The 144,179-nt window shown below is 47.3% G+C and overlaps 1 protein-coding gene across 2 annotated transcripts; it reads right to left on the bottom strand.

Annotated features, from left to right (window-relative positions):
- Nucleotides 1-72,553: 72,553 nt before the first annotated feature.
- Nucleotides 72,554-143,794, bottom strand: LOC144780830 (uncharacterized). 2 transcript variants are annotated; one of them, XM_078659331.1, is made up of 7 exons: nt 143,413-143,794; nt 130,995-131,121; nt 107,351-107,464; nt 105,776-105,889; nt 101,356-101,466; nt 82,489-82,587; nt 72,554-73,776 (listed from the first exon to the last, which is right to left on the bottom strand). In XM_078659331.1, the coding sequence occupies exons 1-7, from the start codon at nt 143,494-143,496 to the stop codon at nt 73,094-73,096; spliced, it is 1,332 nt and encodes a 443-aa protein (XP_078515457.1). In that variant the 5' UTR covers nt 143,497-143,794; the 3' UTR covers nt 72,554-73,093. The 2 variants fall into 2 exon arrangements, with proteins under 2 accessions (XP_078515457.1, XP_078515456.1); XM_078659330.1 differs by lacking the exon at nt 143,413-143,794 and having other exon boundaries at nt 72,876-73,776; nt 130,995-131,326.
- Between the last annotated feature and the right edge of the window lie 385 nt (nt 143,795-144,179).

Here is a 144,179-nt window from a genome sequence, read left to right as displayed (position 1 = left end):
AGAGGGTTACTCCTTAAATACTAAATATTCTGCTCGGGGCAAATTCTTTACATGTTACCACAGTTCTAAACATTCGTGTCTTAAACAATAAATATTTGGCGTCGTACAGGAATCGTCAACAGTATCTGATGTCAAAACATTACGAATGAGGGGTTCCCACTATTCCATCATAATCCCATGTCAATTTCTCATTCAAGACCCGGACCGCCTCATCGTAAATTTCGTTACCTCCCCCTAATAAAGGCCCAGAAGGAAAGGAGCAGAGCCAGGTGCAGAAGATAGAAAGACAGGATAAGAGATGTTTGTGGGTCGTAAATGGGCACGGTTACCAGCTTCGGCCGCCTAATCATGATCAGGCCAACGAACACAAGAACCAGTATAGCAGGACTGGCCTCAGGCTGGGGAGGCAGTTCTTGCCGAGTCATGCTGCCACAGCGTTGCTGGCCTAAGGTGCACGTGTCCCTCGCAAGGTGAATCGCCGGTTAAAGCCTACGTGTCCTTAAATGAAAAGAGGTCATTGCGTGTCCATTGACTATGTGAGGGCAAGGAATACAAAATGGCTTCCGTGTTCTAAGATGGATGCCACGGGTAGATCAGAAATGTGTTCATAACAGGAGTGCTCTTGCTCGTAGCATAGCGAAAACACCAGGATATACTAAATGGATCATTTGCGGTTCACTGATACCAAAATCATGTGTTTACGACAATGATGAAAACACGGGTTAAAATCGTCACGGAACCTCAAGGTTATCACCAGCTGGTACTTGCTCCGGCGGTACAAGAGACTGAGCTTCAGTGTTTCTTCCGTTGCAGAGGTGTTTTAGAATGCCATCAAAGAAATCCTCTCCGGATTGCTATGAGTTATCAACCTAAGCAATAACAGCTTAATCTTCCCGGAGAGACTAGAGAAACACCATGTAAACCAGAGAGCCACTGTAGCGATTTCAAGCAGCAAATTTCCTTGCAGGGCAGGGTATCGTGAAAACCGCCGCACTACATCTCCCAGAACACCCTGGGCTCTGGCAGTCCGGAGATCACAAACGGCTGTTGGTACATAAGCGCCTCCCAGGAAGGGGTGGGTGCTTGTCAATCCTTCCTGTTCCCTTGACTGAGCCTGTTGTGTACTACAGAGACCTTCTGCAGACGCTTTCCTTCCCTCTGGTGTGTATGACGCCGGAGTTCCGCGGACGCTTTCCTTCCCGCTGGTGAGGACGACGCCGGAGTTCCGCAGACGCTTTCCGTCCCGCTGTTGGAGGACAACGCCGGAGACCTTCTGCGGACGCTTTCCTTCCCGCTGTGCGCGGTAGGATCTAGTGTATTAGATAGCGCGGCTGTGCTATCAAGATGGCTCATTTCATTTGCACTTTTCATGTTGCTTTCTTTGGCGCCATATTTTCACGTGAGGAATTCCCTACTCGACATTTTCTTTCTGTAGTGACTTTAACTACAAGTTACTCCCCCCCCCTAGGAAACTATCCCGAGACTTCCAGAGCACGAAGCCTTTCTCTGATAAGGCTGCTATTCTAGAGCTGTGAATTCAACAGCTGAAGATTGTTGCTGGGTATTCGTGCAACAGCCCATGTTATTGTGGGGCGGATTAAAGCCCAAACATTGCTGAGCATCTAGTAAGTGATTTATAGTCCTAGTCCTGGCTAATATGTATGGGTCAGCCTAATTGTCCTAGTAAACAAGCTCTCCTTTTTTGTCTCAATATCTGTCCTGTGTTAAGAAGAATCACACCTTAGACTAGACCGAGAGGGGTGCCCTATCAGCAGTGTCCTTTCTTATTTTGTCCCCTTCCCTTTTCCCCCGGAGTGCGACCAGTCCTAATTGTGTTCATCACGTTGGGGAAGTTGGCGCTTGAGGGAACTGGGAGGCTCCTCTTCAAGCTGTGGTCCCTGCTGGCTAGAAAGACAAAGGTTAGTGGCATGTGCGTTTCTATTTTGGGCTACTAACTTAGTGGCAAACCGTGACAGCCACCCTCCAACACCCGGCAGACAGCGGCCTGACACTGCACAAGAGCAAATGTTCTTTCTACAATAACTCCATAGATTCTTTTGGATCTTCTCATGAGAGGAGCTAACAGTCAACCCAAAAAAGGCAGTGGCCATCCAGAGAGCACCTGTGCCCTAGAACTGAATGGAATATCGCAGTTTCCTAGGGATGGGGACAGATTGCGGGTGATTGTCCCTAATATTGCCATGGTTTCTGAGCTGCTTCGAGCCCTAACTAGCACTGCTGTTCCAAGGAACTGGTGTCCCGAAGCTGACCAGACCTTCAGAGCCATTAAGGAGGTCCTCCTTGACAAGCTCACCGTGGCCTATTTTCACCCCAGAGATAAACAGAGTTGATAGTCGTTGCCAGCCTGCTAGGCCTCGTGCTGTACTCATGCAAGAAGGAGCAGACCAGGAGTGGGTACCCGTAGCGTACACTAGTCGAGCACTGTTGGAGACTGAAACTCGCTATGTGCAGATTGAGCTCCAAGCATTGTCCATTTGCTGGGCATGTCAGCATTTCCATCTATACCTCTGTGGATTCAAAGTTGTAACTGACCACAAGCCCCTCCTCCCACTCTTCGCAGGCACCACTCCTCTTGCCACTCCACGAATCGAGAGATGGACCATGCAATAACAACTCTAAACCTTTGATGTCATCTACTGCCTGGGGGCCAACACCCCGCAGACTATTCATCATTGCAACCATCACCTCTAAAAACAAAGAGCCCAACAATGGAGAAATAAGGGATCGAGGAGTTCTTCCGAATTATCGTGAGTGACCACTGTTCCAAGGCACTAACTCTGAAAGAGATCTGGGAGCCAACCAGGAATGATGGAAGCCTGACCTGAGCGAAAGAAGCGTTGGCTAGAAAACAGTGGCAGCACTTTCTTGATGGAGCTCATACATTGACGCTGGAAGAACAGATGTCGAGCCAGCAAGTGTGGCTAGTGAGGAGCAAGCTAAGTGAGAGCTGAGATGGCCTGCTGCTACGGGGACAGCGAATAGTGACGTTGAGGAGTTTCTGGGCCAGTGTGATCAGCATGGAGCCCCAGCGACACCAGGGAAATGAAAAGACGAAGGCACGGCTACGTAGAAAAATGTGGTCCCCGTCAATGGATACGATGGTCGATGAGAAAGTGTGCAAATGTCACTAGTGCGCCATAACTAGCAGAGACCCATTGCCTGCACCGGTGCTGACTGAAGAACCCATCCTCAAGCCCTGGTCTAAAATTAGCATTGACTTTGGGATCTTCCTGGATGGACGCATCACCTTTGTAATGATGGACTCCTACACGAAGTTCCCAGTAGTAGAGATGGTGTCATCCACTGTGGGTTCTCAATGTCGAGCCTGTCCTTAAGAGGACTTATGCAATGATGGGCTTTCCAGAGGAAATAAAGTCAGACAACGGACCGCCTTTCCCATGCCACTGAAATATCATCCCATAATGGCCCTAGCCCAATGGGGAGGTAGAGAGATTTATGCAGACTCTCAACCGGGCCCTAAGAATTGGGGTGGACCAAGGATTGGAAGCTGAAATGTGCAGGCCTACAGACAAGCCCCACACTCCATCACAAACTGTGCTCCCGCAAATCTGCTGTTCAGGAAGCCCACCAGGGACATCATTCTGGCAGAACTTAGGTGGCAACTGGCTGACATAGTCATTGAAGCTGCCTAGGCAAGAAAAAGACTCACCAACAACATAGCCAGCCAGAGTCGCAGGGCACAGAATTTCACTCTGCAGATCAGAGCCCCGTTCAGCATGAAAGACAGACACCCTGGGTGGAAGGTTTGGACACCATATGAGCCGGAGGTCTGTAAGGTGGTTAAGATTGTTGGAACCACTGTCACTATCCAAAGAGGAAACCCTATGGTCATGATAAACATATCATGGAGATTAAGGCTGCAATGGATCAGTGTGAAGACAAAGGCGGAGAAAATGCTGGAGCAGACGGAGAGTTCCTGTAACCCCTGTATACCCGCAAAGGAGCGGCCCATCACAATTAGCGGAAAGAGGAGGCTTTTTTTAATACTAATGATTTGTCCTGGTGTGTAAATAGACCACAAATGAGTTCCCCGGCCAGGGAAGTTGGTGGCTGCGGCTCTGCCAGGTGTGGTACAGAGAACATCTCTTGGAGCCAGAAGTATTGTCTTTTGGTGATGGATTAAACCCAGATCAGTTGACTGGGGGTGAGTGTTTGATTTGCTCAAACGCCCCGTCCATCATTCCCTTTGGTATCGCTTTGTTAGCCTTAAGTGTGGCAGGGTATGCTCAGACGTGAGCCCCTTGCTCACTTTGCCACTGGATTCAAGCAAGCCGGGCTGAGGACGGCTGGAATGCCAGAAACCGGTCCTCTGAAGCTTGTTTCCGGTCCAGGGAAGACATGGCTTGGCAGTTCGGGCTGGACTGTTCCCAGAAGGCACAGGGTCAGACTGATTTGCATATAGCCATGTCTGAACTGGGGTGGCTGAGTGAACTAAAGAATGGTGATGGATTAAACCCAGATCAGTTGACTGGGGGTGAGTAATTGATTTGCACAAACGCTCTGTCCATCATCCCCTTTTGTATCGCTTTGTTCGCCCTAAGTGTGGCAGGGTATGCTCAGACGTGAGTCCCTTGCTCACTTGGCCACTGGATTCAAGATAGCCTGGCTGATGAGGATTATGAATCCGAAACCGGTTCCAGGATGCTTGTTTCCGGTCCAGGGAAGACATGGCTTGGCAGTTCGGGCTGGACTGTTCCCATGAGGCACAGGGTCAGACTGATTTGCATATAGCCATGTCTGGACTGGGGTGGCTGAGTGAGCTAAAGAATGGTGATGGATTGAACCCAGATCAGTTGACTGGGGGTGAGTGTTTGATTTGCTCAAACGCTCCGTCCATCATCCCCTTTTGTATCGCCGTGATACTGAGAACATCTCCCGGAGCCAGAAGTATTGTCTTTTGCCAAAACCGACCTCTAGCAAGACTGCAAGACTTTATGAGCTAGACACAAGTAGTCTGACTCATCACGTCAGAACATTTTTAAAAAGATGGGAGAGATGTAGAGAGCCACCTGGCCTCTACAATAACAAGTGTTCACTTCTCACTTCGAGGGACTCAGGAGACAAACAATGGGGCAGATGGTCGCTTAAGGCCATGGCTGACGTTTTAACTAGCTGTGCGCGTGTGCCAATATGTTGGTGCATTGCAGTGGCCTAGCTGCACCCCTGCGGCCCAGTCCGCCTGCTACACCTAGGTTACATTTCTTGCATTAAACTTGGATTTACAACTCCCTCTCGCTGAAAGCATTGCTTGTCCAGAGGCCAACAACCAACAGTATAACTAACAGCAAGCCCAGTACTAACACATGATCATCTACAGCAGCAGCAACATCCACCCTGCAGCCAATCACAGCGCACCAGACACATCTCCACATTCTACCATATCAGAAGCACCCCTGAAGAAATGAAAATCACCATGGTGGGAGCTTGTATTTATACAGTGCTTCATAGCACAGTGTTTTATTCTGCATCATGTGTTATCAGGGAGTTTATTCCTCCTCATGTGATTTAGGGGGCACTGAGTTCACATCTGCCAACAAAAGATAATCACGTCACCCAGGAAACTGCCAGATAGGTGATACACCTTCTGCTCCTGGGCATATTTCCATTACTAAAAGGGCTTGCTCTCTGCTCTCACAATGTTGAGTCTCATACACAAATCTTACTCAGCACACATCTCTCGTTGGCCTTATTCGTCACATGACAGCAGAGTGAGCCCCACCTGACTATCTCCTTCTCGCTTCGCACTCCTTTTCATGGCACAACGTCCACCAGCTTCTCATTTTTAGAGCCATTAACAAACAAATCAGTGGCATCCCCTCATTATCAGTGACTGACCGGAAGTCACTCTACTGTGGTGTCCAGTCTCAGCTCAAGGGGCCTTCAAATGTAGGTGTTTGTGAATCGTCACGTGAGCACTGTTCATTACTCAAAGAATGTATTCTGCTTTCACTACCCTCAGGTGTTGCATTATTGTCCACGGGGTCATGCCAACAGCCTGGATGTCACACGTGATGTCACTCGTGACGCCACCAGGATGTCACTCGTGAGAGAGAAGGTGGGGGCGGGGCCATCGAATGCTGAATACGACACAATCCTGGTGAATCAGGCCGCGCAGTCACACCTGTTGTTTCTTTTTGTTCCATTTGTAAGGAGGTCTTTGGATTCTGCCGCGGGGGGGGGGGGGGGGGGCTGTTTGTCTCTCTGTAAACTGATCACTACAAGGGCCAGAATTCTGATGAAAACCTTCTGGCTGGGACGGGATCAGGGAAAGGGTGCTGTGCACAGAGCTGGCAGCTGCAGCAGTCAGGAGGCGCGTGTGGGACACCCCTCCTCTCCCTGTGAGACTGGACAAGAATTGTGTTCGACCCCCCCCCCCCACTACCAGTGATGCCCTCAAGCGTCCGATGAGGAGTCAACAACCCCCTCCTCTACCAGTGAGACTGGACAAGAATTGTGTTCGACCCCCCCCACTACCAATGATGCCCTCAAGCATCCGATGAGGAGTCAACAACCCCCTCCTCTGCCAGTGATGCCCTCAAACATCCGATGAGGAGTCAACAACCCCCTCCTCTACCGGTGGGACTGGACAAGAATTGTGTTCGACCACCCCCCCACTACCAGTGAGGCCCTCAAGCATCCGACGAGGAGTCAACAACCCCCTCCTCTACCAGTGGGACTGGACAAGAATTGTGTTCAATGGGGGGGGGAGGGAATGTCGACAACCCCTCCCCACTACCAGTGATGCCCTCAAGCATCCGATGAGGAGTCAACAACCCCCTCCTCTACCAGTGGGACTGTAAAAGAAGTGTGTCCAATGGGGGTCATAAGCCGCCCACGCCCGCCATAGTGAGACTGGACACGCGCCTCTTCCCTCAGATAAGGAGGTGGGGACACACACAGCCATGTGCTTGGTATGTAGGTCTCACACCCCCCATGTCTGAGCCAGTCCTGCACGAGATGCAATAATAATCCTGTGTGGAATGAGATGCTTTTCTCCAGCTTCAGGGGCTCTGACCCAGAATCAAGGCAGCACAGGGCTTTAGAGCCCCTCAGGCTCGGGCTCAGGCTGCCCCCGAGCGCCTCTGATAGATGAGCATGGGGCAAGGTAAAAAACAAGCATTGGCAGAGCCAACTGCTCTCAATTATGTTTACATACATGCAAGATCAATGACATTGCGCTACATCGCCAATTTTTAAATGGGAAAAGAAATGTGTATGTTTGTTTGCATTTAACTTACCATCAGTTTTGATAGCTGTGTTAATTGTAAGGAGTGCTGTATACTAATGTTCTGTTTTTAATTTGTTTCTAAACTTCAGGTTTACCTTATATGATGAACTGTATATATTGTTATATTTATAATGCATTGTAGGCCAGTAAACTGATAAAGATTGCTTGCATAATATCTGTGCAGCATGAACCCCTGGGGGACATTCGCAGTGTACATGGCTCATTTGAAAAGGAGAAAGAGGCCGCTGTACACCTGCAATATTCCAAGGCAGACGCTGCGCAGCCGCAATGTTGTCACCTTAACTCCACGTGTGAAACCAAAGTGCAAACTCCAGACCACAAACAAGTGAACCTAGAAAAGAGGTATTACTGTGAACTGTGACTGGGCCTGGCTTTTTTAAGACATTATTATAATTGGCATTTTTCTTTCTACTAAAAGGTAATTGTATTGTATCAAATTTGAATGTATTTCATTATGGTCGTTATTTTCTTATTTGTATGATTCAGGGCTTGAAAAATCATAAAAGTCTTACTAGACCTACAGGTCTAGTAACTTTAATAATGTACTCGACCTAACTGTAATGTATTTGACACGTGAACTGGGCTCAATGCGATTGCCACACAGTTCACACTACAAAATCCTCTAACTTCAGTCACAGTAAGAAAAGTAAATGTAGGAAGAAAAACTGACTTTTGACCTCTGTCTCTAAAAGCGGAGCAAATTTGACAAGATAACAAGACTTAAAGGCATCTGTTATTGCTTGTTTGTATTGTGAGCAAGCAGAACATCTGTTGCCAGCTGCCAGAAAGGGCAGTAAGGCCCTAAAAATAGCTCATTCTGATTAAATATGGGTCGCCATAGTGAGTGGGCATGGGGATTCTTCGAGCTCTGTTATCACAAGCATGATGCCATCACAATCTCTTGGAGAAAATGTATTTAAAAGTCGTACTTATTTTAATAGGAAATCACTTCGTATGTGTAATAAAATAACTGTTCTCTGACTGAGCTTGCATCAGTGAACAATTCTTGACAAGAAAGAAGCTTGCAAAGAAGATTGCAGTATAGGCAGGCCCAGCCTTTCTCTGCCCAGGTGCATTAACTCAGCTACATCTACACTTTCCAAAAATAACACACCGCTTTTGTAAAGACTGAAGCACTTTCCCAGTCTCAAGACAAATATTGAAAGCATCAAAGATATAAAGACCTCTGTGGTGTTGGAATTATACACAATAAAATACCCCCATCGGGGACATGTTGTGAATGTTCCTGGTCACCTTGGAGCTCTTTACTAATATAAAACACTGAAAGATTTGAGCCTTGTTTTAACAGGCCGCTCTTGGCAGCTAAGCTATTTATATGGCACAGAGCTAGAGGGAAATGTTGTTGGGAATATGAGAAGTTTGCTCTAAGAATGATGGTGTTAATTTTTTTTTAATTACATCCATGAAAGCTTCTGGACTTGGGCATTTACTTGAAGTTCACACTGATACAACTCTAAACTCCGGGTGTCTGTGTATGTGTGCGGGTGTTTGCTGTGTGTGTATGCAGTGTATGTGTGTTTGCTGTGTGTGTGTTTGCTGTGTGTGTATGCAGTGTATGTGTGTTTGCTGTGTGTGTATGCAGTGTATGTGTGTTTGCTGTGTGTGTGTTTGCTGTGTGTGTATGCAGTGTGTGTGTGTTTGCTGTGTGTGTGTTTGGGCAGTGGTGTGATTGGTGAGCGAGTGTGTATCTTTGCTGTGTGTGTGCTTAGTCTGTATGTGTGTGTTTTTACTTTGGTTGTCTTTGCTATGTGTGTTTGGTGTGCATGTGTTTGTGTGTGTATGCGTTTGTGTGTGTATGCGTTTGCGCGATGGGCGCAGTGGTGCCATATCACCCCGTTAAATTTGAAAGCCATTGGATAGAGAATGAACAACAATGGGGCACTTCAACTGTTTTTCTTCTGATAGGAATGTTGTGTTTTTAAAGAAACAAAGCGAAATACTGGGTGTGTTATTGCTTTGTGTATCCGTCTGCTCACTGTTTACGTGTGGACACATTTAAGTTCTGTCTGATATATCTTAAGGGTTTCCTCATGTATTGTTGCATAATACTACATAAATCTACCCATTTTTCATTCCTTATTAACCATGAATCAAAGCCAATCCGATCCGTGCACCCCTAAGACCGTGTACATACAGAGCTCGGGGTCCCTATGTAAATGTATGTGGGAAATGCTGCACCTCTGGAAGTAAATGCACATGAAGCGTGTCATTGACACTCTTGTGGGGCTTCTCTGCTACTACAAGCAATAAAAGAGATCAACATAAAACAACTACAAATGATCAAAAAGGTCATGGAAAATAGTAACAACATCAATAATAGAATCTAAAGGTACTTTTAGTCTTTCAAGATTGAAAAACTTTTTTTCAGGAATTCAGCTTTTTTAATATTATGTTATAGGAAAAACTCTCACCACCAAACTTAAGCATAAAAATCCAAACGCTTCTTCATGCAAGCTGTTGGACTTGGCCCTTCTGGCAGGTTCACCCCTGAACTTTTTGCATTTGTATTGTATTGTATTGTATTGTATAGCCCACTTGTAAAGCGCAGCTGTCACCCAACGGGTATTCTGGCGCTATGATCTTTCCGGACCTGAACACGAGAAGTATTACAAAACTGCAGTCACTACAATGTCCTTGGAAAAAGATGGGTTTTTAAACCCTTTTTAAAAGAAGAGAGATCTTCCAGGCTTCGGAGAGACAATGGCAGCGCATTCCACAGCCTAGCTGCTGCGTAGCCAAAAGAGCGGTCACCCATCCGAGTTCTCCGGATCTTTGGTACTACCACTAAATGAGCCGTCGCCGAGCGAAGAGGTCTAGTAGGGTTTTACCGGAGAAACAATTCCTGCAGAGAAATCGGTCCCTGGTCATGGAGAGCCCGAAAAACCAGGCATAGAGCTTTAAATTCAACGCGCTGGGAGATGGGCAGCCAATGGAGATCTTTAAGTGCCGCTGCTGAAGAATCGAGACGTCGGCGAGAAAGTGCCAGTTTTGCGGCAAAATTCTGAACCCGCTGTAGTTTGCCCAGTAGGGTAATAGGGGCCCCCAGAAGCAGTGCATTGCAGTAGTCCAGTCTGCTCAAGATGATACTCCGCACCACTTCTGGTCTAGCCTGGGTAGGGAGCAGTGGGAGAATTTTCCGCAAAGAGGGCAGCAGCGCCATACAGATGGACACTGTTTTGTTGACAAAACCCTCCAGTTGTAAATTGGGTTCCATCGTCACGCCCAAGTTACGAACGGAGCCAGCTCCTGATGCCGTACCCTGAAAGGTCGAGGGCCAGAAATCCTGCGGAAGTGGACGCGGGATGCGATCTACTGAACAGTGGAGCACCTCAGTTTTGGAACTGTTGAACTGCAAAGAGTTGTTACTCAGCCATTCCGCCGTGCTAACCTTACATTGATGGAACTCTGAAATAATTATAATGATTTTTGGTCTTGGCACACTTTAGCGCTGTGGCGCGGTGTAAAGTGCGTGCGCTCTCTAGGTGCGTGTGTGAGATTGGCCTGCCCTCCCATAGGAATGTATGGGGAATGTGTGTGTCCATGGAAATTCCTGATGCGGGGGGAGTGCAAGGTTGAGTTTGGTATGTGCGAACTTGTGTGATTAAATGCTGCGCGATGATGTGTGCGGCGTTTTTATGTCTAGTGTGGAAGTGCCACTTCTAGAAGTTGACCTGTCTGTGCAGTGAATGTGCTGGCTTGTGATTGGCTGGAGCTGGCTGGTGTGCCAGGCTCCTGGAGTCTGGGTGGGTCTGCCCCAGTGGTGAATGGGAGATCTGCATGTAGAGGGCTGGGCTTTCCCCACACAATGCTGGCTCCACCCCCTGTGGTGCATCTAATGACCCTAGCATGGCCAGTGAATAGTGAGAGGGGCTGAGCCCATCAGAGTGCTCCCAAACCAGCTGCGTCTGGGTTTGCACCCACCCTACACCCTAGAGACAAACAGATTTTCTGTATAAAATGAGGCTGTGACCTCATGTTCAATGTTCTTGTTCCTGACTTGAATCTGCCAGGGGCGTGCTGCTGCTGGGGCCCAGGGGAAGGCTTGCCTCCCTGGTCCCTGCCCAGCACCTGGATACCCTGCCCCTGGATGCTGGAGGACTTCTTCCTATGCTGGGAGCTGTTGTGCTCCACCTTGATGCTCCAAGATTTCTGGGATCCTGTTAGGGCTTTGTTACTTAGCGCCCTGGTAGGACTTCCCTTTTCCTACAGGACTGCGCTCTGATGGCAAGAAGGAGCGCTTTATTTCTACTGATAATTTGCCCAGCTACGTAGGAGTCAGGGCTGCGCAGCGCGATACTGCTCGCCTGGAGGGAATCCCCGGCGTAGGGATTCCCCCGAGATTGCCGGGACTTTGCGGGTGCCCACCCCGCTTTATCGGTGTGTTTATTAATGGCAGGTGCCCACCCTGCATTCTGACTGGTTTTATTTAAAAATGGAGCCCCGCAATGGGCCTCTGATTGGAGAGGGAGCCTACCCCTCGTTATTGCGCCAGGACAGGTGCCGCCGCTGTGGCGAAACCGGAAGTCAGGCAGGCCTACTCCGGCCCCTTGTGTGCCCGTGACTAGCCCCGGTGCTCCCAGGAGGGGGGGCCGGGTGAATAGATGCCGCCGGTTCTCTGCGAGGCTCTCGTGAGAGCCCCGCCCACCGCCTGTGAAGAGACCTGGCCCCTGGAAGCGGGACCGGGCAGAGAGAGGTTCCCCGTGCAGCCTGAGGGAAGCTGCTCCAGTGCAGGACCAGGCAAAGAGGAGGCTCCATGAGGACAGAGCCGGTGAGTAGGGATCTGTGGGGGCGGCGACCCGGAAAGAATGTAGTGCCCATGAGGCACAGAGTCAGGGCGGCCCCGGTTGCCCAGTGAGCCGCCCCAACGTGGCACGATTGGCTTTGGAGGGCCCGAGGCCCCATGGCAGTTAAGAGCAGCCCTGCCTAGCAGCAGGCCGCTCCAGCACGTTGGCATTGATGTTCAGAGCCAGATGGCTCCACAGTTTGGCCCTACTATTTCTGAGCCAGAGTGCTCCCACGCGGTGCACTGTTCATTCCTGGAGCCTAGAGGGCTCCCAAGATATACCTATGTTTGTTCCAGAGCCCGAGGGCTCCAACCTTTTGCGCAGTCTTTGCCCTGGGGGCCAGTGAGGGCCCATACCGCAGTCTTGATTCTACAGCTGCCCGGCAAGTAGTGGACAGCTGCACCATTTAGGTTTTCCTTCTAGGGACTTGTTCTTGGACTTAGGAGTGAATCGCATGCCTTCATCCCTACCCTGGCCTTCCTCAGCTGCGCAGCACTTAGTGCCAGCTGCAGCGTTTAGGCCCTGTTCTGTCCCTGTCCTCAGCTGCCCAGCAAGTAGTGGGCAGCTGCTACGTTTAGGTTTTGGCGCAGTGGCGCGACTTGGACTTTGATGTGAGTTATCCGCTAAATATGATTTATGTGCTATTATGATTCCTGTGCTATTGCTTTTTGGGTGTTAGGAAATGTACTGTGTATAGTATGTTTTGTGCACCGTTTGTTCTGACACCGCTGAATGTGTTTTCATGCATCATGTGTCTTTCCTACACCGCTGAATGTGTTTATGCGTCATGTGTCTTATATACCGCTGAATGTGTTTATGCATCATGTGTCTTATACACCGCTGAATGTGTTTTTATGCATCATGTGTCTTATACACCGCTGAATGTGTTTTTATGCATCATGTGTCTTCCCTACACCGCTGAATGTGTTTATGCGTCATGTGTCTTCCCTACACCTCTGAATGTGTTTTTATGCATCATGTGTAAAGCTTCTGACCTATAGCCCTAAATGTATTTTTATGTCTGCTTAGGTGGTTGTGCTTCCTAGTATAGTCATGCTAGTGAGTTCATGGTTCCCTGCGTGATATTTTCCTAAGGTGGTTAGGGTTGCGTAGGTGGTACTCACCTTTTACCAGTGGTTACTGGTTGTGTGCTACATTTTCTATTTGGTGCTTAAAACTATCTCCAAGGGCTTGATACTGAGCTTGCCCCCTGACCAGAGTCCCAGGACCAGTGGACTCTATTGTGCCTTCCCTGACACATTTCTGGGACTTGTCTGATCTCCTTGGGCCGCTGGGCCTCGCCTGAAGTGTGCCTCGCTCACCCCCCTTTTACAGCCCGTGCCTGGCCGCCCTCATGCCTCGAGACACGCCGCTCTCCTCTGAGCCGCGTCCGCTTTGCTGGGCCGCCTGCACCCTGCCCCCCTCCTCCTCTGAGGCACACACCTTGGTCGCCCCAGTCAGACGCTTGTAGCGCGCCGGTCGCCCCCGGCCACTCCGGCCTACTGAGGAGATCACTCGCATTATCCCGCGCAACTAGAACGGAAGGTACGGTCCGTGTCCGCCGCCAGTTATTGTATGTTGTATGTGCTAAGCGCCATTCCTACAAGTATTCTAGTTCTAAAAGTGCTTATTGCTGACAGTGGTCCAGGTGGCCCTGTCCCATGTATATAATCCCTTGTAAATTTTGCCCGTGCCTCTGGCACATTGTAAAGTATGTGTTTACTATCTAATGTGTTTTGTAATACAAAGGCTATTTTTACATATACCTTGTGTGGAGTTCCTTTTGTGAGGAGCCTGGGATATTGTTGCTGGTGGGTGCGTGCGCAAATACTTAACTTACATTACCTCCGGGGTAAGCCCTACTGCTCCTGTCACGCTACCAAGGGGGTGAGCAGGGGTTATCTTGCCGTGTAACTCCCTTGCCCTGACTAGAGTGGTGGTTTCTGCCTGGCTTTGGCGCAAGCCTCAGCCAACCAGAAACCCCATTTCTAACACAAGTCTGGCAAAGATAATCGATGAATGAAAAATGGATTTGACACCAGCAAGGGCATCGCAAACCACCCTCTCCCCACACACACACAGTTTAGCAGCTTGAGGAGGGTGGGCTAAACTGGGGAGTTCTGATTATAAAACAATTGGGGCCTTATTACAACTCAACCGCCATCATTGCAGGATTGGGACCGCCGACAGGTAGTTGGCGATACCTCCTGCTGAATTACAATCCGGCCGCTCTTCTCAAAAAGCCCCAACTGGACTCTTCCGACCTGTCCAACTATCGGCCAATTTCGCTCCTTCCTAGTATCAGCAAAGTAGCAGAGAAACTGGTAAACGCTCAACTGTCCCAGTTCTTTGAGTCAAATAATCTTCTACGTCGGTCCCAAACTGGGTTCCGCCCGGGCCACGGCACAGACAACGCCCTCCTCGCTGTCATCGAGGAGGCTAGGTGCATTTTGGATTCAGGAGGATCAGTGGCAGTGATCCTCCTGGACCTCAGTGCAGCCTTTGACACCGTGAATCACCGTGTCCTACTCCACCGGCAGGCCGTGGCGGGACTCGCGGACACGGCACTTGCGTGGATAGAATCTTTTCTATCAGGTCGCTCCTTCCAGGTTTGGGACGGTAATTCCCGATCAGCCCCTCTCCCCCTCACTAGTGGAGTCCCCCAGGGGTCATCATTAAGCCCTACCTTGTTTAACGCCTACATGGCCCCCCTCGAGGATGTAGTCTCCCCCTTCGGAATCAAGATAGTGAGCTATGCGGACGACACGCAACTGGTCGTCTCACTTTCTCATCTTGACAATCACCCGGACAATCTGTTGAACTGCCTCCAGGAAATCCACCACTGGATGTGCGAGTCATCTCTGAAGCTCAACGGATCGAAAACCGAAGTTATGCTCATGGGCAAGAAATGGACCACCATCCCCCCATCGGTCTGGCCAGACGTTTTTGGTGAGGTGCCCACCCCGAAACCAGAAATCAAGACCTTGGGAATCTGGCTTGAGCCAGAGCTGTCCATGAAGACCCAGGCAGCCAAAACAGCAGGCACCTGCTTCGGACTCATGCGTTCCATCCGCAAAATCCTCCCAATACTTCCGCCCCTATCTAGGAAACTCTTGATTCAAGGTTTGATCCTCGCTCGGCTAGACTATGGCAACGCTGTCTACCTGGGAGCCCCTGAATCCACCCTGGCCAAACTCCAGCGAACTCAAAACGCAGCAGCCCGGCTCCTTATGGGCCTTCCTTCAAGAACCTCGGCCAGACCAGCGCTCAAGGCCCTACACTGGCTTCCAGTACGTCAGAGGGTAGAATTCAAAGCGATGTGTACTGCCCACAAACTCCTCAATGGGCTCGGCCCCTCTATCCTGAGAGACATGGTCACCCCTCACAAGGCCCCTAGACTTCTACGCTCGGACAACGAACGTTTGGCCATCGTTCCGAGATTTAGGAAGGCGCGAACCGGCGGTAGACGGTTCGCAGTAAAAGCTTCCGCAGGATGGAACTCACTCCCCCGCTGCCTGCGACTGGAACCCTGCCACCTCCTCTTCTGTAAAAAATTAAAAACTTTGCTTTTCCCCAAATAAGCTCCCTTTTCCCCTCTGGCCTTCACATGTATCATTAGCGCGGGGATGCCTCCGGGTCACCAGGCGCTTTATAAATCGCTAAATAATAATAATAATAATAATATAGGCAGTTGGACACATGTCTTTTGCCATTGAGGCTTATGCTGTGTCCCAGAAAAGCTCTGCAGCACAAGCCGCAATGGCAAAAGGCACGTTTACAAACTTCTCTGCACCATGTGCCACGGACCATGTGGTGCACAGCACAGGCTACTTGGTCTTTGAGGGGGCACCATGTGTACCCCCAGAGCCTCATAGCAGATCCCTAGGAGTAGCGGGGGCCCTGCTTGGAGTTCCGAAAGTCCCTTTCTATCTGAATTTTCATGGTGGACTGCCATGAAAAGTCAGAGGGAAATGGACTTCGTAATCCAGACGGCTGTGCCTGCACAGGCACCACCACCATCATTCAGGGATCACTAGTCAGACCGCTGCCCCAATGGGATCTCCGATCCTGTCAGAGGTGGCGGTCTTCCACAACCCCCTTTCCCCCGACCACAGAGCTCCGACTGCCGGCATCATAACCCTATGGTTGGACCGTGGCCCTGGATGTCGGTAAGACTGCAGCCGATGTCCCGTCAGAGGTGGTTCGTTTAGCATTGTATAAGAAGGATTGATTGATGGAAGAATTTGTTACAAATTCGGCTTCTGAATGTCAGAGTATGCACCCTATAGAAGCAGGAACCACAATCCTAGTCAGGGTAAGTCAGATACACACTTGGAAAATACCTGTGCTCACAATCAAATAGTGTGGCACAAAGCAGTCAGCTAATCTAAAGAGGCAATGTGTAAAGTATTTGGGCAGCACACTCACAAGGTAACACAATGAAAACACTGCAAAAAAAACTCTGCACAGGTTTAAAAAAATGGATGAGATATGAATTGTAGAAGAATATGTGTAAAAATAGCGCTTAAAAGCAAATATCGCTATAGGGACTACTTGAGGTCACGCTGGATCAGGGTAAAGTCAACAGTTCAAGCTGACTGCGATGAAGAGCATGCCAGGTATAGAAGGTATGCAGAGCCAGGGGCAGAAGTTATGCAGGCCCGGGGAACAGAGTACCTCTATCCTGGCTGCAAACACGAGATGCAGGATTGATGCGTCAGTAAATGCATCAATGTCACTCCTGCAGAAGAGGTATACACTAATTTGTTTACACTTGTGTAGGGCAATGAGCTGGTTTCTGAAGGAGAGCGTCAAAGCAGCCATGTGTTGATTCCGAAGCTAATGCGTCAGGTTCCTCCACGCTGTCGAAGGGATGCATCGAGTGCTCTTCAAGTGATGGTAGTGATGCGGTGGTATCGGTGCTATGTCGATGCAGAAGCGTCTGGTGATGCTTCCAGCCGGCAGGGGATGCATCGGTCAATGCTTCAGTTCCAGAGATGCTGCTCGGGCCACGAATGTGATGCACCATTCTACTCCCACAATAGCGTTGATGCACCGGTTGCCATTTCCACCAGGCAGGAGATGCATTGTTTTCACTGGTGCATGTATCTGGGTACACTTCCAGTGAACCAAGCGCAGGGGGGGAGACTCACTTCCAGTGAACCAAGCGCAGGGTTTGATTTTCCTGAGTCTTAACAACAGGAGGCAAGACAGCAGGGTCAGAGAGCAGCAGTCTAACACAAGAGAAAAGCAGTCCTTCCAGAGCATCAGTCCAGCAGAGTATCAGGTTTGATGCACCACAGCAGTCCTTCTGACAGAGTTCAGTTAAAGGTCCGGAAGTGTCTGATTTGAGGGGGTCAGAGACCCAGTTCTTAAACCCAGTGTGCCTTTGAAGTTGGAATGACTTCAAAGAAGGGTCTATGAAATGCGCAGAGGTACTTTCTTCCCCACCCTGGCTCCAGCCTGTATTTGGGGGGCACGCTAATCACTCCTTTGCGTGCTGACAGGACACTGGTTTTTGAGGTGCAAGTGTCAGCTCATTCCTACTTTCAGGAACAGCCATCAGAATGCAGATGAATTCTCAGGCACACCTAACCTTTAATGTATTTGTATCTGTCTAGAGGGAATGGACAAAGTGAAGCTGTCACCCATCCCAGATGTGTATTGGAGTCGGGCTGCAGGCACACAGTTCAGTAGAAGCACATAAATGACCACTTTCTAAAAGTAAACACAAGGAGACAATGGACAGAGCACTGAAACCTTTCAGACGCTCACTCCCAGTCACAGATCTGATTTGAATCCATCATCGTTCTTTAGCTCACTTCGCCACCCCAGTTCAGACCCAACCATATGCAAATCAGCCTCGACCCTGTTCCTCATGGGAACAGTCCAGTCTGAACTGCCAAGCCCGGTCTTCCCTGCTTATTCAGGTTTAGGAGTTTTTCACTATCAGGACATGCAAAACTTAAAAGTACATGTCCTACCTTTTAGTTACCCAGCACCCGGCCCTAAGGCATAGGTCCTACATTAGAAGTGACCTATGTGTAAAGAAAAAAGGGAGCTTAAGGCTTTGCATAGGCTTTCAAGTCGAAGTGGCAGTGAAATGGCACACACAGGATGTGCAGTGACAGGCCTGAGACAGGTTTAAAGGCTACTTGAGTGGGAAACACTATCAGTGCTGCAGGCCAACTAGTAGCATTTAATCCACAGGCCCTGGTTATATGGTCTACCACTTTATGAGGGACTTAGAAGGTAACTAAACGTGCCAATTGTGTATACGCCAATGTTACCATGTTTAGGCTAGCAGTGGTAAAGTACTCGGAGTTCTAAGGCCAATAAAAAGAAACAGCAAAACAAGAGACAAAAGTCAAAAAGTCTGGGGGAAGATCACCCCAAGGATGCCAGGTCTAACAGAATGGATTGCCCACAAAAAAGGTCGGTCGGTGCTGAAGAGAAGGATAGATGGATGGATGTAAGAAATGGTCAGATAGATGGATGCAGGCATGTATGGACTGAGGACAGAAAGAAGAGTAAATGGATGCAGAAAAGGATTGAAAGATGAGACAAGGATGAAGAGAATGATAGGTAGATACATTTATGAAAGAACGATGGATGGGTGGATGAGACAGTGATGGCGCGCGGGGTTACCTGCTCAATTACCATACTCACCTGGGCCCATAAACATACACACTTTGAACAGGTAAATCCGGACACTACCTTGCCAATCAGGATTTGTTTTATTTAGGACTTAAACCTATTCACCATGACTTACCAATCCTCGTCACCTGTATTAAGTCCTAAGGGATCAAAAGGGAGTTAGCATAATAGGTGGAAAATTAACATTTCATTTATAAATAACCCCAGACTCTGGAAAAGTTGAAACACTTTATCTATGTAAATTCTTAAATGTCAATGTCCATACAGAAGCTATTAAGGCCTTTTCAATTAGGAAAATGATGATAAAAGCAATGATATGTAGAAATGTTACGAGACTTCTTTTAGGCATTGAAATGCAGGGAAGGAAGAGAAAGGGAAACATACGATGACACTCCCGCACAGATTTATATTTACGTAGAATGGTGTGAAGACCAACCCTGACCAGGGGCTAGGACAAAAAAACAGGATTCCCGATAGTTCAGGTATCAACAGGAAAGGTCAGGTGCAGATCAGAACAGGTGAGGACTAAGACAGGACGGATGCAGGTCAGGACAGGCACCCTCAGCTAAGTGCAACGCCAGCGTCACACCCCTCTCTGCAGCTAACAGTCGGACCCCGATTGTGTTATCGATTCTCCGCCCAGACCCCGATTGGGTTATCGATTCTCCTCCAAGACCACAATTGGGTTATCGATTCTTCTGAAGAGTGCTCCGCCAGCACCTCTGCTCTCGATCTCCTATAGCGTGCGTTGGGTCAGTGACAGGTCATCTATTCGGACAAGTTGGACAATCTAACTAGCTAAGCCTACCTTAGTTATACCATTTTCCAGGGCAATGTACCACCCCCAGTGTTGTGAATTTCCTCAATTTGATTGGTCAGAAAGGCTAGGAGAGGTCATCACACGATACCAATATGAGATCATTTCATTCAAATATTTAAATTTGCGTTGCCTCCCATAATTTTTATTTTCCTATGCACTTTTATTCCACCCAGGAATTGATGTTTCAATAGTAAATACAATTTATTAACATATTATATTATTCTCTTCCTCTGGACCACGGGTGCTCATAGTACGGCCCGCCCTTCCTGGGTGGCCCGCGGACCTTGCAGACACGGGTGTTTTAAAAAAATATTTAAATTGTGTTAGCAAATACCACCGCAGCAGCGCAGACTCCGAGACTCTCCTCTGTGGGGGCCGGGGGATTCCAGTGATTGTCAGAGGAGAGTTGCAGGGGCGCTAAGAGGTGAAATAAAACAAAGCCTCATTAACATGTAAATGGCCTTTTAAAGACCCGTGAAGTACTCGGTGCGGCTGTGTGTGTGTGCTGAGGAAGCTGTCTCAGCCCGGGCTGAGGGCTGACACACACACACACACACAGGTGAGATGGGTAAGGGAGGGAGAGAGAGACTGAGGGAGAGGGAGGGAGGGTGACAGAAGGAGGGAGGGTGACAGAGGGAGGGAGGGGGACAGAGGGAGGGAGAGGAAGGGAGACAGAGGGAGAGGGAGACTGAGGGAGAGGGAGACAGGGATGGAGACAGAGGGAGGGAGAGACAGGGAGGGAGGGAGACAGACAGACAGAGGAGGGCGACAGGGGGAGGAGGGCGACAGAGGGAGGGAGACAGAGAGGGAGGGAGACAGAGAGGGAGGGAGATAGAGGGACGGAGACAGAGGGATGGAGACAGAGGGGGACAGAGAGAGGGAGACAGAAGAAGGAGGATTACAGAGGGAGACGGACAGAGGGAGGAGGGAGACAGAAGGACGGAGACATTGGGAGGGAGAGAGAGTGGGAGACAAAGAGGGAGAGAGACAGAGGGAGGGAGACAGAGGGTGACAGAGAGAGGGAGGAGGACGACAGAGGAGGAAAGAGACAGAGGGAGGGAGACCGAGGGAGGGAGACAGAGAGAGGGAGACAGAGAGAGGGAGACAGAGAGGGAGACAGAGAGGGACAGAGAGGGAGACAGAGGGAGGGAGACCGAGGGAGGGAGACAGAGAGAGGGAGACAGAGAGGGAGACAGAGGGAGGGAGACCGAGGGAGGGAGACAGAGAGAGGGAGACAGAGAGAGGGAGACAGAGAGGGACAGAGAGGGAGACAGAGGGAGGGAGACCGAGGGAGGGAGACAGAGAGAGGGAGACAGAGGGAGGGAGACAGACAGAGGGAGACAGGGAGTGAGACAGACAGACTGAGGAGGGCGACAGAGGGAGGGAGACAAAGAGGGACGGAGACAGAGGGGGATAGAGAGAGGGAGACAGAAGGAGGAGGATGACAGAGGGAGACGGACAGAGGGAGGAGGGAGACAGGGATGGAGGCAGAGGGAGGGAGAGACAGGGAGGGAGACAGAGGGATGGAGAGAGACAGGGAGGGAGGGAGACAGGGAGTGAGACAGACAGACAGAGGAGGGCGACAGGGGGAGGAGGGCAACAGACGGAGGGAGACAGAGAGGGAGGGAGACAGAGGGGGATAGAGAGAGGGAGACAGAAGGAGGAGGATGACAGAGGGAGACGGACAGAGGGAGGAGGGAGACAGAAGGACGGAGACATTGGGAGGGAGAGAGAGTGGGTGACAGACAGGGAGGGAGACAGAGAGGGAGGAGGGCGACAGAGGGAGACAGACAAAGGGAGGAGGACGACAGAGGAGGAAAGAGACAGAGCGAGGGAGACAGAGGGAGGGAGACCGAGGGAGGGAGAGAGACAGAGGGAGACAGACAGAGGGAGCGCGACAGAGGGAGACAGACAGAGGGAGGGAGAGAGAGAGAAGGAGGGAGAGAGAGGGAGGGAGAGAGAGAGAAATAGATGTGTGTATGCTGCGTCTGGTAGCTCAGTGGACGAAAGCGTCTGCTGCAGGGACCTGTGTTCAACCTCATGGTCACCATTTTATTTTTGCTTTAGCCCCACCCCCTCCCCCTCTGACCCCACCCCCACCCCCACCGGTGCAGCCCTCGGCCTCAAACCACAGTGTAAATTTGGCCCCTGAGAGGAAGTTTGTGAGTAGCCATGCTCTGGAGAGGTCACAGGGTAACTTTCCCAGGCGCATCGCAGGAAAGACTGTCTCTGGCACCGGTTCAGTGCCATGACTTGAGGGCTCGTGAGCTCTTCGGCACGGATGTATGACGTTACAACGCATACTTTTACAACGCATACCGTTACAACGCATTTTTTACAACGCAAAAACTTTTACAACGCATACCATTACAACGCATGATTTTACAACGCAAGTACTTTTACAACGCATGCCATTACAACGTAAGTATTGGTAAGTATATAATATTTTTTTTAAATTAATTGTAATTAATAAAATTTAATTTAATTTAATTTATTTAATTTAATTTTTTTTACCTTGTACCCCTGTACCCCAAAAACCCAAATTAACCCAGAAACCTAAAAATACCCCTGTACCCCAAAAACCCAAAACTGTCCCTAAACCCTAAAAATACCCCTGTACCCCATAAACCCAAAACTGTCCCTGAACCCAAAAATACCCCTGTACCCAAAAACTGAAAACTGACCCTGAACCCTAAAAATACCCCTTTACCCAAAAACTGAAAACTGTCCCTGAACCCTAAAAATATCCCTGTACCCAAAAACTGAAAACTGACCCTGAACCCTAAAAATACCCCTTTACCCAAAAACTGAAAACTGACCCTGAACCCTAAAAATACCCCTTTACCCAAAAACTGAAAACTGACCCTGAACCCTAAAAATACCCCTTTACCCAAAAACTGAAAACTGACCCTGAACCCTAAAAATACCCCTTTATCCAAAAACTGAAAACTGACCCTAAACCCTAAAAATACCCCTTTATCCAAAAAGTGAAAACTGACCCTGAACCCTAAAAATACCCCTTTACCCAAAAACTGAAAACTGACCCTAAACCCTAAAAATACCCCTTTATCCAAAAACTGAAAACTGACCCTAAACCCTAAAAATACCCCTTTATCCAAAAACTGAAAACTGACCCTAAACCCTAAAAATACCCCTTTACCCAAAAACTGAAAACGTAAAAAAAACCAAACATATAAAATATTAAATATAATTATATACTTACCAATACTTACGTTGTAATGGCATGCGTTGTAAAAGTACTAGCGTTGTAAAAACATGCGTTGTAATGGTATGCGTTGTAAAAGTTTTTGCGTTGTAAAAAATGTGTTGTAATGGTAGTGCGTTGTAAAAAGTGCGTTGTAAAGGTTGTTTACCCTTCGGCACAGACACAGTCTTTTCAATTTGGAGTACAGCAAGATTACATCAGGCCCAAATACGAACTATCAGCAAAGTCAAAAGAGAAACAGTTTTAGAAAAAAGAATAAATGATTGCACTGTATACCACTTCTCTCTACACTACTCCCATTACTTTATTTTAACTATAGCGTTAATAGTTAAGCAGAACGAACAATGTTTAGTTATAGCAGCAGCAGGTGCTTTAGTATGTGAAACATGAAACAGACATTTTTAATACTAGTGCGCAGCTGCAGAAACTTTCCTCCAAGCAGAGAAACGTCACACCAAGTGAGTGTGGCAGACACATGCGCAGTAAAGATCCCGCCTTTTCGGCAGCCATATTAGGCCACTCGAGTTACTGTTAGTAAAAGCACATATGCAAGCTTCCCCAGCTTACTAAATATATTGTGTAATGCAATTATTAGTAAGACAAACATGTTAATTTAATACATTAGCTGTTATTTAGAGAGGATTGAATCCGAGCAAGTCTCTTTACGTATGAAACCTTGCTCCATCAATCCCCTCTTTGATGGTATGCTATACATCACAAATTACAGAACCAGATGCCAACTTTAACACTTTCCCAATTCTATTTCCTCAAATATTCTGTTAGGTTTCTTTTCATTATTCATTTGGAAGTTTTTCATTCTTATAAAGATTTCCATTCAACTCTTCTAACTCCATCTCATCAAAATTTATTTTCTTTCCTTTCTTGTTCACTACATAGGTCTTTTTATTTTTGCAATACTTGCACCAAATCATTATCCCTAAAATCAGTAGGACTATTCCCGATATTGGCATCAGTATTCTACCTACACTACTCTTACCCATGTTAGAAAACCAACTACTTATAGAAGCAAGACCATTGTGGTTTCAATTAGTCTCTCAAATGTGTAATATTTCAAGCGTACTTTCCAATTTCAATGCTTTTATCAGGAATGTACATGCAACAATGTTGCTTTTTCAGCATTCTACAGACTCCGCCCTCTTTTGCTAATAATATATCAAGAGCAAGTCAATTTTCTAAAACCATTGATCTTACCACAACTAGTTCGGTATTGATCATTAGAAATCTGCTAGTAGTGTCAGTCGATAAGCGATACACCACTGTTGACAATTTGCAAATTCTTTGAGTATTCAGAACCACTCCCACTGAAGGTATTATTGCACTAAATATATCACCTACAATTTCAGCAAAAGTTGCTCTTCTACATCGTGTTAGTCCATTTACTTCTTCATTGTTTCCAGTGATACTTTTTACTTGATATGCTTTTGGGAATACTATTCCAAAATAGCAACTCCCATACCAGTGATCAGGCAGTTTAAAATATGCATTGTTCCCACAAATATAATAAATTCCAGGAAATACTGGTTCTGTTCCATCTTTGAAACCCCAACCCCCAATTACCTTAAAATTGTGCTCACATTCACTGGAACCAATGAATATATTGTTATAATAATCTGTTTTCTCTCTATGGAGACAGAGTTTCCCTTTCTTTTCAAAATCTAGCAACATAGCCGCTTGAGTCTTGCCATTTTTGGTGAACTCATTACTTTCGGCCCACTTAGGAATTTTGCGTTTCTGTCCAGTGGCATTTCTATAGAAATCCTGCCTCCTTTTCTCTACTAAATTTAAAAATATCTTCTCTTTTACGTGAAGCTTACATGTTAGATTGTCTTTGTGTGCTTCAGCTATATCTATTGATCCTATTGCCAGAAAATACTCTCCCATGAAGTGTGTAGAGTCTCTAGTACTGAGGACAGGGTTCAGATTTCTACGTAAAGGAACTTCAGAAAACATTACATCAAAATTGGAATAATAATATTGTAACTTTCCAGTTCTATAAAGTAAACTAGCTAAATTGCTACATGAGCTACCATAGGTCAGGGGTAAATGATGGTACGTAACCCCTTCTGCTACTGATGTGGGCAATTTCATGCACACATAACAATCACTAATTTCCATTACTTCTACATAGTGTACTAACAGGTTAGCGAAAACGTTTAAATCTGTTCTATTTTTAGCTCTTTTTTAAGGTAAATCTGTCTCTTCTGGTGCTTCTAAATCTACTTGATTTTCTCTAAGGCTAGCCACCTTTTCATGAGTATCTATCTTCTCAGGTGTATCTAACTTTTCAGGTATACTTGTGTCATTCTGCATATTTTTCCTCAGTAAGTAAGGTATAGCTAATGTCAGTCCAAACCATATTATAACTACTATCAATGTACTACATGTGAATATTCTACAGCATGTTTTTAGACAATTTCTTTTAGTTTTTCCAACAACATTATAATCAGCCATCTTTGACTAAGGAGACTTAACCCCTCTTTGTACCTTTTCCACAGATGTTTTAACCTGTAACCTTCTCTCAGGTTGGTCTCACTTCTTCTTCAATCTGATCAACAATTAATTCGTCATCACTTTCGTCACTTATTTCTAGGTTTTCGAAGTCTTCAAGGATAACATAGGTCCATTCAGGGCCTTTGAACTTGTTATTCAGTCTTTTCAATCTTGGACTTCTCCTTCTTGGTTACTCTGTGGAGGGTCCAGCTTGGCTTGTTATTTCTTTTACTTGTTCTGGTTTTTCATTTATTGTTTTATGGCGAAATTTCACTCTTTTGATAAACCCAGGCCACTTATCTCCTTTTCTGAGTCTCTTAGCTGGCCCTGTGGTTTGATTTTCTTCAGATGCTCTTTTATTTTCATTCAGTTGTGGCACAATTTGTTCATTGTCGTCTTCTGAATTCCTCTCTATCTGACTTTGTCCAGGGCCTATTTTTGTCTTTTATTCCTGGATACTAATCTGACCTTGTTCAGGAGTCTGCTGAATTTGATTCTGACTTTGAATTGGTTCGCCTTCTTCTTCCTGAACATGTGTTTCTACGGTAAACAACCTTTACAACGCACTTTTTACAACGCACTACCATTACAACGCATTTTTTACAACGCAAAAACTTTTACAACGCATACCATTACAACGCATGTTTTTACAACGCTAGTACTTTTACAACGCATGCCATTACAACGTAAGTATTGGTAAGTATATAATTATATTTAATATTTTATATGTTTGGTTTTTTTTACGTTTTTAGTTTTTGGGTAAAGGGGTATTTTTAGGGTTTAGGGTCAGTTTTCAGTTTTTGGATAAAGGGGTATTTTTAGGGTTTAGGGTCAGTTTTCAGTTTTTGGATAAAGGGGTATTTTTAGGGTTTAGGGTCAGTTTTCAGTTTTTGGGTAAAGGGGTATTTTTAGGGTTCAGGGTCAGTTTTCAGTTTTTGGGTAAAGGGGTATTTTTAGGGTTCAGGGTCAGTTTTCAGTTTTTGGGTAAAGGGGTATTTTTAGGGTTCAGGGTCAGTTTTCAGTTTTTGGATAAAGGGGTATTTTTAGGGTTTAGGGTCAGTTTTCAGTTTTTGGATAAAGGGGTATTTTTAGGGTTCAGGGTCAGTTTTCAGTTTTTGGGTAAAGGGGTATTTTTAGGGTTCAGGGTCAGTTTTCAGTTTTTGGGTAAAGGGGTATTTTTAGGGTTCAGGGTCAGTTTTCAGTTTTTGGGTACAGGGGTATTTTTAGGGTTCAGGGACAGTTTTCAGTTTTTGGGTAAAGGGGTATTTTTAGGGTTCAGGGTCAGTTTTCAGTTTTTGGGTACAGGGGTATTTTTAGGGTTCAGGGACAGTTTTGGGTTTATGGGGTACAGGGGTATTTTTAGGGTTTAGGGACAGTTTTGGGTTTTTGGGGTACAGGGGTATTTTTAGGTTTCTGGGTTAATTTGGGTTTTTGGGGTACAGGGGTACAAGGTAAAAAAAATTAAATTAAATAAATTAAATTAAATTAAATTTTATTAATTACAATTAATTTAAAAAAAAATATTATATACTTACCAATACTTACGTTGTAATGGCATGCGTTGTAAAAGTACTTGCGTTGTAAAATCATGCGTTGTAATGGTATGCGTTGTAAAAGTTTTTGCGTTGTAAAAAATGCGTTGTAACGGTATGCGTTGTAAAAGTATGCGTTGTAACGTCATACATCCGTTTCTACACCTATCTGGTCCTGCTCAGGTCTTTTGATTTCTTGATTGTCTCCCGCCTGAACTTTTGCACTAATTCCTGTCTGCCCCTTCTCCGACTCAAAAGTGCTGGTAGGTGTGGCGGATGTCAGAGTATATTGATCTCTCTTTATCTGGTCCTCCTCAAAATTACCATTGGCTTTGATTTCGGTAATCAGAATATGTTCTTCTATTCCCGTCTCATCCTCACTATCACTTTGTCTATCTAGATAGATTTAACTTCTGGTTCTCACAATCTCTGCAGGTATGTCAACTACTGGAATCCATTCATCCTGACTGGTGCTTGGTTGTTCCTCATTTGCTACTTCAGGATCGATTTCTTGGGACCCTTCAGCTGCTCAACCTTCAGCTTCTATTTCATCAGGTTCTGTCACTCTTTTTGTGTGACTCGTGTGTATCCAGTTTGGAATTCCGTTGCACTTTACAGCTGTGGTGGAAACCAATATCACTTGATGTCGTTTTCTCCACCTTGGTGCTAGGCAAGATTCTCGAGTATGTTCTTTTATCACTACCCAGTCACCTGGATTCAGGTCATGTGCTGGAGTTGATTGTCTTAAGAAGGAAAACAATGGCTCCTGTGGGATAATACAAACAAACTATAGAAATAACGCACAATGGCAATATGGGGGGTGGTTTGGATGTCAGAAAAAGAAGCTGTCTACACACATGTCCAGTTTGGTATTTCATTGCATGATTTATATTGACATAAGGAAAACGTTATACAATATACAAAATATACACATATACAGTTTAACAGGTATTTTTGTGTCCCAGTATAAATATCATAAAACCTTTGCTACTCTAGTGACATTACAGTGGCATATAAAAGAAGAAGGTTTATTTGTTTCATTAAGAAGAGGCGACCATGTGATGTATATACAATTGATCTACAAAAATTTAGAAAATAGGCAACTGTTGTTTGTGGTCTGCCTCTTTGAATTGTCTAAGTGAGTAGGGTTCCCTTGTTCCCCCTTCCAGGAGTTGATTGTCTGGCGACAGCGTCTTCCCCAACCTAGTGAGAGATAGAACGCACTTGGTCAGCCAGTTCTTTGCAGTACTCTAGCACTAAATCATATTTATCAGCTTGTGTCCTGGTACCCACACTTGCTTCATTGCTCTTCCCATGAGTATTTCATGAGGACTCACGCCTGTGTTTCTGTCTGGAATGCTTTGGAGTCCCATCAGAACAAGAGGTAAAGCATCAGGCCACTCCAATCAGGTATATTCATACATCTTTCCCAATCTTGACTTGATTGTGCCATTCAGTTGCTCTACCACTCCAGAAGCCTCTGGGTGGTATGCACAGTGCAGCTTTTGCTCAATTTGGAATGCTTCACAGATTCGACAAATGATTTCATTATTAAAATGAGACCCTCGGTCCGATTCAATTGGTACTGGAAAACCAAAACGAGGTATGAACTCTCTCAATAGGAGTTTTGCTCAGTCAAGCTATCATTTCTACAGGTAGGGTAGGCTTCCACCCATTCTGAAAACAAGCAGACAATGACAAGGACATACTTCAATCCTCGACAAGGGGGTAACTGGGTGAAATCAATCTGGAGTCTTATGAAGGGGCCCTCTGCCTTTCCAATTTTTCCTGCGCAAACTACAGTTTTCTTACCGGGGTTAATTCGCTGGCAGATCAAACATCTTTGGCACAGACTCTCTGCTATGTTCCTGAACTTCGCATTAAACCAACTCTGTCTGAACAAACATATTGTTGCATCTCTGCCTATGTGGGCCTCTCCGTGATACATCCTAGCCATAGGAACAAGCATACAGCCTGGTAACAGAGGTCTCCCATCCAAGTAAACAATAACACGGTAAACAACCTTTACAACGCACTTTTTACAACGCACTACCATTACAACGCATTTTTTACAACGCAAAAACTTTTACAACGCATACCATTACAACGCATGTTTTTACAACGCTAGTACTTTTACAACGCATGCCATTACAACGTAAGTATTGGTAAGTATATAATTATATTTAATATTTTATATGTTTGGTTTTTTTTACGTTTTCAGTTTTTGGGTAAAGGGGTATTTTTAGGGTTTAGGGTCAGTTTTCAGTTTTTGGATAAAGGGGTATTTTTAGGGTTTAGGGTCAGTTTTCAGTTTTTGGATAAAGGGGTATTTTTAGGGTTTAGGGTCAGTTTTCAGTTTTTGGGTAAAGGGGTATTTTTAGGGTTCAGGGTCAGTTTTCAGTTTTTGGGTAAAGGGGTATTTTTAGGGTTTAGGGTCAGTTTTCAGTTTTTGGGTAAAGGGGTATTTTTAGGGTTCAGGGTCAGTTTTCAGTTTTTGGATAAAGGGGTATTTTTAGGGTTTAGGGTCAGTTTTCAGTTTTTGGATAAAGGGGTATTTTTAGGGTTCAGGGTCAGTTTTCAGTTTTTGGGTAAAGGGGTATTTTTAGGGTTCAGGGTCAGTTTTCAGTTTTTGGGTAAAGGGGTATTTTTAGGGTTCAGGGTCAGTTTTCAGTTTTTGGGTACAGGGGTATTTTTAGGGTTCAGGGACAGTTTTGGGTTTATGGGGTACAGGGGTATTTTTAGGGTTTAGGGACAGTTTTGGGTTTTTGGGGTACAGGGGTATTTTTAGGTTTCTGGGTTAATTTGGGTTTTTGGGGTACAGGGGTACAAGGTAAAAAAAATTAAATTAAATAAATTAAATTAAATTAAATTTTATTAATTACAATTAATTTAAAAAAATATATATTATATACTTACCAATACTTACGTTGTAATGGCATGCGTTGTAAAAGTACTTGCGTTGTAAAATCATGCGTTGTAATGGTATGCGTTGTAAAAGTTTTTGCGTTGTAAAAAATGCGTTGTAACGGTATGCGTTGTAAAAGTATGCGTTGTAACGTCATACATCCATGCCTGTATGTGTGAGGGCTGAGTGTATGCGTATGCGACGTAGGAAAGAAGTATGGTCTGTGCTCTTGTATGTATGGAAAGGAGGGGCGCATGTATGCCTGTATGTGTGAGGGCTGTGTGTATGCGTATGCGACGTAGGAAGTATGGTCTGTGCTCTTGTATGTATGGAAAGGAGGGGCGCATTTATGCCTGTATGTGTGAGGGCTGTGTGTATGCGGATGCGACGTAGGAAAGAAGTATGATCTGTGCTCTTGTATATATGGAAAGGAAGGGCGCATGTATGCCTGTATGTGTGAGGGCTGTGTGTATGCGTATGCGACGTAGGAAAGAAGTATGGTCTGTGCTCTTGTATGTATGGAAAGGAGGGGCGCATTTATGCCTGTATGTGTGAGGGCTGTGTGTATGCATGCGCACGTAAAGGCTAGCGCCTTCAGTTCTGTGCTAGTGTGTGCACCGTAATAAGTGTGTTCTGTGTACTCGTATGTGCGGCGGGGAGGGGCGCATGTATGCTTGTATGTGTGAGGGCTGTGTGTATGCATGCATGCGTAAAGGCTAGCACCTCGAGGGTGTCAGAGCGCTGCATAAGTTAAACATCATTCTGAAAGTGATGTTCGCAATAACTGAAAATGCAGCCTTTCAGCGCGCCCAAAAGAAGTCAGAAAATGCAGGCTCCAAGATTGTTTTAATAGTAAATTGCTGCTGTGATTTAATTTACAAGTCTGTGATTGAAAATTCTTTTTCCGTAGTGTATGTGAAGTACGCGCCCCACAAAAATCACGAAATGCAGGCTCCAAGATAAGATTGTTTTAATAGTAAATTACTGCTGTGATTTAATTTAAAAGTCTCTTGCATGGAAAGTCTCTTGCATGTTTGCATTTTGTCTCATAAAATGCAGGCTTTCATCGCAGGCCCAAAAAAAAAAAAAACAGCACTGGAAAACGAAAGCGAAAAGTCGCCCACACAGAAATCTGCCAGCAGCAAAGGCGCGCGCACGAGGACAAATCCGAGATGGAAAATGCGCGCGTCCGACTCGTGTCCACATTCCCGAGTAAGCAAGAGGTATACTAAAGTATACAAGAGGGTCTCGATGCTCGACCTACAATCGTGTTATTGTTGGGTGTGTTGGGGAGTGAGGTGCAACAAATACTTAAGTACTTACCAGACATTTTAGATGCCATGAATCATCCTAATGAGGATGGGTACAAGGAGGTTACATCTGGAGAGGAGGTTTGCACTGGAGACTAATTTAGCAATGTTGAGACAGAAATGTTGTACTCCCCTCAGAAACTGGAAGAATCCATAGAGGACTCTGTGTCAAGATTCCTCAGACTGTCTGTAAAGTGCCAGTTTGGACAAATGATTGATGAGCTAATAAGGAATCAACTTTTGTACAGTGCAGGAGCAAGAAAATACAGGAACGGTTGTGGTCAGCGAAAAATCCATCTTTGAAAGATGCGAAATAGATTGCCAAAATTATGGAAGATTCTGATTTTTGTGTGTGGGAAATTGGCAAAATGGACACAGCAGAAGGAGGGGTGTGTCTACCATACATAAAGACGATGGGAAACAGGAATATGTGGGTGTGTTGAATAAGTATGGAAAAAATGGGGAAAAATGTCAGAAGAAAATTGTTGCACAAAAAACAGGTCTAAGGATTCGCTTTAGGTGTCGAAGCAATTTTTATTTCAGTGATTCTAAGTCCTGTTTAGCTACTAATAAGGAATGTTTGAAGTGTGGACGCTGGGGCCATTATGCTTGTATGTGCAAGGGCAGTGCTAAAGCAAGTAAAGCAGTGACAGATAGGGGTAACATTAAGGTTGACAATGGTGAAGATCGCATTTGAGGGTGGAGCACAATGGTGATTGTCAGGGCAAAAGAACTCGTCCTGTAGTGTTGGTTTTGGTCATATGTGTAGGAATGTAGGATCTGCCTCTTAAGGTTGCCCCCACTTTTTGCCTGGTGTTGCACTGTTTTGACTAGTCTGACTGGGATCCTGCCAATCAGGACCCCAGTCCATCTGCGATCTCCTTGGAATATTATGCAGTGTACCTTGGTACACTCCAGATTGGATACTGGGGTACCCTTATAAGTCCCTAGTATATGGTACCCATGTACCCAGCGCTTAGGTACCCCTGCGGCCTCCCATGGGCTGAAGCGTGTATTATGCCACCCTTGAGAGGCCATGCAAAATGGAACTACAGGTCTGCCATTGCAGTCTGTGCAAGCTGGTGCTTGGACCACTTACTTTAGATATAGGTTCACTATATCTATAGATCACTACACTTCAAACTTGTACGCCACCCCTATAGCAGGCCCTAACAATCCTGAAGGCAGGGTGCCGGGTTTTATGTGAGCGAGTGCCCCTGCATGAGCAGAGCCCCTCTGCAGCCTTCGGAGACCATTCTCCCGGGTTGTCTATGACTCAGTCAGACATATAGATAGAGGTGCATTAAACCTCGCAGTAAATGCTATCTCAAAAACACCTTATTTATTTTATTTATTTATTTTTACCATTTATAGAGCGCACTGTAACCCAGCAGGCATCCTGGCGCTAAGACAGCATACGGACCGAAAAACTAGGCGGATAGCTGGATGGGCACCACTGATATAGAGCTAAAGACTCAGGGAACAGACTTTGGGAAAGAGCCAAGTCTTTACTTTCTTAACAAATGGCAGTAAGTTCCGTGTGCTCCTAATTTCCAAGGGAATGCTGTTCCAAAGACGGGCAGTCGCCACAGTAAAGGCTCTTCCCCCCATGGTTGCTCTCTTTGTCCTTGGTATCCTGACCGAATAGGCAGATGCTGATCGAAGGTTACGAGTGGGTACGTACCATTGAAATCTGGCTTGGCTCGGCTTTGGTCCTTGCCCATGAAGTGCTTTAATCGTTAGGCACAAGGATTTAAACAAGATCCTTTGCGCTACCGGGAGCCAGTGAAGCTCCGCTAAGGCCTGTGTTGTCGAGGAGCGACGTGGGCGGCTCAGCACAAGCTTGGCTGCAGTTGTCTGGACACTCTGGAGTCTGGCAATCAGATACCCTGGGGATTGCAGAAGCAGGGCATTACAGTAATCTAGACGGCTTAAAATAATGCTCCTGACTACGGTGGTTCTTGCCTGGACAGGCAGCAAAGGTAGTATTTTATGCAGTCCTCGAATAAGGGTGAAACAGGCTCCTACTACTTTGTTAACGTGGGATTCTAAATTCATTTTTTCATTAAAGCTGACCCCCAGATTGCGTACAAAGCTTACTGGTGCCAGCGAGCCGTTTCCATTTGTTGGCCAGAAATCATTCGGCAATCCTCAAGAGATCTTTCCCACTTTGCAGTATAGAATCTCTGTCTTCTCACTATTGAATCGAAGCGAGTTGCCCTTCAGCCATTTTGCCATTTCAGACATGCAGGCATGAAAGCTTTCCACTGAATCTGCTTGGTCGCCATCCAAGGACACAAATGAGCTGGGTGCCATCGGAGTAGTTAATCACACTGATATTATACATTTTAATGATCAGGTACACATTAAACAGAATTGGGCTGATGGAAGACCCCTGTGGAACTCCATATTCATTTTTTACAAATTGCGATTGGTAAGGAGGGAGCGCTACTGCTTGCCGCCTGTCAGATAGATAGGAACGCAGCCAACGTAGTGCCACACCTGTCACTCCTAAGGATTCCAGCCTTGCCAGAAGAATGTCATGGTTGACTGTGTCAAATTCAGTGGACAGGTCTAGCAATACTAGAGTTGCCGATTGCCCCCTGCCCGCCCGCATTCGGAGATTGTCCAAGACGGTCACCAAGGCTGTCTCCGTTCCGTGACCCGGCCTAAACCCAAATTGCTCCTCCGCCAGTTTATTATTTGTCTCCAAAAAGAGAGACAGTGCCCTACTGACCAGACACTCCACGATCTTGGTCAGATAAGGTAAAAGGGAGATGGGCCTGTAGTTCTTATAGCACCCAGGATCTAGTGTGTTATTTTTTAGAAGTGGCATAATAATGGCCTCCTTCCAGCTGGACAGTACCAGTCCATAGATGAGCAATTGGCAGCACAGTTGATGCAGAATGGGGAACAAAACGTTTCATGTTTGGTATCAAACGGATGTATGACGTTACAACGCATACTTTTACAACGCATACCGTTACAACGCATTTTTTACAACGCAAAAACTTTTACAACGCATACCATTACAACGCATGATTTTACAACGCAAGTACTTTTACAACGCATGCCATTACAACGTAAGTATTGGTAAGTATATAATATTTTTTTTTAAATTAATTGTAATTAATAAAATTTAATTTCATTTAATTTATTTAATTTAATTTTTTTTACCTTGTACCCCTGTACCCCAAAAACCCAAATTAACCCAGAAACCTAAAAATACCCCTGTACCCCAAAAACCCAAAACTGTCCCTAAACCCTAAAAATACCCCTGTACCCCATAAACCCAAAACTGTCCCTGAACCCTAAAAATACCCCTGTACCCAAAAACTGAAAACTGACCCTGAACCCTAAAAATACCCCTTTACCCAAAAACTGAAAACTGTCCCTGAACCCTAAAAATATCCCTGTACCCAAAAACTGAAAACTGACCCTGAACCCTAAAAATACCCCTTTACCCAAAAACTGAAAACTGACCCTGAACCCTAAAAATACCCCTTTACCCAAAAACTGAAAACTGACCCTGAACCCTAAAAATACCCCTTTACCCAAAAACTGAAAACTGACCCTGAACCCTAAAAATACCCCTTTATCCAAAAACTGAAAACTGACCCTAAACCCTAAAAATACCCCTTTATCCAAAAACTGAAAACTGACCCTGAACCCTAAAAATACCCCTTTACCCAAAAAATGAAAACTGACCCTAAACCCTAAAAATACCCCTTTACCCAAAAACTGAAAACTGACCCTGAACCCTAAAAATACCCCTTTACCCAAAAACTGAAAACTGACCCTAAACCCTAAAAATACCCCTTTATCCAAAAACTGAAAACTGACCCTAAACCCTAAAAATACCCCTTTATCCAAAAACTGAAAACTGACCCTAAACCCTAAAAATACCCCTTTACCCAAAAACTGAAAACGTAAAAAAAACCAAACATATAAAATATTAAATATAATTATATACTTACCAATACTTACGTTGTAATGGCATGCGTTGTAAAAGTACTAGCGTTGTAAAAACATGCGTTGTAATGGTATGCGTTGTAAAAAGTGCGTTGTAAAGGTTGTTTACCGTATCAAACACCTTGGAATCAAAGCTCTACACCAGTAACCGGCGTGGGAGGTATGATTCCACCCTTCTGAAGCGAACTTCGTGGGGTCACTGGCCTTTCCGGTGCCAGCCTTCTCGACGCGGACAGCACAAAAATTTCTGCCCTCCGGCTGCTGAGCCAAGCTCGAGCAGAGGAAGGCAGCACAATAGGAATCCTGTCATGAGGAGGTGTGACCACCTCCCAGACAGGATTTAGTGTATTGGGGCTGGGTGGGTGCACGTCCAAAGTGCCTGAAAATCTGCACCTGGGGCACATTTGGTGTCCCTGTGCATAGTCCAGCTTAAACCAGTTTTTGGATCCGTTGGCTCCTGCTCTGGCGCAAAACGGGGCAAAAGACACGGGAGTAACCTCCCCTCTGTCCAGACCCTCCCCTAGGAGGGTCCCCTGAATCTGTCCAACCCTCTCCCGTGGGTACAAAAGGGCTTACCTGACTGTAGGACCTTAGATTTTGCGTGGGCAAGATTCTGTAACAATAACCCACTGACCTTCGACCGTCTGGACACTCTGGACTTTGCTGGACTTCGACTGGGCCTGACTTCATCCCCCTCTCCGTCCAAAGTATCATCTGTGCCCTTGCACCATACAGGCTCCATGCAGGACCTGTGGAGCACTAAAGACAACTGAAGAATCTCCCTTGGGGTGAAGGAGTCATTCCTCTGCATGCGCAGACACCGTAATACAACTGACTGGTCTGCAGATCCTGAGCTTCTGCAGACTCCAAAAGCTCCAGCAACATAGGAGGTGGGATCCGAAATTCCTAGAGGTTGAGCTGCCCTCTCACCAAGCTTGAGGCCAGTATCCCTCATGGGGATCGCATAACCCGAACCCCTGTGCACTGCATACTTTTGCAAGTGCATATGCTTGTTGGCAATTTCTGAGCTTGTGCATTGGACTCTGTGTAGTCCTGACCCTGAGCAGTATTTCCACCAAAGAACTCTGGCCTCCTCACACAGAGTGCTCCGTGGGCTTGTACTTTGTGATCCTGCTTGAGGTCCCCTCGCGACTCCTGGTCTTTCGACCTGTGGGTCCTCTTGAGGGTCATCTTGATTTCTACTGGTCTTCTCTGGTTGCTTCAGATGTGCTCTGACTCCCCATTGCTTGGAGAGTCCCCTGGACCTTGGCGGTCCACACTGTAACCTGCTTGACCTTCCTGCACGGGTTTCTATTGCCAAGGCTTGTTGGTGCTCCAGCTGACTCCTCAGCACTAGACATCCTTCGTGGGGCAGCTTGTATGCAGCTCCTGGCCATCCTCGACATTTCCTGGACCTCGTTGCTGCAGAGCCAAGCATTCCTTCTTCGCACCTGAAGCACCCGACATCAGTGGGCGTTCGACTACCGAGCCCCTGGTCACCCTGAAGTGATTCAGACTCTGTCCCCTCTGCTTTCAGGTTCCTTCCATCATGAATCCACCCTTGGATTCCTACGGGCACCTTATTACTTCCCAGCAGCAGCTCTTCTTTGAAGCCCTTCATTGAGAACAACAGCGGTTTCCAACACCACTCCAGGCGGATGTATGACGTTACAACGCATACTTTTACAACGACTACCATTACCACACAATTTTTACAACGCAGGAACCATTACAACGAAGTACCATTACAACGCTGGTATTTACAACGCAGGTGCCTTTACAACGCATACCATTACAACGTAAATATTAGTAAGTATATAATATTTTTTTTAATGTAAATTAATTAAATTTAATTTAATTTAATTTAATTAATTTAATTAATTTAATTAATTTAATTTAATTAATTTAATTTAATTTAATTTATTTTAATTTATGTAATTTAATTTAATGTAATTTATTTAATGTAAATAATTTAATTTAATTAATTAAATTTAATTTAATGTAATTTAATATAATTAATTAATTTGAATTAATTTTAATTTAATTTAATTAATTTAATGTAATTTAATGTAATTAATTTAATTAATGTAATTTAATTTAATTAATTTAATTTAATTATTTTAATTAATTTAATTTAATTTAATATAATTAATTTAATTAATTTAATGTAATTTAATGTAATTTAATATAATTAATTTAATTTAATTTAATTAATTTAATTAATTTAATTTGATTAATTTAATTAATTTAATTAATTTAATTTATTTTAATTAATTTAGTTTAATTTAATTAATTTAATTTATCCTGTACCCCTTTACCCAAAAACCCCAAACTGACCCTGAACCCTAAAAATACCCCTTTACCCAAAAACCCCAAACTGACCCTGAACCCTAAAAATACCCTTTTACCCAAAAACTGAAAACTGACCCTGAACCCTAAAAATACCCCTTTACCCAAAAACTGAAAACTGACCCTGAACCCTAAAAATACCCCTTTACCCAAAAACTGAAAACTGACCCTGAACCCTAAAAATACCCTTTTACCCAAAAACTGAAAACTGACCCTGAACCCTAAAAATACCCCTTTACCCAAAAACTGAAAACTGACCCTGAACCCTAAAAATACCCCTTTACCCAAAAACTGAAAACTGACCCTGAACCCTAAAAATACCCCTTTACCCAAAAACTGAAAACTGACCCTGAACCCTAAAAATACCCCTTTACCCAAAAACTGAAAACTGACCCTGAACCCTAAAAATACCCCTCTACCCAAAAACTGAAAACTGTCCCTGAACCCTAAAAATCCCCCTTTACCCAAAAACTGAAAACTGACCCTGAACCCTAAAAATACCCCTTTACCCAAAAACTGAAAACTGACCCTGAACCCTAAAAATACCCCTTTACCCAAAAACTATAATACTATACAAACTATATACTTACCAATACTTACGTTGTAATGGTATGCGTTGTAAAGGTACCTGCGTTGTAAAAACATGCATTGTAAAAACATGCGTTGTAATAGTTTTTGCGTTGTAAAAATCTCGTTGTAATGGTAGTTCGTTGTAAAAGTTGCGTTGTAAAGGTTGTTTCCCCTCCAGGCCTATGCACCCAGCTCCTCTGGGATAGGTAACTTGGGTACTCAAGTATCCATGGGTGGGGTGGCTCTCCAACCTCCTAAGTTCCAAAGGATTCCTCAAAGGCCACCGAGAAGGGTCCTTAAACTTTAAGGGCCCGATTCACAGAACTAACTTAAGACAAAATCCTAAACTTACTACTTTTGGTATTCACAGAAGTTAGGATTTTGTCTTAAGTTTGTCTTAAGTTTGTCTTAAGACAGACTTAAGTTAGGATTTTGTCTTAAGTTTGTCTTAAGACAAATTTAAGACAAAAACCTAACTTCTGTGAATACCAAAAGTAGTAAGTTTAGGATTTTGTCTTAAGTTAGTTCTGTGAATCGGCCCCTGAAAGTGTAACCGCAACTTCCCCGTAGAATTGCACGGAGCCCGCGGGCGTGTTAGCACACTACACCCGTCCTCCGTGGGGTCCCTATCTACTCACCTTGGGTGGTTCCATGTGGTCCAAGGGATTCTACGTGTTCTAGACATTGTCTCGACTCCAGTCATGGTTCTTATACCACTATTTTAGTATAGTGTTTGGTCTCTCCCTGGAGCCCACTGTGTATTGTGCTACTTACAACTGTTTCTTTGCTAAAGTATTGTGTGTTTTGTGTTGTATCCTCATGTGGAGGACACTAGGGAGTGTTCAATAAATAAATACATACTTTTATAACTACTGTGTGGTTCTGCTTTCATTTGATTGATACTAAAGGTGATATTCTGGTAAAACAAGCTGCTGTACATTCCTTCAAGATTAAGCCTGGAGGCAGCTCTCCACCGCTACCCCTAGGATTGCTTACTAAAGGTTATCTTTTACCTCATACATTATGAGGGTCATTTGGACTGGTGCAAGGTGCCAATTTTAATTTGTGGACAGCATATTCCAGGCCAACTTCTCATAATGTTTAGGGAGGCGGATTTGATGGTGGATTCAGGGTTCATGTTTACCATTATTCACAAAACATTATTTTTAAAGAGACGGCCTGATGTTGCACTGTCTTCTAAGGACATCAATCCCATGGGTTATTAGGGAGAGACCATTGCCTTTCAAGTTTATTTTTCAGCTCCCATGAAATTGAGTCACGTGAGGTAATTGGCAAGGTATATGTGGTAGAAAGTAGATTTCTAATTTTGGGCTGGGTACACCAGTGTTATCTACCTATTATCATAAATATCAGGGTTCCCAACCAAGTGATGGTGGTGAGTGACATTGATATTGAGAGTATACTGGAAGAAGTCAAGGATGTGTTCAGAGAACAATTGGGCCAGTTGACAGGATATGCCCATGAGATGAAGCTAAGTAAAAGAGCAATACCTATGCAGCATAAAGTGATGAGAGTTCCTGTCATTATTAGGAGTGTGGCAAAAAAACGGTGGACGGCATGCTTCATGAAGGGACAGTGTAAGCGACAAGTTAGGCGTCTCCTATGTTCATCACAGAGAAAAGCGATGGTCAATTGCACATCTGTGTGGACTTCAGAAGTGTGAATCATGAGATTGTGACGGACAACTTCCCATTGCCAAATATAAATGAAATGATTTTATTGTTGAATGGAGGGAGATTTTTCTCCAAGTTAGATCTAAAAAATGCTTACCCTCAGATCCGCTTTCAAAAGAAATCAAAGACTCTTACAGCATTTATAACGATGGATGGAACATTTCAGCCCAGCAGAATGCTGTTTGCCCTTTCCTCCGCTGCCGGTGTTTTTCAACGTATGATGTCAGAGGTTTTCAAAGATGTAAAGAATGTCATGTATTTCCAAGTCGATATTCTGTTTATTGGAAAGACAGACCTCCAGGAGGTTATCTGAGGCTGGTCTCACCTTTTGTGAAGCATAAGTGCAAGTTTGAATATTGAATATTTAGGACACACCATTTCAGCTGAAGGCTTCCGGACGAAAGATGATCTGTTTAAAGCAGTAAAATTGACTCCTATTCCATGGTATAAAGACCAATTACGTTCTTTTAAGGGTCTTCTGGAATATTATTCTAAGCTTGTCTCCAAATTTGCTGAGAAGACAGAGTGTTTGTGAGGTATTTTGAGGAAAGGATGTCTTTTTGAGTGGGGAAGAGAACATGAGGACTTCAAAATAGAGATTTGCAGTGCTGGTATTTTGGTGCCTTTCAATCACTTATTAACCGCATGCGCGCTAGCGGTTTTCTCGCCGCGCGCTGCGATTTTGAAAAACCCGCGTTACGTGACGAGCTCAGCTCGTCATCCGCGTAGCGCAGGTTACGCCCATGACGAGCTGAGCTCGTCATGAGCGCCGAAGGGGTTAAAGATGATTTTTTAACTGTAGATGCCAGTGCCACTGGGATTGGTGCTATTATGTCTCAAATGCATAACGCGGTAGGAAGAACAGTGGCTTTTGCTTCCCGTTCCTTGACTGACAATGTTATGTTATGTTATGTTAGCAGTTTGTAAAGCACCTGGTTACTCCAACGTGTCCCTGCGCTAGATTTCAATCAACCTTAACTGGAGGCAGGATTCCCTTTGTTGTTTTAGTGGGAGTGGCCCTTTATGAATAGCAAAGTTTTCAAATGCTTCCAAAAAAGACCCTCCGAGGGCTCTAATCTAAGATGGGAGGGCAAACTATTCCATTGTTTAGCTGCTAAGTATCTACAGGACCTGCCTCCAAAACGTGTTCTACTAAATTTTGGGACACGGGAGAGGCCTATTCCCACTGATCTCATGCAGCGGTTGGGGACTTAGGGCTGAATCAGAGGATGGAGATAGCCAGGGCCTTTCCTATGAAGGATCCAAGGAACGAAGAACATGGCTTTGAAAGAAAGCCTTTCCTCTTCGTGAAGCCAGTGGAGTTTGGTTAAGTCTCGCCCCGATGGGACTCGCCTGGATATTTTCAGCGACAGGCGAGCTGCCGCCTTGTGTATCCTCTGGAGCATTAACAGGCACCTCTTAGAGGCCCCTAAGTAAAGAACGTTGCAGTGATCTAGCCGTACTTTCACAAGTGCCTGGACTGTAGTTCTTCTCACAGAAACCGGGTGAAGCCTCAGAATGTTCTAGAGCATTTTCAGGGTACCAAAGCACATACCTGCAAGAGTTGAGATTTGACAAGAAGACATAGAGTGAAGTCGATCCAGACTCCTATATTTTCACTTAGGTTTCGGAGTCGACAATTGGCCTAATTCACCTGGCCACCACGATGAAGACCAGATGGATGGTTGTTTCCCTACAACCAAGATCTCAGTTTCGGCCACAATGAGTCGCAGACAGCTATTCTTCATCCAGTTGGCCGTTTTACTAAACATAGTTTAAAATCATCCCCTGCTTGGTTGCTCTCCTGAGCCAGCTTGAAGATCAATTGGGTGTCATCGGCATAAGATAATGTTCAGACGCCCTCACCCTCAGTAAGTACAGCCAAAGGTCGCATATAAAGATTAAAAAAGAGTCGGACTCAAGGTAGAGCCCTGAGGCACTCCCTGCCGCAGCGACTTAACCTTGGATGGGTGAGGCTGTTGGGTGACCTGGAACACGCGGCCCAGCAAAAAGTCCGCAAGCCAGCCCAGCACAGGGCCGCCCACCCCTGAATATTGGGGCCTATCTACAAGCAATCCATGGGAGACCGTATCAAAAGCTGCACTTAGGTCGAGCATGAAAAGTGCAGCTGTTTTGTCTTCATAAGCCGCTTGGCAGAGAGATTCCGATACGAATAGGAGGGCAGATTCAGCACTAAAGAGTGCCATACACCCGATTGCGAGACGTGGAGAAGAGCTTTTTCTTTCACAAAATTCAGCAGCTGTTGATTGTTTCTGCGAACGTCGCAAGAAAGGCAGCAGGGATATTGGTCTTAAATTCTCAGATGCAGAGGGATCCAATGTAGGTTTCTTTAGGAGTGGAATCACCATTGCTTGCTTCCATTCCTGAGGTCCCTGCCTTTTAAGAAAGGATAGATACAGCACATCAGTGAGTATGGGTACAATGGCTTCTCGGCCTCTCTCGAGTGTGGCCGGAGACGCTGGGTCTAAAGGTGATCCGGAAGTTATTTTAGACATTAAGCTGCGTGTCTCTGGCTCTGATATAGCTTTTCAGATTTTAGAAAATACCTGTAGCAGCAGTAGCGGTGCATGCTAATGCAACAAACTTTTAATTCCTAACACTCTCAGGGAAAGAAGAGTAAATATTGTTTCAAGAAAGCAGAGTGCCATCTGATCGCAGATGGCTGTGGTGGAGGGCATTGACGTTTCTGTCCGTTCCAGGGATGTCAAAGATTTAATTATCTGGAAGAGTTCTTTTGGGGCAGTTTTTGATTGCCCAATTTTTGGAGCGTAGAACACCGCATGTGCCTAATGAAGGGGCATATTTACAACGGCTTAAAAAGCGGAGATAAAACCAGCGCCCTATTTACAAGAGGGTGCTAACATGCATAATCGCATGTTACAACCCTTTATTCCAACGCCTCCCTTTGCATCTCCAATGAGATGCAAAGTGGGCGTTACTGGGCGTACCCCGGATGGACTACCTTGCAAATATCGCTGATGTTTACATCGCAATATTTACAAGGCAGCCCACATGATTTTAGCACACGTTAGATTTTGGCGAAAACGAACGTTTTTGCCAAAATCTAACGTCTGCTAAAATCCAGACTTACATATGCTTTACATAAGGGGTGGATTATGCTGATATAACCCTGTGGGTCGTATCAGCAAGGTTATCGCCTTTTCCAGGGAACATCGCTGGAAAACCACAGATGTTCCCTGCAAAAGCGCGATAACCTCGCTATCCCTGGAATTTTTATCGCCCTGGAGAAACGTGTTGTTAATTACACGCTACCAGGGCGATAAATTCCAGAGCTAGCCTGCGATAATATAACTATCGCGAAGCACGGGCAGCGATAATTATCGCTGGCCGTTGATAATATGCCCCTTAGAGCCTTATTATAGTCTCCCAGGTAGGCCAGGTATCTCGTTCTGTGGTGTTCTTTGTATTCTTTACGCATATGTGTTCTAACCGCTCACATGGTTTCTTTTTTGCCAGCAATGCCTTCATATACCATGCGGCCGATGGTTCGGAGCGCTTGCTAGTAATGATTTTCCTGCGAGCCACATCATCTAAGGCCTGATTAACCACCTCGTTAGTTGCGTATTTGCATTCTGGGGACAAGAGTGTGTTTCCTGCTCCAGCGCTGTTATGAAAGACTTAGATGTAACACAAGACCATTTATGAGCACTTCTATTATGAGGTTGTGCTACTGGTAGGGAGGTTCATGGATATAAGAAGGGACTGTTAGAAATGGGGATCTCTGACTGGCTAAGGCTTGCGTCCAAGCCAGGCAGAGACCAACATTCTATTCAGGGAAAGGGAGTTACACGCCAAAGATAACCCCTGCTCACCCCCTTGGTAGCTTGGCACGAGCAGTCAGGCTTATCCCGGTGGCGATGTGTAAAGCATTTGCACAACACGCACAGTAACAACATACTAGGCACACCTAAAATACCAATTGACCTAAACGGTCAGCTGAAAAACATGCAGATGAGGCCTGGGCTCTCAGTGGCCCTTGGAACAAATGTACAAAACGTTGGAGGCATCTAGGCTCTAAAAATAAAGTAAGTATGTCCCTTGGAGCACTCTGGCTCCTGAAATAACTATGCGCCAAGCCTAGGCAAATAACTGGCCCCCAAACACTGGCGCTTTAAATAAACAGGCCCCTGGGAGCCACTCAGGCTCTAGTAATCAGATATGCCCCCATGGTGGAGCCCCCGGGCTCGGGAAACAGCTGTGGGGCCTGGAACTGCCCCTGGGCCACTCTGGCCCTTTAAGTAATACATGCCCAATCGTTGGAGCGGCCCGCTGACAGACGGGCCGCTCTGACTCGGTGCCTCGCACCGGCACCGCAACACAATCTACTCCCCCCCATGAAGCTGAAGCGGGAATGCAGCTTCTCTCGTTTGTGCGGCGGGGGCAGGCACTGGCACTGTGCCTCAAGCCCCCTCGCTGGCATGCAACTCTTGGTGGCGCCTGCGGGGCTCTCCCTACAGCCTGGGAACCCTGCGTCGTCCCCCGCATGGCGCTGGCCCCTTCCGCTCAGCCCCCAAGCGTGGGGAAGCCCTCCCTGATGGGCCAATCCCTGTGCGGCACCTCTGTGACGCCGCGGGAGTCTCGGTCGGCTGGGACCAATCCCAGCGCGGCCCCAGGATGACGTCAGCAGCTCCCCTCCCTGGCTCACTCTCGGGGCTGCGGCGGTGATCTCTCGGTGTAACCAACGAGGGGTAGGCTCCCTCCCATCTACATTCAGATCTCCCTATTCACCACCGGGCAGACTCATCCAGGCTCCTGGAGACAGCTACATCAGCCAGCCCCTGTCACTCACAAGCCAGACAGGCAATTCACATCTCACAGCACACAGAAATTACAATTTCTAAAAGTGGCCCTCTCCACTAGACACAGTAAATCTGCGCACACCATTGCGCAGCATTTATCCTCATGAGTTCGCACATACCAAACTTGACCCTGCACTCCCCACATATCAGGAACTACCATGGACACACATATCCCCCATGCATTCCTATGGGAGGGGTGGCCATCTCATCACCTGCACTCAGAGTGCGCACGCACTTTACACTGCGCCACAGTGCTAAAGTGTGCAGAGGCCTAAAATCACTACCACCGTGCCAGAGGCTAAAGGCAAAAAGTCTAGGGGTGAACCTGCCAAAAAGGCCCAAGTCCAACAGGGACCATGTAATTGTCCGACCAAGCCACCAGAATCGGAGTGCTCGTCATTATCAGAGGTCTAGAATATGACCATGCATGTGTGTAGGTGTCAAAATGAATTGCTTAAGTGAAAGCAAGCCAAGATACTCCACGAGACCTTTGGCTACACGACAGGTGTCATCATCAATATAAATATTAAGGTCTCCTACTATCGAGAGGTTGGCGTACCAGACAGAACAGTTAGAGATGACCTCCAAAAATGACTGAACAAAACTGTCCGCAGGACCTGGAGGGAGATATATAAGCAAACCTGTTATAGTGCGATGATTATTAAAAGCTAAGCTAAAAAAAGCTGCCTCTGGTTAGCAATGTCCAGTTCCATCAGTCCTCATTTCAGATTACGTTTACAGATTGTCGCCACCTTTCCACCCCTTTTCAGCAGGCAATCAAGTCTTAAAATGGCACAGTCCAGGGGACCGCAGCAAAAATGTCTGGAGCGGTGGAATCCGTTAGCCAAGTTTCAACTAGAGTGACCAACCATCCGTAAATTTCACGGACAGTCTGTAAATTGGACCTCACGTCCGTTGTCCACGAGGGTCCCATTTACGGAGCCTTTTGTCCATAGTTTTGGGCCTTTCAGGGAGCAGAGCTGTTCCCCTGCGAAAGGCCTCAGCTCCCTGATGGGGCCACCTCACACTCCTCAGAGCACAAGAGCAGCCCCCCCGCCCACTGTCATTCTGTCTGCGGCTGATGATTGCCACATACAGAAGGATGTATGACGTTACAACGCATACTTTTACAACGCATACCGTTACAACGCATTTTTTACAACGCAAAAACTTTTACAACGCATACCATTACAACGCATGATTTTACAACGCAAGTACTTTTACAACGCATGCCATTACAACGTAAGTATTGGTAAGTATATAATATTTTTTTTTAAATTAATTGTAATTAATAAAATTTAATTTAATTTAATTTATTTAATTTAATTTTTTTTACCTTGTACCCCTGTACCCCAAAAACCCAAATTAACCCAGAAACCTAAAAATACCCCTGTACCCCAAAAACCCAAAACTGTCCCTAAACCCTAAAAATACCCCTGTACCCCATAAACCCAAAACTGTCCCTGAACCCTAAAAATACCCCTGTACCCAAAAACTGAAAACTGACCCTGAACCCTAAAAATACCCCTTTACCCAAAAACTGAAAACTGTCCCTGAACCCTAAAAATATCCCTGTACCCAAAAACTGAAAACTGACCCTGAACCCTAAAAATACCCCTTTACCCAAAAACTGAAAACTGACCCTGAACCCTAAAAATACCCCTTTACCCAAAAACTGAAAACTGACCCTGAACCCTAAAAATACCCCTTTACCCAAAAACTGAAAACTGACCCTGAACCCTAAAAATACCCCTTTATCCAAAAACTGAAAACTGACCCTGAACCCTAAAAATACCCCTTTATCCAAAAACTGAAAACTGACCCTGAACCCTAAAAATACCCCTTTACCCAAAAACTGAAAACTGACCCTAAACCCTAAAAATACCCCTTTACCCAAAAACTGAAAACTGACCCTGAACCCTAAAAATACCCCTTTACCCAAAAACTGAAAACTGACCCTAAACCCTAAAAATACCCCTTTATCCAAAAACTGAAAACTGACCCTAAACCCTAAAAATACCCCTTTATCCAAAAACTGAAAACTGACCCTAAACCCTAAAAATACCCCTTTACCCAAAAACTGAAAACGTAAAAAAAACCAAACATATAAAATATTAAATATAATTATATACTTACCAATACTTACGTTGTAATGGCATGCGTTGTAAAAGTACTAGCGTTGTAAAAACATGCGTTGTAAAAGTTTTTGCGTTGTAAAAAATGCGTTGTAATGGTAGTGCGTTGTAAAAAGTGCGTTGTAAAGGTTGGTTACCCATACAGAATGACAATGGGTCAGTCTGGGCTGGCACAGCATGTGGTGGCCTCCTCCAGCCTCGGTCCAGGGCAGGGCATTCTGTCACCTGAAAGTGCAAAAACGCCCCTGCTGCTGCTGCTAGGTGAGAATCCAGTTAACCAAAGGAAGGCGGTGAAAGAAATTGAAAGGAAAGGATTATAGTTTTAGTACAGCAACCATGGTTGCTGCTTTTTTATTTTATGCAACTAACAACCATTGACAAAGCCAATAGTTCTGGCTTGTTGTAGGTGTAACGTTACTTGTTCTAGGTGTAAAATTACTTGTATTATATATCTGGATGCAATGACAGAAGCAACTAAAATACCAGTCAGGCTGCACATTATATTAAGCACAGAATTTTAGCTTATGTGTTTAAGGCACGCATTTTGTTACATCAAACGCCCTTTTGGAGAGACCCCCCTAGTTTTTTTATCACACTTAAAGCTCTGGAAACAACACCATGTCACAGTCGCCCCACGTCCAGGCACTGTGCATCATGCATGACTCAAGCCTTCCACTTTTTCAGATTGCCTATGTGCAGGGGCATAGTGAACCCTCCGCCACCCCACCCCTTGCTTTAGGAAGTACAGTAAGTGAAGGGATGGGATGGGTGAATGAATAGCTGGATAGATGAGTGAAATGATGGATGGATGGATGGATGGATGGATGGATGGATGGATGGATGGATGAGTGAAAGGGTGGATAGATGGATGGATGAATGGATGGATGGATAGATGGATGGATGGATGGATGGATGGATGAGTGAAAGGGTGGATGATGGGAGAGTGAATAGGTGGATGGATGAGTGAAATTATGGATGGATTGATGAATTGATAAGTGAAAGGGTGTATTGATGAATTGATAAGTGAAAGGGTGAATGGATGGACAGATGAGTGAAAGAGTGGATGTAAAGCTGGATGAGTGAATAAAAGGACGGGTAGATGGACAAAATGATGGATAGATGAGTGAGGGAGTGAAAGGGTGGATGGATGAGAGAAAGGATGGATGGATGAGTAAAAGGATGGATGGATGACTGAAAGGATGGATGAATGATAGGTTCAATGGATGGATTCATGAATGAATGAGTAGATGGATGGGTGGGTGGATGGAGGATGGCTAAGTTAAAGGGGAATTGAAAGAGAAAGGGGGGATGCGTAAATGGATGACTGAATGGGTGGAAGGATGAGTGACTGGATGAATGAATGAGTAAGTGAAAGGATGGCTGGATAGGTAAATGGCTGGATGGAGGCGTGAATGGGTGGAAGAGTGGATGGATGAGTGTATGGATGGATAAGGTGAGAAGGTGGGTGGATGGATAATGGATGAGTAAAAGTGTGGATGGAGGGATGGATGAGTGAAATGATGGATGGAAGGATAAGTGATGGATAGGTTTGTAAATGGTTGAATATGGCCATGGATGGGCACACAGATGGAAGGACAGAATGAATGGTGAATGACTGAATGATGGATGAAAGTATGATTACACATTGTAAGCCCCATTATCTTAAGCAACATTTCCTATACATTGACTTTCACATTTATATGAGTGATTGTCTCTTTATAATATGTGTGTGTTGTAACGCACTCCAAAACTCTGCCCCACATACTTGGGATGAGTAGCACGATAGAAGAAATTAAATACACATGAGAGAGGGTCTATGTGAAGATGAGGGGCGCCACTGGAGGGTGGTAGCAAGGCCAGACTGGCCGGACCGGGCATCCGGCATTTTCTCTGGGAGCTGGAAAGGTGGGGGCGGTTTTGTTACTAGAGAAAGACCTGCATATTGGCTTAAAGCTGCGCGTATACTGACAAACCATGAAGTGCATAATTGTCTCAACCTAATATAAACTTCTTTTCACTTGTACTTTAGTGGTTGTCTATTTACTTACTTATATACTATTGCGCAACCTTCTCTGATGTGTCTGTAAAACTTAACGTTTGTCCTGAATTTTGACCTGCTGTCCTGAATTTTTGTCCTGAATTTTGACCCTTTGTCCTGGATTTTTACACTCACCGTCCTGAATTTGCACCCATGCCAGTAGGTCACCCTAGTTTCAACTAAGGAAAACTCCGCAGGCTGGTGCCTCGTAATGAAGTCCGCTATCTCGTACTTATGTTTAAGCATTGAGCTGCAGTTCAGTATCATGCATTGGTTGACCGTTGAACTCACCCGCCAATTCTTAACTTGAGGATCCTTCGAGGTTGCGACCATCATGGAATAGTTACTCTGGCTGCAAACCTCAGGACTAGATGTTACATGGAGAGATTGGAAGCAAACCTCCTGCAGAGGGCAGCACAGCACCAGCAATTCTCCTCACGAGTATGCTATGGCCCTGGAGTACAAGAAGCAGCGGTCCAGGCATGGACGGGCACAGACGGGCTAGCCTTTGGCATGCCTCCTGTGTGCCAGTGGTGCATTCGCGCAGCTGGCATGAATAAATAGCCTGCCTCCAGAAGGGCGTGGCTACGTTCTGTCAAATCTTGGGGGTAGATTGGAGAGTCATAGACAAGGAAGCAGTAATGACTAAAGAGCTTGAAGGAGCTGTAGCATGCTTAACTGGCTTTGAGAACTTTGGCAATGGAACACTTGCCAACAAGGGCTGGAAAAGAGAAATTGAGTTGGATGAAGTGTTGAAACAGGTTAAAGATTTGACTGTCACAGGGAGTAAGAAAGGGAGTACAGTTGCTGCTAGTGGTTTAGGGCCTTACTTAAACATTTGTGAGGAGTTATCTTTGATTGGCCAGGAAGTGGTCATGAGGCTTGCTAAGTTTTTATTGACGCACGAAATGAGGCAACTTACAGTGTCTTTGGCACATGAAGAACACTTGGGACAAACCTTCACCAAGAAAAGATTGGGTGAAATATTTTGGTGGCTGGGTATGGATGATGATGTCATGATATGCCAAGACTGTAAAGACAGTGAAAAGGGACTTCAAACAGACACACAAGCCGAAGGAGGACATATCGACAATTGAGGAAATCAGAGGTGAAATGTGTGCATGGATTTTATTGGACCTATAAATGAAGTGAGATTTGAGTTGAAATACGACCTTGTGGTAAAATCCAAAGGGGAGGTGACAAAGAGGAATACTATTTCGTTGTTAGAAAGAGTGTTTCAGGAGGAAGAATTCCAAAAATGCTTGCACGGATAATGGTGCCCAGCTGACTTCTCATGAAAGGCAAGAATTTTAAACCAGCTGTGGCATCAAACACAAACACGCTGCTCTCTACAACCCACAAGGAAATGGTCTTGCGGAGAAGGTCAACAGGTTGGTCAACTAGACCATCTTGATGGGACTCCAGAGTGGCAAAGATGTGCCGAGAGTGGTTGAGCAATTGGTGTGGGTCCAAAGAACTACTGAGAATGGGGCGACAAGATGACCACATGAAGGGAAGGGCGCCTGGCACCAGGCTGCTTCCTGTGTGGCTGGCTTTGCACCAAGGAGGAAGGGATGGGTATCAGAAACAACAGAGTGGAAGTGAGGGATTGGGTCAAAGTCAAGAAGCAGGCTTATCGAAATATATGCGACCTTTCAAGGTCAAGATGTTTCAAGATCGGCATATTTGTGTTGAGAATGGGGATAGATGGAATAAGAAGAGGGTAAATGTAAATGTATACTTGTAAAGCGCACTGTTACTCCATCTCGGAGTGTCCTGGCGCTGTATACCGCTGGGGAACCCGTCCTGGCTTTCCCTGTGAGATGGTCCCTTCTGGGCACCCCCATGGTGAAGCCAGGCATCCCCGGCGCTGATGGGGCCGTTGTGGAGATTAAGCAAGCTATTGCCCAGAGTTGCAGAGTGGTACCCATAGTTAGCTTAGGCACCTAAGCGAGAATTATCGAGTCCGCAAACATTGACCCAAGACCCGCCGAGGCGGGAATTGAACCGTGGTCCCGGGCCGACCTCTGCTTCAGGGTCTGCTGCTTCTAACCAGTGAGCCACACTTCTCCACATTGGCATTGTACCAGGAAGGTGGTGAATATTTTTTGCCTGCATGTCGCTTTACCAAGGCCATTAGTGGACTCTTGATGATGGACGACAGAGAATCGATTGGTAACAGGAGGGAGGTGAGAGGTATTGATGACACTGGCATTAGAAATGGAGATGAGGGCTTGGTGATTGGGTGTCAATCTAATCTCAGACCACCAGTGTATTTCAAAGACTGTGTAGAGAAATACTGTCTACTTTTTGTTTAGACACTTGTCTTTATATGCACTTTTGTACTGGTGGGAAACGTGAGTAATGGGAATTATTTTACAGTTTTATTAAGTTTTCTTTATATCTTTTATGTTCTTTATGTATCATATATGGCTAAAAAGGGAGGATATATTTCCTGCGTGGATGTTCCTTTACATATTTCATTGGGAATGTTGGGGTGCGTGGATCCTACCTCTGTCGGTTGATCTGTGACTGGCAGCATGGAAGCCGACTACCCGGCAGGCTGTAAATAAACGCTGTTTATTTGAACCATCAGCGTCTTCAGTGCTTCTCACCACAGAGTTTAATACGAAGTTTCAATTTTGATACTCAAGAAACGAGTGTTAATCATCACTTGGCTATTATAGGATCAAAATTCGACCCAAAAAAGCCAGGCACTGTCACAGTAAAAAGATTTGAAGTCAGGTTTAAACAGCTGCTCATTAACCCTTTCGCCGCAGCGTGAATTCTGCCTCGGTGCGGGGGGGCTGGGGGTGGGCGTGGCGCTGCGGTGCTCATGACGGCCGGGAGACGTCCGATTTCCACCCACTGATTAATTCTCCTGCACAGGCGGGGAATTAACACCGTGAGGGAGGAGCGGCAACGTTCGGACAGCTCCCGGCCGTCATGAGCACGCGCCTACCGTGACTCATGACCGCCGGGAGACGTCATGAGCACCGAAGAGGTTAATTTATTTCACTTACTGAGTCTTCTGGGCCTTATTTATGAGGTGTTTTGCACCGCCGGAACATTACTTTTTTGGCGTTCAGGTGGCTCAATGTGCCGCCTCATATTTACAAGGCCACATAACGCCACTCTACGTGGCTTTTCGTGGTGTTGTAAATATGTGCCCCTTTCATGCAGAACACTGCATGACAGGGGTGCTCCATGGGTGTTGCTGTGGGTGTTACCACAGAACACCCATGGAATCTGAAGCATTCCCAGATTTACTTGAAATCGTAAATCTGGGAATGCAGCAGGGGTGGCGTTAGGGAGGTGCAACGAGGAGACATTTTTCATTTCTTCTTGACAGCTCGAATCCAGCTCCTGGTCAACGTCGATGCATCCTGGACCTCGTGGCTGAAGAGACAAGCTCGCCTTTTTCACCTGAAATCACCCGACATCGTCTGGTTCCTTCCTGGTTCCTTCCTGGTCACTGGCTAGTGACCCAGACTCTGTCCCCTCTGCTTTCAGGTTCTTCAGATCTTCGATCCACCCTGAGATCCACCCGGACACTTTTCCTCTGGTCGCCTGCAGCACTTCTTTGCAGATCTCCATAAAAAACGACGACGAAACACGACACCAAAAGGCCCCTATGCACCCGGCTTCCCTGGGTGAGGTAACACGAGTACTCCGGTGCTCCCGTGGGTCTTGACTCTTGAAGTGTCCTAGTCTAAAGGGGTTACATCCAAGTACATCCGGAAGTGCCCTTAAATTGTACTTTTGTAACTTCTTCGTTTCCCATAGAAAGTCAATGGTAACCCGCGGCTGTGTTTAGACACTGCACGCGTCTCCCGTGGGCCTCCTACATCCTAACCTTTGGTTGTTTAGTGTAGCCCCAGCAATTCCACAGGCCCCAGGCCTGCTTTCTATTCCACACGTGGTTCTTATGCCACTATTTTAGTATATGGTTTGTGAGGCCCCTAGGGCATAACTGTATTTGTGCAACTTATCGTATGCTAATTGAGATTCTTGTATTGTACTTTGACCTCTGACCTCATAAAGAGTGCAGAGGGGTTGTGTTTAGATTAAATACATATATATTTGATATATACCTTGTGTGGGGTCCTTTCATTTGGTGCTCAGGGATTATAATTGGAAAAAACTGCTGGCTTTACATGCTCTCTGAAGTCTTAGCCTATGACTGCTGGCTCATGCTACCACTAGGATAGCTTTCCATAAGATTGACTTTACAACGACCATCAATAAGGGTCGATTAGACTGGTGCAAGGTGACCACTAGAACTAGTGGACATTATATGGCAGGCTAACTTCTCACAGTGACCACCTCCCAGTCAGGCTTTGGTGTATTGGGGCTTGGTGGGTGCACTCTGAGAGTTCTTTAATGTCTGCACTGGGGCACATTTGGTGTCCCTGTGCATAGTCCAGTTCAAACCGGTTGCAGGAGCCATTTGCTCCTGCTCTGGCGTGAAACTGGACAAAGGACATGGGCGTAGCCACCCCTCTATCCTGACCCTCCCGTAGGTGGGTACCCAGAGTTTGTCCCACTCCTTCCTTGGGTTTAAAGTGGGAACCCTGACTACAGGACTTTAGATTTTACCTGGGCGAAACTCTGATACAGAAACCAAGTACCTTCAACGATCTGCACAACGCTGGATGACTGAAGAATCTCCCTTGGAGTAAAGAAGTTACTCCCCTGCTAAGCAGGCACCTAAACGCATCTGACTGGTTTGCATATCCCGAGCTCTTGAGGACTCCAAAGAATTTTGCAACACAAGAGGTGGGTTTCCAAGTGTCCCCAAAGTCGACTAGTGCTCTCAGCAAACCTGAGACCGTATCCCTTATGGGGACCGTGCAACCTGAACCCCTGGGCAGCGTGTCCATTTGCAGAAGCATATGCCTTTTGGCAATCCCTGAGGCTGTGCTTTGGGCTACTTGTAGTCCTGACCCGAGCAGTGTTTCTACCGAAGATTACCAGCCTACACACCGCGAGCGTTCTGTGGGCTGGTATTTTGTGATTCCTCTCGAGGTCCCTTCGCGATCCCTCGTCTGTGGCGTGTGGGTCCCTGTGAAGGCAACTTTAACTTTCAAAGGGATTTCCTGGTTGCACCAGACATGCTCTGACTCTCCATCGCTTGGGGAGTCAGCAGAACCTTGCTGGTCTTCACCGAAGCCTCTCTCCTCTGACCACGTGGGTTGCAGTTGCCAAGGCTTGTTGGTGTTCAATCCCGACACTGATCCCCCAGCACTCGACATCCTTCGTGGAACAGCTCACCTGTGGACTTTGGTCATCCTCAACATCTCTTGGTCCTCATGGTTGCAGAGTCAAGCGTCACCTCTTCTCACCTCTTCTCACCCGACATCGGTGGGCAATCGTCTATCGTGCCCCTGGTCACTGGCTAGTGACCTAGACTCTGTCCCCTCTGCTTTTAGGTTTTTCACATCTCCGATCCAGGCTTGAATCACACCGGACACTTTTCCTCTTCTCGGCAGCAACACTTTGCAGCATCACACCTTTGAAAACGACAAAGATTCCCGACACCATTTGACACCTATGCACCCGGCTTCCCTGGTTTGGGTAACACAAGTACTCCGGTGCTCACATGGGTGCTGGCCTTAGAACCTTCTAGGTTTGAAAGGGTTTGCTCAAAGTCCTCTCCTAAGTGTCCTTAATATTTAAAATTCCAACCAAGACTTTCCCGTAGAGTTGTACGGTGCTCGCGGCTGGTTCTCACACTGCACACGTCCCCGTGGGTCCCCTGTGTCACTACCTTGGGTGATTCCTTGGGGTCCCAGCAATTCTAAGTGCTCTAGGCACTGTGTCTAATCAAATTGTGGTTGGTATACCACTTTCTTAGTATATTGTGCTACTTACTGTCATTCTAGTGATTTAATATTGTGTGCTTTGTGCTCTAATCTCATAAAGAGGTTAGTAGAGAGTGTTTAGTAATAAATACATATTTTTATTATAACACTTGTGTGGTTCTCCTTTCATTTGGTCATTCAGGAGGTTACAATCTGGTAAAACAAGCTGCTTTATACTCCTTCGAGACTTAGCCTGAAGGCTGCTCTCCACAGCTACCCCTAGCCTTTCAATAAAGGTTGTCTAAACCCACCATCAATCAGGGTCGTTTGGACTGGTGCAAGGTGCTCACTAGAATAGTGGACAGCATATGCCAGGCCAACTTCTCACAACCCTCATAGACCCATCAGAAAAACAGACCCATAAGAGGCAAAGTAAGGATCCGCCCTGATAGGATCTGCCGAGAACAAACCGGCCACGATGAGAGTTTAAAGAGCCATCTCCAGCTAACTTGGCGGCCACCTTCCCCCTTCATGTAACCCGTTGAAACTTTATTTCAACTTTTCTTAGTTTCATTGGTATAATTGTGAAATAGCACATTTCAAGGTATATAATGGTCGACCCAGCACTAACTTCATTTCCTTACTCCTGAGGTTACATCACAAGACGACTTGCAATAATGCCAATTCGATTTGATGATGTATCTTGCTTGTACCTTTGTGCACCATTGTGTTCCAACAAAACATGGTAAATAAAAAAACACACTTGACGCTTCTTACTTTATGTAAAGACAGGTAATGAACGATCATTATCTCCAAGTTATTATTTGGCAGCACCATTTATTTTTAATGTAGGTTCTAATTGTTGTCACATGGAGAAATATGTTGTGGAGAAATCGTAAAAATGCGTCAGAACGTGAATAGATTTGCATAACCGCAATACTTTGGTCAAAAGTTTGTTTCTTTTTACTGACTTTCTGTTTTGAAGGGGCCACCAAACATGGGCCAAAGCAGAGCATATACATGCATGGAAGCTGTGCCAAAATAAAATGACTTCTTATCCGCGCGCCGTCATACACTGGGGAAGAAGAACGCATCACCATTCTCTGCTTCAGTCGCTTTATTGATTTTCAATTATTAGAATGTGTTCATAAAAGAGGGGCAGGAGGATCACTAAATTTAACCAACACAAGCTACTAAAATGATTCTGTACAGTAGGAGCTGAAGGCTCGTATTCTGCACTCTCTTTTCTTACTGTTTATTTCTGAACGTTTAAACGCACTACACTACTCCCCTCTGGGCTGGAGGTCACATAACAAGAAGCAATCAAGGGACTGTATAAATAGCGCCAATGATATAACGCCCTCCTTTCTGCTGCTCAGAGTTAAGTTTTATGTGTGTCGCTAAGGATCTTGAGGCAGCTATACCAAGGGGTTGTGTCAGCCTTGAGCCCTGCAAAGTTAGGCCAGGGAAATGCAAAACCCAAGTGAGATATATCAGGCCACGCAAAGCCACCTTGCATGGCTCTGCGTGGCGAGTAACACAAGGCAGGGCAAACTACTGCCTTTCATTACTGTGTCCAAGGGAGGCGTTCCATGGGCGTTCCATGGGTGCTCCATGGGTGTTCCATGGGTGTTCCGTGGGTGGAGCATGGGTGTTCCATGGGTGGAGCGTGGGTGTTCCGTGGGTGGAGCGTGGGTGTTCCATGGATGGAGCTTGGGCGTTCCATGGGTGGAGCTTGGGCGTTCCATGGGTGGAGCGCGGGTGTTCGATGGGTGGAGTGTGGGTGTTCCATGGGTGAAGTGTGGGTGTTCCATGGGTGGAGAGTGGGTGTTCCATGTGTGGAGTGTGGGTGTTCCATGGGTGGAGTGTGGGTGTTCCATGGGTGGAGCTTGGGTGTTCCGTGGGTGGAGTGTGGGTGTTCCATGGGTGGAGCATGGGCGATCCATGGGTGGAGCTTGGGTGTTCCATGGGTGGAGTGTGGGTGTTCCATGGGTGGAGAGTGGGTGTTCCATGGGTGGAGTGTGGGTGTTCCATGGGTGAAGTGTGGGTGTTCCATGGGTGGAGAGTGGGTGTTCCATGGGTGGAGTGTGGGTGTTCCATGGGTGGAGTGTGGGTGTTCCATGGGTGGAGAGTGGGTGTTCCGTGGGTGGAGTGTGGGTGTTCCATGGGTGGAGCATGGGCGATCCATGAGTGGTGCGCGGGCGTTACATGGGTGGAGCATGGGTGTTCCTTGGATGGAGCGCGGGTGTTCCATGGGTGGAGTGTGGGTGTTCCATGGGTGTAGCATGGGCGATCCATGGGTTGAGCGTGGGTGTTCCATGGGTGGAGTGTGGGTGTTCCATGGGTGGAGCATGGGCGATCCATGGGTGGAGTGTGGGTGTTCCATGGGTGGAGTGTGGGTGTTCCATGGGTGGAGCATGGGCGATCCATGGGTTGAGCGTGGGTGTTCCATGGGTGGAGTGTGGGTGTTCCATGGGTGGAGCACAGGCGTTCCATGGGTGGAGTGTGGGTGTTCCATGGGTGGAGCTTGGGTGTTCCATGGGTGGAGTGTGGGTGTTCCATGGGTGGTGCATGGGTGTTCCATGGGTGGAGCATTGGCATTCCATGGGTGGAGCGCGGGCGTTCCATGGGTGCAGTGTGGGTGTGCCATGGGTGGAGTGTGGGTGTTCCATGGGTGGTGCATGGGTGTTCCATGGGTGCAGCGTGGGCATTCCATGGGTGGAGCGCGGGCGTTCCATGGGTGGAGTGTGGGTGTTCCATGAGTGGAGTGTGGGTGTTCCATGGGTGGAGCATTGGTGTTTCATGGGTGGAGCACGGGCGTTCCATGGGTGGAGCATGGGTGTTCCATGGGTGGAGTGTGGGTGTTCCATGGGTGGAGTGTGGGTGTTCCATGGGTGGAGTGTGGATGTTCCATGGGTGGAGTGTGGGTGTTCCATGGGTGGAGCACAGGCGTTCCATGGGTGGAGTGTGGGTGTTCCATGGGTGGAGCTTGGGTGTTCCATGGGTGGAGTGTGGGTGTTCCATGGGTGGTGCATGGGTGTTCCATGGGTGGAGCATTGGCATTCCATGGGTGGAGCGCGGGCGTTCCATGGGTGCAGTGTGGGTGTGCCATGGGTGGAGTGTGGGTGTTCCATGGGTGGTGCATGGGTGTTCCATGGGTGCAGCGTGGGCATTCCATGGGTGGAGCGCGGGCGTTCCATGGGTGGAGTGTGGGTGTTCCATGAGTGGAGTGTGGGTGTTCCATGGGTGGAGCATTGGTGTTTCATGGGTGGAGCACGGGCGTTCCATGGGTGGAGCATGGGTGTTCCATGGGTGGAGTGTGGGTGTTCCATGGGTGGAGTGTGGGTGTTCCATGGGTGGAGTGTGGATGTTCCATGGGTGGAGTGTGGGTGTTCCATGGGTGGAGTGTGGGCATTCCATGGGTGGAGCTTGGGTGTTCCATAGGTGGAAGAAGAACTCATCCACATTCTCTGCTCCAATCGCTTTATTGAGTTTTAATTATTAGAATTTGTTCATAAAAGAGGGGCAGGAAGATCACTATATTAACCAACACAAGCTACTAAAATTCCCCCATTATCTGGAATGCCCTCCCAAAAAAAACTGCACTGTAACCCCTCCTATTTCAGCTTCAAAAAATACCTCAAAACCCACCTCCTCAACCATTACTGGGGATCCTAATCTTGTGTTCACCACTGGATCGCCAACTCAACAAATTACACTCGTTCAGTAATATTTGTACATTTGCCTGAACATCATCTACCCAATTACGTGATATGTATAGCTCTTCCCCATGTTTATCTATTTTATCTATATATTCCCCATGGTGGTTTTGTGATCGCTTATCTATTTGTATGCCATGTCTGTCCAATATCATTATTGGTGGTCCTCGCCTGTGTCCTGCACCTGATCGTCAATCACCTTGTTATGCATGTTCATTTCTCAAACATCATATACCTAATTACTTGAAATGTATAGCTCGGGCACCTGAATATCTTTGATGACCTATATATCTCACATGATGTTTCATTACCTTCTACATACTTGTTTGCCATGTTTGCTATGTATTATGTATATCTATTCTGTATCAGCATATCTCACATGATGTTTCTTCATCGTTCATCCACTTGTTTGCCATGTTTGTTATATATTAGCTTTTATTGTAAAGCGCTCTGATACCTCTGGGTCTAGCCAGTGCTATATAAAACTTTTAAAATAAATAAAAATAAATAAATAAAATAAATAACCTCCTGCCACTTAGCACAAGATCTTCATCATCCTGAGACCTGCGGAAGAGCGGCTGTAGACTCTTCTCTCGTGGCGGGACCAGCTCTCAACGGCGTCCCTGAGGCCTTTGCCCTGGGTCGCCAAGGTCTGGTGTGGAGTGGTCGGATCCTCTTCTTCCGGACGTCCGAGCAGTCTCACCATCCAGTCGCCCGGGCAACCCCAAAGGTGGATGTCATGAATGATCTAGCTTGCTCACATCTGCAATCACCAGGTTTCCGAAGACTCATGGAAAGGTAGTTTGGTAGTTTCTCTAAGTGCCACTGGTGTTCTCCTGGTGCTGTGCTCCATGCCAGATGTTATTGCACTTGTCACCTTTGCCTTCTGGTGTGCGAGTTGTCATATCACACTCTTCTCTCTTCTTCTTTCTTCTACTTGAGCTTTCTTCGCGTCGCTTCGCGGTGGCGTTATGCCACACAATTTCCTACTTCTTGTTCTTTCGATTCACAATGCATTCTAGTCTCATCTTCATACTTGTCTTTACTGACCAGGCCCCCCCTGTGACGTGCACTTCATACGGGTCTCCCTGCTCTTGTCCTACCCCTCGGACAATGCTTTCTCTTCCTTCGATGATCAGACCTGTCATTGTGACCTTCTTCTTGTCAACACTCATTCTCGGTCTTCATTCTTTAATTCCAGGTTTTCTTCTCTGACCTCTTCTTTGGTCAACGTCACTCTGATCTCTTCTCAGGTCACTGCTTCATCGACCTTTTCTCAGACCACCGCTTCACCGACCTATTACAGGTCATCCCTCTTGAGGGCATGCTCCCAGCGCCTCAATACCACACTAACGTGGTTCTCTCGTAGTGCCGTCCTCTCGGGCCGGCTTCACAGGATGAGTCACGCTGTGTGACCACCTGGGCTCTCTTCCTTGCAGGGCGCTGACTCTCGTGCCTCAGTCCGTACTGTCCGTGTCAGGGGTACATCTTGGGTGCAACGTCTCTCCTTGTGTTCTTTCCTCATCTTCCACTTGCGGTGGCATCCTTTTGCCAATGGGCGCACTTGCTTTGCACTTCCTCCGATCCCTTCGGAGACTTGCTGCTTCGGGCTGTTGTCTTGAACCCCCCTTGTCTGCCTGGTGGCATCCGTTCCTGCGTTCTTGCTTGCTGCGGTGATCAGCTGTGGCCAGTAGGCATCCCTGCATTCTCCTTCTCAGGCCCTGGCAGCCTCTGTCCTCCGGGTTCGGTTTGCTGCAGCACCCTCTGTTGACATGGGAGGGTGGCAGCAGCTGTTCCTGTGCTGGGGTGCACCTCCTTCGCGTGGCAGGGCATGCTGCCTCTCTTGACATGGGAGGGTGGCAGCAGCTGTTCCTGTGCTGGGGTGCACCTCCTTCGCGTGGCAGGGCATGCTGCCTCTCTTGACATGGGAGGGTGGCAGCAGCTGTTCCTGTGCTGGGGTGCACCTCCTTCGCGTGGCAGGGCATGCTGCCTCTCTTGACATGGGAGGGTGGCAGCAGCTGTTCCTGTGCTGGGGTGCACCTCCTTCGCGTGGCAGGGCATGCTGCCTCTCTTGACATGGGAGGGTGGCAGCAGCTGTTCCTGTGCTGGGGTGCACCTCCTTCGCGTGGCAGGGCATGCTGCCTCTCTTGACATGGGAGGGTGGCAGCAGCTGTTCCTGTGCTGGGGTGCACCTCCTTCGCGTGGCAGGGCATGCTGCCTCTCTTGACATGGGAGGGTGGCAGCAGCTGTTCCTGTGCTGGGGTGCACCTCCTTCGCGTGGCAGGGCATGCTGCCTCTCTTGACATGGGAGGGTGGCAGCAGCTGTTCCTGTGCTGGGGTGCACCTCCTTCGCGTGGCAGGGCATGCTGCCTCTCTTGACATGGGAGGGTGGCAGCAGCTGTTCCTGTGCTGGGGTGCACCTCCTTCGCGTGGCAGGGCATGCTGCCTCTCTTGACATGGGAGGGTGGCAGCAGCTGTTCCTGTGCTGGGGTGCACCTCCTTCGCGTGGCAGGGCATGCTGCCTCTCTTGACATGGGAGGGTGGCAGCAGCTGTTCCTGTGCTGGGGTGCACCTCCTTCGCGTGGCAGGGCATGCTGCCTCTCTTGACATGGGAGGGTGGCAGCAGCTGTTCCTGTGCTGGGGTGCACCTCCTTCGCGTGGCAGGGCATGCTCTTTGACCAGCACTGTGGTTGAGCTCAGATCTCTCTCTTTCTCCTTAACGATGCCCAGTTCTCAGTAAACTGTTGCGTGTTTCTCTTTTATTTTATTTATTTACTTTGAATTTTGCAATTTATATATTTATATGTTTTTCAGGAAATACCATGGGCTCAGCTGGCTCCCCCGTTGCCTCTGCTCATCACCCCCAGCGGTCAGTTCCCTTTCCTGCATGCTTGTCTAACACAGACATTTCTTCCTAACTGCGGTACTGAGAAAGGGCCACCAAGTGGCGCTGCCGCTTTACTTTCAAAGGCCCCTTATGCTTTACTTTCAAAGGCCCCTTCTGCTTTACTTTCAAAGGCCCCTTTTGCTTTCCTTTCAAAGGCCCCTTATGCTTTACTTTCAAAGGCCCCTTCTGCTTTACTTTCAAAGGCCCCTTTTGCTTTACTTTCAAAGGCCCCTTATGCTTTACTTTCAAAGGCCCCTTTTGCTTTCCTTTCAAAGGCCCCTTATGCTTTACTTTCAAAGGCCCCTTCTGCTTTACTTTCAAAGGCCCCTTTTGCTTTACTTTCAAAGGCCCCTTGTGCTTTACTTTCAAGGGCCCCTGTTGCTTTACTTTCAAAGGCCCCTTTTGCTTTACTTTCAAAGGCCCCTTATGCTTTACTTTCAAAGGCCCCTTATGCTTCACTTTCAAAGGCCCCTTTTGCTTTACTTTCAAAGGCCCCTTTTGCTTTTCTTTCAAAGGCCCCTTATGCTTTACTTTCAAGGGCCCCTGTTGCTTTACTTTCAAAGGCCCCTTTTGCTTTACTTTCAAAGGCCCCTTATGCTTTACTTTCAAAGGCCCCTGTTGCTTTACTTTCAAGGGCCCCTGTTGCTTTACTTTCAAAGGCCCCTGGCAGCTTCCTTCATGCTGCAGGCCTCCTCCTTGCTTGCTGTCCCGGAGTTTTCTTTGGTTCCGGTGCTTTCTCCCTCAGTGTGGGGCCTTATAACATGGACCTAGGCCGCTGCTGCTGGCCCCTTGCAGCATGGGCGAACCCGGACTCTCCCCCGCCGGTGGAATGCATCAGGGCCCCTTCAGGGCTGCTCCTTTAGTCAGGGTCGGATTGGGATTGAAAATCGGCCCCCATTTGCATAATGCCTTTCCTCAAATCACTGCTTCAGCGTAATTGCATTAAAAAGAAGGAGGGGGGGCGGGCTTAAAAAAATGCACGCATTAGTTTACACTAGTGAAACACACATGAAAACAAGTGAGGCCACTTCTACTGAGGCCCCCCTGCCCCGCTCAGTATGTGCAAACATGAATGGGCCGGCCAGCGAGACAAAGGGAGTGATACCTCTGCCTGTTGCTAAACCGGGGGTGCGGGACCGGCGGTGTTGGTGGCGGGGGTGGTAATAATGAGCGCCCATCTGCCTGTAGAAAGGCCACTCAGCCACCCACTGGGCCGCTGGCTGTATTCCGAAAATAGAGACACCGCCCAAATCGACCCCAGACTGCTCAAAAAAGCAGACCACAGCAGGAACTCAGACACCGGCCCATCGGGTATTGCCCGGGTGCCCGCGTTACCAATCCGAGGCTGCCTTTAGTCCTGTTTTCCACACACCTAGTGTGACCAGGCGTCCTGGATTTGCCCGGACAGTCCGGGTTCTTCAACAGCTGTCCCGGCCGATTTCAGGAAATTATGCTCATGTCCCGATGTTTAGGTCTCGCTGAGCCAGCGCATGCGCTGCAGCTCTGCGAGACATTTAGGGCCTTATTTATGAGGCTGTGCGTCACCTTTACGCCGTCGGTGCGTCACTTTTTGTGTCGCACCAGTGGCGTAACAAATTGGGTTTCAGCCCACACACACATCTCTTCAGAGAAAGGGCGTTTTCTGTGTTACTGGGGCGAGTTGCCTGGACAAACAGCAAGTAAAATGCCTCTGCTAACTTGCACCTACAACAATGCGGAATCCATCCAGTTCTCCCAGTGAGTCTGTTACTCCGCAACATCCGTAGGCCCAAGGAAGGCGGAATTACTGATACTTAATGATTTGATAATAACTTGCCATTATGTGCCCAGAGACAACTGCGCCGACATGTGAATATTCTTAAAGAGAATGCACACCTCAGAATATAACATGTGCTATTCCTCACAGCAGATGTGTGACGTTCAGCTGGATTAAAAAAAACGCACTCTTTACATTATATCATTACTAACATCTCTAAAATAATTTTTCTAGTTGAGGTCATCCTCTGCTGTGTGACCTGCTTCCATACTTGTATCAAGAAAGGTGTGAAGTGAATGGTTGTTATTTTCTACTTTACACCAATAGGCTTATGTATCCGAAAGTCCTCATCAGCCTGCCACAAAGGCTCCTACTACATCTGATGATCCAGCCCCACTTTACCCTTCACTGGCTGATATACTTTCCATCCCCAAACAAAATACATTATTACTTACACTCTGTGCCATGTTCCTTGCTACTAAAGTTGTCATTGCTGGTGCTTTCCTGCTAATGGTTCAACTACTAAATTATTACAAATCGTATCATTTCAGGTCCTACCACTATAAATTTTAGTCCGGAGGGGGGTGGGCGCACACTGCCCCGATGCATCATAGTAAATGCAGTGAATTCTAACACTTAATTCGGTGTCAGGCTTTAGTTTTTCACCCGTGTTGGTGCAGCCAGTGCTGTGTATCTCTAGACACGTGTTTCAGAATTGTTGTCCTTCTTCAGTAGAGAGCAACACATTCTTTTTGGGGGTGCTGGAAATGCTACCCAAACCGAGTGCTGGGATGTGAGGCAGTGTATGCCCACCCTATTAGAAACTTTAGTGTCAGTATTTGTAGTACTCTTTGTAATAGAATTGGAATGCTACTAATACCAATATTACCCCCAGTTCTAATACTACTAGTACCACTTCTATCACCAGTTCTCCTCATAATGCTATTATAGCTCTGAATTACTGTACTAAATTTACTGCTACTAAGACTACTAGTGCTATTACTAATTCCCTTGTTGTGCCTACTTACAACCACTAATATTACCAGTTTACTATAGCAGAGGCATAAATGCCAATACTAGTACTGTTACCAGAGACAGCTACTATCACTATTACAATTAGTATCACTTTTGGTTGCACTACTACAACATTTACGCGTTCCAATGTTGCTGGTCCCCCTTGTTTACACTCAATCAGCTGAGATGTCAGCATTGGATACTCAATGCTTAGCGTCTACAACAAATCAGCACTTCCATTTTTCCTTAGCATGCTAAACAAAAATGGCTGATTCTTGTGTCACATGTAAGGAAAATGTAAGCAAAAGGAGGAAGGATTAGCACCTTAAGCCGTGGGCCAAGACCAGACCATGGTCTCTGCTCCCTTCCACTGCACAGGAAAGGTAAGATGAATTGGCTGGCGCTGATCGCTAGACCATTAACATTCAGCAACCAATGCACCTGCAAGACGATAACTCTATTTACTAAATTGACTGGTATGGTCAAACAAAACTGGATAGATCCAAGGTTAAACAAGCATTGGCATAGCCAATAGGTCTCGCCTTTGGGACCTTATAAGTATTTAAATATGCAGCACAATATCCTTGGTGCAACAACATTAACATTAACATTAACAAAACGTATAAGGTCCCACAAGCGAGACTTATTGGCTATGCCAATGTTTGTTTGAGAGGGTCGGCTGAAAAGGGTGGGAGGTCTTTTTTATGGTTCGCAAAGCAGGGATAGTTTGCAGCAGTTATAGTAAAGCAATTTAATTAACAGGCATGCAACTGGCTTTAAAAATGGCATTTTCTGTATTTTCTCACTGCCTTTTCTGTAATTTTCTGCTAAGTAGCACTGTCATTCTGTGCAGTGTGTTGAAGTAAAATGGTAGTTCTTCTTCTATTTTTGGGAAATGTCCCATTTTTTTTGCTTTAAAATTCTGGTCACACTACTGACACATCTGCCTGCAGCAACGGAACACACACTGCGGGGGAACCTCTGGGCTGGCAGCAGTACCTCCTTTCATCGACCGGTAAGTCTTTCCTTCAGGTTTCCACAGGATTGCATGCCACGCACCAGGCCTTACCTCCGTTCCCGGATATACATTCGCTGTGGCCCCCATCAGGGCACCATTGCCGCCAGCCGCAACATACGGCGGAACTACTCCAGCATGACAGTGGCATTTCCTCACCACATGTACCACCCACCGCAGCAGCATCTCTCAGTTCACACGCTGCACCAGGATGGGGGACTGTAGCTACTACCGGAGACTGCGGGGCTTGGTTATGGGGCAGTGTTCTACTTCGCAAGGGTGGGGGAGTGGGCATTCATGGCCCCGTTTCTCAAGCTCAGGGCACACCTTCCGCCCAATTGCTGGTCAGACTTTACCTCTTCTTATCTTATCTTATCTTATCTTAAGGGGTTCTTCTATAGCGCACTGACACCGTAGGTTTCCTGGCGCTGGTTGAGTGCTGTGAGGTGTAAGGACAGGGGTCTAGCCAGTCTGCATGAAAAGGTAGGTTGTCAGAAGTTTTCTGAATTCCAGAAGAGAGTTGGCAGATTTGAGCGGGAGGGACAACTGATTCCAAAGAATGGAGGCCCGGTGAGCGAATCTGCGGCCGACGAACTTTTTAAGTTTAATAGAGGGGACAACTAAGAGTTGCCGGTAAGACGACCGGAGGTTACGTACCGGGCAGTAGGGAGTGACCAGTGATTTAAGGAAGGATCTCGTGGCAGTCGACGGCGGCTGCCGGCATTCCGGCCTCGCTCGCTTTGCGCCTCTGCCATATCAGGGGCTTCCATCATGCTAGATGGATGGGCCGGAGGCTCTCCACCGCCGGGCTTTTCACACACCGGCAGGCACTCAGACGCTTTCTTCACCTGCTGCAGGGCGTGCCCTCAAAACAGGCAGTATTCTCACACTTCAACCAGCAACAAGGCGGTTGCACATGCAGTTAAATCATATCCTCGTCGCCAATGTAATGGTGCAGGGCCCTAGGCCCTCATGCACGCACAATGAACGCACACAGACACAGTACTTGGCCAGGGCACGTGCGCCTGGCCCCTTTATTGGCAGGGTGACATGTCCAGTGACAACAGTGCTGGATGGGTGGGGAGTGAGGTGTAAGCCAGCCCTCTGGGAGTGGCTGGCACATGGGAACACTAGACCAAATAAAGTTATTCAATGGTGCAAACTCCATTCACACACTTTGAAGAACCGGTGACAACAGCGCAAGTGCACAATGTGGGATGCACTTATTATTATGTATGAGGTTTCTGAGTATCCAGGGCTGCAGCCGACCCAAGCCCCTTGGAGCACGCCTCGTCTTTGAGTGTGCAGCTCATCAAGCAGACAGCAGCACTCCTGCCCCCGGACTTGCTCTGGAGATGGTGTCTGCCAATGGACAGCACAGCATGGGCCCTTTGCCTTGCTTCTTCGTGCCGAAGGTGGGCAGCATACAGTTAACGACGTCCACCTCACACAGCGGCTTCATGATGCCTCAAGGCGCACAGCAATGCTGTCACCTGCATCCTGCCATTCACTCAACTCCTCAAGGTTCGAGAAAGAGGCGGCCCAATCAGAAAGTCATCGCTAGGCTCTTCCGTCCCAGGGTGCAGCGGGGTGGCGCTTTCGGCAGCAGCTGAGGCTGTAGTGTAAGAGTAGAAGCAACAAATCCTGTAGGCAACCTGTTCTGAACGTGTTTTTCAGCACAAATAATGGTCACCCACCAAAGTCTAAATGAATGCAGTTTTTACATTTGGCATTTTGAAGCGAGAGTGTCTGTTTTGTGTTATAAATGAAGTAATTTAATGTCCCTCAACATTACAATATGACGGTTACTAAGTGCACCATTGAATCGGTATTTGTCCGAACCCCTCGGTCTACTCTATAACTTGGTGTTAGAAGACACTGTCAATAACCTGCACCATTCACTCTGTACATCCTTTTTAGTGAGACAGGCTTGACAGTCTTGCTGTGTTCCGATGTTGCATGTAATCTAATCATGACCTACTGGGAGCATGGGTGGTGTTGGGATACTGCAGATCATAGCCTGCTTAAACACGCCCGCTAACTGCACATGTTCACGTGGGCGTTAGATACATCTGTTGCTAAACATAGTTACCGCTAAGCAGAAGGACCTGTACGTTCAGACGGTATCCAATAAGTGACCGTCAAACGACAGTGACGCCAAATCCTCACAAAACTGTTGCATTGTAATTCAGCACTTTCAGCTCGAGACGACCAGGAGGAAGTGTGAACAAGGAGGGGCGAGGAGTGACAACAGAGGAAGCACCAAAAACAAAAAAAGACGAGCACCAGGTACTGACTCCTACAGCATGTCTTGAAATGCCCAGACGGGAGGAGGGCCCATCACACCCTGTACAGTGTGATGGCCAACCAAAATGTTCTCTTAGTGAAATCTCCAGGGAGGAACCTAAGCACACAAAGGAGGGAGATTTACACAAATGCACCAATAACAAGCCAGCATTTCTGAATGCCAACGATAACAACCAATGGCAATCGGTGGACATGCCAAAAGCCCACAGAAGACATACAACAGATCTTGCAGACAGCGCAAGCACTGTCGACGCTCAATCTAAAAATGTATACTGCAATGACGTTTGATGGTTGACATAGGATTATAACAACAAATGATCATTTAAATGACCTTGAATACCGTTGATGCTTGGTACCGAGGGTTCCCATTTATTTACCTTTTTAGGTTTCGCCTGCACAGTGCTTGCGCTGTGCTTGTGAAATGTATTGTATGAAATATATCTTAAAAGGAACTTACATCCTACCTTCACTTCTTATTGGTCCATGTGCTTGTCACTTTATTTTTCCTCGTTTCTATTGGTTATAGGCATTCTATTTCCTGTTCTTCTGTGTGTGTTTCTCTTAACAGTTTCCCATTGGCAAAGTACTGTGTTCATCGCTTTGGTGGAACACCCCCGTTTGGACCCAGCCATATGCAAATCAGTCTTGACCCTGTTCCTTGTGGGGACAGACTAGCCCGAACTGCCACAACAGGACTGGAGGAGTCCCGTAATCACTACACCACTGGATCCAAGCTAGCCTGGCTGATGAAGGGTGATGCCCTGAAACCGGTCCCAGGAAGCTTGTTTCTGGTCCAGCGATGACCTGGCTTGGCTAACCACACTGACAGCTTTGCAGCGAGACACCGCTGCCCACACTTAACACGACTACTGAAACACTGCACTTCCCTGCAGACACCAACACTTAAACACAAGCAAAACCACGGAAACTGCAGCAACAAATTCACAAATGGTAAGGAGGTCAAATAAAACATTCCTATAAGCACAACTCACTATGAAGTCAATGGCCACTTGACCATGTCTAAGCAGGAAAAAACAAGAAGGGCTGCAGGTGGGAGAAGGCTACCTGCAAGCTTAAAGGAAGGAAATGAGTCCGAATGTGTTAAATAAAAATGATATATGTGAATCCTTTTACATTTTTTTAAGTTAATCTCAGATGTAGCATAATCTCATTGTGTTAGGACTTAGATGAGGAAGACAGATGACGTGTCAATCATCAGATCTGTTTCTAGCTACCTGGTCCAGCAATGAACAGTTTGCACCTCTCTGGTCCAGCAATGAACACTTTGCACCTCTCTGGCCCATCAATGAACACTTTGCACCTCTCTGGCCCAGCAATGAACAGTTTGCACCTCTCTGGTCCAGCAATGAACACTTTGCACCTCTTTGGACCAGCAATGAACACTTTGCACCTCTCTGGCCCAGCAATGGACATTTTGCACCTCTCTGGTCCAGCAATGAACACTTTGCACCTCTCTGGCCCAGCAATGAACAGTTTGCACCTCTCTGGCCCAGCAAAGAACACTTTGTACCCCTCTGGTCCAGCAATAAACATTTTGCACCTCTCTGGTCCAGCAATGAACACTTTGTACCTCTCTGGTCCAGCAATGAACACTTTGTACCCCTCTGGTCCAGTGATGAACACTTTGTACCCCTCTGGTCCAGCGATGAACACTTTGTACCTCTCTGGTCCAGCAATGAACACTTTGTACCTCTCTGGTCCAGCAATGAACAGTGTGCACCTCTCTGGCCCAGCTTTGAACACTTTGCACCTCTCTGGTCCAGCAATGAACACTTTGCACCTCTCTGGTCCAGCAATGAACACTTTGTACCCCTCTGATCCAGCGATAAACACTTTGCACCTCTCTGGTCCAGCAATGAACACTTTGCACCTCTCTGGCCCAGCAAAGAACACTTTGTACCCCTCTGGTCCAGCAATGAACATTTTGCACCTCTCTGGTCCAGCAATGAACACTTTGTACCTCTCTGGTCCAGCAATGAACACTTTGTACCCCTCTGGTCCAGTGATGAACACTTTTTACCCCTCTGGTCCAGCGATGAACACTTTGCACCTCTCTGGTCCAGCAATGAACACTTTGCCCCTCTCTGGTCCAGCAATGAACACTTTGCACCTCTCTGGTCCAGCAATGAACACTTTGCACCTCTCTGGTCCAGCAATGAACACTTTGTACCCCTCTGATCCAGCGATAAACACTTTGCACCTCTCTGGTCCAGCAATGAACACTTTGCACCTCTCTGGTCCAGCAATGAACACTTTGCATCTCTCTGGTCCAGCAAGGAACACTTTGCACCTCTCTGGTCCAGCAATGAACACTTTGTACCCCTCTGGTCCAGCAATGAACACTTTGCACCTCTCTGGCCCAGCAATGAACACTTTGCACCTCTCTGGTCCAGCAAGGAACACTGTGCACCTCTCTGGCCCAGCTATGAACACTTTGCACCTCTCTGGCCCAGCGATGAACACTTTGCACCTCTCTGGTCCAGCAATGAACACTTTGCACATCTCTGGTCCAGCTATGAACACTTTGCACCTCTCTGGTCCAGCAAAGAACACTTTGCACCTCTCTGGTCCAGCTATGAACACTTTGCACCTCTCTGGCCCAGCGATGAACACTTTGCACCTCTCTGGTCCAGCAATGAACACTTTGCACATCTCTGGCCCAGCAATGAACACTTTGCACTTCTCTGGTCCAGCAAGGAACACTTTGCACCTCTCTGGCCCAGCTATGAACACTTTGCACCTCTCTGGCCCAGCGATGAACACTTTGCACCTCTCTGGTCCAGCAATGAACATGCACATCTCTGGTCCAGCTATGAACACTTTGCACCTCTCTGGTCCAGCAATGAACACTTTGCACATCTCTGGTCCAGCTATGAACACTTTGCACCTCTCTGGTCCAGCTATGAACACTTTGCACCTCTCTGGCCCAGCGATGAACACTTTGCACCTCTCTGGTCCAGCAATGAACACTTTGCACATCTCTGGTCCAGCAATGAACATGCACATCTCTGGTCCAGCTATGAACACTTTGCACCTCTCTGGTCCAGCAATGAACACTTTGCACATCTCTGGTCCAGCTATGAACACTTTGCACCTCTCTGGTCCAGCTATGAACACTTTGCACCTCTCTGGCCCAGCGATGAACACTTTGCACCTCTCTGGTCCAGCAATGAACATGCACATCTCTGGTCCAGCTATGAACACTTTGCACCTCTCTGGCCCAGCGATGAACACTTTGCACCTCTCTGGTCCAGCAATGAACACTTTGCACCTCTCTGGTCCATCTATGAACACTTTGCACCTCTCTGGTCCAGCAATGAACACTTTGCACCTCTCTGGTCCAGCAATGAACACTTTGCACCTCTCTGGTCCAGCTATGAACACTTTGCACCTCTCTGGCCCAGCGATGAACACTTTGCACCTCTCTGGTCCAGCAATGAACACTTTGCACCTCTCTGGTCCATCTATGAACACTTTGCACCTCTCTGGTCCAGCAATGAACACTTTGCACCTCTCTGGTCCAGCAATGAACACTTTGCACCTCTCTGGTCCAGCTATGAACACTTTGCACCTCTCTGGCCCAGCGATGAACACTTTGCACCTCTCTGGCCCAGCAATGAACACTTTGCACCTCTCTGGTCCAGCAAGGAACACTGTGCACCTCTCTGGCCCAGCTATGAACACTTTGCACCTCTCTGGCCCAGCGATGAACACTTTGCACCTCTCTGGTCCAGCAATGAACACTTTGCACATCTCTGGTCCAGCTATGAACACTTTGCACCTCTCTGGTCCAGCAAAGAACACTTTGCACCTCTCTGGTCCAGCTATGAACACTTTGCACCTCTCTGGCCCAGCGATGAACACTTTGCACCTCTCTGGTCCAGCAATGAACACTTTGCACATCTCTGGCCCAGCAATGAACACTTTGCACTTCTCTGGTCCAGCAAGGAACACTTTGCACCTCTCTGGCCCAGCTATGAACACTTTGCACCTCTCTGGCCCAGCGATGAACACTTTGCACCTCTCTGGTCCAGCAATGAACATGCACATCTCTGGTCCAGCTATGAACACTTTGCACCTCTCTGGTCCAGCAATGAACACTTTGCACATCTCTGGTCCAGCTATGAACACTTTGCACCTCTCTGGTCCAGCTATGAACACTTTGCACCTCTCTGGCCCAGCGATGAACACTTTGCACCTCTCTGGTCCAGCAATGAACACTTTGCACATCTCTGGTCCAGCAATGAACATGCACATCTCTGGTCCAGCTATGAACACTTTGCACCTCTCTGGTCCAGCAATGAACACTTTGCACATCTCTGGTCCAGCTATGAACACTTTGCACCTCTCTGGTCCAGCTATGAACACTTTGCACCTCTCTGGCCCAGCGATGAACACTTTGCACCTCTCTGGTCCAGCAATGAACATGCACATCTCTGGTCCAGCTATGAACACTTTGCACCTCTCTGGCCCAGCGATGAACACTTTGCACCTCTCTGGTCCAGCAATGAACATGCACATCTCTGGTCCAGCTATGAACACTTTGCACCTCTCTGGCCCAGCGATGAACACTTTGCACCTCTCTGGTCCAGCAATGAACACTTTGCACCTCTCTGGTCCATCTATGAACACTTTGCACCTCTCTGGTCCAGCAATGAACACTTTGCACCTCTCTGGTCCAGCAATGAACACTTTGCACCTCTCTGGTCCAGCTATGAACACTTTGCACCTCTCTGGCCCAGCGATGAACACTTTGCACCTCTCTGGTCCAGCAATGAACATGCACATCTCTGGTCCAGCTATGAACACTTTGCACCTCTCTGGCCCAGCGATGAACACTTTGCACCTCTCTGGTCCAGCAATGAACACTTTGCACCTCTCTGGTCCAGCTATGAACACTTTGCACCTCTCTGGTCCAGCAATGAACACTTTGCACCTCTCTGGTCCAGCAATGAACACTTTGCACCTCTCTGGTCCAGCATGCATCTGAAATATATCCATGCGGTGTGCACCATCTTAAAAGGGGTCAAGCAGTATGTTCCCGCTATAGATTGTGTTCCAGACAAAAGAACAGAGTTTATGTTTGAATGTCTTTAGTAGAAAACTTGCTTTGAGTCTTCCTGAGATACTGCTCATTTTCAGGGACATTCTGTAAACCGCTTGAATTCTCACTTTTTTATAATCCGGGGATTGGGAATTCCACACCCAAACATAGCAACTGCATTAGCTGAGCGACTGAATCACCCACTACTGCTCTCCATTCTATAATGAATGTGCAAGGGCTGTTGGTGTGGGAATGAGATACTAAACAGTTTGTGACATTCAAATGAGTAATAATCTGTTATGTTCAGCACTAACAAGGTGTGTTATGAAGCACTTTATAAAACACTTTATTATTACTATTTGTATAACAGAGCATGAACTCTACTCATTTGCTTTTCCCTTAACTGCTGCTGTTACCTTCAGGAGTTGAAATTCCCTCTTGTGTTGCCTTAACCCAGCTACTGGGCTCAACCTGAAACTAAAATCCATAATCTCATTTTCATCTACATTATACATGAGTTCACTCACCCATAGTTTTTACAGACTGTCCACAGGATAACACTTTGTGATTAATATAGGTGAAATAGATTACAAACAGAGAAATTATAGACACATAATGTGAAAAGTAGAAAGATCTTCGGCAGGATATTCAGTTTCTTTTTTATGTGCGCAGTAAACCCTTTTTCTACCCCATTTTGTTTTGCTTCCATGGCTGATTGCTTATCACAGTATCAAGTCTTCTATTCCAAAAAATGTTTAGGATTTCTAAATTTCCTGAGAAAAGTAGGATATTTTTGTTAGTTCTTGAGATTCTCACAGTATTTGCAACCTATTCAATCCTGGCTTGTATTACACCACCCCAACTCTTAAATTATTGCGTTGCAGGATTGGTGCACACCTTCCTTTGATGGTCATTGAGGTGACACTTTCTAATGAAGCTCTTTTGGCATGTCATACATGTATATGGCCTCTCCCCAGTGTGTATCCTTATGTGCTCATCCAGATAGTCTTTCCGGTTGAACCTTTTGTGACAGAAACCACAAAAGTAAGGTTTTTCACCAGAATGTATTCTAAGGTGTGTGATGAGATGACTCCTGTGGAAGAAACTTTTCTCGCATTCAGTACATGCGTACAGTCGCTCTCTTGAATTCCTTTCCATAGGCCTGGTAAATTCTTCATTCAAATGATTGCTTGTGTTTTCATTACATACATATGTTCTATGATTTTGTTGAGTCTCTTGAAAGTCGTCAGGCCACTGTGAGTCTCTCAGTTCAGAGTCACTATATTGATCTGATCTTCCTACGTTGAGGCCCTCTAGATGAAAGTTCAAAGGTTCTTGGCTGCCAAAAAAAGTATGTTTATGCTCAGCAGTTTTCTCCCCTTGAATTTCCGGATAACATTCCGCCCACTGCTGACTTCCAGGGTTTGTTTCCTTGTTAGAACTCTGGATGCCCAGAGTATTCCTTTTCCAAGAACTTCCTTCGCATGGTGGAGATACATCTGGACAGTTTATTTGCTCCTTCGCTTTCTTCTTTCTGTTCATGCTTTCATTGTCTGTTGGATTAAAATAACGGTCAGACGTTAGGATTCTCCTCATGAGTTCAAAGGAAACAGTTTCTTCGAAACTATGAATCGGAATTAAAATAGTATAAACAGATAACAGTGCAGTCTACACTGTTAATCCCGACAGGAGCAATCTGCTTATGATCCCTACCTTTAAACGCAAAAAAAATGGTGGTCTCAGATTTTCCTTCCTGGCCCCCCAATTTAGTAACTCCCTTCTGACTGAACTGAGATCTGTAACATGCTACACCCAATTCAGAACACTTCTCAAACCCCTTCTGTTTTCACAAGCATATGAGTAAAGATCCTGTTATCTTTCTGCTGCCGTCCTTCCGCTCTCAGCGCCATGAAACCACTTGGTGTAAGCGCGCTCTACAAATAATTTTAACATAACATAACAGCAGATGTAATAAACATCAGTCTGATAAAGTGACCATGATATCGCAGGTTAGATACCCTTCAATAAAGAAATCCAGGGAAGCGTCAACATTCACGGGTGTTGTATTACCGCAGAGTAAGGCAATGCAGCGACTTACACTGCCGTGCCTTCCTCCATATCTATGAGACCATTGAAAGCCACACAAAGTGGCTTTGTGTGAACTCATAGATACGATTTTGTAGTTCGAGCCATCGGAGCGTCACAAAATGCGATGCTCCGGTGGCGCAAGGGGCTCATAAATAAGCCCCCAGGTTCCTAGAATATTTATCATTTGCGCATCACTCAGTAAAGTGTCTTGATTCGTTTTGATACTATTAACATTTCTGTTTCCATCACACTTCAGAATGAAAAGCAAATACTTTATTGTGCTTTCCTAATTGCTGGTATACTCTGAAATATGAGGGTAGATCATTTGCCACTTCTAGGAGGTAGACGGACTACAGAACTAGAGGAGCCGTGCAGTCAGGAAAAAGTCAACGAGTGAGAGACAGAGAAAAACCAGAAAACTTGAATGATTGGGCATAATCCTCAGTGACAGGCGAAGGTGGCTCCCAACATCGTAACTGTACGTCCCCCCTCTCTGAGTCCGACACAATTTTGGCGGGACCAGGACCTAAGCATTGGCAGATCCCAAGGTCCTGGACACCAAATATATTTTTAAAAGATTTTGTAAGCTCACAGGTCCAGAGTTGCGTATCGCTCTTTTAATATAAATCGGAACCTTAAATTGAATTTGATTTATTTCAAATGGCAGCCAATTAAGTTCTCTGAGCTTTGAAGAGAATTACTTCTACCCTGGAAAATTAAGCTGGAGTTTGGCTGCCGAATTCTGCACAGTTTGAAGTCAACATACAAAATAGGTAGGGAGGCACATATAGATAGTGTTATAATAATCTAATCTGGAAATTAGTACAGTTTTTCTCACAGCCAGAGGCAGAAACCCTATAATCTTTCTCAATGTTTTAAAAATGCCAAAGCAAAAACAGAGGCATCATTAATTTGGATACGTCATGTCCTAAATGTGAAACGGCATGATTGATTTCCTTCCTTTGGTTAACATTGAACTGTTCAAAAAATGCACAGTATCCACTTTTCATACCTAAAACCTGTGATTTCACAAAACGTATAATATTGCAACAAAGCATCTTTGGTTCTAAGTAATAAACATGCAAAAAGTAATATTTCTACAAACAATTGGTCTCGGATAAAGTCATGGAGTGAGTATAATCATTTCTTGCCAGAGAGTGTACAGCAAATGCTTCACTCAGCCCTCTGATAAGCCTAACTGCTCGCCCAAACTACCACAAAAGAGAGCATTCGTATTATCCGCTTTAGCCTCTGCGATACCTCTGGGGATCCACTGGGCTCAGTGCATACTGTACCTTACTTTGGTATAGTATATACAGAGCCAGCTTCCTACAGGCGGTACCCAGGGCTTGGGGGTAGGGGTATTGCTGCTGTATGTGCTATGTGCATTCATTTATCAAACAGCCTGTAACGGGGATGGCTGGAAGGACTACGAACAGTGTGCTTGGTGGGAGCCGGCTCCCCTGTTACCTGCTACGTTTCCCTCTCTACAGCGACCGGATCCCCGATGGAACGACGAGCCGTTATACCAGTGGCCTCCTACGGACGAGGACGGCGATACCTTTAAGAGTCCGCAGTGGGTGGACGTGGCTCCGCCCCTCGATGACCCGGAAGGAAGGTCAAAAGAGAGCACAGCGAGAGAGGAGACGGACAACTACCCGGAAGAGGAGGAAGCCGGAGGACCGAAGCCACAGCGAGCCAGCCGAAAGCGAGAGGGAGAAGACCGACGAAGCGACGAGAGGTCCGGACCAGAGACGCTGCCCGGAGGCCAACGGTCCCACGATTCGCCCTGCCACGCACCCACGGGAGGGGCGTGGCTTCAACAGGTACGGGGGCGTGTAGCGGGTTGGGTGTCTAAAAGGGTCCAACCTCAGGACCGAGAGTGAGAGTGAGCACCAGTCGTTGTATACTTCCCTGCACGCCTACCCTCCCTCACGAGCACTGTCAGCCCCGAGTGTATATAGTTCTCCCTCACTGGTGTCCCTCACCCCCGGCCCCATCCCGAGAGTACAAGCGACGGCCTGACAAGTTCTCTCTTTTCTCTTGCTTACATGTCCCGAGGTGCGAGAAGACGAGGCGAAGACCGCCCAAGGTGTTCAGAGAGGCATCCTGGATATACCGAAGAAACCCCCTTTTGACTCTGCCGCATTTGCTCGTGAAAGACTAACGAGTCGCCAGAGACGTAGCTACATAAAAATAAAGCCTTCTTTACGTTCCCTCATCAAGGATTCCGTATCTTCATTGTCCGCCTCCCCCTGGGAACAAGTAGAAGCCCCCGAACCAAGCATAGCCGTCGCCCCCCTGGGACTGGGTAAGAGTGGTCTGCTTAATTCAGACACTCTGTTCATCACCACCCCCTTTTCTGAATCGTTTTTGGCCACTATAGGTGTGGCAGGGTATACTCAGACATGAGTTCCTTGCTCACTGCTCCATCAGGATTCAAGCAAGCCGGGCCGACGACGCCTGAAATGGCAGAAACCGGTCCCCGGAAGCTTGTCTCCTTTCTGGTGAAGAATTGGCTTGGTAGTTTGGTCTGCCCTGTTCCCATGATGCACTGGGCCAGGGACAGACTAATTTGCATATAGCCAGGTTCTGAGCTGGGATGGGGCAGTGAGCTAAATAACGGTGATGGATCAAGCCCTGATCTTTGGACTGGGTAAGAGTGGTCTGCTTAATTCAGACACTCTGTTCATCACCACCCCCTTTTCTGAATCGTTTTTGGCCACTATAGGTGTGGCAGGGTATACTCAGACATGAGTCCCTTGCTCACTGCTCCATCAGGATTCAAGCAAGCCGGGCCGACGACGCCTGAAATGGCAGAAACCGGTCCCCGGAAGCTTGTCTCCTTTCTGGTGAAGAATTGGCTTGGTAGTTTGGTCTGCCCTGTTCCCATGATGCACTGGGCCAGAGACAGACTAATTTGCATATAGCCAGGTTCTGAGCTGGGATGGGGCAGTGAGCTAAATAACGGTGATGGATCAAGCCCTGATCTTTGGACTGGGTAAGAGTGGTCTGCTTAATTCAGACACTCTGTTCATCACCACCCCCTTTTCTGAATCGTTTTTGGCCACTATAGGTGTGGCAGGGTACACTCAGACATGAGTCCCTTGCTCACTGCTCCATCAGGATTCAAGCAAGCCGGGCCGACGACGCCTGAAATGGCAGAAACCGGTCCCCGGAAGCTTGTCTCCTTTCTGGTGAAGAATTGGCTTGGTAGTTTGGTCTGCCCTGTTCCCATGATGCACTGGGCCAGGGACAGACTAATTTGCATATAGCCAGGTTCTGAGCTGGGATGGGGCAGTGAGCTAAATAACGGTGATGGATCAAGCCCTGATCTTTGGACTGGGTAAGAGTGGTCTGCTTAATTCAGACACTCTGTTCATCACCACCCCCTTTTCTGAACCAGGGAGGTGATGGCACTTTTAAGCCCCAGGAGGGGGGTCGTGTGTCGCCCTTCCTTATTTAAAAAAAATGCCCCCAGGACCCGGTCCACCCAGTGGGCAATAATTAACAAATCGATTTATTTATTTATATTCTACAGGATCCATGGATTCCGCCAAAAATGTCAAATAAAAATGCTTTTTGGGCCCTGGAGGGTCCCTTTGACGACCCCCCTCCCCCCAAGACACCTAGGGGGGATGGTATTTCTTCCCTGCCCCCTTTTATTTTAATCTTTTATGTTGGACGCGGCTCAACCAGAGTCCCAAGATGGCTGCCAATACTTCCTCGTTTGAAGTGTTGGCAGCCAATCAGATCTCCGCATCAGGAGGGTTTGCAAATCCTCTGTGTCCCTATATATTCAATTCGGAATTTCTTTAAACTACTCCGTAACTACTGAACAGATTTAGACCAATTTATGAAAAGGGCACTTTCTGGACCAACAGCTGCCTTGCTGCCAAACTTGGTGCATGGAAATTGCCATTGTTTTTAGATCTCCCTTTTTCTCTGCCCCAGCTTGAGGTTTCATCCAGAAACTTTCAAGATAGCAGCTGAAGAGAACTTCGGAATAGTTTTAAAAATGTCACGGACATCCTAACTACGCCAGAAGGTAACATATACTTAAGTAATTTGAGCATGTGTTAAGCAGAACTAATGAAAATCTATATATTTATAAACATGATGATACACATTTATACAAAGGAATACAGATATCTAGGTACACATATATAATACAAAAAACTGTTTATATACACAGGGGTATGCTGTATATTTATGTTTGATTATGTTGGTAAGGTGGGGAAGAGCCAACTCTTGAGTAGTCTTCTGAAGATAAGGTGGTTATACGTGGGTCTTATGTTTGGGGCTAAAGAGTTCCATAGTTTGGCTGCTTGACAGAGAAGGATGTTCCACTTATGGTTTTTACTTGTATGGTGGGATTTTGAGGCGAGGTGCCAGTCTAGAGCAGAGATTCCTTTGTTGAATGTATTTGATTATTTTATTCCTGATGAGGAGTGGCCCTGTTCCATGTATCGCTTTTTGAGTGATGCAAAGTAGGGGTGGGCGGAATTTGCGTAGTCGCGCCACACAAAGCTCCGCGAAACGATAAAAAATGTCCGTGCGCACGCAACAGCTCCGCGAACACGCGGTATTGCTTGCTCCGCCAGTTTGCAATGCGTTTTTCCTGTACGCGAACGCTGTTTGCGTGCTCGGGAAGAAATATCTTGCGAACACACATTTTGAAAGCGTAAACAAGCAAAAAATTCCACAAAGCCGCGGATCGTGGAATTTTTGGCAAAAACACAAAATAATCTAAATCCCGCAAATTCCGCGAGCGGAACGGAATTTACTGCCCAGGCCTAATGCCAAGCAGCTGAATGTGGATCTTCTAGCAACTGGTAACCAATCTAGGGCCTTCAAGGCAGGGGAGATATGGGCGTGTGGCTTTAAATGTAAGAGTAATCTGGTAGCAGAGTCTTGAATCCCTTGTAGTCTTTTCATAGTTGTTACTGATGATCTGTGGTAGAGGCTATTGGTATAATCGAGTTCTGACAGAAAAGGAGAGATAGTAGCCTGGACCTTATGTGGACATCCCAGGTAAGTGAAAATGAGCTGCAGAGTTTTTATAGTAATAAAAATTGGAGCTTGCTAGTTTGTCCACTTGGGCATTCATTGATAGCGTGAAGTCCCTGGTAATTCTGAGTTTTCTTACTTACGTTAGTCAGTGTTCCCAGATCGTCGGGGCAGGCGGCGAATGGGTCATAGTTTTTTCAATCACAACACGTGAGTCGTTCTATTTTGGGAGCATTCAATTTGAGATGGCTTCATGTCAACCAGTGGCCAACGACTCTGAGGAAACTGAACATGTGAGTTTCCAAAGCCTTTGGGGCTCTCCAATTTAAGGAGTAGGTGTCTTCCGCATAGTTATACCATGTGAGGTGAAATTGATTGATCAGTGTCGGTAATGACTTCATCTAGACGTTGAAAAGCTTGGGTGAGATGTTAGAGCCTTGAGGGACCCCAGCTTTTGTGAAGTACGGTTTGGAAGAGAACGAGGAGGGGGGTACAGATTACATTATTTCTGTTTTGAAGGTAGGATGTGATCCAGTTGAGAGCAGTCCCCTCAATGCCAGATTTGCATAGTATTTGTATTACAGTGTCATTGTCAACCGCAGTAAGGGCGGCCGAGAGGTCCAAGAGAAATAGTGCACCAACCGAGTTCTGGCCAGCTGTGTTCTTAAGGTCATCCCAGATTGCAATGAGAGCAGATTCTGTGCATTTTCCAGGACAGAATACTTTTTGGAAGTCTGAAAGTATGGAATTATCTTCAATGAATTGTGACATCTGGGGGAACGCTGCTCTTTCTATCAGTGAGTCCAGGAAAGGTGCATTTGAAATTGATCTGTATTTGTCTGGGTTAGGCGGGTCCAGGTTTGTTTTCTTTAGTAATGGGCACATGTATGACTTTTTCAGGTCTTCTGGAAATATTTCCGCAGTTAAGGAAGTGTTGATGCTTCTTCTTACTGGTATGGAATGAGAGGTAGTAAGAAGAATATTCTTGAAGGTTTGTGGTGGACGCGGGCCAGAAGGGCTCCTGGCAAGGCTTCTTGCTATGACAAGGTCCATAAACTCATTGTGTGGTATTTGTTGGAAGGAATGCAGAGGCAGGGTTAGCCTACTCTTGGAGGATTGTTTTGGAAAAGGGTTGAGGCTGGTGGTTTTTCTTTGTTTTAAATAGGAGTCTAACGTGTCTGCTTTGGATGAGTAATGATTTGCCAGTTTGTCTGTGATGTCTTAAGTAATGTGATGTGCTCCTTCTTGGCAATTTAATTGACAAAATCCAGTGAGAATTTTATAGAAGTCTTTATTAGCACATTTCGCATTTTGAATTCTGTGTGAATACAATTAATTCTTAGCTTTTTGGATTGCTGACTTGAATAACCTGTTAGGTTTCTATGGGTGAAGCTTGTCTTAATCGGTGCATCACACCTTTCTATTTTGCTGTAATCTCTTTTAGCTTTAGCTCTGTATGTCTCCACGGTGCTTATTTTCTTTTGTGTTCTTCTGAGTGGTATGAGGATATCCAAAGATTTCTGTAGCCACTCATATAGTTCTTGAACAGAATTTATTGTGTCTAGATCTGTCAGTTGTGTTTTTTAGTGTTTAAAATTGAGTTTGTTCCACAGTCGATAGGTGGATGCATGTACGGTTGTTTTAGGTGTATTGTTTTGAGTTGTTTTATGTTGGAAAGCAAGAAAATGGTGGTCTGCCCATGAGACGGGTGTAATTGTTTGAATGGTAAATGGTTCTGGATTTGGATAGCGATACGTGTGGGTTTGTGTGCGATCTGAAGTAGGTTCAGTGCGTCTAGGCCAGTAATTATTGTTTTTGGATGTGCCATATTTTGTTTGTCAAACCAAATGTTGAGGTCACCAAGAATGCATTGGTTGGAGTGTAATGTTATCGGGTTTGAAACAGGGTCTAGAAGTGTGTCTGGGAATGTCGCATTGCTTGGTGGAGGTTTGTAAAGGAGCACAAAGTTACAGGAGGAAGATGGTGTAGGGTTGCATCTGGTGAAGAGGACTTCACAACCATGTAGGAAGACATTGTCTGCCTTAGTTATATTTAATGTTTGCTTGAATACAACAGCTGGCCCACGTCCTCTTTTGCCTATACGGCTTTGTGCGATAGTTTGATAGCCTAGAGGAATGACATCATGCAACACTGGAGCCATATCATCTCCCAACTATGATTCAGTTATGAAGAGTATGTCAGGTTGTGTGTCAGTGAGAAGGTCGTAGATGTGATGCTTGTTTTTTTTTATAGTGATTGAGCATTTATTAGTAAGCAGTTTAGAGAATGTCTTTTGGTGATGGTGTGACTTTGTTTTGTAAAAGAGCAAGCAGTGTTTTGTGGAAATGTAGCAGGTGTGACCTTAGTGCTGTTATTACCTGTATGAGGATAGCAATTGCACAGTTGTTCTGTATCATGTTCCTCGTCCTCCCCACTCTTAGCCTCGATGCCCGGGCTGAGACGCCCTGAGCCCAGACCTCAAATAGCCCAAGAGGTCAGGTGACACCTCCAGCCAATGGGAACAATAGCCCTAATACTAACCAATCAGAACACTAGCGCTAAGCCCTAGGACCAATAGAAGACCAAGTACTTACAACCAATTACAGCCCTAATACTAGAAGCCAATCAGAAATGAAACTCTAAGCCCTAGGTCAAATAAAAAGCCTAGCCCCAGGAACCAATACAAAACCTTAGAGCTATCTGCCAATCAGAACACTAACCCTAATCCCTACATCCAAAGGAATTACTAACCCAGGGCCAATCAGAGCCCTACACATATCAGCCAATCAGTAGACTAATCCTAAACCCAACAGAAACATCAGATACAACAGCCAATCAGAGCAGAGATGTCACGTCCAATAGCAGTTTATATAAGGGGCATGTGACATCAAGCTCAGACTGTTGGGCAGGGGGCTGGGAATTGCTCCCCAAATTCAGAATCTCCTTGCAGACTGACAGGCTCAATCCACACTCAGGTGTAATGCCTCAGTATCCATCCATGAAGCAATAATCACATAAAGCACACCCAACAAGAGCTGGCTCAATCACTGAGGGCTTGTCAACGCCCGTCTGACCATCCCTAGAGGAGGAAACAGATACATTTTACATATCAGAATAAACATGAAGTTCCACAAAATCTTGGCTCATCTGACTCATTTTTCACTCACCGGATGGAACCTGGCTGCGTTTAACTCTCCTCCTGTTCTGGGGGTCCATGCAGCCGGTTTCCTCTTCATCTTTTATGTGGAAGGAAAAAACCTTGTACTCTGTTATTAATAATAAAAAATACGTAGAAATTAAAACTCATATAAATATATATTTTGCTCATATGCCTCGAACATATATATTTAGCTCAGAATACATTATCAAAAGATGAGAATTTCCTAAGGAAAGAACGCAGGGAGTGTGGTTCGCCATTTTAAATGATGCCAAAACTGCTGAATCTCTGTCCAGTTACTGTGCTATAAGGGATGAGTCCTTGAAAATGACTCCTATGGAAGACTCTGCACAAGTCAGACCACAGGGGCTGTTTTACACTGGTTTATGCTGAGAAATGAGGTCTCCCTCTGTGTGAGAAGTTGGCCTGGTATATGCTGTCCACTATTCTAGTGGGCACCTTGCACCAGTCCAAACGACCCTCAATGTGATGGTTGTAAAGTCAACCTTATAGACCAGCTATCCTAGTGGTAGCATGGACCAGCAGTCTTAGGCTAAAACTTCAGAGAGCATGTGAAGCCAGCTGTTTTAGCATATATAATCCCTTGAATACCAAATGAAAGGACACCACACAAGGTATATATAAAATATATATGTATTTATTACTGACACAACCCCTCTGCACTCTTTATGAGACCAGAGTTCGAGATACGTTACAAGTTACTCATATAGCATACTATAAGTTGCACAAATACAATTCTGCCCTCGGGGCCTCACGAACCATATACTAAGTAAGTCGTATAAGGACCACTTCAGGAATAGTGAATAGGCCTCGGGCCTAGGGAATCGCTGGGGCTACACTACAGAACCAAAGGTTAGGAAGTAGGAGGCCCACGGGAGACGCGTGCAGTGTGGGAACACAGTCGCAAGTTACCATAGAGTTCTAATGGGAACGTAAAAGTTACAAAGTAGTAGATTAAGGACACTTCCGGATGGACTGCGGTAAAACCCTGTTAAACTAGGGCACTTCGAGAGTCAACACCCACAGGAGCACCGGAGTACTCGAGTTACCTCACCCAGGGAAGCCGGGTGCATAGGTGTCTTTTCATGTCGGGTTTCGTCGCTGTTTCCTATGGAGAGCTGCAAAGAAGTGCTGCAGGTGACCAGGAGAAAAGTGTCCGGGTGGATCCAAGGGTGGATCGAAGAAGAGAAGAACCTGAAAGCAGAGGGGACAGAGTCTGGGTCACTAGCCAGTGACCAGGAAGGAACCAGGAAGGAACCAGGCGATGTCGAGATGCAATCAGGTGAAGAGGTGAAGCTTGTCTCTGCAGCCACGAGGACCAGGAGGTGTCGACGACAACCAGAAGCTGGATTCAAGTTGTCCCACGAAGGATCTAGTTGACTGCGGTGTCAGTAGCCGGATTGAACCCAACAAGCCTTGGCAAACGCAATCCACGCAGGAAGGAAAGATTGGCTTCAGGTCAGACCAGCAAGGTCTGGGGAGCTTCTCCTTCGCAGGGAAGCTGGAGCAAGCCCGGAGGAACCAGGCAAGCAGTGTAAGTTCACAAGAAAGTCTTCGGAGGGCTAACTAGCCAACGGGCTAGCAACCGGGAAGACGCGGTGAGCTGAAATGCAAGAGCAGGCCCCACGCTGCACTCGTGGAGTGTGGAGGGCTGAGCTTCGGTGCAAATGGCGCTCGGGTCTGGGGCTTCTCATACCCCAATGCACAACTGCGAGGGTGCCTCGGAAGTTACACAGTTTGCAAAATGCAGGATGTCCAGGGTGTCCGGTCCTACGTCTCTCGTGTCCGCCACGGGTCTCAGCTTTGCTGTGGATATGGATCGGAGTCGGAGAAGTCTGGAAGTTCAGTTCCTGAGTCGCTGAGTCTTCGGGTTCCGGCAGGAGCGTCGACAAAGCAAACCAGCAAGTTACTGGTGGTGATTGTTTGCACAGGGTGGTCACTCCTTAACCACAAGGGAGATGTCTTCAGTCTTCCAGTCGATATAGAAGGTTGAAGGTCCAAGAGTTCCGTTTCAGAGTTTCAGTCCAGGATAATCTAAAGTCTCTAGACACAGCTCCTATCTTTATACTAATCTAAGAGGCTGGATTACCTGCTAGGTCCCTCCTATGGGTGGACCCTAAGAAGGGGGTGGTTACACCCCTTTCTCTTTGTCCAGTTTCGTGCCAGAGCTGGGGCTGGAGTGCCCCAGCAACTGGTTTGAACCAGGCTATGCATGGAGCACCTTGTGTGCACCAGGCAGTGTCTCATTTTGCAGCCCTCCCTGCCCCAAGTACACTATACAGGGGCTCACAAAGGTGACCCAATTCCCAATCAGGTATGTACCTAAAGTACATGGTATCAATTTAGAGAGAGAACAGCTAGGCTGTGGGTTTGATTAGCAGGCCCATAGCCACACTAAAGTCGAAAAACCAGAAAATGACAGCAAAAAGTGGGGGTGACCATAGGAAGCAGACCCTACTCTCATACACCCTGCACCTCTTTTAAAAGGCTTTTTCAGAAACCAGCTGAGGCAGGTGACAGCTCCGATCTGATAATACACCAGTATTAAAAAGGTTTATGCATCAATGCAGAACCTATGATGCAAACATATCTCGCTGTGCCAGAGATAATACAGTAAGTAGGACCTACAAAATATAACTTCCATTTAGTACCTATCTTGAGATGTGTTTCTTATCACAAAGAGATATCTGAAGAACCGGTAAACCCTGCCCAAAGTCACTATCAATAGTCATCATCAATGCTCTTAGAATCTGAGAGAGTTTGATCTTCAGACAGGAGGTACCTCGAGTAGACTTTGAGAGGATGGGTCACCAAGATGACCCATCAGAGTGGAAAACAAAGGCGATACAGAGACGCAGTATTCTGGAACGTACACGATAAGGGTGGTTCTTGCATTTAAAGTCCCTGAGGACATGCCAACTTGAGTATATCCTCATGACTGTTCAAGAATAAACTATGTAAAATAAAGAAACTGCCTTAATCTGCGCAGAAGTCAACAATGACTGTCTAATGTCAGTGTCTGGCCTGTGGCTTGTGTGGCAGGGCCTTCATGGGACACTAATGCATGTTACATGCAAGAGGTATGGTTAGAGCATGTGTGTAAATGTCCTAGAAAAGCAGGTTAACTGTTTCAATGTTAATGCTAACAAATGTGTCCTCTGTTGCCATTTTCAGCTTAGAAACTCAACGTATTTCTGACACAGTTTAACTTAAGACAGTGATGGAAAACTTTCGACTTCTCTCCTGTACACGTGGTAATGATGGTTGCAAGGAACGATGCGCAGCATAGATCTGTCTAGGAAAACGAGAAGCATTGGCAAAGCCAATCGGTCTCGGCAATGCGAGAGCTACTGGCTTTATCAATGTCAAGGAGCTTCAGCATTGCATGGGCAGGTGGTTGGTGTGACCCAGGCAGATGCAGCACTCAAGCGCCCGCAGCTGATGCACTGTTACTCCTTTGTGTAACCATGGGCATACAAGAACAAGGCGTCCAAATAAAGTTACCATTTGAATGAGAGCAAAACACAATATGAAATGTGTCCATTTTCTTTAATGAATGCTGTCAAAATTACCTAGTAAATCATGACACTTATTTTGTTCACCTCTCAAGAACAGAAGGTACCGTCTGCCTTAGTGTAATTCATACTTGTGCCTTGCATGTTACACACACATGCCTGCTGCAGGCACTCAACCCACTGAGCTATCTCACTGGCTTGAAGTATCACAGCCAACAATCATCAAAATGCAGAGATCATTGCACGAGTAGATTCAAATTCAGGAATCCTTTATTAAATCTATCCCCTCTTCCTAATACATGGTGTTTTGTGGGTCACTGTTGTGTCTATCTGGTTTGACATAAATATTGTATAGTTATAGTCTGACCATACCTCCCTTACAGACAGTGAATTGGATATACAATGACTACCTAGATATGAAGGCCATTTCAAGAAAGTGGTAAGCCAGCTCACTAGGCCGCTGAACTGCTATCACTGGGTCACGCGAGCCGGTCCTGGCAGGGCTAACGCAGCATTTGGATGTTTTGGGGTTGATAAAACTAATCCTGTTAATTTGTGTCTCAGTAACAAATTCCTGCAGCACAGATATGCCAGCCTTAAAGTGCTATGTAGTAGTATTGTATTATTTTTTACAACTGTTGTTATTCTGGGGGCATGGAGACTGTGCACGTGCACAGTGCCTCTTTGGTGCCACTGGTAGGTGCTGTTTCAAGATCTGAGTAATGGGAATTTACTTGGGTGCTGGCATGAACATTTACCAAACCTGCATCTCAAAGGGGGCGTGACGTCTGTGGAAAATGCCTTTGGTAATCTGATCTTGCAATAAGCACTGGGGACTGCGAGGCCCAGCATACCTCATTCCTCACAGCTGGTGCCTCTTCCCCCGGTGGACACGCCCCCTGAACCCACGTATTTGATTGGCATAAGCACTACCGCGACGCGGGACGCGCGCGGGACGCAGCTCGGGGCGAAGACCGGGCAAAGAGCGGGCCGTTCGAGGACGGTAAGGACTGGACTGGGCCATATCCCTTTCTACTTTCCCCGTTGCCCATTATATCGTGCCTGCATTTGGGTTAGAGACATACCATGTGTTCACGAGGAAGTCGCAGTAAGACCGCTAAGGGAGGGAAAATGGTGAATGGAACACTTGATGATTTCATAACCAAGACTAACACGGCCATTGACAATGAAATTTCCAAAATGCAACACAGAGTTTCCATAGAGTTAGATGCGGCTAGAAGACTATCTCTGGACCTAGCCATGTCAAAAAGGTCATCATTGGGTAAAATTGCCTCCGCCTTAACCCCTGAGCGCCCGCTAATAACAACAGAGGCGATCATTCATCACCCTACAGTCTCTTTTCCATCTGCGCAAGCTATTATCTTTGGCCCGGCTTCTCCCAAGCCTGAGCCAAAGTCTCTTACCCCTGTATTAGATTTAAACATCCCCAAAATAAATTCTGAGGAGAATCATGTGGTTGTGAGCCCCAATCATCATAGGGTTGTTAACCAAAAAAGAAAACGCATTGCTAGATCAGCCTATGCTAAAAAGAAGGCCAAAATCGCTAGGGCACAATTCTTTAACAATTGAAGACCCCCTGCATTAAGCAGGTGGATGATGCTGTGCCCCATTCATCGTACACACCCACAGGGATCCCGAAATGTACATAACTTTCGCGTGGGGTTTATAGATCTACCCCCAGATGCTAGGCCCTATGTTGTTATCTTGGCTGGAGTGCCTGTATTGGAGACACAATCCCAGGAGAACTTCTGTTCTTTAAAAAGCAAGGTAATTCACTGGCTTAATACTAACAGACAATTACCTAATCATTTAAGAAGTAATGTCTTAATGGTGCGAAGGGTCCCTTGGATAGGCCCAACTCCTAAATCCATACCTGGTGACTGTATTGTTGTCTCCTTTGCAGCTCCTCACACGGCACAACACTTATGCTCTTGGGATGCACGATGTGAAAACTCAACAATTGTTGTTAGACCACTTACCTTCTTCTACCCCCCGCGGCCAAGTCCAAATCAAGATGGGAATTGGTCATTAGCTCGAAATCCTGTGCGGGGTGGGCGAATGGATGGATGGCAAGGTCGCAATGGTTGTTGGGAAGGGGCCCCAACTTTCAATCGGTATGGATGTTTGGACGAGGTCGACTGACTGGAGAGGATAAAGGCACCTGCTTATGACCCTGAACATATTCCCCTTTCTGTGAGTACTGTCTCTATTTCACCTGAACATTGCAAAGACACTGTACGTCTGCCCGAAGGTCCCAGTCAGAGCCTGAGTTTGAGCCCTGTCCTTAACATTACTGAGACCAGGGTGGCGGATATTAACTTATTAGAGACTAACCCTGCTTGTAGCCAAGTGGGGTTGCTCAGAGTGGTCTCCTGGAACATAGCAGGGTTAAAGGGTCGGTTGGATAATGAAGATTGGGCCGAATTCATCGACACCTTCGACGTTGTTGTGCTGCAGGAGAGCTGGGCACCAGCCCCGCTATTTAGAGCAGGATACTTAAATTACTACAAACCTGCTATCCAGGGCCCAAAGGGAAGAGCTTCTGGGGGATTGGTGGTGTGGATTAGACACTCTCTGGGGTACCGACCTTCCGACATCCAGGTGAACAACCCGGACCTCTTATGTATTAAACTCAATAGGGGAAATGATCGGAGTCTCGTGTTAATAAATATCTATGCCCGGGGCTGTCAAGGAGGTCGAAAACAGCCAGTCTTGAATGACCTTGATTTGCTTTTTAGGGAATTAGGGAGTGACAATTCTATCCTAGTGGCAGGGGATTTAAATTGTTCATTCGAACCTATCCTTAATTTAGTGGAGAATGTGGGTGTTGATGAGGACACTGTTTGGAATATCCCGCCATTGACCATAAGCAAGGGTGTTAGGGGAACTGAGGCGGCACTCCTCTGGACGGGATTCTGTTTGGAGTGGGGGTTGAGGGCAGCGAATGGGCGCACACCCTCTGATAAGTCTGGTCAACCTACTTTTAATAATGGGGCCAGTATGAGTCGGATAGACTATATACTAGTCAAATTAGATCTTTGGTCTTTTGTGGTTGATATGGAGGTTGTGGTTCGGCCAGAGAGTGATCATAACCCTCTCTCATTGGGGCTCAGAACACCCGGTGCGGGGGTTGGACCCTCTGCAACAGCAGTTCTAACATCTGATGTCATCCTGTGTAATGACAGAAGACGGGTAAAATGGACTAAGGTCCTTTCAGACCCACCGCTTATCAAAGACATAGAGGAGGTAGCAAAGCAAACAATGGGTGTCATGGCGGATCTTCCATCTCATGTTGGTGTTAACTCCCAAATAATCGACTTACACGAGAAATGCTTTAGGGAACTAAAAATTTTGCTCACTAAGCCACTAAGGTCAAAGAAAGATAATGCCTGCAAAAGGTGGTATAATAAGAGTTGTAGGGTAGCACATGGTAAATTACTCTCTGTACTTAAAACCAGGGACATCAATGACATTAAAATTGCCCGGACGTCATATAAACAAGTATTGTGGGCAGCTACGAGGGAGTGGGATGACAAATATTGGGCAGAACTCCTTTTGGCGTGCCAAACATCCAACCAAACGAAGTTTTGGGAGACTGTAAGGTGGGCCAGGAATCCGGATTCTCAAATACCTGTGAACCATGTTTCTGCAGTAGATTGGGTGGTTTTCTACTCTGCTCAATTTAAAGACATGAGTGCAGCACATGAAACACAGCAGATGCTTACACCAGATCTGACTCCCTCTGATGGTGCCGTGCTTACCTTTTCATGTACCGAGACTGAGCATGCCCTTAGTTTGGTACAGTCAGGGAAAGCACCTGGCCTGGATGCAATCCCAGCAGATCTTTTTAAATTGAATCTTGATGTATGGGTCCCGTACATAACCAAGTTGGCTAACGCCATTGCAGCAGGGGCTAGGATCCCCGACTCCTGGAAAGGGGCGGAGATCTTACCTGTTTTCAAAAAAGGGGATCGTTCAATCCCAGGAAATTACCGCCCTATAAGTCTGATTGATTCACTCCAAAAAATAGTGGCTAGGATGGTACTGGCAAGAATACAGGGGTGGATCGAGTTGGAAAACATACTGTCCCCCATGCAAGCTGGGTTCAGACTGGGCACTAGCACCATAGACCAGGTCTTTAGACTCACCATGTTATATTGGAAGGTGGTTCTGTTGGGTGGAGGGGTAATTTATGCCGCTTTTGTGGACTTTAAGTCAGCTTTCGACTTGGTTCCAAGAGCTAAATTGTGGGACTCATTGAGATTTATGGGCCTTCCCGTAGAACTTCTGGACATAGTTATGAGATTACACGAGGACAACTTTGCCAGAGTTAGGTGGGGTAAACAAGGACAGGTGACCGACAGCTTCCCGGTGACACGTGGGGTGCGCCAAGGATGTGTGTTGGCCCCTACCCTTTTTCTTTTGTTCATCAACTAGGTAGTCAATTTCTTTTCCACATCCCAGACAGATGCACCATCTCTGGGCGGGTCTAAATACCCGATGTTAATATTTGCTGATGACACCCTGCTTCTTTCTAAAACTCGCAGTGGGTTACAAACAGCCCTGAATAGGTTCGCAGAGTTTTGCAGGGTCAATGGCCTACAGATTAATGTTGATAAAACCAAATTTATGGTCTTCAGTAATAAAAATCCAATTACCAGCTCTGTTAGCTTGAATGGTGTTCCGATAGAACAGGTGAAGACAATGACTTATCTGGGTGTGACTTTGGATTATCATCTAAGTTGGAAACCCCAGATTGAGGCATTATATCTCAAATTTGTACGACTCACGGGTTGTTTGCTTCTGGAACAAAAGAAATCCCTGACTAAACGAATCACCCCGGTACTTAAAATCTATGAAGCCAAGATAAACGCAGCCACCTTGTATGGTGCAGATATTTGGGGTTTTAAAGATTTATCCCTCCTGGTCAAAGCACAGAATAAGTTTTTGCGAAATTTAGTAGGCCTTCCTCAGTCTACACCCACAAAACCGCTGTTGCTAGACTTAGGTTGTAAACCCTTAAATGAGATGGCCCGGTACCGCTTGGTGGCATTATGGCGACGGATCTGGACGACTCCAGGAGCTCAGCCTTTTTGCTAAAGAACTAGAAGAGGTTAAATCTTTGTGGGGAGCTTCTAGAATCCCATGGTTTATGGAAGTGAAAAAGGCTTTGCTAGAAATGGGTCTCCATCAGCTCTGGATTAATCCGGGGGGTTCCATCTTTCCCTCCAAACAAGATTTTAAAGACCAGTTTTGGGCACCTGTTAGGTTAACTGCAGTCATCCAATCGGAGGACACTAACTTAACAGGTCTTTTTCTGACTTATAAACTGACACCTTCCCTTGAGCCATACTGGGATGTGATTTGCAAAACCCTCGACCGGAAATTATATCACCAATTCCGTGTCGGGGCGCTCCCTATTAACTCCTTTACTGCAAATTGGAATGTGAACTCAAATAACTGCTGTCCTTGGTGTCCGGGTCATCTAGAGAGCATTGGTCACTTTTTTTTCGCCTGCCCAGCCTATCGTGCCCCACGCCTAAAATGGATTAAACCCTTAAGTTGTAGACTGGATAACAAGGGGTACCTTGAAGCCCTGAGGACATTTCGTACCAACCTTTCAGAGTTTATTGTGGTTGGTGTGGCCAAGTTCCTAGGCTGGGCATGGATAATTCGTACAAGGAACTCGAACATTTCATGATGGTTTTATATATTGATGCTGATCTATAATAGAATCGGTGTAAAGATATTTTATTGAAAAGTCCTTATTAATTGTTTAATAACATTTTAAATGTTGTACTGACATGATGGCTTAATATTTTATGAATTGTATATTGTCTTTCATGAATTTTATTTCGAAATAAAGACTTATTGAAACTGTGAAACTGTGCAATAAGCCTTTTACTGATCATTAGCTTTTAACCTGTGGTTCTGCAACATAACTAACCATGTGTTTGCTTATGTAATGTGTGCTGCATTCTAAACCATAAAACATTTACTATACAGATAGACTCCAGCGCCTAGGAGTGCAGTTGGTGGCAAGTGGCGCTTTACAAGGACCATCCAGTGGATTGCAACAAGCCCTTCCCACAGCCTGTTTTATTAGTAACCAGCAAGCCCGCTATAACGTGTTCCTGTTTTTGGTGACTATCTCAGGGGTGGGGAGCGGGTGAGAATGAGTGAGTGAAGGACCGCTGAAAGGAAGCGGTCACGTGACCTTGCAAGGCAGTGGAGACCGCGGAGGGGATTGCTGGCGTTCTTGCTCTCTCTCCGTGAACGCTCTCCTGGAAATTGAAAAACACGCTGTGGCTTGAAAGAGCATGATTTACAGGCCGGTTCCATTATGGGCGGAGAAGCACAGGACAAGCAGCCATGGGGAGCTCGGGATGGAGAAAGCGACTGCGGGAGGCGGGTGATTGGGGGACAGGACAAGAAGCAAGATAAGAACAGGATTTACAGGCCTGTTTACAGAAACGGCGCAGTGCTCGGAGCGAGTGAAAACACAACCGCTCCTGAGGAGGGCTATTAAACAAAGAAAAAAGAATTCACAAAATGGTCAATAAATGGGAGGAGTGAATGGGTAGGAGCCATTGATCCGTGCTCTTGGGGTGGGCTAAACACAGGAAGAGGCATGACGCATGCAAGGACAAATTAGGGGCAACGAAGAAGCCAGTACCTGGGAAGTCGATGGGCGGCTGATGCGCATAAAGGATATACAACATGTCTCTTTCAGGAGAGCGCATGCGCTGTCCAGAGTGGAGACCTAAAAAGTAGCATTAGCTTCTGTACACTTCTGCAAAAGGGCAATGTATGCACATTTTTCTAGCAAAGCAGAAGCTGAGAACGAATGGCCCTCTTTCCGCTCCATAGGACACTGTTAATAATAAAGGTATAAGGCGCAGGGGTGAGGTTCACACGCATGGACCGGCTGATGATTGGAGTTGTTTGCTGAATTCTCAGATAACGTATGTGGGGAAACTAGGCCTGCCACAGCACAGTAAAGCCTACTGTAGTAATGCGGCCGCCAGGTTGGCTGGCTGAAAAGATTATTGATGCATTCAGCAGAAATAGAATACCAGTTTAGGTATGTGTGATGAAATAGCATTGGGGTCTTTTTAACCTTCGTCCTAATCTGCATATCATCTGCTGAGTTGATAATTATAATGATCGTTTCGCTACACTCCCTGAACAAGTACTTACTAATCATCTAATTGTGATGCCATTGTGTGCAGCTGTTGATTCAGAGGCGTTTGCAGATGATAGAATCTCTGAGAGGTCTGTCTGACTCTTACAATCCTTGTCTAATAGAGCAGAACTCGCTAGCAGGGGATGGGAGACAACTTCCGGTTCTTCCTTTCTTAGAAAAGGGTGCATTTCCTGTCGGGATACAGCGAGTGTGACAAAAATAACATGAGGGTGAACATGGCACCTGGCGAGAAAGAATTACTGACTAACGAATGTCAGCGTCTGGCCTGCAGAGAAGGCATCACAAACTGACTGCAAGCATAGCAGGAAATCAGCAGCATTACTGACAAACCTGGAAAGAGTCACACACTGACTGCCAGCACAGCAGGAAACCAGCAGCATTGCTGACAAACCTGGGATGAGTCACACAACACTGCCAGCACAGCAGGAAACAAGCAGCATTGCTGACAAACCTGGGATGAGTCACGCAACACTGCCAGCACAGCAGGGAATCAGCAGCATTACTGACAAACCTGGAATGAGTCACACACTGACTGCCAGCACAGCAGGAAACCAGCAGCATTGCTGACAAACCTGGGATGAGTCACACAACACTGCCAGCACAGCAGGAAACAAGCAGCATTGCTGACAAACCTGGGATGAGTCACACACTGACTGCAAGCACAGCAGGAAACCAGCGGCATTACTGACAAACCTGGGATGAGTCACACACCACTGCAAGCACAGCAGGAACTCAGCAGCATTACTGAAAAACCTGGGATGAGTCGAACACCACTGCAAGCACAGCAGGAAATCAGCACCATTACTGACACACCTGGGATGAGTCACACACTGACTGCTAGCACAACAGGAAACCAGCAGCATTGCTGACAAACCTGGGATGAGTCACACACACTGCCAGCACAGTAGGAAACCAGGGGCATTACTGACAAACCTGGGATAAGTCACACACCAATGCCAGCACAGCAGGAAATCATCAGCATTACTGACAAACCTGGGATGAGTCACACACTGACTGCCAGCACAGCAGGAAATCAGGGGCATTACTGACAAACCTGGGATAAGTCACAAACCAATGCCAGCACAGCAGGAAATCATCAGCATTACTGACAAACCTGGGATGAGTCACACACTGATTGCCAGCACAGCAGGAAATCAGGGGCATTACTGACAAACCTGGGATGAGTCAAACACCACTGCAAACACAGCAGGAAATCAGCAGCATTACTGACAAACCTGGGATGACTCACACACTGACTGCTAGCACAACAGGAAACCAGCAGCATTGCTGACAAACCTGGGAGGCGTCACACACACTGCCAGCACAGCAGGAAACCAGGGACATTACTGACAAACCTGGGATAAGTCACACACCACTGCCAGCACAGCAGGAAATCAGCAGCATTACCGACAAACCGGGGATGAGTCACACACTGACTGCCAACACAGCAGGAAATCAGCAGCATTACTGACAAACCTGGGATGAGTCACACACTGACTGCCAGCACAGCAGGAAATCAGGGGCATTACTGACAAACCTGAAATGCAGTAGCAGTAGGAGTAGCAGTAGCCACCTCCAAACTTTGGAACCAACTACCCACTGAGCTAAGATTCCTAACGTCCGAACCCCAATTCAGGAAGAAACTAAAAACCTGGTTATTCTCACAGATCTAAAAAACTCTCCACTCCTCTCCATCCCTCCTGAGAATAGGTCTTCAGCGCAGGGACACCTCCGTTGGAGGTAGCTGCGCGCTCTACAAAATTCTAAATAAATAATAAATAAATGAGTCACACACTGACTGCCAGCACAGCAGGAAACCAGCAGCATTACTGACAAACCTGGGGTGAGTCACACACCACTGCAAGCAAAGCAGGAAATCAGCAGCATTACTGACAAACCTGGGATGAGTCACACACTAACTGCCAGCACAGCAGGAAATAAGCAGCATTACTGACAAACCTGGGAAGAGTCACACACCACTGCAACACAACAGGAAATCAACAGCATTACTGACAAACCTGGGATGAGTCACACACTGACTGCCAGCACAACAGGAAACCAGCAGCATTGCTGACAAACCTGGGACGAGTCACACACACTGCCAGCACAGCAGGAAACCAGGGGCATTACTGACAAACCTGGGATAAGTCACACACTGACTGCCAGCACAGCAGGAAATCAGCGGCATTACTGACAAACCTGGGATGGTCACACACTGACTGCCAGCACAGCAGGAAACCAGCGGCATTACTGACAAACCTGGGATGAGTCACACACCACTGCAAGCACAGCAGGAAACCAGCGGCATTACTGACAAACCTGGGATAAGTCACACACCACTGCAAGCACAGCAGGAAATCAGCAGCATTACTGACAAACCTGGGATGAGTCACACACTGACTGCCAGCAGAGCAGGGAATCAGCAGCATTACTGACAAAACTGGGATGAGTCACACACTGACTGCCAGCACAGCAGGAAATAAGCAGCATTACTGACAAACCTGGGAAGAGTCACACACCACTGCAAGCACAGCAGGAAACCAGCGGCATTACTGAAAAACCTGGGATGAGTCACACACCACTGCAAGCACAGCAGGAAACCAGCGGCATTACTGACAAACCTGGGATGAGTCACACACCACTGCAAGCACAGCAGGAAATCAGCGGCATTACTGTCAAACCTGGGATGAGTCACACACTGACTGCCAGCACAGCAGGAAATCAGCAGCATTACTGACAAACCTGGGATGAGTCACACACTGACTGCCAGCACAGCAAGAAATAAGCAGCATTACTAACAAACCTGGGAAGAGTCACACACCACTGCAAGCACAACAGGAAATCAGCAGCATTACTGACAAACCTGGGATGAGTCACACACTGACTGCTAGCACAACAGGAAACCAGCAGCATTGCTGACAAACCTGGGACGAGTCACACACACTGCCAGCACAGCAGGAAACCAGGGGCATTACTGACAAACCTGGGATAAGTCACACACTGACTGCCAGCACAGCAGGAAATCAGCAGCATTACTGACAACCCTGGGATGAGTCGCACACTGACTGCCAGCACAGCAGGAAATCAGCAGCATTACTAACAAACCTGGGATGAGTCACACACTGACTGCCAGCACAGCAGGAAATAAGCAGCATTACTGACAAACCTGGGAAGAGTCACACACCACTGCAAGCACAGCAGGAAACCCGCGGCATTACTGACAAACCTGGGATGAGTCACACACCACTACAAGCACAGCAGGAAATCAGTGGCATTACTGACAAACCTGGGATGAGTCACACACTGACTGCCAGCACAGCAGGAAATCAGCAGCATTACTAACAAACCTGGGATGAGTCACACACTGACTGCCAGCACAGCAGGAAATAAGCAGCATTACTGACAAACCTGGGAAGAGTCACACACCACTGCAAGCACAGCAGGAAACCCGCGGCATTACTGACAAACCTGGGATGAGTCACACACCACTACAAGCACAGCAGGAAATCAGTGGCATTACTGACAAACCTGGGATGAGTCACACACTAACTGCCAGCACAGCAGGAAATCAGCAGCATTACTGACAAACCTGGGATGAGTCACACACTGACTGCCAGCACAGCAGGAAATAAGCAGCATTACTGACAAACCTGGGAAGAGTCACACACCACTGCAAGAACAACAGGAAATCAGCAGCATTACTGACAAACCTGGGATGAGTCACACACTGACTGCTAGCACAACAGGAAACCAGCAGCATTGCTGACAAACCTGGGATGAGTCACACAAACTGCCAGCACAGCAGGAAACAGGGACATTACTGACAAACCTGGGATAAGTTACACACCACTGCCAGCACAGCAGGTACTCAGCAGCATTACTGACAAACCGGGGATGAGTCACACACTGACTGCCAGCACAGCAGGAAATCAGCAGCATTACTGACAAACCGGGGATGAGTCACACACGGACTGCCAGCACAGCAGGAAACCAGCAACATTACTGAAAAACCTGGGGTGAGTCACACACCACTGCAAGCAAAGCAGGAAATCAGCAGCATTACTGACAAACCTGGGATGAATGACACACCGACTTCCAGCACAGCAAGAAACCAGCAGCATTACTGACAGACCTGGGATGAGTCACACACCACTGCAAGCAAAGCAGGAAACCATCGGCATTACTGACAAACCTGGGATGAGTCACACACCACTGTAAGCACAGCAGGAAACCAGCGGCATTACTGACAAACCTGGGATGAGTCACACACCACTGCAAGCACAGCAGGAAATCAGCGGCATTACTGACAAACCTGGGATGAGTCACACACTGACTGCCAGCACAGCAGGAAATCAGCAGCATTACTGACATACCTGGGATGAGTCACACACCACTGCAAGCACAGCAGGAAATCAGCGGCATTACTGACAAACCTGGGATGAGTCACACACCACTGCAAGCACAGCAGGAAACCAGCGGCATTACTGACAAACCTGGGATGAGTCACACACTGACTGCTAGCACAACAGGAAACCAGCAGCATTGCTGACAAACCTGGGACGTGTCACACACACTGCCAGCACAGCAGGAAACCAGGGGCATTACTGACAAACCTGGGATAAGTCACACACTGACTGCCAGCACAGCAGGAAAGCAGCAGCATTACTGACAAACCTGGGATGAGTCGCACACTGACTGCCAGCACAGCAGGAAATCGGAGCCATTACTGACAAACCTGGGATGAGTCACACACTGACTGCCAGCACAGCAGGAAATCAGCAGCATTACTAACAAACCTGGGATGAGTCACACACTGACTGCCAGCACAGCAGGAAAAAAGCAGCATTACTGACAAACCTGGGAAGAGTCACACACCACTGCAAGCACAGCAGGAAACCCGCGGCATTACTGACAAACCTGGGATGAGTCACACACCACTACAAGCACAGCAGGAAATCAGTGGCATTACTGACAAACCTGGGATGAGTCACACACTGACTGCCAGCACAGCAGGAAATCAGCAGCATTACTGACAAACCTGGGATGAGTCACACACTGACTGCCAGCACAGCAGGAAATAAGCAGCATTACTGACAAACCTGGGAAGAGTCACACACCCCTGCAAGCACAACAGGAAATCAGCAGCATTACTGACAAACCTGGGATGAGTCACACACTGACTGCTAGCACAACAGGAAACCAGCAGCATTGCTGACAAACCTGGGATGAGTCACACAAACTGCCAGCACAGCAGGAAACAGGGGCATTACTGACAAACCTGGGATAAGTTACACACCACTGCCAGCACAGCAGGTACTCAGCAGCATTACTGACAAACCGGGGATGAGTCACACACTGACTGCCAGCACAGCAGGAAATCAGCAGCATTACTGACAAACCGGGGATGAGTCACACACTGACTGCCAGCACAGCAGGAAACCAGCAGCATTACTGAAAAACCTGGGGTGAGTCACACGCCACTGCAAGCAAAGCAGGAAATCAGCAGCATTACTGACAAACCTGGGATGAATGACACACCGACTTCCAGCACAGCAGGAAACCCGCGGCATTACTGACAAACCTGGGATGAGTCACACACCACTACAAGCACAGCAGGAAATCAGTGGCATTACTGACAAACCTGGGATGAGTCACACACTGACTGCCAGCACAGCAGGAAATCAGCAGCATTACTGACAAACCTGGGATGAGTCACACACTGACTGCCAGCACAGCAGGAAATAAGCAGCATTACTGACAAACCTGGGAAGAGTCACACACCACTGCAAGCACAACAGGAAATCAGCAGCATTACTGACAAACCTGGGATGAGTCACACAAACTGCCAGCACAGCAGGAAACAGGGGCATTACTGACAAACCTGGGATAAGTTACACACCACTGCCAGCACAGCAGGTACTCAGCAGCATTACTGACAAACCGGGGATGAGTCACACACTGACTGCCAGCACAGCAGGAAACCAGCAGCATTACTGAAAAACCTGGGGTGATTCACACACCACTGCAAGCAAAGCAGGAAATCAGCAGCATTACTGACAAACCTGGGATGAATGACACACCGACTTCCAGCACAGCAAGAAACCAGCAGCATTACTGACAAACCTGGGATGAGTCACACACCACTGCAAGCACAGCAGGAAACCAGCGGCATTACTGACAAACCTGGGATGAGTCACACACTGACTGCTAGCACAACAGGAAACCAGCAGCATTGCTGACAAACCTGGGATGAGTCACACACTGACTGCCAGCACAGCAGGAAATCAGCAGCATTACTGACAAACCTGGGATGAGTCACACACTGACTGCCAGCACAGCAGGAAATAAGCAGCATTACTGACAAACCTGGGAAGAGTCACACACCACTGCAAGCACAACAGGAAATCAGCAGCATTACTGACAAACCTGGGATGAGTCACACACTGACTGCTAGCACAACAGGAAACCAGCAGCATTGCTGACAAACCTGGGATGAGTCACACAAACTGCCAGCACAGCAGGAAACAGGGGAATTACTGACAAACCTGGGAAGAGTCACACACCACTGCAAGCACAACAGGAAATCAGCAGCATTACTGACAAACCTGGGATGAGTCACACACTGACTGCTAGCACAGCAGGTACTCAGCAGCATTACTGACAAACCGGGGATAAGTCACACACTGACTGCCAGCACAGCAGGAAATCAGCAGCATTACTGACAAACCGGGGATGAGTCACACACTGACTGCCAGCACAGCAGGAAACCAGCAGCATTACTGAAAAACCTGGGGTGAGTCACACACCACTGCAAGCAAAGCAGGAAATCAGCAGCATTACTGACAAACCTGGGATGAATGACACATCGACTTCCAGCACAGCAGGAAACCCGCGGCATTACTGACAAACCTGGGATGAGTCACACACCACTACAAGCACAACAGGAAATCAGTGGCATTACTGACAAACCTGGGATGAGTCACACACTGACTGCCAGCACAGCAGGAAATCAGCAGCATTACTGACAAACCTGGGATGAGTCACACACTGACTGCCAGCACAGCAGGAAATAAGCAGCATTACTGACAAACCTGGGAAGAGTCACACACCACTGCAAGCACAACAGGAAATCAGCAGCATTACTGACAAACCTGGGATGAGTCACACACTGACTGCTAGCACAACAGGAAACCAGCAGCATTGCTGACAAACCTGGGATGAGTCACACAAACTGCCAGCACAGCAGGAAACAGGGGCATTACTGACAAACCTGGGATAAGTTACACACCACTGCCAGCACAGCAGGTACTCAGCAGCATTACTGACAAACCGGGGATGAGTCACACACTGACTGCCAGCACAGCAGGAAATCAGCAGCATTACTGACAAACCTGGGATAAGTCACACACTGACTGCCAGCACAGCAGGAAACCAGCAGCATTACTGAAAAACCTGGGGTGAGTCACACACCACTGCAAGCAAAGCAGGAAATCAGCAGCATTACTGACAAACCTGGGATGAATGACACACCGACTTCCAGCACAGCAAGAAACCAGCAGAATTACTGACAAACCTGGAATGAGTTACACACCACTGCAAGCACAGCAGGAAACCAGCGGCATTACTGACAAACCTGGGATGAGTCACACACCACTGTAAGCACAGCAGGAAACCAGCGGCATTACTGACAAACCTGGGATGAGTCACACACCACTGCAAGCACAGCAGGAAATCAGCGGCATTACTGACAAACTTGGGATGAGTCACACACTGACTGCCAGCACAGCAGGAAATCAGCAGCATTACTGACATACCTGGGATGAGTCACACACCACTGCAAGCACAGCAGGAAATCAGCGGCATTACTGACAAACCTGGGATGAGTCACACACCACTGCAAGCACAGCAGGAAACCAGCGGCATTACTGACAAACCTGGGATGAGTCACACACCACTGCAAGCACAGCAGGAAACCAGCAGCATTACTGACAAACCTGGGATGAGTCACACAGACTGCCAGCACAGCAGGAAATAAGCAGCATTATTGACAAACCTGGGAAGAGTTACACACCACTGCAAGCACAGCAGGAAACGAGCAGCATTACTGACAAACCTGGGATGAGGTTGGTGCTGTCTTTTCTGATTTCTGCAGCAAGATGATCAATGAGCATGGAAACCTGTTCTTCTTTCCTCAAACAAGCATCCCCATTCAGAAGTGGAAATTCTGTGGAACAGATAAAAATAACTCTGTTTACAGAAACTAACTAATTATACATTTTAAACAGTGAAAAGTGTCCAGCACATTCTTCAGAAAAGGTCCAATTCTGTCATCAGGTTTATGGATTCTCAAACCTACTCCTGATGATTTAATTACTTGATCACACGACTTGTGCACACTGTCTTAGTTACCATCTTTGTAAGTGACATTTCGCCTTACTTCGATGACGTGAATATGTCCAAAGGCACAATCGGAGAAACTTGAAAGATCCGAAACTCACTCATATGAGCTGCAGGTCTTCTACACCTGCATCCCACACACTTTGTCCTCATGAATGTGAGCTGTAGGTCTTCTAAAGCTGCACACCGCACACTTTGTTTACATGCATGTGAGCTGAAGGTCTTCTAAAGCTGCACCCCACACACTTTGTCCTCATGCATGTGAGCTAAAGGTCTTCTAAAGCTGCACCCCACGCACTTTGTCCTCATGCATGTGAGCTAAAGGTCTTCTAAAGCTGCACCCGACGCACGTTGCCCTCATGCATGTGAGCTGAAGGTCTTCTAAAGCTGCACCCCACACACTTTGCCCTCATGCATGTGAGCTGAAGGTCTTCTAAACCTGCACCCACACTTTGCTCACATGCATGTGAGCTGAAGGTCTTCTAAAGCTGTACACCACACACTTTGTCCTCATGCATGTGAGCTGAAGGTCTTATAAAGCTGCCCACCACACACTTTGTCCTCATGCATGTGAGCTGAAGGTCTTCTAAAGCTGCACCCGACGCACGTTGCAAGCACAGCAGGAAATCAGGGGCATTACTGACAAACCTGGGATGAGTCACACACTGACTGCCAGCACAGCAGTAAATCAGCAGCATTACTGACAAACCGACTTTCTGCTAAGGTTAAATCACGTTACCAGTAGTTTTTAGGTATAGATAGTTTTCTTGTCTGCTCACTGTTTTCAACTAGGATAGGAGGCCCCCAGAATAAATTGTTCCATGCCAGGTACTCCTGATCCTATTTTAACCCACCACTACACGTCTATACTATTCTGGCCCCACACCCACACTTCACCATACGGCTGTTGGATAAAAGATCTCAGAGAAAGTGCCCCTTTAGGAAGCCCGTTGGACATTGCACCGCCGGTCCAATGAGGAGCAGCCCATATGATGAAGCATGACACCTGAAAGGGTGTATGAGGGCATTACAATCCAACAAATGGATTTCCAACTGTAGCCCCAACCGGGCGTAGCTGGACCCAACCTTTCGTTGACTCTCTGACTCTGCCACTAGAGGAACAGCATAATACCACTTTTTTGATATTGCTACAGGGGCTCCTATTTATGCTGGACCTCCCACTCCCCTGCGAGTGGAAATAGCCCCTCCGTCCCTCCTCTTTGTTTACAAACGGAATTATTGAACCTGTTGTTGTCACTTTGTGGCTTTCTCCAACTGTGCTGGCTAAAACAAATCTGAAAAGTTACGATTATGCATTGATTTAAGATCTGTCAACAATGCCATCTGGTTAAAGAGTTTTGCAATATATATATTCACTGAAAAAACCAAAGGTTTCAGGAATGTTATAGTTATGCTGACATGTCACTTGTACAAAACCAGAGAAATTCAGCAGTTATAGTTACCAGAGTTAACTATAACTCGCGCCCCCGTAATGCACTGTTTATGACCTCACATATTACATCACTCATGACATGGTCAGTCACATCACTGATGACATCCCAAATGACATCACTGATGACATCATTCAGTGACTATGAGTGTTTCTAAAATGTTTATGAGTGTTAAATATACATACTAAGGTGTATTGCTGTATCAGTTGGTGTATGAGTGGCTGAGTGGATGACTGGAACATGTACCCCTACACCCTCAGCGCCTTGAGACCCTTACGGATGAGCAGTTGTGCTTAACAAATGCCTGATTGATTGATTAATTGGGTGTGTGAGTAACTGTATAAGTCAATAATTAAGCATCTCACTGAATGTATGGGCGAGTGACTTGTGCGAATGTCTGTATCTGTCAGTTGGTGTCTAAGTGGCTGCATGGGTGTGTTAGTGGATATGTGAGTTTCTGTATGGGTGAGTGATTGGTTGTCTGAGTACCTCTATGGGTGTCTGAGTGTCTATGTGGGTGGGAGATGAGCAAGTGGATGAGTCAGTAGCTGTATGGGCTAGTGAGTGTGTGTGTGTGGGGTTGTATGGGTGAGTGAGTGTGTGTATGGCTTTTTCAGTTAGTGAATGGATGTGTCAGAGGTATATGGGTGAGTAAGTGCATATGTGAAAGGCAGTATAGGCGAGTGTTGGAGTATAAGTGACTGTATGTGTGACTGAGTGATTGCGAGAGTGGCCGTATGGGTGAGAGTGTGCTTGTATCAGTAACTGTATAGGTAAGTTAGTATGTGTTAGTAACTGTAAGAATAAATGAGCATGTGTGTGTATGTGTATAGATGTATAGGAGACTAAATGGCTGTGTAATGACTCTATAGGTGACTTAGTAGGTGTGTGAGTAGCTCTATGAGTGACTGACTGTGTGTGTGAGTGGCTGTATGAGTAACTGTATAAGTGAATATTTAAGCATCTCACTGGCTATTTCCTACGTAAAGCTAAAGGCTGTTTTTTGCATCACTGGTTTTTATTTTACTACTTTTTACACTTTCAACTAAAAAGTTAAGTGCCACGATACCTGTTGAAGAATGCTGACATTCAGAAATTCAAATCAATAAAAATATAAAATAAAAAAATAAATAACATCCTCACCCAACTTTACATAACCTAGTCTTCTAAAGACCACATCTCATCAGTCATCAGCAAGTACAAATATGGCTCAAAACGACTTCTACCTTATTTTGAAAAAAAACCTTAACAAAACGTTTAACTACCCTACACCTAGCCTCTTTGACCTCTCAGAATCCAATCATAATACTGCCTCCATGCACTGGGCATACTACCTGTGTCTTCAAATATATGTCATCGTCATCGTACCTTGCTCAAAGCTTCTCCTTCCCCTCCACTCTCATACCCCAATTCACCCTACCTCTCAGGAAGCTTTCAAATAAAAACCTTCAACGTCCCTCTTCCAGAATGTAGGCGTCACTTTCACCATCTACTGCCATCCCAGTAGAGAGCAAGCCTGTCATTCATATCCATCCATAAGGCACTAATGGTAGTCTTACATTTATTTATCAGCTTCTTTTCATAATGCAACCCGTTGTCTTTTTCTGCAATATGTGGCTCACAAAAGTTTTTATCACCTGATATAGTTCATACATATTAATTCAAAATACTGAAAAAGGGTTCATGTAGCACAGTCGAGTTCAAAGTAAGTCCAGGGTGGACCGACCCATGACAAGTATTCAAAGGTAACAAGCGCCTACATAATGAGTTCTATTTAGATTCACTGGGCCCGATTCACAGAACTAACTTAAGACAACATCCTAAACTTACTACCATTTTGGTATTCACAGAAGGCAATTACTCATTTCGGTATTCACAAAAGTTAGGACTCCTAACTTTAGGACTCCTAAATGCCTTCTGTGAATGCCGAAAGTGTCAAAGTTAGAGTTTTTCTCAGTTTAGGAGTAGTAAAGTCAGGACTTCTAACTTTAGGACTCCTAAATACCTTCTGTGAATACCGAAAGTCTTGAAGTTAGGATTTTTCTCAGTTTAGGAGTAGTAAAGTTAGGAGTCCTAACTTCTGTGAATACCGAAATGAGTAAGTGCCTTCTGTGAATACCAAAATGGTAGTAAGTTTAGGATTTTGTCTTAAGTTAGGTATGTGAATCGGGCCCACTGAATCTAAATCGATCCTTTGTGGATACATTACAAATCTTGCACAGACCATGTCAACCTGAACCCAGTCTGGGTGCCCCCGATCCAGCACATACCTGCCTTTATCTTGAATAAACCAAAGAGACAGCATGCGGACTTGACACGACACAGAAGGGCAGCTTGCCTCAGCCTCACACAGATGAAGTCAATCTACAGCCCCCCACCCCAACAGGTTTTACACAATGTGGATGGTAACCACAGTGAGGACAGCAGGGCTTGCACTTCCGGGTCTGTCTGCACCATTCGTCTCTCACGGGACCACTAAGCCGTGAAAAGCCCCCTCTCAGGGCATACTGCCTTCGGTCACAAAACACATGTTCAGGTGTTGCAGACGTGGTTATGAAGACACAGGGAAGAGTGAGCGCTTTTATGTGAACTTTTGACAGATCCTCCAACTGTTGTTCGAAGCTTGTTGAAGGCACAGGGTAGGCTCATGAGTAATACCTTGGACATCCAAACCGCTGTCCTCACCTGTTCTCAGACCATCCTCTCTTTCCTGTTTGTCTGTGTCCTGAAGATTATTCATCTCCTGGGGTGCTTCAATATTGATCTTGAATCGCACACCAGAATCACCCATTATATCATCTGTGACAGGAAGACAGAAATCTGTGATTTATGCTATATCGCTCATCGAGAGGTACATTTTACCAAGATTGTATTTTGGCAACATCATACATCAGAGCTTTTCTAGAAAAGTATTAAAATAACTCAAAAGCTTCAGAATGCAGCATTCCATCTGCCCATGACCTGAAACAGAAGCCACAGGTGCAACTCACAAGGACAATCAAATCCATAGTCAAGTCTCTATTGCATGAACGTTTACACTATATCAACTGCCTCAATTTATGCCGTCATTTTGAGCAACTTACTCATTTTGAGTAACTTACTGATTTTGGTATTCACAGAAGGCACGTACTCATTGATGAGTAAGTGCCTTCTGTGAATACCGAAATGAGTAAGTGCCTTCTGTGAATACCGAAATGAGTAAGTGCCTTCTGTGACTACCAAAATGAGTAAGTGCCTTCTGTGAACACCAAAATGAGTAAGTGCCTTCTGTGAATACCAAAATGAGTAAGTGCCTTCTGTGAACACCAAAATGAGTAAGTGCCTTCTGTGAATACCAAAATGGTAGTAAGTTTAGGATTTTGTCTTAAGTTAGTTCTGTGAATCGGGCCCCTGGAGCGGATTCGCGTTTGAGTGAGTGCCTCCCATCGCAGCTGATACACAGCTCAGAATGTTGTAAATGTATATATATATCACGCCATACGGTTTATTTCTCTGGCTTGCAATCCTGGGCTCCGTATTCCAGGGTACAATGTTTGTTTGGCTGCCACAGATGTTGGGTTCTCACTTTACAATTATCGTCAGCAGATGAATTCCAACGTACACATATCTCTGCAGTTTCAGAGGACTGGCAACCGGAAAGAGACACTAACTCAGGTCCCCTGTATGTATGTATGTATGTGTGTATGTGTGCATGTATGCATGTATGTATGCACACACGCACAAATGTATGCACGCACACATGTATGTATGCATGCATGTTTGCATGCATGTGTGTGTGTATGCACACATGTGTATATGTATACATGCATGCATCTATGCATGTATGTATGCATGTGTGCATGTATGTATGCATGTGTGTATGTGTGTATGCACACATGTGTGAATGTATGCATGCACACATGTATGTATGCATCTATGCATGCATGTATGTATGCATGCATGCTTGCATGTGTGCATGCATGCATGTATGTATGCATGCATATATACATGCATGTATGTACGCATGCATGTATGTATGCATGCATGTATACATGCATGTATGCATGCATGCATGTATGTAGGTATGTTTACACATCTGTGCAGATCTGGAGTCTAGGAATATGTAGAACTGAATTTGTCTTCTGCATTACTTTTCAACAGGCAGCTGATAACTGACATGCTCATCTCTGCTTGCACTTGTGTGCTTTGAACAGGTGTGCAAGCGCTGTGTCTCTGTGGAAACGAAGCCGTCATGTCACAGGTCACTGAGTTCTCACTCACCTGGGGGCTGAGTGAACGTCTGCTTGACCTCACTCTCCTGGACATTCACAGCCCGCGGCTCTTCTGCTTGGGCCTTTCCTCTCAGAGACCAGACTGTGGTGGCGATGAGAGGACCTGTGGGCAAAAGGAAACAGAAAGCAAGAGGATCAGCGCGGATCACTGTTCGTGAAGAGCCAGAGACTTGGCATTGCTTGCTGGCCACAGCTGGCCGCAGCTGGACCACTCCCACGGCTGCCAGGGGGCACTGGCAGGGACCTGGAGGCAGTATGTGCCCCACAGGGCATGTCTGTGCCAGGTGCCCAACCAGGAAGGTTCTAGGCTATGCCCAGCTAGCACTGTGCCAACCCAATGCCCTGCGTTAAATCTTCGTTTTACAACAGATTTACTTAAAATGTATTCTGTTTATTAGCTTGCATCATTTAAAAAAGAGATAAGACAGTTCTCGGACAATCAGAACTTACTGCATTGAACCTAACCAGTCCAATCAAACCTACATCTGACCCAGATCTACTGCAAGTGCTTCGTCACAATTGTGACCGATCGGCGCCAACGTTCTGGATTGGATGATCAGTTTAGACTCAAGTACTCTATTTCCTCCTCTCTCGTTCACTTTCACTGTGTCTAGTGCGCAGAAGCTTACAAGGTTACTGTTCTGACCACGATGACTTTGAAAATGTGGCGCTACCGGGTACTGTTTATCTCCACTTTGCATGACGCGAATTAATAAACGGAAGAAATTTTAAGTAAATCTGTTGTAAAACGAAGATTTAACGCTGCCAAAGCCGAAGAGCAACTTGTTTTTTAACGTCACTGTGGTACATAGGTGAGGGGTTATGATGGTGCGAGGGGTTATGGTGGTGTGAGGGGTTATGATGGTGTCAGGAGTTATGATGGTGTGAGGAGTTATGATGGCGTGAGGGGTTATGATGGTGTGAGGGGGTATGATGGTGCGAGGGGTTATGATGGGTTATGATGGTGTGAGGGGTTATGATGGTGTGAGGAGTTATGATGGTGTGAGGGTCTGTGATGGTGCGAGGGGTTATGATGGTGCGAGGGGTCGTGATGGTGTGAGGGGTTATGATGGTGCGAGGGGTTATGATGGTGCGAGGGGTCGTGATGGTGTGAGGGGTTATGATGGTGCGAGGGGTTATGATGGTGCGAGGGGTTATGATGGTGTGAGGGGTTATGATGGTGCGAGGGGTTATGATGGTGCGAGGGGTTATGATGGTGCGAGGGGTTATGATGGTGTGAGGGGTTATGATGGTGCGAGGGGTTATGATGGTGCGGTGCGAGGGGTTATGATGGTGTGAGGGGTTATGATGGTGTGAGGAGTTATGATGGAGTGAGGGGTTATGATGGTGTGAGGGGTTATGATGGTGTGAGGGGTTATGATGGTGTGAGGGGTTATGATGGTATGAGGGGTTATGATGGTATGAGGGGTTATGATGGTATGAGGGGTTATGATGGTGTGAGGGGTTATGATGGTGTGAGGGGTTATGATGGTGTGAGGGGTTATGATGGTGTGAGGGGTTATGATGGTGTGAGCGGTTATGATGGTGTGAGGGGTTATGATGGTGCGAGGGGTTATGATGGTGTGAGGGGTTATGATGGTGTGAGGGGTTATGATGGTGTGAGGGGCTGTGATGAGTGAGGGGTTATGATGGTGTGAGGGGCTGTGATGGAGTGAGGGGTTATGATGGTGTGAGGGGCTGTGATGGAGTGAGGGGTTATGATGGTGTGAGGGGCTGTGATGGAGTGAGGGGCTATGATGGTGTGAGGGGTTATGATGGTGTGAGGGGTTATGATGGTGTGAGGGGCTGTGATGGTGCGAGGGGTTATGATGGTGTGAGGGGTTATGATGGTGTGAGGGGTTCTGATGGAGTGAGGGGTTATGATGGAGTGAGGGGTTATGATGGTGTGAGGGGTTATGATGGTGTGAGGGGTTATGATGGTGCGAGGGGTTATGATGGTGTGAGGGGTTATGATGGTGCGAGGGGTTATGATGGTGTGAGGGGTTATGATGGTGTGAGGGGTTATGATGGTGTGAGGGGTTATGATGGTGTGAGGGGTTATGATGGTGCGAGGGGTTATGATGGTGCGAGGGGTTATGATGGTGTGAGGGGTTATGATGGTGCGAGGGGTTATGATGGTGCGGTGCGAGGGGTTATGATGGTGTGAGGGGTTATGATGGTGTGAGGAGTTATGATGGAGTGAGGGGTTATGATGGAGTGAGGGGTTATGATGGTGTGAGGGGTTATGATGGTGTGAGGGGTTATGATGGTGTGAGGGGTTATGATGGTATGAGGGGTTATGATGGTGTGAGGGGTTATGATGGTGTGAGGGGTTATGATGGTGTGAGGGGTTATGATGGTGTGAGGGGTTATGATGGTGTGAGGGGTTATGATGGTGCGAGGGGTTATGATGGTGCGAGGGGTTATGATGGTGCGAGGGGTTATGATGGTGTGAGGGGTTATGATGGTGTGAGGGGTTATGATGGTGTGAGGGGCTGTGATGAGTGAGGGGTTATGATGGTGTGAGGGGCTGTGATGGAGTGAGGGGTTATGATGGTGTGAGGGGCTGTGATGGAGTGAGGGGTTATGATGGTGTGAGGGGCTGTGATGGAGTGAGGGGCTATGATGGTGTGAGGGGTTATGATGGTGTGAGGGGTTATGATGGTGTGAGGGGCTGTGATGGAGTGAGGGATTATGATGGTGTGAGGGGCTGTGATGGAGTGAGGGGTTATAATGGTGTGAGGGGCTGTGATGGAGTGAGGGGTTATGATGGTGTGAGGGGCTGTGAAGGAGTGAGGGGTTATGATGGTGTGAGGGGCTGTGATGGAGTGAGGGGCTATGATGGTGTGAGGGGTTGTGATGCTGTGAGGGGTTATGATGGTGTGAGGGGTTATGATGCTGTGAGGGGTTATGATGGAGTGAGGGGTTATGATGGTGTGAGGGGCTGTGATGGAGTGAGGGGTTATGATGGTGTGAGGGGCTGTGATGGAGTGAGGGGCTATGATGGTGTGAGGGGTTATGATGGTGTGAGGGGTTGTGATGCTGTGAGGGGTTATGATGGTGTGAGGGATTATGATGCTGTGAGGGGTTATGATGGAGTGAGGGGTTATGATGGTGCGAGGGGCTGTGATGGAGTGAGGGGTTATGATGGTGTGAGGGGCTGTGATGGAGTGAGGGGTTATGATGGTGTGAGGGGCTGTGATGGAGTGAGGGGCTATGATGGTGTGAGGGGTTATGATGGTGTGAGGGGTTGTGATGCTGTGAGGGGTTATGATGGTGTGAGGGGTTATGATGCTGTGAGGGGTTATGATGGAGTGAGGGGTTATGATGGTGTGAGGGGCTGTGATGGAGTGAGGGGTTATGATGGTGTGAGGGGCTGTGATGGAGTGAGGGGCTATGATGGTGTGAGGGGTTATTATGGTGTGAGGGGCTGTGATGGAGTGAGGGGCTATGATGGTGTGAGGGGCTGTGATGGAGTGAGGGGTCGTGATGGTGTGAGGGGCTGTGATGCTGTGAGGGGTTATGATGGTGTGAGGGGTTATGATGCTGTGAGGGGTTATGATGGAGTGAGGGGTTATGATGGAGTGAGGGGTTATGATGGAGTGAGGGGTTATGATGGAGTGAGGGGCTATGATGGCGTGAGGGGCTGTGATGGTGCGAGGGGTCGTGATGGTGTGAGGGGTTATGATGGTGTGAGGGGCTGTGATGGAGTGAGGGGTCGTGATGGTGTGAGGGGTTGTGATGGTGTGAGGGGCTATGATGGTGTGAGGGGCTGTGATGGTGTGAGGAGTTATGATGGAGTGAGGGGTTATGATGGTGTGAGGGGCTATGATGGTGTGAGGGGTTATGGTGTGAGGAGTTATGATGGAGTGAGGGGTTATGATGGAGTGAGGGGTTATGATGGAGTGAGGGGTTATGATGGAGTGAGGGGCTATGATGGCGTGAGGGGCTGTGATGGCGTGAGGGGTCGTGATGGTGTGAGGGGTTATGATGGTGTGAGGGGTTATGATGGTGTGAGGGGTTATGATGGTGCGAGGGGTTATGATGGTGCGAGGGGTTATGATGGTGTGAGGGGTTATGATGGTGCGAGGGGTTATGATGGTGTGAGGGGTTATGATGGTGTGAGGGGTTATGATGGTGTGAGGGGTTATGATGGTGCGAGGGGTTATGATGGTGTGAGGGGTTATGATGGTGCGAGGGGTTGTGATGGTGCGAGGGGCTGTGATGGAGTGAGGGGTTATGATGGAGTGAGGGGTTATGATGGAGTGAGGGGTTATGATGGAGTGAGGGGTTATGATGGAGTGAGGGGTTATGATGGTGTGAGGGGCTGTGATGGAGTGAGGGGTTATGATGGTGTGAGGGGCTGTGATGGAGTGAGGGGTTATGATGGTGTGAGGGGCTGTGATGGAGTGAGGGGCTATGATGGTGTGAGGGGTTATGATGGTGCGAGGGGTTATGATGGTGCGAGGGGTTATGATGGTGTGAGGGGTTATGATGGTGTGAGGGGTTATGATGGTGTGAGGGGTTATGATGGTGTGAGGGGTTATGATGGTGCGAGGGGTTATGATGGTGCGAGGGGTTATGATGGTGTGAGGGGTTATGATGGTGCGAGGGGTTATGATGGTGCGGTGCGAGGGGTTATGATGGTGTGAGGGGTTATGATGGTGTGAGGGGTTATGATGGTGTGAGGAGTTATGATGGAGTGAGGGGTTATGATGGTGTGAGGGGTTATGATGGTGTGAGGGGTTATGATGGTGTGAGGGGTTATGATGGTGTGAGGGGTTATGATGGTATGAGGGGTTATGATGGTGTGAGGGGTTATGATGGTGTGAGGGGTTATGATGGTGTGAGGGGTTATGATGGTGTGAGGGGTTATGATGGTGTGAGCGGTTATGATGGTGTGAGGGGTTATGATGGTGCGAGGGGTTATGATGGTGTGAGGGGTTATGATGGTGTGAGGGGTTATGATGGTGTGAGGGGCTGTCATGAGTGAGGGGTTATGATGGTGTGAGGGGCTGTGATGGAGTGAGGGGTTATGATGGTGTGAGGGGCTGTGATGGAGTGAGGGGTTATGATGGTGTGAGGGGCTGTGATGGAGTGAGGGGCTATGATGGTGTGAGGGGTTATGATGGTGTGAGGGGTTATGATGGTGTGAGGGGCTGTGATGGTGCGAGGGGTTATGATGGTGTGAGGGGTTATGATGGTGTGAGGGGTTCTGATGGAGTGAGGGGTTATGATGGAGTGAGGGGTTATGATGGTGTGAGGGGTTATGATGGTGTGAGGGGTTATGATGGTGCGTGGGGTTATGATGGTGTGAGGGGTTATGATGGTGCGAGGGGTTATGATGGTGTGAGGGGTTATGATGGTGTGAGGGGTTATGATGGTGTGAGGGGTTATGATGGTGTGAGGGGTTATGATGGTGCGAGGGGTTATGATGGTGCGAGGGGTTATGATGGTGTGAGGGGTTATGATGGTGCGAGGGGTTATGATGGTGCGGTGCGAGGGGTTATGATGGTGTGAGGGGTTATGATGGTGTGAGGAGTTATGATGGAGTGAGGGGTTATGATGGAGTGAGGGGTTATGATGGTGTGAGGGGTTATGATGGTGTGAGGGGTTATGATGGTGTGAGGGGTTATGATGGTGTGAGGGGTTATGATGGTATGAGGGGTTATGATGGTGTGAGGGGTTATGATGGTGTGAGGGGTTATGATGGTGTGAGGGGTTATGATGGTGTGAGGGGTTATGATGGTGTGAGGGGTTATGATGGTGCGAGGGGTTATGATGGTGCGAGGGGTTATGATGGTGTGAGGGGTTATGATGGTGTGAGGGGTTATGATGGTGTGAGGGGCTGTGATGAGTGAGGGGTTATGATGGTGTGAGGGGCTGTGATGGAGTGAGGGGTTATGATGGTGTGAGGGGCTGTGATGGAGTGAGGGGTTATGATGGTGTGAGGGGCTGTGATGGAGTGAGGGGCTATGATGGTGTGAGGGGTTATGATGGTGTGAGGGGTTAGGATGGTGTGAGGGGCTGTGATGGAGTGAGGGATTATGATGGTGTGAGGGGCTGTGATGGAGTGAGGGGTTATAATGGTGTGAGGGGCTGTGATGGAGTGAGGGGTTATGATGGTGTGAGGGGCTGTGAAGGAGTGAGGGGTTATGATGGTGTGAGGGGCTGTGATGGAGTGAGGGGCTATAATGGTGTGAGGGGTTATGATGGTGTGAGGGGTTGTGATGCTGTGAGGGGTTATGATGGTGTGAGGGGTTATGATGCTGTGAGGGGTTATGATGGAGTGAGGGGTTATGATGGTGTGAGGGGCTGTGATGGAGTGAGGGGTTATGATGGTGTGAGGGGCTGTGATGGAGTGAGGGGCTATGATGGTGTGAGGGGTTATGATGGTGTGAGGGGTTGTGATGCTGTGAGGGGTTATGATGGTGTGAGGGATTATGATGCTGTGAGGGGTTATGATGGAGTGAGGGGTTATGATGGTGCGAGGGGCTGTGATGGAGTGAGGGGTTATGATGGTGTGAGGGGCTGTGATGGAGTGAGGGGTTATGATGGTGTGAGGGGCTGTGATGGAGTGAGGGGCTATGATGGTGTGAGGGGTTATGATGGTGTGAGGGGTTGTGATGCTGTGAGGGGTTATGATGGTGTGAGGGGTTATGATGCTGTGAGGGGTTATGATGGAGTGAGGGGTTATGATGGTGTGAGGGGCTGTGATGGAGTGAGGGGTTATGATGGTGTGAGGGGCTGTGATGGAGTGAGGGGCTATGATGGTGTGAGGGGTTATGATGGTGTGAGGGGCTGTGATGGAGTGAGGGGCTATGATGGTGTGAGGGGCTGTGATGGAGTGAGGGGTCGTGATGGTGTGAGGGGCTGTGATGCTGTGAGGGGTTATGATGGTGTGAGGGGTTATGATGCTGTGAGGGGTTATGATGGAGTGAGGGGTTATGATGGAGTGAGGGGTTATGATGGAGTGAGGGGTTATGATGGAGTGAGGGGCTATGATGGCGTGAGGGGCTGTGATGGTGTGAGGGGTCGTGATGGTGTGAGGGGTTATGATGGTGTGAGGGGTCGTGATGGTGTGAGGGGTTATGATGGTGTGAGGGGCTATGATGGTGTGAGGGGCTGTGATGAGTGAGGGGTTATGATGGTGTGAGGGGCTGTGATGGAGTGAGGGGTTATGATGGTGCGAGGGGTTATGATGGTGTGAGGGGTTATGATGGTGTGAGGGGTTATGATGGTGTGAGGGGCTGTGATGAGTGAGGGGTTATGATGGTGTGAGGGGCTGTGATGGAGTGAGGGGTTATGATGGTGTGAGGGGCTGTGATGGAGTGAGGGGTTATGATGGTGTGAGGGGCTGTGATGGAGTGAGGGGCTATGATGGTGTGAGGGGTTATGATGGTGTGAGGGGTTATGATGGTGTGAGGGGCTGTGATGGTGCGAGGGGTTATGATGGTGTGAGGGGTTATGATGGTGTGAGGGGTTCTGATGGAGTGAGGGGTTATGATGGAGTGAGTGGTTATGATGGTGTGAGGGGTTATGATGGTGTGAGGGGTTATGATGGTGCGAGGGGTTATGATGGTGTGAGGGGTTATGATGGTGCGAGGGGTTATGATGGTGTGAGGGGTTATGATGGTGTGAGGGGTTATGATGGTGTGAGGGGTTATGATGGTGTGAGGGGTTATGATGGTGCGAGGGGTTATGATGGTGCGAGGGGTTATGATGGTGTGAGGGGTTATGATGGTGCGAGGGGTTATGATGGTGCGGTGCGAGGGGTTATGATGGTGTGAGGGGTTATGATGGTGTGAGGAGTTATGATGGTGTGAGGAGTTATGATGGAGTGAGGGGTTATGATGGAGTGAGGGGTTATGATGGTGTGAGGGGTTATGATGGTGTGAGGGGTTATGATGGTGTGAGGGGTTATGATGGTGTGAGGGGTTATGATGGTATGAGGGGTTATGATGGTGTGAGGGGTTATGATGGTGTGAGGGGTTATGATGGTGTGAGGGGTTATGATGGTGTGAGGGGTTATGATGGTGCGAGGGGTTATGATGGTGCGAGGGGTTATGATGGTGTGAGGGGTTATGATGGTGTGAGGGGTTATGATGGTGTGAGGGGCTGTGATGAGTGAGGGGTTATGATGGTGTGAGGGGCTGTGATGGAGTGAGGGGTTATGATGGTGTGAGGGGCTGTGATGGAGTGAGGGGTTATGATGGTGTGAGGGGCTGTGATGGAGTGAGGGGCTATGATGGTGTGAGGGGTTATGATGGTGTGAGGGGTTAGGATGGTGTGAGGGGCTGTGATGGAGTGAGGGATTATGATGGTGTGAGGGGCTGTGATGGAGTGAGGGGTTATAATGGTGTGAGGGGCTGTGATGGAGTGAGGGGTTATGATGGTGTGAGGGGCTGTGAAGGAGTGAGGGGTTATGATGGTGTGAGGGGCTGTGATGGAGTGAGGGGCTATAATGGTGTGAGGGGTTATGATGGTGTGAGGGGTTGTGATGCTGTGAGGGGTTATGATGGTGTGAGGGGTTATGATGCTGTGAGGGGTTATGATGGAGTGAGGGGTTATGATGGTGTGAGGGGCTGTGATGGAGTGAGGGGTTATGATGGTGTGAGGGGCTGTGATGGAGTGAGGGGCTATGATGGTGTGAGGGGTTATGATGGTGTGAGGGGTTGTGATGCTGTGAGGGGTTATGATGGTGTGAGGGATTATGATGCTGTGAGGGGTTATGATGGAGTGAGGGGTTATGATGGTGCGAGGGGCTGTGATGGAGTGAGGGGTTATGATGGTGTGAGGGGCTGTGATGGAGTGAGGGGTTATGATGGTGTGAGGGGCTGTGATGGAGTGAGGGGCTATGATGGTGTGAGGGGTTATGATGGTGTGAGGGGTTGTGATGCTGTGAGGGGTTATGATGGTGTGAGGGGTTATGATGCTGTGAGGGGTTATGATGGAGTGAGGGGTTATGATGGTGTGAGGGGCTGTGATGGAGTGAGGGGTTATGATGGTGTGAGGGGCTGTGATGGAGTGAGGGGCTATGATGGTGTGAGGGGTTATGATGGTGTGAGGGGCTGTGATGGAGTGAGGGGCTGTGATGGTGTGAGGGGCTGTGATGGAGTGAGGGGTCGTGATGGTGTGAGGGGCTGTGATGCTGTGAGGGGTTATGATGGTGTGAGGGGTTATGATGCTGTGAGGGGTTATGATGGAGTGAGGGGTTATGATGGAGTGAGGGGTTATGATGGAGTGAGGGGTTATGATGGAGTGAGGGGCTATGATGGCGTGAGGGGCTGTGATGGTGTGAGGGGTCGTGATGGTGTGAGGGGTTATGATGGTGTGAGGGGTCGTGATGGTGTGAGGGGTTATGATGGTGTGAGGGGCTATGATGGAGTGAGGGGTTATGATGGTGTGAGGGGCTGTGATGGAGTGAGGGGTCGTGATGGTGTGAGGGGTTGTGATGGTGTGAGGGGCTGTGATGGTGTGAGGAGTTATGATGGAGTGAGGGGTTATGATGGTGTGAGGGGCTATGATGGTGTGAGGGGTTATGATGGTGTGAGGGGTTATGATGGAGTGAGGGGTTATGATGGAGTGAGGGGTTATGATGGCGTGAGGGGTTATGATGGTGCGAGGGGTTATGATGGTGCGAGGGGTTATGATGGTGTGAGGGGTTATGATGGTGTGAGGGGTTATGATGGTGCGAGGGGTTGTGATGGTGCGAGGGGTTGTGATGGTGCGAGGGGTCGTAATGGTGCGAGGGGTCGTGATGGTGCGAGGGGTTATGATGGTGCGAGGGGTTATGATGGTGCGAGGGGTTATGATGGTGTGAGGGGTTATGATGGTGTGAGGGGTTATGATGGTGTGAGGGGTTATGATGGTGTGAGGGGTTATGATGGTGTGAGGGGTTATGAAGGTGTGAGGGGTTATGATGGTGTGAGGAGTTGTGATGGAGTGAGGGGTTATGATGGTGTGAGGGGCTATGATGGTGTGAGGGGTTATGATGGTGTGAGGGGTTATGATGGAGTGAGGGGTTATGATGGAGTGAGGGGTTATGATGGTGCGAGGGGTTATGATGGTGTGAGGGGTTATGATGGTGCGAGGGGTTGTGATGGTGCGAGGGGTCGTGATGGTGCGAGGGGTCGTAATGGTGCGAGGGGTCGTGATGGTGCGAGGGGTTATGATGGTGCGAGGGGTTATGATGGTGAGAGGGGTTATGATGGTGTGAGGGGTTATGATGGTGTGAGGGGTTATGATGGTGTGAGGGGTTATGATGGTGTGAGGGGTTATGAAGGTGTGAGGGGTTATGATGGTGTGAGGAGTTATGATGGAGTGAGGGGTTATGATGGTGTGAGGGGCTATGATGGTGTGAGGGGTTATGATGGTGTGAGGGGTTATGATGGATTGAGGGGTTATGATGGAGTGAGGGGCTATGATGGTGTGAGGGGTTATGATGGTGTGAGGGGTTATGATGGTGTGAGGGGTTATGATGGTGTGAGGGGTTATGATGGTGCGAGGGGTTGTGATGGTGCGAGGGGTCGTGATGGTGCGAGGGGTCGTGATGGTGCGAGGGGTGGTGATGGTGCGAGGGGTCGTGATGGTGTGAGGGGTTATGATGGTGTGAGGGGTTATGATGGTGTGAGGGGTTATGATGGTGTGAGGGGTTATGATGGTGTGAGGAGTTATGATGGTGTGAGGGGTTATGATGGTGTGAGGGGTTATGATGGTGTGAGGGGTTATGAAGGTGTGAGGGGTTATGATGGTGTGAGGGGCTATGATGGTGTGAGGGGCTGTGATGGTGTGAGGAGTTATGATGGAGTGAGGGGTTATGATGGTGTGAGGGGTTATGATGGAGTGAGGGGTTATGATGGAGTGAGGGGTTATGATGGTGTGAGGGGTTATGATGGTGTGAGGGGTTATGATGGTGTGAGGGGTTATGATGGTGTGAGGGGTTATGATGGTGCAAGGGGTTGTGATGGTGCGAGGGGTTGTGATGGTACAAGGGGTTGTGATGGTGCGAGGGGTCGTGATGGTGTGAGGGGTTATGAAGGTGTGAGGGGTTATGATGGTGTGAGGGGCTATGATGGTGTGAGGGGCTGTGATGGTGTGAGGAGTTATGATGGTGTGAGGGGTTATGATGGTGCGAGGGGTTATGATGGTGCGAGGGGTTGTGATGGTGCGAGGGGTCGTAATGGTGCGAGGGGTCGTGATGGTGCGAGGGGTTATGATGGTGCAAGGGGTTATGATGGTGTGAGGGGTTATGATGGTGTGAGGGGTTATGATGGTGTGAGAGGTTATGATGGTGTGAGGGGTTATGATGGTGTGAGGGGTTATGAAGGTGTGAGGGGTTATGATGGTGTGAGGAGTTATGATGGAGTGAGGGGTTATGATGGTGTGAGGGGCTATGATGGTGTGAGGGGTTATGATGGTGTGAGGGGTTATGATGGAGTGAGGGGTTATGATGGAGTGAGGGGTTATGATGGTGTGAGGGATTATGATGGTGTGAGGGGTTATGAGGGTGTGAGGGGTTATGATGGTGCGAGGGGTTGTGATGGTGCGAGGGGTTGTGATGGTGCGAGGGGTCGTGATGGTGCGAGGGGTCGTGATGGTGCGAGGGGTTATGATGGTGCGAGGGGTTATGATGGTGTGAGGGGTTATGATGGTGTGAGGGGTTATGATGGTGTGAGGAGTTATGATGGTGTGAGGGGTTATGATGGTGTGAGGGGTTATGATGGTGTGAGGGGTTATGAAGGTGTGAGGGGTTATGATGGTGTGAGGGGCTGTGATGGAGTGAGGGGTCGTGATGGTGTGAGGGGTTGTGATGGTGTGAGGGGCTATGATGGTGTGAGGGGCTGTGATGGTGTGAGGAGTTATGATGGAGTGAGGGGTTATGATGGTGTGAGGGGCTATGATGGTGTGAGGGGTTATGATTGAGTGAGGGGTTATGATGGTGTGAGGGGTTATGATGGTGTGAGGGGTTATGATGGTGTGAGGGGTTATGATGGTGCGAGGGGTTGTGATGGTGCGAGGGGTCGTGATGGTGCGAGGGGTCGATTTGGTGCGAGGGGTTATGATGGTGTGAGGGGTTATGATGGTGTGAGGGGTTATGATGGTGTGAGGGGTTATGATGGTGTGAGGAGTTATGATGGTGTGAGGGGTTATGAAGGTGTGAGGGGTTATGATGGTGTGAGGGGTAATGATGGTGTGAGGGGTTATGATGGAGTGAGGGGTTATGATGGAGTGAGGGGTTATGATGGAGTGAGGGGTTATGATGGAGTGAGGGGCTATGATGGCGTGAGGGGCTGTGATGGCGTGAGGGGTCGTGATGGTGTGAGGGGTTATGATGGTGTGAGGGGTTAGGATGGTGTGAGGGGTTGTGATGGTGTGAGGGGCTGTGATGGAGTGAGGGGCTGTGATGGTGTGAGGGGCTGTGATGGAGTGAGGGGTCGTGATGGTGTGAGGGGTTATGATGGTGTGAGGGGTTAGGATGGTGTGAGGGGCTGTGATGGAGTGAGGGGTCGTGATGGTGTGAGGGGTTATGATGGTGTGAGGGGTTAGAATGGTGTGAGGGGTTATGATGGTGTGAGGGGTTATGATGGAGTGAGGGGTTATGATGTTGTGAGGGGCTGTGATGGAGTGAGGGGTCGTGATGGTGTGAGGGGTTATGATGGTGTGAGGGGTTAGGATGGAGTGAGGGGCTATGATGGTGTGAGGGGCTGTGATGGAGTGAGGGGTCGTGATGGTGTGAGGGGTTATGATGGTGTGAGGGGTTAGGATGGTGTGAGGAGTTATGATGGTGTGAGGGGTTATGATGGAGTGAGGGGCTATGATGGTGTGAGGGGCTGTGATGGAGTGAGGGGTCGTGATGGTGTGAGGTGTTATGATGGTGTGAGGGGTTAGGATGGTGTGAGGGTCTGTGATGGAGTGAGGGGTCGTGATGGTGTGAGGGGTTATGATGGTGTGAGGAGTTAGGATGGTGTGAGGGGTTATGATGGTGTGAGGGGTTATGATGGTGTGAGGGGTTATGATGGTGTGAGGGGTTATGATGGAGTGAGGGGTTATGATGGAGTGAGGGGTTATGATGGAGTGAGGGGTTATGATGGAGTGAGGGGCTTTGATGGTGTGAGGGGCTGTGATGGAGTGAGGGGTAGTGATGGTGTGAGGGGTTATGATGGTGTGAGGGGTTAGGATGGTGTGAGGAGTTAGGATGGTGTGAGGGGCTGTGATGGAGTGAGGGGCTGTGATGGTGTGAGGGGCTGTGATGGTGTGAGGGGCTGTGATGGAGTGAGGGGTCGTGATGGTGTGAGGGGTTATGATGCTGTGAGGGGTTAGGATGGTGTGAGGGGCTGTGATGGAGTGAGGGGTCGTGATGGTGTGAGGGGTTATGATGGTGTGAGGGGTTATGATGGAGTGAGGGGTTATGATGGAGTGAGGGGCTATGATGGTGTGAGGGGCTGTGATGGAGTGAGGGGTCGTGATGGTGTGAGGGGTTATGATGGTGTGAGGGGTTAGGATGGAGTGAGGGGCTATGATGGTGTGAGGGGCTGTGATGGAGTGAGGGGTCGTGATGGTGTGAGGGGTTGTGAGGGGTTAGGATGGTGTGAGGAGTTATGATGGTGTGAGGGTTTATGATGGAGTGAGGGGCTATGATGGTGTGAGGGGCTGTGATGGAGTGAGGGGTCGTGATGGTGTGAGGGGTTATGATGGTGTGAGGGGTTAGGATGGTGTGAGGGGCTGTGATGGAGTGAGGGTTCGTGATGGTGTGAGGGGTCGTGATGGTGTGAGGGGTTAGGATGGTGTGAGGGATTATGATGGTGTGAGGGGTTATGATGGAGTGACCGGCTATGATGGTGTGAGGGGCTGTGATGGAGTGAGGGGTCGTGATGGTGTGAGGGGTTATGATGGTGTGAGGGGTTAGGATGGAGTGAGGGGCTATGATGGTGTGAGGGGCTGTGATGGAGTGAGGGGTCGTGATGGTGTGAGGGGTTATGATGTTGTGAGGGGTTAGGATGGTGTGAGGGGTTATGATGGTGTGAGGGGTTGTGATGGTGTGAGGGGCTGTGATGCTGTGAGGGGTTATGATGGTGTGAGGGGTTATGATGCTGTGAGGGGTTATGATGGAGTGAGGGGTTATGATGGCGTGAGGGGCTGTGATGGAGTGAGGAGTTATGATGGTGTGAGGGGTTATGATGGTGTGAGGGGCTATGATGGAGTGAGGGGTTATGATGGTGTGAGGGGCTGTGATGGAGTGAGGGGTCGTGATGGTGTGAGGGGTTGTGATGGTGTGAGGGGCTATGATGGTGTGAGGGGCTGTGATGGTGTGAGGAGTTATGATGGAGTGAGGGGTTATGATGGTGTGAGGGGCTATGATGGTGTGAGGGGTTGTGATGGTGTGAGGGGTTGTGATGCTGTGAGGGGTTGTGATGGTGTGAGGGGTTGTGATGGTGTGAGGGGCTGTGATGGTGTGAGGGGTTGTGATGGTGTGAGGGGTTATGATGGTGTGAGGGGCTATGATGGTGTGAGGGGTTGTGATGGTGTGAGGAGTTATGATGGTGTGAGGGGTTGTGATGCTGTGAAGGGTTGTGATGGTGTGAGGGGCTGTGATGGTGTGAGGAGTTATGATGGTGTGAGGGGTTATGATGGTGTGAGGGGCTATGATGGTGTGAGGGGCTATGATGGTGTGAGGGGTTTTGATGGTGTGAGGGGTTATGACATTGTGAGGGTCTGTGACGGTGTGAGGGGCTGTGATGGTGTGAGGGGTTACGATGGTGTGAGGTGTTGTGTTGGTGTGAGGGGTCGTGATGGTGTGAGGGGTTAGGATGGAGTGAGGGGCTATGATGGTGTGAGGGGTTATGATGGTGTGAGGGGTTATGATGGTGTGAGGAGTTATGATGGTGCGAGGGGTTATGATGGTGCGAGGGGTTATGATGGTGTGAGGGGTTATGATGGTGTGCGGGGTTATGATGTGGTGTGAGGAGTTATGATGGTGTGAGGGGTTAGGATGGTGCGAGGGGTTAGGATGGTGCGAGGTGTTAGGATGGTGTGAGGGGTTATGATGGGGTGAGGGGTTATGATGGTGTGAGGAGTTATGATGGTGTGAGGAGTTATGATGGTGTGAGGGGTTATGATGGTGTGAGGGGCTATGATGGTGGGAGGGGTTTTGATGGTGTGAGGGGTTATGACAGTGTGAGGGTCTGTGATGGTGTGAGGGGCTGTGATGGTGTGAGGGGTTATGATGGTGTGAGGTGTTGTGATGGTGTGAGGGGTCGTGATGGTGTGAGGGGTTGGGATGGAGTGAGGGGCTATGATGGTGTGAGGTGTTATGATGGTGTGAGGGGTTATGATGGTGCAAGGGGTTATGATGGTGCGAGGGGTTATGATGGTGCGAGGGGTTATGATGGTGTGAGCGGTTATGATGGTGTGAGGAGTTATGATGGTGTGAGGGGTTATGATGGTGTGAGGGGTTATGATGGTGTGAGGAGTTATGATGGTGTGAGGGGTTATGATGCTGTGAGGGGTTATGATGGTGTGAGGGGTTATGATGGTGCGAGGGGTTAGGATGGTGTGAGGGGTTATGATGGTGTGAGGGGTTATGATGGTGTGAGGGGTTATGATGGTGTGAGGAGCTATGATGGTGTGAGGGGTTATGATGGGTTATGATGGTGCGAGGGGTTATGATGGTGCAGGAGTTATGATGGTGCGAGGGGTTATGATGGTGTGAGGGGTTATGATGGTGTGAGGGGTTATGATGGTGTGAGGAGTTATGATGGTGTGAGGGGTTATGATGGGTTATGATGGTGTGAGGGGTTATGATTGTGCAGGAGTTATGATGGTGCGAGGGGTTATGATGGTGTGAGGGGTTATGATGGTGTGAGGGGTTATGATGGGTTATGATGGTGCGAGGGGTTATGATGGTGTGAGGGGTTATGATGGTGTGAGGGGTTATGATGGGTTATGATGGTGCGAGGGGTTATGATGGTGCAGGAGTTATGATGGTGCGAGGGGTTATGATGGTGTGAGGGGTTAGGATGGTGTGAGGGGTTATGATGGTGTGAGGGGTTATGATGGTGTGAGGGGTTATGATGGTGTGAGGGGTTATGATGGTGCGAGGGGTTATGATGGTGTGAGGGGTTATGGTGGTGTGAGGGGTTATGATGGTGTGAGGGGTTATGATGGGTTATGATGGTGCGAGGGGTTATGATGGTGCAGGTGTTATGATGGTGCGAGGGGTTATGATGGTGTGAGGGGTTATGATGGTGTGAGGGGTTATGATGGTGTGAGGGGTTATGATGGTGTGAGGGGTTATGATGGGTTATGATGGTGCGAGGGGTTATGATGGTGCGAGGGGTTTTGATGGTGTGAGGGGTTATGATGGTATGAGGGGTTATGATGGTGTGAGGGGTTATGATGGTGTGAGGGGTTATGATGGTGTGAGGGGTTATGATGGTGCGAGGGGTTATGATGGTGTGAGGGGTTATGATGGTGCAAGGGGTTATGATGGAGTGAGGGGCTATGATGGCGTGAGGGGTTATGATGGTGTGGGGAGTTATGATGGTGCGAGGGGTTATGATTTGTGTGAGGGGTTATGATGGTGTGAGGGGTTATGATGGTATGAGGGGTATGATGGTGTGAGGGGTTATGATGGTGTGAGGGGTTATGATGGTGTGAGGGGTTATGATGGGTTATGATGGTGCCAGGGGTTATGATGGTGTGAGGGGTTATGATGGTGTGAGGGGTTATGATGGTGTGAGGAGTTATGATGGTGCGAGGGGTTATGATGGTGTGAGGGGTTATGATGGTGTGATATTTACTGATTTTTTTGTTTTTATTACAGATAATGTCTTTGCTGTTACAATGAAGAAATGCCAAAGAGTGAAAGTATCTTCTTCGAGTTAGTTGGGCAACTTGGGCTGGATAACTTGGCACAAGATGCTAGACAGGCCAGCAGTTTACTTCTGAAGAGGAGCGTATTGACAATGTAACAATATGATCAAATGCATGAATAGTACATATGGTCTAATGTTTGGTGGGGGTATTTAATTCAGAGAAGGTGGTTCCTTTCTCATGTATAATTTATCCCGTATTGGGTCGAAGCCCACTTGGGCCGAGACGAAGCATAGTCAATTCCAAGCGGCTCCACTACCCACGGGGGTAAAATTGAGTGAAATCCTGCCCATGATAACATCTTCTAGTCAGACGTCAGTAGTGTCCTACAAGGCACTATAATAAAATGTATGAACATTGACACAGAGACAGACGAGTAAAGGGCACAGCAGAATGTTCCACTAATGTAGAGTCGCTATCCGTGGAGGTCTGTTTTCACGTTCTATGATTGCACCCTAGCATACGCGTATGTGCCTGAAAGTTATTGTCTGTTTCAATTTTTAATTATTAACAACTGACACACAGATATGTCGCTCGTGTAAATGTTAAAATAATCATTATGAAAGTAACATGCAAACACAGTTTGTGGAAGGAGGAGTGAGTTAACGCCTCATCCCATGTAAGTCTGTTTTCACTCTTTATGACGACTATAGTCACATGTTTAAAATGCAATTGAGGCTTAGCCGCAGTACTCGTGAAGAAGGGACTTGATCCAGAAACGCGTTGAGTTGACAATTTCAGCTGAATAAACAACTGCTTTAAAAGCCTTCTGGTGGCCGCGGCTGCTGTGATTTTTACTAGGCAACAGCGTGTGTTTGATATATATATCTATATATATTTATATATATCCATACCAGTCTCTCTCCAACCAGCATACCGAAGAAAGTGTGAACAATCTTTATATATATATATATATATATATATATTTTTTTTTTTTTTTTTTTATTTAGACACTGACGAAGCCGTAAGGCGAAACGCGTCTGTCGGGGGTGAGGGGTTTCCAATAAAACAATTTGTGAAATGGATATCAGTGTGCTTGCCGTTTTAGACTCGATGGAGCCAAAGTGTGTGGATATTTATATATATATCTATCTATCTATCTATATATATATATATATTATCCAAGAAACGATCCCGAACCTCCAGCCAGTGGTGAACAGAGACCAGTGAATCCCAAAGTAAGGCAAGATGTTTATTTTAATGCACCAATTTTCAAAGCACTCAGCGGACTGACGCGTTTCGGGCGGATGCCTTTGATCACAATGAAATGCCGTTTTGTAAGCCTTATTCTTATACGTTGTGGAATACACCATGTGAGTAGTGAAAATAGACAACATACTACAGGGTCGACATGGTTCCCCACATGAATATTGAGAAAAAGTAATTTGTACTTGCAAATTAATATAACTCGTTTCCACATTAGTCATTTAACATATTATAGAATAAATTCAGAAAAACAATAAATATCTGCATGAATGCAATGTAACTATTGAAAATGATTGACCCAGTGAATACTGTATAAATTGATCAAATAACATTGAATGAAAGCAGCATAGGTATGTTGTGCAAAACATCGCATTCTGTAAACAATTGTGCAAAGTGCAAATAGAATGGTATGTGTTAAAAGTAATATTATAAATACTTAAAAACCACATTGAAATATCAAAGATTTCTAAAAACCATTCTTTCCATTGTTGAAATGTGCAAAATATCGCAATGTAAACCATCATTATATACAATGTCTCTTTTTAGAACTAAAGACTGTCATAAATCACTGAGTCAATCTATCTACACAATAGTTGTTTGGGGACATCTAAAATAGATGGCAGCCCCATAGTATTGTGAGGCCCGACCAAAGAAAGGGAGGGACCAGAAAATGTAAAGGATGAATCCGCATAGTGGAACCAAAATTAATGATAACGTGGGGAAAACTAATTCTGATGGACCCTATAGAAGTGAAATGTGCCCCTACAGCTGGATTTAATAAACCAAATCTGTATTACCATGTGAAAAAAATGTGTAAATCAAAAAGGTGATTTTCCAAGAATAAAATAAAAGACATGGATCATTTCAATTAGTAATGTTACACCATAGTATCAAATCGGGTACAGGAGGCCCTGAACCAAGGAATAATAGTATCACAGCATGCAACTCAAATAAATCACATCAGATTAAGCCACCCCTCATTTATCATAGAGCCCTATAAAAAATGGTACAGGTCCTCTGTCGTGTTGAGCCCATTTGGGACCTTACTATCCATTCTAATATGGTTTTGGATTCAAGTTGGCGAAGCATTTTGTCCCTGTCACCACCTCTTCGAGGTTTTGGGACTGAGGTGAGTACATAGTAAGTGAGGCACTTAAGATTGTTGTCATGTACACTTTTAAAGTGTCTCGCGACAGGGTAGGAACTGTCATTATTGACAATTGCCCGGAGATGCTGCAATATTCTGGCGTGCACCTGCAGCCTGGTGCTCCCAACATATCTCAGGCCACAGGTGCACCCCAGAACATATACAGCATACTCCGTCTGGCAATTGTAATTTTCCCTGATGGGCACAGGAACGGTACTAAAAGGGGGGCTATAATGGGTCATGTTTGTGCCGAAGTTGCATGCTCTGCAACTCGAACATTTGTAAAACCCCGGCCAGGGTTTAAACCAGGATGTGCTTTTGGGGAGCTCAGGAAAAGGATTAGACACTAACGTCCGCATGGAAGGACCTCTGCGAAATGTGATAATGGGATTACTAGGGAGTTGAGATGACAGCACTCCGTCTGTCTTGAGAATAGGCCAACTCTTGGTAAGGATAGCCCTGATTTTTCTTTCCTGACAGCTAAACGATGTAATAAACCTGATGTTGCAGTTAGCTGAATCTGTATTGCTATTCGTATTGGGGGATTTTGGCAGAAACAGTGATTCTCTAGATTTTTGTTTAGTTTTGTTAATTGCCATATTGAGGATTTTTTCATTATACCCTCTGGCTTTAAATCTAGTCACTGCATCAGAGGTACATTTTTCAAATTCCTCTTCATCATTACAGATGCGTTTCAAACGAAGTAATTTGCCATAGGGTATGTTATCTATGACGTGACGTGGGTGGGAACTACTCGTGTGGAGCGTTGAGTTCCCAGCTGTGTTTTTTCTATGGAGGGTAGTTGACAATTTATTGTTTTTGGCTGAGACCCTGACATCTAAAAAATCTACATAGTCTTTACTGATATTAGATGTAAACTTCAAATTTACAGAATTGATGTTAAGACTTGTGATAAAAGATCTGGCACTCTCCTCATCCCCCTTCCAAATTAAAAACACATCGTCTATAAAACGAACCCATAAAGTAACATGTTCCAAAAATGTCTGAAAGTGCTCCCCCATGAGGACCCACCTCTCCCACCAGCCTACGTGCAAGCACGCGTAGCATATATATATATATGTATTACCAACTGGCCGTCGCCAGTAGGTAGTTATAGTTAGGACCTATAATCCATAGGAAATCCGCAACATTCTATTTGGAATAACTTTGGCGCCGGTTGACGAATCTTCGTGAATTTTTCAAAATATATATATATTCACTGAAAAAACCATAGGTTATAGACCATATATAGTTAGGAATTAGCATTTACAAAACCTTATTTTACTCACACAAAACCATTGAAATTCCATATATAGTTAGTTGCACTAACTATATATCGCGCACCCGCAATCCACTGCTGATCATGTCACATATTACATCATTCATGACATGGTCAGTGACATCACTGATGACATCACTGATGACATCTCAAATGACATCACTGATGACATCTCAAATGACATCACTGATGACATCATGACACACCAATACCAGTTACTACATACGCACTCACTGATTCCTACACTTAGTTAGCTTTCAACCTAGTAGTTCATCGTGGTTTACATGAGAATAATATGTTATTGCTCTACTATCTGCTTTGCTTGTTAAACTATATCTGTACAGCGAGTGCTAAAGTTTCAAGAACAACACGATACAGAATTGTTATGAGGTCTGATCTCCACGACTTCATACTCATAACATAAGTGCAACTTCTGCCAATTCTGGGCATGAGGCGGGTTTTATATTGCTTTGCCGAACACACATACACAACACTTGATGCGGTTCACATGAAGAGAGAGCTGGTGTATGCTGATGTGATTCCTTCAAATCTAAGACACTAAAGTATGGGCACGCTCTAAACCAACACAAAGAGACCTTCTTAGCAAATAATATAATATGTGTATTAGGGAGGGTGAGATATAAGCAGCCGCGGGCCGTGGAGGGAGTTACGGTGAGGCAGGGAGGCGGGGAGGGGGAGAAGCAGGGTGGAGCCCTCTCCACCCTGCCCCTCCCCACCTCCCTGCCCCACCGTAACTCCCTCCACGGCCCGCGGCTGCTTATAAGTGTTGCTAACTCTTATTCATTTACAGCATGTTAACATACTATCACCATTCGCTTTTTATGTACTAGTAACTATGCTGGTAATTTTGCTACTGATAATATGTGTACTTGTATTATCTAAGATACTACGCCTGAGAAGACGGCATTAGTAAATAAACATTTCAAATACACATGTGTTCTTCTTAACTCCATGTTCTGGTTTCTAAGAAATATATAACGACCGACTGTTCATGAGTTCCACGTATCCTGAGGTACTATAAGTTCATATTCTGGATTGTCTAAACATTGAGAGTTTGTTATATCCAATGTGACACTGTACCTAGCTTGCTAAGGGGTTTTTGATTACTAAGGTGAGTTTTGGGACACCCTAATTCGCCGAGGTTCCAATCCTCTGTCCACAGTTCTGTGTGAGAACAGAAACCCTGCGACAGGGGCACCCCCGACCCTTGCTGGAGCTTCATCACACTTGCGATACAACTCCAGCAATGCGCCACCTTTACGGCACAGATACATCACGCATCTGTGCTGTTTTTGCCCCATGATGCGCCGCATTGTAAATGCAGCACACCATAGGTGACGGAACAGCGGCACAGAATGACTAACACATCCCTGGTGATGCGCCAGTCATCATAAATCTATCCCTATGCTTCTTATCTTGTTAGAGATGAACCGCCATATGTATCATCAAAGTTATTTGCATTTCCTAAATAGCGAACTTTAAGGAATAAATAGCGATTCTTTACCATTCCTAGTTTGCGATGAGCTATTTGCTAATTACAAATTACCCATTCATTTCCTTCATTTCCATAGGGCGGTTGGACTCACTTTTAGCTCGAACGGCTGAATGGATTTCCACGAAACTTGGCAAAATTGTAGGGACTGGTAGCCCGATGTGCCTTTGCTATGTCTCAAGATATATGCTCCAGTGGTTTTTACGAAAATTAACTTTGAAAAATATATATTGGGCTACATTGGCCTATATATATGTTGGAGCCCAAATGTAGCCCAATGTAGCCCAATGAAGCCCAATGTAGCCCAATGTAGCCCAAAGATGGCCGCCAGAGACGAAAAAAAACAAATGTAGCCCAAATATCAGCCAGATGTAGCCCAACTATAGCCCAGTGACAGAATGACCAATCAGCTTCGCAAACCTCCGTTACGCGAAGCGGAGCGCTGTTACAGATATATATCTTTTTTTGAACGTTCATTTCTCAAAATCCACTGGAGCACATATATTGAGACATAGCAAACGCACATCGGGCTACCAGTCCCTAATATTTTACCAAGTTTCGTGCAAATCCATTCAGCCGTTCGATTATTATTATTATTTTTTTTTTTTGCCCCGCGGGGCCCTTTTAAAACCTCCACATCAAACCTAGGGGGTCAGCGAGGATCTACTATTCCCCCTTATGGTCATTTGCCCCTTCGCTTTCGCCTCCTCTTGTCTCTCGATCCTACCGAGAGACAAGATGGCGGCCGCTACGGACTGTTTGGAATGTTGACAGACGCCGGAGAACCAATCAGCTTCGCTTCACAAAGCTCTGTTGCGCGAAAAGTACGCGTCCTGGAGCGCTGCCCAGAGCGCGCTTACAGATATATATCTTTTTTTAAACGTTAATTTCTCAAAATCCACTGTAGCACATATATTGAGACCTACAAAAGGCACATCGGGCTACCAGTCCCTACAATTTTGCCAAGTTTCGTGCAAATCCATTCAGCCGTTCGGGCTAAAAGTGAGGCCAACCGCCCTATGGAAATTAACATGGGAAAAACGCGTTTTGGGACCCCCCTTTTTTCTCGGCCCCCCCTTGACGAACCCCCCCCCAAATTTTCAAGGGCTGCTCAGAAACAAAATGTGCCATTTTCCTGAAAATTTCAGCCAATTCCGTCCACAAACGCCAAAGTTATTAGACATAGAATTTTCAAAAATCCCATAGAGAAAAAATCCTAACTATATATACCTACTGGCGACCGCCAGTAGGTAATATGTATCTATATACATATAGATACATATATCCTTCATGTAGAGCACTCTAAAATGTCACCAACATTCTCAAATTACTCATTGCAAAGGCCTGTTTTTCTAGCAGAATATTTTCGTCATTACAATCTTGGAATAACACCCAAAGGCGGCATATGTAAGTATCTAAGTTACATTCCTGTGCGCTTAAACGTTAGTGAACCTGGACCAAATATCTTTATGAGATCTAAGAGAACAAGCATGCTGGGATGCTACAATTCTTTCAGGTAAACCACACATAATATAGAAATATATTTTGAGAAATAAATAGTCAGGTGTGTCATATTTAAAATGCCAGCTGAAAAACAGACATCATGACTTTACCCAATGAGATCAAGGCCTGGTGGATCTCCTTCATCACGCTCCTGTAAAGGTCTATCTGCCAGTCCTGCAAAAGCTTCCATTCCTCTTCAGGGAAATAGGCGGCGGCGTCAAGGTAGGCAGCCTGTAGCTGGAAAGAAAATGTACAATAAAGTATGGTGTGTGGGGGTGGGGCTGCGAGGGGGAGAGGAGGCAAACTGTCGAAGAGGCGAAGCTGCCCGCCAAACACACTCAAGGGCATAAAAACAACAACAGTACCCCCAAAACATTTAGGGGTGCTCGGGTAAAGGCAGAAGAGTGTTCAAGGAAAGGGAAGGCATATGTCCTGTCTAAGGTGAAACATCCTTTACCTTGCATCCTTTACCACGCAGGAACTTTACTATGTAGTCTTTACAATGCAGGTGAGTTCCACGCACATAAGTATTTGTACATTTACCACTTATCATGGAGGTAACTATTGGGTGGGTAGATGTAAAGGGAGGTGAGGGTGAGTTGAAGGCTCTTGGGTGGGTAGATGTAAAGGGAGGTGAGGGTGAGTTGAAGGCTCTTGGGTGGGTAGATGTAAAGGGAGGTGAGGGTGAGTTGAAGGCTCTTGGGTGGGTAGATGCAAAGGGAGATGAGGGTGAGTTGAAGGCTCTTGGGTGGGTAGATGTAAAGGCAGGTGAGGGTGAATTGAAGGCTCTTGGGTGGGTAGATGTAAAGGCAGGTGAGGGTGAATTGAAGGCTCTTGGGTGGGTAGATGTAAAGGCAGGTGAGGGTGAATTGAAGGCTCTCGGGTGGGTAGATGTAAAGGGAGATGAGGGTGAGTTGAAAGCTCTTGGATGGGTAGATGTAAAGGGAGGTGAGGGTGAATTGAAGGCTCTTGGGTGGGTAGATGTAAAGGGAGGTGAGGGTGAGTTGAAGGCTCTTGGATGGGTAGATGTAAAGGGAGGTGAGGGTGCATTGAAGGCTCTTGGGTGGGTAGATGTAAAGGGAGGTGAGGGTGAGTTGAAGGCTCTTGGGTGGGTAGATGTAAAGGGAGGTGAGGGTGAATTGAAGGCTCTTGGGTGGGTAGATGTAAAGGGAGGTGAGGGTGAATTGAAGGCTCTCGGGTGGGTAGATGTAAAGGGAGGTGAGGGTGAGTTGAAGGCTCTCGGGTGGGTAGATGTAAAGGGAGGTGAGGGTGAGTTGAAGGCTTTTGGGTGGGTAGATGTAAAGGGAGGTGAGGGTGAATTGAAGGCTCTTGGGTGGGTAGCTGTAAAGGGAGGTGAGGGTGAGTTGAAGGCTCTTGGGTGGGTAGATGTAAAGGGAGGTGAGGGTGAATTGAAGGCTCTTGGGTGGGTAGATGTAAAGGGGGGTGAGGGTGAATTGAAGGCTCTCGGGTGGGTAGATGTAAAGGGAGGTGAGGGTGAGTTGAAGGCTCTTGGGTGGGTAGATGTAAAGGGAGGTGAGGGTGAATTGAAGGCTCTTGGGTGGGTAAATATAAAGGGAGGTGAGGGTGAATTGAAGGCTCTCGGGTGGGTAGATGTAAAGGGAGGTGAGGGTGAGTTGAAGGCTCTTGGGTGGGTAGATGTAAAGGGAGGTGAGGGTGAATTGAAGGCTCTTGGGTGGGTAGATGTAAAGGGAGGTGAGGGTGACTTGAAGGCTCTTGGGTGGGTAGATGTAAAGGGAGGTGAGGGTGACTTGAAGGCTCTTGGGTGGGTAGATGTAAAGGGAGGTGAGGGTGAGTTGAAGGCTCTTGGGTGGGTAGATGTAAAGGGAGGTGAGGGTGAGTTGAAGGCTCTTGGGTGGGTAGATGTAAAGGGAGGTGAGGGTGAGTTGAAGGCTCTTGGATGGGTAGATGTAAAGGGAGGTGAGGGTGAGTTGAAGGCTCTTGGGTGGGTAGATGTAAAGGGAGGTGAGGGTGAATTGAAGGCTCTTGGGTGGGTAGATGTAAAGGGAGGTGAGGGTGAGTTGAAGGCTCTTGGGTGGGTAGATGTAAAGGGAGGTGAGGGTGAATTGAAGGCTCTTGGGTGGGTAGATGTAAAGGGAGGTGAGGGTGAATTGAAGGCTCTCGGGTGGGTAGATGTAAAGGGAGGTGAGGGTGAGTTGAAGGCTCTCGGGTGGGTAGATGTAAAGGGAGGTGAGGGTGAGTTGAAGGCTTTTGGGTGGGTAGATGTAAAGGGAGGTGAGGGTGAATTGAAGGCTCTTGGGTGGGTAGCTGTAAAGGGAGGTGAGGGTGAGTTGAAGGCTCTTGGGTGGGTAGATGTAAAGGGAGGTGAGGGTGAATTGAAGGCTCTTGGGTGGGTAGATGTAAAGGGGGGTGAGGGTGAATTGAAGGCTCTCGGGTGGGTAGATGTAAAGGGAGGTGAGGGTGAGTTGAAGGCTCTTGGGTGGGTAGATGTAAAGGGAGGTGAGGGTGAATTGAAGGCTCTTGGGTGGGTAAATATAAAGGGAGGTGAGGGTGAATTGAAGGCTCTCGGGTGGGTAGATGTAAAGGGAGGTGAGGGTGAGTTGAAGGCTCTTGGGTGGGTAGATGTAAAGGGAGGTGAGGGTGAATTGAAGGCTCTTGGGTGGGTAGATGTAAAGGGAGGTGAGGGTGACTTGAAGGCTCTTGGGTGGGTAGATGTAAAGGGAGGTGAGGGTGACTTGAAGGCTCTTGGGTGGGTAGATGTAAAGGGAGGTGAGGGTGAGTTGAAGGCTCTTGGGTGGGTAGATGTAAAGGGAGGTGAGGGTGAGTTGAAGGCTCTTGGGTGGGTAGATGTAAAGGGAGGTGAGGGTGAGTTGAAGGCTCTTGGATGGGTAGATGTAAAGGGAGGTGAGGGTGAGTTGAAGGCTCTTGGGTGGGTAGATGTAAAGGGAGGTGAGGGTGAATTGAAGGCTCTTGGGTGGGTAGATGTAAAGGGAGGTGAGGGTGAATTGAAGGCTCTCGGGTGGGTAGATGTAAAGGGAGGTGAGGGTGAGTTGAAGGCTCTCGGGTGGGTAGATGTAAAGGGAGGTGAGGGTGAGTTGAAGGCTCTCGGGTGGGTAGATGTAAAGGGAGGTGAGGGTGAGTTGAAGGCTTTTGGGTGGGTAGATGTAAAGGGAGGTGAGGGTGAGTTGAAGGCTTTTGGGTGGGTAGATGTAAAGGGAGGTGAGGGTGAATTGAAGGCTCTCGGGTGGGTAGATGTAAAGGGAGGTGAGGGTGAGTTGAAGGCTCTTGGGTGGGTAGATGTAAAGGGAGGTGAGGGTGAGTTGAAGGCTCTTGGGTGGGTAGATGTAAAGGGAGGTGAGGGTGAGTTGAAGGCTCTTGGGTGGGTAGATGTAAAGGGAGGTGAGGGTGAGTTGAAGGCTCTCGGGTGGGTAGATGTAAAGGGAGGTGAGGGTGAGTTGAAGGCTCTTGGGTGGGTAGATGTAAAGGGAGGTGAGGGTGAGTTGAAGGCTCTCGGGTGGGTAGATGTAAAGGGAGGTGAGGGTGAGTTGAAGGTTCTTGGGTGGGTAGATGTAAAGGGAGGTGAGGGTGAGTTGAAGGCTCTTGGGTGGGTAGATGTAAAGGGAGGTGAGGGTGAATTGAAGGCTCTCGGGTGGGTAGATGTAAAGGGAGGTGAGGGTGAGTTGAAGGCTCTTGGGTGGGTAGCTGTAAAGGGAGGTGAGGGTGAATTGAAGGCTCTTGGGTGTGTAGATGTAATGGGAGGTGAGGGTGAGTTGAAGGTTCTTGGGTGGGTAGATGTAAAGGGAGGTGAGGGTGATTTGAAGGCTCTTGGGTGGGTAGATGTAAAGGGAGGTGAGGGTGAATTGAAGGCTTGGGTGGGTAGATGTAAAGGGAGGTGAGTGTGAATTGAAGGCTTGGGTGTTTAGGGGTACAGGAGGGTGACTTGAGGGTTCGGGTGGGTAGAGGTAAAGAGAGGTAAGGGTGATGAGGACTCAGTATGTAGAGGTAAAGAGAGGTGAGGTAAACTTGTGCGCTATTAGTAATATAAGGTAAACTACATATTATTGTGCTATTTAAGCATAAATCTCCTGTCCCTGTCTAAGTTATTATATGTTGAATTATGTGCACTGCTTAACTTATCTTTCGAAGTTGGACAACTCCCAGCTGAGTGGAAACACGCCATGGTGGCTCCTCTTCTTAAGAAGCCCTCGCTGGATCCTTCCAAGCCAAAAAACTTTCGAATAATTTCGATGATTCCCTTTTTTGCTAAAATAGCCGAAAAACATGTAAATTCACAACTAATGAAGTTAGTTGACAAAAATGAACTCCTTCATGAGACGCAATCAGTTTTAGGCCGCAGCACCTCACAGAATCCGCCCTCCTATTGGCCTCAGAGATGCTACGTATGCTGGCTGATGAAGGCAAGACGACTGCACTCGTCTTGGTAGACCTAAGTGCGGCTTTTGATACCGTATCACACGGCCTGCTTCTAGAACGGCTGTGACTACAGGGCATAGGGGAAGATCCTGTGAATGGTTTGCCGACTTCTTGCACAACCGCTCGTTCCAGGAGTTTCAGAACCCGCACACCTCGGAAATCATCCCCTTACAGCAAGGTCTGCCACAGGGGTGGGTCTTAAGCCCGACCCTGTTCAACCTTTATCTCCATCCCTTGACGGGCGTGATTGAACGCCATGGTGTGAGGATCGTGTCTTATGCTGACGACACTCAGCTGATCATCACTCTGGCACAAGACGACGGGAGGGCAGCAGCAAATTTTAAGTCCTGTCTGGTGGAGCTTGCGATGTGGCTGGACGCAAGCTTTCTTAGATTGAATGCAGACAATTCATAGGTCCTGGTGCTCTGGAAACAGCCATGGATATGGTCTTCTGCTTGGTGGCCTTGTGAACTGCCCCACTCCAATCCCTAAACCCAAAGTTAAAAACCTGGGCGTCACCTTTGACACAGTGCTATCCTTTGATAAATAGATCTCGGCTACGGTCGGTACCTGCTTTGTAGTGTTAAAGATGGTCTAAAAGATTCTGGGACTCCTACCTGAATCAGCTAAGAAAACAGTTATTCAGGCTTTGCTGGTATGCTGCTTAGATTACTGTAATGTACTATACTTGGGGGGTCTCCAAAGGCAGGCTGGGGATGCTTCACAGGGTGCAGAAGGCTGCGTTTCGGCTGCTTCTAAAAATTACAAAACAGTTCTCCATAAGCACGGGACTTGCCGAACTTCATTGGCCCCCATCTGGCATGGAGGCTCTTTTAAAGCACTCTGCTTTGTGCATCGGATACTCAGTCAGAGGGGCCCAAGATATTTGTTTCCTCTGATTCAAGGCTACACTCCTACTCGACACCTTAGGTCTTGTGGGGTAGCACTGACTGTGGTGTCTAGAGTGAACAGAATGCACCTGTGGGCACTGGGCAGCTCTTTTAGACTCCTGGCAGGCCAACTATGGAACGCTATGCCCCGCCCCTGAGATTGGAACCATCAGATGCACGGTTTCGGAAAAATCTCAAGATTTGGCTATTCAGGTAAATAACGTAGGACTGACTAGCCCTTGCAGCAGAACTTGAATGACAGATTCTTGGATCTTAGTGCTGTTTCTCTAGCGCGGGGACACTCCCTGGGAGTAACCAATGAAATTTAAAGAAAGCCTTATGTCCTGAGAAGGTCTTGTGTAGGCCTAACATAGTAAGACAGAAAAATTGACAATAGTTCTTGCTCTCTCTTTAAACTGTGTAACTCTCCTGCTAGAATACCTTAACAATGACACGATAATGATGATGGAACACATGAATTCCCAGCTTCACACTGACGCCAAAACCACCATCAAAGGCACTTACAGTAGGGAAAGCGTTGGATAGCGTGGGGGTAAAAATTACTATTCACACTCCAGAGGGTGGAACAGTAGGGAAAGCGTTGGATAGCGTAGGGGTAAAAATTACTATTCACACTCCAGAGGGTGGAACAGTAGGGAAAGCGTTGGATAGCGTAGGGGTAAAAATTACTATTCACACTCCAGAGGGTGCAACAGTAGGGAAAGCGTTGGATAGCGTAGGGGTAAAAATTACTATTCACACTCCAGAGGGTGGAACAGTAGGGAAAGCGTTGGATAGCGTAGGGGTAAAAATTACTATTCACACTCCAGAGGGTGCAACAGTAGGGAAAGCGTTGGATAGCGTAGGGGTACAAATTACTGTTCCCACTCCAGAGAGTGGAACAGTAGGGAAAGTGTTGGATAGCGTAGGGGTAAAAATTACTATTCCCACTCCATAGAGTGCAGCAGTAGGGAAAGCGTTGGATAGCGTAGGGGTAAAAATTACTATTCACACTCCAGAGGGTGGAACAGTAGGGAAAGCGTTGGATAGCGTAGGGGTAAAAATTACTATTCCCACTCCAGAGAGTGCAACAGTAGGGAAAGCGTTGGATAGCGTAGAGGTAAAAATTACTATTCCCACTCCAAAGGGTGCAACAGTACGGAAAGCGCTGGATAGCGTAGGGGTAAAAATTACTATTCCCACTCCAAAGGGTGCAACAGTAGGGAAAGCGTTGGATAGCGTAGGGGTAAAAATTACTATTTCCACTCCAAAGGTGCAACAGTAGGGAAAGCGTTGGATAGCGTAGGGGTAAAAATTACTATTCCAACTCCAGTGAGTGCAACAGTAGGGAAAGCGTTGGATAGCGTAGAGGTAAAAATTACTATTCCCACTCCAAAGGGTGCAACAGTAGGGAAAGCGCTGGATAGCGTAGGGGTAAAAATTACTATTCCCACTCCAAAGGGTGCGACAGTAGGGAAAGCGTTGGATGGCGTAGGGGTAAAAATTACTATTTCCACTCCAAAGGTGCAACAGTAGGGAAAGCGTTGGATAGCGTGGGGGTAAACATTACTATTCCCACTCCAGAGGGTGCAACAGTAGGGAAAGCGCTGGATAGTGTAGGGGTAAAAATGACTATTCTCACTCCAGAGAGTGCAACAGTAGGGAAAGCATTGGATAGCGTAGGGGTAAAAATTACTATTCACACTCCAGAGGGTGGAACAGTAGGGAAAGCGTTGGATAGCGTAGGGGTAAAAATTACTATTCCCACTCCAGAGAGTGCAACAGTAGGGAAAGCGTTGGATAGCGTAGGGGTAAAAATTACTATTCCAACTCCAGTGAGTGCAACAGTAGGGAAAGCGTTGGATAGCGTAGAGGTAAAAATTACTATTCCCACTCCAAAGGGTGCAACAGTAGGGAAAGCGCTGGATAGCGTAGGGGTAAAAATTACTATTCCCACTCCAAAGGGTGCGACAGTAGGGAAAGCGTTGGATAGCGTAGGGGTAAAAATTACTATTCCCACTCCAGAGGGTGCAACAGTAGGGAAAGCTTTGGATAGCGTAGGAGTAAAAATTACTATTCACACTCCACAGGGTACAACAGTAGGGAAAGCGCTGGAACCCAAAACAATAAAATAACAAACTATCAAATTTTTAATTACATTTAATTTCCAATATAAACATAAATAATATATACATTTAAATATTTTATTATTAAATTAATTAACATAATTAATTAATTAGCATAATTAATTAATAATTGACTATTCAATTCAATTCAAAATCCTTTATTCGACTGTCAGAGAAGCAGTCATAAAAGCACAAAAATACATTATTATACAATTCATGCAAAATTTTTAAAAACACACAATTTTTTATAAGTTGGTAGTTCACGAGAGAGTTAAAAATGCGGTAAGTTAAAAATGCAGTAGGCCAATGTAAAATAAAAATAAAAATAAAAATAAAAATGAAAATGCCTGTTTAAGACATGATTTCATGTTTCGTGCAAGTCATCTAGGGATCATCCTTCCATGCTTAATCTGAACTTCCGGGCTGTTTTTAAAAACTCACAGATAAAAAAGGTACTGTCATCAGGCAGCATCTGAAGATATAAAAGTGCAGGCTTAATCTGTACAAAATTCAACTTTTTAAGCAAGGGTTTTAAAAACATTTGTCTTGGACTTGAATAATAAGGGCATAGAAATAAAATTTCTAATTGACTAATTGAAATTAATTAACAAATACTTATTAAATTAACATATTAATTAATCTATTAATTTTATATATTTAAATTACTTCCCACCCTATTCCCCTATAAACCCACAACCCGCTACGGAACTAATAACACAAAATTCAACATAATATACATGAATAACTATTAAAATTCAACAACATATATTAAAATGACAAACAATTCTCATTAAAAACACTAAAATACATGACATTATTAAAACATCGATATTTTTGTAAACTTTATTTTTGTAAACGATATTTATTACAACTATGGTATTGTTATCAATATTACTTACCTGTCTGTCGATATTCTGGTCAAACTATATTTTTGTTATCGATATTTCTTCAATTCGATATTTCTGTGGCGATATTTATGTCAGACGATATTTCCCTGACGATATTCCTGCTCTGCACCATCAACATCATCATCTCCTACGCCGATGACACTCAGCTCGTCCTCTCCCTCTCAACGAACCCCGCCTTGACGAAAATCAACTTCCTCAACCGCATAAAGAATGTTGCAACATGGATGAAAGACAACTGCCTGAAACTCAACACGGACGAAAGGCTTGATCTTCGGCATACAGACCGCCCTCTGGAACGACTCCTAGTGGCCTGCGGAGCTCGGACTCACCCCCACATCAAATGACGACGTCTGCACACTTGGCATCACACTGGATAGTGAACTCGTCATGAAAATAAAAGGGCAATGCCTTTGCCTTAGCCTACTTCCACATGATCCGCCTGCTCTGCAAAATCTTCAGACGGCTCTGCATCAGCACAAGGAAAACAGTGACGCACACCATCATCACCAGCCGGCTTGACTACAGCAATGCTCTCTTTGCCGCACCTCCACCGACATCCTGCAAAAGACTCCAGACAATCCAGAACGTAGCAGCCAGACTGATCCTCAACCTACCCAAGAGGACACACAACACCCAGCACCTGAAAACCTCCACTGGCTCCCGTCCAGAAGAGATGCCAGTTCAAGCTCCTGACCCATGCATACAAAGCCCTCCACAACTAAGCACCAGACTACATAAACCACCACCTGATCTTCCAACAACCCTCCAGAAACCTGCGCTCTGCACACCTCCAATTTGCTCGCGCAGACACCTCAAATCCGCTGCAGGAGCTCTGGAGGACGCTCCTCCTCCCACCTCGCTGCCAAATCTGGAACTCACTCCCAACCCACCTTTGCACGCCTCCCTTATTCAACCCCTTCAGGAAGGAACTCAAGGCCTGACTCTTCAAACGATGCCGGCAGCAGAGTGCCTTGATACCCCTGGGTGATTATTCAAGCTATTGATTGACTGAATTGGTCATCGGTCAGCTGCTACTGCAAGGGCGCTACAAACACGTGTGGACTCTTTGTCCTCCCCTGAAGGTGCTAACACCAGCTTTGCTTGGTTATCGTAATTTTAGCTGTTCTGTTTACTAGTCTCCCAATTAACTTTCTTGTTCTAAAGTAAATCATTGATTGGGCATTGATATTACTGAGTGTGGTTTACGGAGTCATGCTGACGCTCACTCTCTGAAGCCCTCCACTGCCTCTCCTTTTCACTATCTCTATCTTGAGAGTCTATTGTATATCCAGTTGGAAGGCACCAGTTCAGTGACCCAAGGTCACCAGTGGTCTTACCCCCGCAGGATACTGCCCAGTAACCTTTGACTGCCCAGGGCCCCATAAAGCACTTGCATTGAAGCATAGACTATGACACCACTAAATATTAGAGCAAATGTGTAATGATGATAAATGATTGGGAAATGAAGGCATGGCCATATAATATTACAGAAGAGTAGAGTCTGGGGACAAAGAGGGGAGTTAAGCGACAAACAACAACTTTTGCAGCAACTCAGAAATATGTGTTCCACCCTTCCCTCCAGGAGGTGTCTCCGCTCCTGTTGCTGCCTGCCTGCTGCTCTGCGCTGACAGTGCCTTGGACCCCCTAACCCCACTGGATTCACTGAACCGGACTTGATTTCCCAGCAGAAAGAGGCGTGGCCAGCTGGTTTTTATATTTTCGCACATAAAGCTCCCCTGCAGCTCCTGCATCGGAGGACGGAGGACGGGTGACCCCACTTTCGCCTGCACCCCAGCTTAAGGTACTATGCCTATCCCCTTGTCCCTGTGCTGCCTGCAGTCCCTGTTCTTACGCCACCTGCTGTCCCTGTCCCTACACTACCTGCGATGCCTGCAATCCCTGCGCTGCCTGCTTTCCCTGTCCCTACGCCTCCAGCAGGCCCTGTCCTTATGCCACATGCTGTCCCTGCCCCTACTGTGCATGCTGTTCCTGTCCCTGCGCTGCCTGCTGTCCCTGCTCCTAGGCTGCCTGCTGTCCCTGCGCTGTCTGCTGTCCCTGCAACGCTTGCTGTTCCTGCGCCTGCACCGCCTGTGGTCCCTGCGCCACCCGCTGTTCCTGTCCCTGTGCCGCTCGCTGTCCCTACGCTATCCCCCCCCCCCCACCCTGTCTGGCCCTATGCTGCCTGCTCTCCTGGTCCCTGGGCTGCCTGGTTCCCCTGCACTGCCCGCTCCAGGTCCTTGCCCGGTGCCCAGGTCCACGAGGAGCAGCAGGTGCGATGCCTATGCTCCGCCAGTAGTACAACGCCCCGTATCAGGCCCCTGGCCCTGACGCCACCCGATGGTACACCGCCAAGGTACTCCTGGACCTAGACCCTGGATGTCGAAACAGCAGCTGCCTCTCCTCCTCCCCACGATCCACCAAAGGATCCTTCACCTGCCGACACTGCAACTTCTCCTGCGACACAACCTACGAAAGATCCCGCACCACCCCGCCCCACAAGACCAAGAACGACCTGCAACCGCCCATTGTCTCCTGCTCAATGCCCGCGCACTCTGCAAACATGCCACGGAAATCTGGGACACCATTACCACCGTATCCACGGACATTGCATCCATCACCGGAACGTGGCCCAACCCCCCGAACCCCAACATCACCTTCGGCACTCCCGAAGGCTACAAGATGATATACGGAGACCGCACCAATAAACAAGAGGGAGGCACCGCCATCATCTCCAAGGAAATCACCAGATGCACCATCACCAACGACGATCCCACACCTCGCATGAAACACTTACAAACTGACGCGAAGCCCAGGATAATAGGCACCCTCGCCCACACACCCCCAGGACCCTGGGCAACCTGGGACGCCATCCCAACCTCATCGCCCCCTAGCAACTGACTCTCACCACTACATCCTACTCAGTGACCTCACCTTCCACAGATAATCCCAACCACGCCAACCCCACTGCCCTCCTGGAGAACCTGAACAACATTGGCCTTACCCAACTGGCCACCGAACCCACACACAAAGTCAGACACACACTCAACCTCATTTTCACCTCCAGCGACAGAATCAAATTCAGCCACACAACAGAGCACACCTGGACTGACCACACCATTGTACACGTCCCCATCACCAACACCCATCACACCACCACCAAGCGTCAGACCTTCTCCCACTGCAGCTGGAGCGAGGTCACCAAACCTCAGAGGTCACAGGCCCTCACCACCTTCCAACCCGAGGCCTCAACAGGCCTCGACCAGGGCGTCCAGAACGTTGCTGCCTGGATCACCGACAGGGTCGTCCCACGGAAACCTACAACATCTTACCCTCTTACCTCTGCCCCTCAACTAGCGGTGGGGGGCACACCCTACACTCCTCTGCAAAGGACAGGACCGATCTCTCCTGCACATCCCAGGGCTACGGGGTAAAGGCGCATCGCACACGCCCAAGCACAGGATATCGCTTACCTCGGCCCTTCTCACCCCAGATGAGCAGTGGGGGCACACCTCACAACCTCCTGCACAAGACGGGACTCACATCCTCTGGATGCCTTAAGACAAGCAGAAGGTGGGGGGCAGAGACGCCCCAGCAAAGGACAGGCATCACCTCCTCTGCACCCGCCTGGACAAGAGGTGGGGAACACACCACACAGACCCCTGGACAGACCCCAGGACAGGCCTCTCACCTCCTCCGGACCCCCAAGGACAAGGGGTGGGGGCCACAGCACACAGACCCCAGGACAGGCCTCTCACCTCCTCTGGACCCCCAGGACAAGGGGTGGGGGCCCCACCACAGAAACCCCAGGACAGACCCCAGGACAGGCCTCTCACCTCCTCTGCACCCACCAGGACAAGGTTTGGGGGCACAGCACACTCCTCGACACAGGACATGTCTTACCTCTGCCCCCCCACCCAGGACACGCAGTGGGTGGCATATCTCACACCCCCTGGAAAGGACAGGACTGGCCTCTTCTGCATCTCCAGGACTAAGAGTGGGGGCACCCCCCCCCCCCTTGCAAAGGACAGGGACTAAGAGTGGGGACACCCCCCCCCCCCCTGCAAAGGACAGGGACTAAGAGTGGGGACACACCACCCCAGGACAGGCATCACCTCCTCTGCACCCCCAGGACAAGGGGTGGGGGGCAGACCCCTTGACAGACCCCTGGACAGACCCCAGGACAGGCCTCACCTCCTCCGGGCCCCGCCTGGACATGCCTCCCGGTGCTGAAGCGTCTGGTGCTGTGGACGGCAGAGAGAGGAGCCCAGGGTTCATTCCTCCCCACACAGCGCCTCGGACTGTGCCTGAGCCTCGGAGCGCTATGCACAGGCCCCGAAGAGAGACGCTGCTCCCCCGGACCTGCTCAGAGGCGCGGATACAGCGCTGTGCTCGGACCGAGGCGCTTTAAACCGAACCGACTCCGGCAGCAGGCAGTCACTCGCAGTCAGTTTGGGGAGGGGGAGGGGGAGGGGGAGGGGGGGTTGACAGGGATGTCTCAACCCATTCTGCATCTTTCAGCCCCAGGTTCGTGTTTCAAGTGATGCTTCTGCAGCTTCCTCTGTGAGGCTGCTCCAGAAGCCTGACCTTTGAACCAGGAAGAGCTTCTCCTGGAGGCTAAATTATAATTGTAATTGCTTTATAGATCAGTCATGGACACCTGCCGCTGTGCTTCTGACGCCTGTGCTTATGATCGTCTTGTTGTCAGCAGGCGGCTGACACCCCACACTACTCCCACATACTACTGTCTGTGCCTATGGTGCCCTGCATCTATTCTTTTTTAACAATTTGTGATAATAAATGTTTATTATGAGGTGCCCCGACTCCTTCGGAGCCTTGTTCACGCCTTATAACTCATCCTAAAATAAAAAAAAAAGTAAAAACATCACTGAGGAAACTGCTGGCTCTCCCCTATAAATACTGGTGGGGCGTTATGAGGGGACCCCTCTTTAGACATGCGC

This window comes from Lissotriton helveticus, chromosome 9, assembly GCF_964261635.1.
Source record: "Lissotriton helveticus chromosome 9, aLisHel1.1, whole genome shotgun sequence".
Taxonomy (NCBI): domain Eukaryota; kingdom Metazoa; phylum Chordata; class Amphibia; order Caudata; family Salamandridae; genus Lissotriton; species Lissotriton helveticus.
The sequence above is the reverse complement of the archived record's forward strand: the minus strand, read 5'-3'. Positions and strand labels throughout refer to the sequence as shown.

Excerpts from the sequence above, each read along its gene's own strand:
- LOC144780830 (XM_078659330.1), bottom strand. The coding sequence starts at position 131,232 with ATGCCCTTGAGTGTGTTTGGCGGGCAGCTTCGCCTCTTCGACAGTTTG. Across the intron at positions 101,467-105,775 it reads AGAGGATGGTCTGAGAACAG|AATTTCCACTTCTGAATGGG; the intron begins GTGAGGACAGCG and ends TCTGTTCCACAG. Across the intron at positions 82,588-101,355 it reads CAGCACCAACCTCATCCCAG|AGTACAAGGTTTTTTCCTTC; the intron begins GTTTGTCAGTAA and ends TATTAATAACAG.